At 30.4% G+C, this 144179-nt stretch overlaps 10 protein-coding genes and 3 pseudogenes across 14 annotated transcripts in view; 5 read left to right on the plus strand and 8 right to left on the minus strand.

Annotated features, from left to right (window-relative positions):
• Nucleotides 1-6580, minus strand: part of LOC137808377 (uncharacterized) — a 6701-nt gene extending 121 nt beyond the window's left edge. The window contains exons 1-22 of one of the 2 annotated variants that reach the window (XM_068609568.2): nt 6222-6580; nt 5775-5931; nt 5106-5185; nt 4871-4957; nt 4705-4755; nt 4497-4614; nt 4223-4279; nt 4046-4110; nt 3826-3909; nt 3698-3748; nt 3555-3617; nt 3303-3349; nt 3110-3179; nt 2925-2987; nt 2071-2160; nt 1942-1980; nt 1579-1806; nt 1388-1473; nt 1164-1212; nt 1004-1084; nt 796-889; nt 1-354 (exon numbers count right to left, since the gene is read on the minus strand). The exon at nt 1-354 is cut by the window's left edge and continues 121 nt beyond it. In XM_068609568.2, coding sequence (XP_068465669.1) covers nt 152-354; nt 796-889; nt 1004-1084; nt 1164-1212; nt 1388-1473; nt 1579-1806; nt 1942-1980; nt 2071-2160; nt 2925-2987; nt 3110-3179; nt 3303-3349; nt 3555-3617; nt 3698-3748; nt 3826-3909; nt 4046-4110; nt 4223-4279; nt 4497-4614; nt 4705-4755; nt 4871-4957; nt 5106-5185; nt 5775-5892 — 1824 coding nt within the window. In that variant the 5' untranslated portion in view covers nt 5893-5931; nt 6222-6580 and the 3' untranslated portion in view covers nt 1-151. The remainder of the gene's footprint in view (nt 355-795; nt 890-1003; nt 1085-1163; nt 1213-1387; nt 1474-1578; nt 1807-1941; nt 1981-2070; nt 2161-2924; nt 2988-3109; nt 3180-3302; nt 3350-3554; nt 3618-3697; nt 3749-3825; nt 3910-4045; nt 4111-4222; nt 4280-4496; nt 4615-4704; nt 4756-4870; nt 4958-5105; nt 5186-5774; nt 5932-6221) is intronic. The other variant, XM_068609489.2, reaches the window with a different exon arrangement.
• A 14715-nt stretch (nt 6581-21295) lies between these two features.
• On the minus strand, nt 21296-23075 carry LOC137827958 (non-specific lipid transfer protein GPI-anchored 14). Its single transcript, XM_068634347.2, has 3 exons — nt 22622-23075; nt 21840-21941; nt 21296-21607 (listed from the first exon to the last, which is right to left on the minus strand). Exons 1-3 carry the CDS (start codon nt 22959-22961, stop codon nt 21462-21464), a joined length of 588 nt encoding a protein of 195 aa, XP_068490448.2. The 5' UTR covers nt 22962-23075; the 3' UTR covers nt 21296-21461.
• Nucleotides 23076-30078: 7003 nt separating this feature from the next.
• Nucleotides 30079-30770, plus strand: LOC137832639 (Calcium-binding EF-hand family protein). The gene has a single exon (XM_068640922.2). It carries the CDS (start codon nt 30169-30171, stop codon nt 30580-30582), a length of 414 nt encoding a protein of 137 aa, XP_068497023.2. The 5' UTR covers nt 30079-30168; the 3' UTR covers nt 30583-30770.
• A 7140-nt stretch (nt 30771-37910) lies between these two features.
• LOC137832649 (3'-5'-exoribonuclease family protein) lies at nt 37911-43150 on the plus strand. Its single transcript, XM_068640934.2, has 9 exons — nt 37911-38079; nt 38732-38903; nt 39008-39057; nt 39168-39237; nt 39333-39438; nt 40153-40219; nt 41844-41919; nt 42169-42464; nt 42928-43150. Exons 2-9 carry the CDS (start codon nt 38744-38746, stop codon nt 43006-43008), a joined length of 906 nt encoding a protein of 301 aa, XP_068497035.1. The 5' UTR covers nt 37911-38079; nt 38732-38743; the 3' UTR covers nt 43009-43150.
• Nucleotides 43151-49654: 6504 nt separating this feature from the next.
• Nucleotides 49655-52279, plus strand: SWI1 (SWITCH1). Its single transcript, XM_068610450.2, has 5 exons — nt 49655-50334; nt 50446-50829; nt 50921-51038; nt 51124-51207; nt 51502-52279. The coding sequence occupies exons 1-5, from the start codon at nt 49715-49717 to the stop codon at nt 52084-52086; spliced, it is 1791 nt and encodes a 596-aa protein (XP_068466551.2). The 5' UTR covers nt 49655-49714; the 3' UTR covers nt 52087-52279.
• A 5974-nt stretch (nt 52280-58253) lies between these two features.
• On the plus strand, nt 58254-64453 carry LOC137826465 (disease resistance protein RUN1). 2 transcript variants are annotated; one of them, XM_068632437.2, is made up of 6 exons: nt 58254-58499; nt 60109-60626; nt 61058-62150; nt 62244-62546; nt 62665-63999; nt 64162-64453. In XM_068632437.2, exons 2-6 carry the CDS (start codon nt 60130-60132, stop codon nt 64171-64173), a joined length of 3240 nt encoding a protein of 1079 aa, XP_068488538.2. In that variant the 5' UTR covers nt 58254-58499; nt 60109-60129; the 3' UTR covers nt 64174-64453. The 2 variants fall into 2 exon arrangements, with proteins under 2 accessions (XP_068488538.2, XP_068488547.2); XM_068632446.2 differs by lacking the exon at nt 64162-64453 and having other exon boundaries at nt 58360-58499; nt 62665-62782; nt 62887-63094.
• A 2045-nt stretch (nt 64454-66498) lies between these two features.
• Nucleotides 66499-70512, minus strand: LOC150023331 (putative disease resistance RPP13-like protein 1; annotated as a pseudogene). The gene has a single exon (XR_016517289.1). The product of XR_016517289.1 is annotated as a putative disease resistance RPP13-like protein 1 (transcript).
• A 1022-nt stretch (nt 70513-71534) lies between these two features.
• On the minus strand, nt 71535-75265 carry LOC137829870 (putative disease resistance RPP13-like protein 1; annotated as a pseudogene).
• Nucleotides 75266-75977: 712 nt separating this feature from the next.
• On the minus strand, nt 75978-80530 carry LOC137829875 (putative disease resistance RPP13-like protein 1). The gene has a single exon (XM_068636854.2). The coding sequence runs from the start codon at nt 80468-80470 to the stop codon at nt 76973-76975; it is 3498 nt and encodes a 1165-aa protein (XP_068492955.2). The 5' UTR covers nt 80471-80530; the 3' UTR covers nt 75978-76972.
• A 6333-nt stretch (nt 80531-86863) lies between these two features.
• LOC150023332 (uncharacterized) lies at nt 86864-87990 on the minus strand. Its single transcript, XM_090297812.1, has 3 exons — nt 87859-87990; nt 87642-87786; nt 86864-87489 (listed from the first exon to the last, which is right to left on the minus strand). The coding sequence occupies exons 1-3, from the start codon at nt 87988-87990 to the stop codon at nt 86864-86866; spliced, it is 903 nt and encodes a 300-aa protein (XP_090153938.1).
• Nucleotides 87991-91685: 3695 nt separating this feature from the next.
• Nucleotides 91686-95452, minus strand: LOC150023333 (putative disease resistance RPP13-like protein 1). The gene has a single exon (XM_090297192.1). It carries the CDS (start codon nt 95331-95333, stop codon nt 91767-91769), a length of 3567 nt encoding a protein of 1188 aa, XP_090153318.1. The 5' UTR covers nt 95334-95452; the 3' UTR covers nt 91686-91766.
• Nucleotides 95453-98037: 2585 nt separating this feature from the next.
• On the minus strand, nt 98038-102513 carry LOC150023334 (putative disease resistance RPP13-like protein 1; annotated as a pseudogene).
• Nucleotides 102514-140737: 38224 nt separating this feature from the next.
• The window catches only part of LOC137825923 (potassium channel KAT3), a 5897-nt gene continuing 2455 nt past the window's right edge, over nt 140738-144179 (plus strand). Inside the window, exons 1-6 of one of the 2 annotated variants that reach the window (XM_068631738.2) lie at nt 140738-140826; nt 141068-141452; nt 141565-141780; nt 142027-142182; nt 142272-142329; nt 142708-143025. In XM_068631738.2, coding sequence (XP_068487839.2) covers nt 141274-141452; nt 141565-141780; nt 142027-142182; nt 142272-142329; nt 142708-143025 — 927 coding nt within the window. In that variant the 5' untranslated portion in view covers nt 140738-140826; nt 141068-141273. Of the gene's footprint in view, nt 140827-141067; nt 141453-141564; nt 141781-142026; nt 142183-142271; nt 142479-142707; nt 143026-144179 lie in introns of those variants that run through there. The other variant, XM_090297388.1, reaches the window with a different exon arrangement.

Raw genomic sequence — 144179 nt, forward strand, 5'->3', positions numbered from 1 at the left:
TTAAGACTCAAAATTTGCTTGATATGCTGGAGAGAGAATTCCCTAACCAACTACTAAGTCCACTAAAAACTGTACAAGCTAACCGTGGACAAAATTGTCACTGGAGAAAATCAAACCCCACATATTTTGTAAGCAAAAACAACCAAGTTGATTAACAGCTACCATCCACACACACCCCATTGGCAGTTGTACTTGTATATACACCATTTAAGGGACTATTGGGAGACTTGAACCCATTTCCATTGTGTGTTTTCAACATTGGTGAGTGTGAACCAAGTATCCCTTTTGGTAGCTTGGTGTTATACCCTTTGCTTGCTGCCACAACTGTCCTATCACATGCTGCTGTTATTAACCCTGTCACAACAATGAGGGATTGTTTAGTTAGTTAATTCAATGTCTCTTCCTCTCTCAGATAACTCATTCAACACAACAATGTGAATGAATAAACAGATTAATACAAATATCAAAAGTTACCAATTAAATGGAGCACAAGAAAGGTATTCAAAGAAGTAATATTAGTATATTATTGTTGTACTTTCCATTGTAACTATTAATTATACTAACTGAACTATCCTAACCACAAATTCAGTTAAAGGTGATGACACTAAAGACAATGTTTTTGAAGCAAATTCGTAGATTTCTCCACCCTAGTTTGGAACTTACCAAGATGCAGATTCCCTGCTTAATCAATGGCAATAAATTCAATATATGGTTCAGCACTAAAGAGGATTGATATCAGCAATAACCATGGCAAAATGGAAGAAAAATAAACAGGAAGTAACTCTGGAAAAATACCTAGGAACAATGGAGAAGGTTTCCCTGGTCTTGACTTAAACTCTGGGTGAAATTGAGCACCAATGAAGAAAGGATGGCTAGGTAATTCAACTATCTGCATTTGTATAATTCGCATTCACATAATAACGAAAGGAGTGAGTCTATGTTTAATAATTGTGGCAATTTCAAGATTAATGCCTTAAGGGTTTAATCAATCAAAGGCACACACCTCCATGCGCTTCCCTGTTTCATCTTTGCCAACAAAAGACAAACCAGCACTCTCGAGTTGTGATATCAAGTCAGGATTAACCTGTACAGCAAGGCGATTATTGTATGCATGATTCAATATCTTTCAGATAAAGGAAGCTTCTACAAGTAACACGATTTACCTCGTATCGATGCCGATGTCGCTCATCAACAAAGTGTGCATTGCCATACCTAATAAAAACATAATATTATATGGCTTCTATATCAATTTTTTATGGAGACCAATATGATACCATCTGAACTAAACTCCTAATATCAAACTTATAAACAAACTTTACGGCTGGAGCCTTTTATCAGTGTTATCCTACAGGAAATGACAACATATGAAATACTTGTTAATCCTTACAACTTGGCCGATTTGCAGTCAGCAACGTGAAAGTAAGTTCTCCTTGAACCGAGACGCATGGTTCCCCCCATATGAGTCTTTGAACCCTATTGATGTATAATACAAAGTTACAAACCATCTTAACTAAATTTACCAAGGAAGAATATTATCACAATATGAATAGAGTAAAATGGGTGTATCAAGAAATATACTTCTGGCATAAATATGACACATGGGTTTTTAGTCTTGGCATCAAATTCTGTGCTATTAGCATCATGAAGACCAAGAACAGATCTTGAAAACTCAATGACAGCAATTTGCATCCCCAAGCAAATGCCTAGAAATGGAACACTATTTTCTCTAGCATACTTGGCAGCAAGAATTTTTCCTTGCACTCCTCTATCACCAAATCCTCCCGGAACAAGAATGCCATTAGCACCCTGCAATAAGAGTTCATTAAGGGAACATCTCAAGATAATCTACATCTACATTCCAATACATTAATGATCAATAAGAGCATTGACACAATTAAAGCATTTAGTCTAAAACAGTCCAAATGGTAGCACAGAACAAACCTTCAACAGAGCCCAAGCAGCTTTATGTGCATCAGGATCCTGCAAGAAGTAAACAGATCATCAGAGATTTGGCATAAAGTAAAACAAAACAGTTAGATGACTTGCAGAAAAATGGAAAGATATGTCCACCTCCTTAGATGTATCATCTTCAAGATTTTCGGCAGGAACCCAGTCCACAACAAGCTTACGGTTGCAGGCAACAGAAGCATGCAAAAGTGCCTGCACAAAAGGACAAATAACATCAGCCTCTGCAACATTATAGTTCAAACATTCCTTAACAGTATGGTTCATATCAAATTCACTTGAATAGGGAAATTCAATACATACCCAAAGATTCAAAATCAAACTTACGTTATGTACATGCATTTTGAGATATAACAAGTCATTGGCTTATCCTCAGAAATATTACATCCTTTTAAACGAAAGAAAAAAACACTGACGGAAAAAGCAAATGAGTTCATCTATAAAGAATAGTAATAAAGAAAGATAGCATATTCCATACAGGAAAATACAAATTTGATATGAAAAAACTTTCCCTGGTGTTTTTACTCAAGTAAATCTGTAAATATGTTTACTCACTTTGCTCCTGACATCAAGAATGGAGTTGCACAAGAAAACATAGCATATGAAAGAAAAAGCAATTCAATATCTTTTTTGTGTTTGTAATTCATAATTTGTCATTAGTCCTATGTTATAACTCCCTATAAATGCTGAAAATCTGGGGGGCTTCCTTTTAGCCCTTTTTTTTACTTTTCCTTATTTTCTCAAGGTTCTGTTGCTTTGTCTAGGTATATACCAAATCCAGGTTTCCATGCATCAGAATCCTAGGGTGATTAGATACCCATTGCTGATTATATTATTGCAGATCAGTAATCACAGGTTGAACAGGACAAAATTTAAGAGTTAGTTGTGCCTTTATTATCAAATTCATGTCCTGAACACATTTTGCAGATATTGCAAAGATCACTGGCAAATTTTCATACCTTAAGTACAGAAAGATATGCATCTGAAAGATTTGTATATTTTCCCACCATTGCAATTCTAACCTGTGAAGAAAAAAATAGTTGAGCTCAGTACTAGCCACTACTCAGTGCTAAATATTGAAACTCACACTGATGAAACATACAAGGTTTTTGGAGGATGTTACATCAGGAATATTGAAACTTACAGATTCGTGAAATTTGTCATATACTTTTGTTGTTGCAATCCACTCCTTAAAATTGGGCTCTGTAGCAACACTGCAAATAATAGGAGGACCATAAAGATTAGCGGAATCACAGAACTGCTTGAGTTAACTGCCATCAGCATATAAATATGATAAAGATGTACACTAAAATAAAGAATAAGTTTGTCAAACATACCCTCGCAGGTTTAATGTTTTTAGGATTGCCTCATGTGCCTTCTGGTCCTATTAGTAAAGATATCAAAAAGGAAAAAATTTGGTTATTATATGAATTACATTGCTTAATAAAAAATAATGCAATTCAACTGTCAAGGAAAAAATATACGTAAACCACAAGCTAAACAATTTAAAACTTCACAAAGAGGGTTCTAATGATACAATAAAGACAACCACAAAAAGCAGTTTCATAAAATATCACAGAATTACTCACTCTTAATAGCAAAGGAATGTGCCAAATATTTGGAACATCATAGAGAGTAAGTATGCTTGAAGACTGCACATGGAAAAGTTTCCTTTGAGTATGCAAGGGAATAAAGATAACAAGGTGAAAATTGTCAACATTTGTATCATTACCGGAACATGACAAAATTGAGAAAGTTTTTCCTTAACATTGTCATCAAGTTCCTGTAAAAGACAGAGAAAGCTACGATCAAAATGTGGAACCAACATGAAAAGAAAAAGTTAAACAGCAATAGACAGACCTTTGAACTGCGACAAGCAAGAAGATTTGGAGTCAACCCTAACCCTCTAAGTTGGCGGACACTGTGCTGAGTTGGCTTTGTTTTCTGCAATGCAATAACGATCCCTATCTATTTATTAACTGGGCAAAATATATCTAAATCTAAATACATTTATTTCTAGTTTAGTTCTAACAAGGATGAATAAAAATGTTTCACTGATAGCAAACAGTTTGCACTATACCTGTTCACCAACAACATTGAGAACAGGGACCAGGCTGACATGAACCAAACAGAAGTTTCCGGGGCCTAGGAAAAGGAAACAGTCAGATAAGCAACACTACTTTGCTGAAGTACACCCAACAGAAATTAGTCAATATAATTCAGTAGAATATGAGGCATCAGGCATGACAATTATTACCTACTCGGTACGAAAATTGGCCAAGTGCTTCAATAAAAGGCATAGACTCAATATCCCCTACATTAAAGAAAAGTCATTTGATTAGCATTGAAAATATGAAGGCTCAAGCATTTGCATAGTACTGCTACAGTCCTACTTTTGAAGTAAGAAATTCTGGTTTGACCCCTTCCATGATTTTTAAAATTAAAATATGAATAATACGGATAGTGTTATAATACTATTGAAAATCAAATTCTAGTTTAATAAAAAATATATCAAAAAAATATTAATTTACCAATAGTTCCACCCAACTCAATGACACACACATCAGCTGGGCCTTCTTTTCCATCAACAGGTATCTGTGCCACACGCTCTATCCATTCTTGGATGGCATCAGTAATATGTGGAACAACCTACCAGTACAAGAAAGATGAAATCAGAACCAAGACGCATTCAACCCATCACAAATATATTTGGAGATGAACACAGAAGACTAGATGTACCTGCACAGTCTTGCCAAGATAATCTCCTCTTCTCTCCTTTGCAATAACAGACTAAAAGGCATTCAAAATAAAAACAAAACATTAAGAATTCATGCACAATTAGGAAGATAAACTAACTAATTTCAGAAGACATTTTAAAAGGGAAAAAAATAGACAATTTACTAACCTGGTAAATTTTTCCAGTTGTGATATTATTGTCACGAGTTAATTTGAGGTCCAAGAAACGTTCATAGTTTCCAAGATCAAGGTCAACCTTTAACCAAATTGCAAATAAGACATGAATGAAATGGTATCCTTTTACTATAACTGAATTCAACCACAAGATTGAATATTCGCATGATAATGGCCAATGGTTCAAAGAAATGAGTACATGGCATATAAAAGAGGTCAGGTAATATTACCTCACCACCATCATCTAAAACAAACACTTCCCCATGTTCAAAAGGAGACATTGTTCCTGCATCAGTGTTCAGATAGGGATCTGCAAGAGATAGATAAGTTTAATCACAACTCTAATTGCATAAAAACAAATATTATTTTGCATACCAAAAACGGTTTCACAACAAAAGAAAGACCAGGCTTTTACAGCATAACCAACTTAAAAAACACAAGCCAGCCATTTCATCTATGCCAACACAGATACATAAAAAAATACTATCTCTCTCGGTTCCCCTTGAAATTTACATTGCCATTCACCATTATCAATTAAGGTATGTTCAACTTATTTCAAATAAATAAAAAGATTATTCATAAAACAATAATAATCAGTTCAGAATCATGCATGCAAACTGTGACAAAGATCAGATGCTACAAAGATCAGATGCTAGAAAGAAATAAACTCACCATTACATTGTTTGGATATTTTAAAATAAAGTAAAAGACATTAAAAGAAAAAGTAATTTCATCCCATATGTACAAAAAACATATTTTTCTGCTCAATTCCATTCCTTCTTGTTTCAAACAAAAAATGCAACGGCAAAACCACCCCCATTCCATTCCATATTTCTTAATATTCCAAGAAATGGAAAAGAGTGACAATTAAATCCAAAAAAAAAAACAAAAAAATATACCAATCTTGATAGAAGTAACTCGAAAGCCACAAGCCTGAAGGAGCACGCCAATACTGCTTGCAGTGACTCCTTTCCCGAGTCCACTCACAACACCACCTGTCACCAACACGTACTTCATTTTTCTCTCTGAAACGAAACCCCTCTTTTGCTGTTTCTCCTACACCACATGCAAACACACACACGTCAGTACCCACAAAACAAAAACAACGTCAGACTCAAACCCAACACAGTGCTATCGAATTTATCAACCATTTCTAAGATCCACCACTCAGCCAGAAAACTACCAAAACCAACGAAACCACCGCCACCACCAACAACAAAAACATTCCACGAAAATGCAAATACGAGATGACAGGACACACACACGGCAGTGACATTGCACAAAAATGACCCACATGCAGAACCAAACAACCACGAGAAAAATAACGAGAAAGACCAAAACTTTACACGAAAAGAGAAGATGGGTGTGCGTGAAAACCTTAGGTGGCAATGAGGGTGGTAGCGAAAAGGGGTATTTTGTATCCTCCGGTGGGAGAAAAAGAAGAAGAAAAAAAGGGTATTGGTGAGAAAAGTTTGAAGGGTTGGAATCTGAATCAGGGATGGGAATGGAGAAGTGTTGAGAAGAAATGCAAGAGAGAGGAAAGAGAAAGAGAAGGTTTGAGCTTTGGAGTGGGAAGGAATGCGTGATGTGTGAATTGGTTGAACCCTTTTTCTTTCCCTCTCTGCAGCCACTCTTCTCGTTTTTCTTCAGGCGGCGGGTGAACAACCAGCCTCCCTCCCCCTCTTTTTCAATTTATATAGGAACCAAAACCCACAAAAATCAATTTAATTAAATACAAATAATAATAATAATTACTTTTTTTTATTATTTTTTAAAAACTATGAAATAGTATTTGTTTTTTCTCACCAAAAGTTAAAGAAAAAAAAAATCATTTCTCTTTCTTAAATGTGGTTAAGAATGAGTTACAAAAACTTGGTTTAGTTTTGAATTTTTGTCTCATTATAGTTAATTATTAACCTTTTAATAGCTCAAAAAACTTCTTACCCTATTATTTGGGTTTGCTTTAGTAGAATAAAAGAATATTATATTTTTTTAAAAATTCTAGTTTCTGATTTTTCTTAAAATAGTTGTTAACTTTTCACTTTTACTTCTTTTATTTATTATATAAAATATTTCTTTGTTATTTTGTTTCTTTATTTACAATTAGACATGATTTTATTATGTTTCGTTTTGTTTGTACAAGGTTAAAATCTCTTGTTTTGCTTTTTGGATATTAATAATGACAAAATAAATTTACTATTGTTATTTGAATATTTTTATATCATATCATTCGTTTTGATTTTATATTATTTACAATATTTATTATACTGTATCGGAATTATACTTTAACGCCATCTTGTTGATGATGGTAAATATATTTTTATTTTTTGTTATGTTTAAGGTTTTTGAGACTACAATGTGTATTTTAACTCTATATTTACTTATTTAAATATTTTATTTCTATTTAAAAAAATATTTTTAATTTGAATAAAAATGTTGTAAGAAATAGTATGAGATTAGTATTAAATACACAATATATGAAAAATATATAACAATTTAAAGTAAAATCGAAATAATTAAAATAATTTATCCGTGTGCAAATAGTTATGAAAATTTACAATTAGAAATATCTTCAAGATATGTTTTATTAATTAAAAATTAAAATTTATATAAAAAAATATATTATATTAACATATCTATTTCAGTCATATAAACTATTAACTTAATAAGTATAGATAAAAAAATTAACAAAAATAAGTAAACTATTTTTTTAAAATTATATTAAATAAAACTTTACAATGTTAAATCTACAAAGTAAATTGTATTTTAATTTTTTTTCCAAAAATATGTCAAATTTGTGTTAGTTCCTACATTTTAATTTGTTTACACAGTCAACATCATTAATGTATCTTTAATTGATTATTATAAAATTGGAACAGATCATGGGCAATGGTTGTGATTGAATGATTATGTAAAAATATTTTACATTATAGTGTACAGTGTATTTTTAAAATGTGAAAACTAAGCCTAATTTTTAATAATAAAAAAATTAAACGGTTTATTTATAAATAAAATGAACGTTAATGAATAAAAATGTACTTTATCTTATGCAGTTTATTTATCTTTTACTTAAATAAGTTTAAAGTCATAACGTATAAGTTTTAAATATTTTCTTCATTTTTATCTAATAATTAACTTTGTTTTTTAAGTTTATAAAAAAATAGTCTTTATTTATATTTTTTTTATTTAAATATTTTTAGATTGTTGTTTTGGTCTCTCAAATTATATTTTATAATATATTAACATGTTGTGTCAATATGCATAATATAAGAAATTTGATACATATACTTTTAAACATTAAATATGTGTTTCAGTTTAACAAGAAATATAAATAATAAAATTAACAAAAATAATGTCATAAATTTAAACTAAAATTTAAAATTTATTAAATACCAAATTTTGAAAAATATATATTAAATATTCAAAACAAAAATAGTCATAGTCAAATTTAAAGTTCATTTAAGTCTTAATTCTTTTATAGTTTTTTTTTATAGAGATTTGTAAGATTCACTTAATGGTGAAAATTTTAGGTATTTTATAGGTTATAAATTTAAATTCCTTTTCATAGTTATATATAGTATACTAAATAAATGTGTATTTTTTTTTTTACATTCTTATGTTGAATAAAATCTGATATTTTTCTTAAAATATTTAAATTGTTATATGAGCAAGTGTTTTTTCCCTTACATTCACAAAAATAAGATATTGTTACAATTTATATAGTAGATATATGTACTTAGAAATAAAAAAATTTGTGTTAGTCGACGTTCATTAGACTGTTTAGCATGAACAAAACTTTATACGCTCAAATATTTTACCACATACCAAATATTGCTAGAACCAAATAAACCATTCAAGTTGTTTTTGTTATAGGATCTTAGATCATCCAAGATCTCAACAAATCAAATGCATGTTATGTGAACTAGATTTAGCTTTTCCGATAGTTTTTGTTATTGTCAAAACAAAATAACATAAACTCCACATATAATATTTTGGTATTAGACCGTGTAATGGTTCAACAAATCGTCTAGGGACATAACAGATCGTTCAGGGTCTCAACAAAATAGAAATACACACATTTGTATCTTATAAATTTTCAAACATCCTCATTCTAGAGAACAAATATAACAAATTACACTTGAATCACTTTTATCCAATAATACAGTAATCTTCAAGTGCATCTTAATTGTTAATTGTTCAAAGTAATTTGTCAACTTTGACATCTTCTATAACACTCATATTAATCCCAACAGATACTAATACATAATCCATCAGAATCACCGTTCGTAAACATCTACTTCAATTTCCCATATCAGAGTGTTTTCTTGTATTTTTTATATCAAGTGTTTAGAACTTCATTCAACTTCTCATCACCTAGTATCTTAATTTGTGTAATCAAATAACTAATGAAGACAAAATATTTTATTTTCTTAATGAATTTGTGAAAAGAAGCAAAATACATAAGAAAAGAAAGTTGAATAGTGTAATTAGGCTTTTCAAAAAAATTATGACAAATAAAAGTTTGATAAACTTGAACAAACAAAATTTAAAACTACTTTTACACAAAACATACTGTCAAAATGTTTTTCTTTCACCAATAGAGTTGAACAAAATTTACACAAAATATTTTTATACTTATTTATCTAAAAATCCAGATTCTACTTCTTATCAACAAGACATTTTTATACTGTTTCATACTGATATAAATCAGAATTTATCACTTTGACTCAAAATCCCATCAACTTGTACTTCAACATACAATCTTACCTCAAAATCATTCAATCTCTAATTAATGCTCTATATTTGTAACTTTAAACAATTTTATTTTTTTTATAAGAGTTTGGGAAGAAACCTTGCAAAATGTACTCTTAAAATTATTTTATCATCATCATACTTTAAGAGCAACAAAAAGAAACTAAACCTAATATTTTAAAATCATGCACTAAAAAAATGTAGAAAACCCTAGTATTTTTGCTTCCATGTCATCATTCTTGTTCCCAATGCATTCAGCATGGAATCATCATATAAAGTTGACATCACAAGAACACGACACATCTGATGCATCTCGAAGTGTGGAAATCAACATGCATTGGCTCAGTTATAAACAGATTCCTCAGCAAGGACCATTTCAAAGTTCTAGAAAATAGACACTTTTGTTTCACTTTTTACTTACCTCCAATGTCATTTTTTCATTGCAGTAGATAAACCCTAAAAAGTATGCATGGATGCCAAGTGTTACACCTGCAATGGAGATTGATTCGGCACCGAACAGATTCCAAATTTGTTTCAACATGACAGAAGACTTTCTTTGGTCATGCTTCTGCAATGGCAATCACAGACAACTTTCTTGGTTCTGCAATGGCAGCAGTTGCAGATGTGGCTGCTACACACTCCAATGGATGCATGTGAATTAGTGCATGCTGTTATTATATAGGGTTAATGTTTGTAATAACCTTAATATGTAGTTTTCTGTTTCTCTGGTTTCTTCACACTAACTCACCTTGTGTGAGCACTTATAAAACAAATAAAGAAAATGGGAAAGAGAAAATTTACTTCTTCACAAATTTAAAATAAAATAATTTAGATATGTTTGAACAAACTTCTTCAAAAAACCCTAGAAGAGAAAAGTAAGAAAATAAATAAATAAATGAGCTTATTCATAAATTGAAATCAACTTACATATAATCTCATTTGTGGAATCTCTTTCTTGTAGTTTTTTGTAATTTCCATTTTTAATTTGTCTATAAATTAGTTTTAAATTATAAGAAAATGTATTTCATTTTTCTTTGTTGATACTTCTTATGAAGAAGTTTATCTAAACATATTATATTCAGAAAGTTTATAAAAATAGTTTTTGAGTAAACTAATTTTAACCATTTTTTCTTTTTTAAAGGTGTTTCTTAATAAATTTGTCCCAACAAGTTTATTAAACACTTTGTTTTAATCAAATTTACCAATACTCACTAAATATAAAGAGCAAGAACATTATATGTGATTAAGTATTGCATTAAAATTAATATTTATTTTATAACAGATCAAAAGGACTAAATGTACTAAGCTTATTTTTACATTTACTTTCCTAAATATTTTAAGAAAGCTCGCTTAAATAAAAAAAAAATTAAGCCAATTTAGATTCTAAATTTGGTAGCAATAATCTTGATTGCTAATTAGACACTAATTTAGAAATCATTTAACAATAATAAAAACTAATTTAGAAACCAATTTTTTTTAGTTACTAAAACAGTCTCTAATTTAGTTACTATATCAATTAATTATTTTTTATCTCTAAAAATTGATTTCTATTTCATGATATTTTTTCTGTAGTGAAATATTCACTATTCATTCATATTAGTTATAATAGCACACAATAAATCATTAATATATGCATAAAAATATATACTTGAGAAATGACTTGTAATTGAAATTAGTTGTGACATTTCTTTTCTTCTTTAGTTATAACTCCACATAACTTTTATGTTGTGTTGTGTTGGCTTGTTCCTCTTAATGCTAAGTCATTACTTGTTCCCTTAAGTTGTGTACCATCATTAACCATTGATGTAAGAGTATTATTATTGTTCCTGTCAATGTTTTATTATTGTAAGTGATGTTTTATTTTCTTGCAAACGACTTCTATACTTCTTTGACTATGTCACAATATTCTTTATTGGAAGATACATCGTATGTCATTGTAAGAATTTTAAATACCAATTTTTTATACTCTTCCACGTGTTTGAAAGTTTAAGATCATTTCAACTCGTCCAAAAAATATGTATAATGATACAATAACCTTTTCTTGTCCACCTCTTAAGAATGTATTTCTCACGAAAAAACTTGACTTCATTATCTTGGAACACTTCCAATGCATAACAACAAAGTATGACAATTGTTTCAAATTTCCTACATCTTCAAGAATTAAAACATTGTAACATAATCAAATAATACTTTCCAAAATCTTTCACGATTGATCCTTGTGATGATAATTCAAACAAGGGAAGCATTTATTTTTTTTATGATATGCAACAAACTAGAAAATAAAAACTCTTGTTGGAACTTTTCGAAAGTTACTTTCAAATAATGTATGGGTATAAATTTCCCATATTTATATAAATATTTAAAATATCTCATATTGTTATGCAACTAGCCTATGACGAGTGACATACTCCCTAATTAGGTTGTTATAACACTTCTTCTCAACAACCTCTTCAGAGTTTTTTTTTATATATAAATAAGGATAAGAAGGTACTTGTTGAAGATGGAGATGAAGAAGGAAAAATATTAAATACAAAAAGTAAGGCAAAGAAATAAAAATAATAACTTTATAATTGTAGTCATGAGCAACCAAATTTAGAATTCAAATAATTGATAATTTAAATAAAAAATTATAATGTTTTATGATTGTCGGTTGAAGTAACTTTTTAATATTATTAAATTTGTGCAATATTTATCCCATTTTAATTATTTTTCAATGTAAAGCTTAATATGACTTAATATATATATATATATATAAAATTATCTATTATTTGTATTTTTAAATATTATTTTAAATTTAACTACAAGAAAATCATTACATAGAAATTAATTTTGGAGACAAAAAATAATTAGTTGCTATATTGACAAAATTAGATACTGTTTAAGAGACTAAAAAAATTATTGGTATCTAAATTAATTTCTATTATTGGTAAATAATTTATAAATTAGTATCTAATTAGATACCAACTTTAGAATCTAAATAATTGCTAGTTAAAACTTAGGTAACTAATTAGATACAAATTTTAAAATTATTTATCAATAATAAAAACTAATTTAGATACCAATAATTTTTTTAGTCTCTAAAATAATATCTAATTTATTCACTTTGAAACAAATAATTTTTTGTCTCTAAAATTGTTTATATTTAATAATTTCTAGTAGTGTTTGAATTAATATATTTAATTTACAATTAAAATAAAAAATAATAATAATTTTAACTTTAACTTTAACCCCTGATTTATAAAATCATTATTTTTATGAATTATATTTTGAATCAAGTAGTTTTAAAAAATAAAGTTTTGACTAATTATTAGTATAATACTCAATATTATTATTATTAAAGAATTGAACAATATAAAGTTACATATTAAACTAAAAAGAGTAATAGTTTGAAGAGTAAAATTAATAAATGATAATATTCGAATAGTAAAGAATGATATTAGGTTAGTTAATTTCTTTAATTAATATTTATTATGTATTGTCTTTAATTTGAATTAAAAATTTAGAATATATATTTAGATTTTAAGATTCAAAGTCTTAGGTACTTTGAATAGGCATGTGGACCCACATTTCAAACTCATGTCAGAAACAATAATCTATACCAGAAATACATCTTTGTTCAAAAGATTCAAAGATTCATTTGTTACTCCAAGTTCATGCATTTAATACAATAACATGTATAGCAAAATAATTTGGGAAACCATAGAAATTGCTAAGAAAAACCTCAAATATACCCAAATATTAATAACATGTCTCACCTAATATGGAAACTTAAGTACCTCTTATTTAAAACACATATTATTCTTGCTAGTGTTGTAACGTATTTTTTTTTAAATAATATAATATAGTAATTTATTTAACTTAATTGAAACTATTTAATTGAGCTTTTAAGAATAAAATAAAATTGTTTTATAAAATAAAATAAGGTTAGATTTATGGAGAGGAGAATTCAATTTGCACTAAGTTTGAGTTTGATTTTTTAATTTTAAATCTAGGTTATTTATGAGTTTATAAATAGGAGTTAAGTATTTTTCTTTTTCATTATATATTTATTCAAAATTTATTCTTAATAGAAATTTTAGGAGAAGCAATATGTGATAAGAAAATAACACTCTTAGATTATTGATTTGTATATCAAGTGTTACATATCATCACTCTAGGTAAGATAGAGAGTGAGAATGTCTAATAAAAATTTAAGTTTTATGAGCAATCAAAGTAATGACTTGTAATATAAATTAATTTTGATTTGATTATTGATTTATTATGTAACTTATGTTTGTGGGTTGGTTACGAGGTTATTGTATATTCTGCACATTAGAATTTTAGGGTTTAAAAGTTAGTATCGAGATATATGTTTATATTAAAAATAAAGTTATAAGTTTGTAATAATAATTTTAACACGCACTCTATATATGTATTTCCTACCACAAAATTATTAAATTAAAATCAATTTTAAAGATAAAAAAATAATTAGTTGTTATATTGACTAAAGTAGAGATATTTTAGAAATTATAAAACTTTTTTATTTCTAAATTAATTTATATTATTTTTAAATAGTTTATAAATTGGTATTTAATTAGTTACCAAGATTTTAACTACCAATTATTTAGATTCTAAATTTTGTAAAAAAATCTTGGTAGTTAATTAGATACTAATTTAAAAACTATTTAACAATAATAGAAATTAATTTAGAAATCAAATTTTTTTAGTCTTAAAATAATTTTTAATTTACTCAATATAACAACTAATTATTTTTTTTTATAAAATTAGTTTTTATTTAATAATTTTTTTTATAGTGATAGTGTAATGTATCCAACAAAGAGAAATTGCAAAAGAGGTTGTTTATCTATACAGGTGTGGCTTTGAATGTTGGTGGAATAGAAGTTGGAGAATATATTTTACCTTTAAGAATTATGACCTATTTATGCATTATTTTAACTAATGACATTGGTTTAACTAAAAAAAAAATATGTAGAACTCAAGTTATGATATTTTAACAAGAAAATATCAAATTGTCAAAATTAAAGTAAAAAAATATATTTTCCCTACATAATAAACAATTGAACTTTGGGATGAACATAAAAAGTTGTAGATGATTGTATTAGCTTTTGTAAGAAAAATTATAATTTTTTTTCTGCTGTTTGTTTAATAAATTTTCAGTTTTTTAAATAAAAAATATATTTAATTTTAAATAAGTATTTTTTATTAATTAATTTTCTTATTTATTTTAAGTTTAATCACAATAATCCGTTATTTATTTCTCTTTCTTCTCTACCGTTTCCATTCCAAAATATTTATGGATTTAAGTTTTTTTACAAGAATTAAAAATAACAATAAATACTTCATTATTAAATCATTTTATTAAAATAACTTCACACTCTCAATAAATACATTTTTATTTGTTGCAAACATATACATTAATGTAATTTATTGAAAAACAATTTAAAATATTACAAGAAACTAAATTAGAGATCATTTTAAAAACTAAAAAATTGATTTCTAAATTAGTTTCTATTATTATTAAATAGTTTTTAAATTGGTATCTAATTAGCTATCAAGATTTTTGCTACCAAATTTAGAATATAAATAATTGGTAGTTAAAACCTTGGTAACTAATTAAATACCAATTTAGAAACTATTTAACAATAATTGAAACTAATTTAGAAACAAAAAAAATTATTTTAGACTCTAAAATGATGTCTACTTTAGTCACTATATAATAACTAATTATTTTTAGTTTCTAAAATTGATTTATATTCAATGATTTTCTGGTAGTGTTAGTGAATTTGAAATTTTTTTAAATATTAAAATTACAGTCAATTCAAAATAAAAGATAATAATTATTTGTTAATATGATCTTTCTCTTTTAATTAAGAATATTATGGTTTAATTATCATTAATGTTAGTGACATTATGAATTGTGCTTAACAAAACAAAGTAATTGAATACTAAGAGTATTAGGAAAGAGAAACACTTTTAGTATCCAAATAAAAAAATTGTGTACTAAGAACTGATTTAATAATTGTCAAAACATATTTTTTTTTTTTAATTTGACTGTTAAATAATAAAATGGAGACATTAATTTCAACAATAGAAATAAGTGGGTGGAAAATTGAATGACCTAAATGAAGTTGTGAGTAAGTTGATCAACACCACATGATGAAGGGGTAACATACTTGCATTCAATGATGGAGTGGCCATTGATAGGTTACTTATGGCCAAAGTGTGGGTAAAAGTAAAGCAATTGAAGTTGTTGTTATTGGTTCAACTATTCATTATTAATTGTTCATTATTTTATAAATTTTAACTAATTGTTAATTCATATTAATTGAATAATTAGTATAATATAAATTATTATAAATTTGTCTTAAATTTTATAGATTAAAAAATTAAAAATTTGTAAGTCTTAGAATTCTTTATGAATAGGTATAGTTTACCTATGTAGCGTTTTTATTAACATATAGGTTTTAGTCTAGTTTTTCGATATTTTTATTTTTTATTTTTTTAATAATACTTTTTTCATGTGATGACAGATTGTTGTTACTTGAGGTATCAACGTAACTGAGATATCAATTTGCATAGTAATACCGAACATGTCTTAAAAATAAGTGAAGAAAATAGATATTTACATATTAAACTAATAAAGTCTTCTCATATATTTCACCATATAAATAAAATCAAGATAACATACCCTTAAATGAAAAAAAAAAGTTATTAAATGAGTATAAAAAAGATTCTTAGGTTGGTTAAAGAAAAAAAAAAGTCTATGATGAGGATAATACTTCAAAAACACATTTGAAACTAAAATATTTAAATAAATTGAAATAAAATTAACAAAAGAATCTCTAAAAGTTTAGTGTTTTTTTTTTCTATCAATTTGGGACTTTCCCTTCATAAATAAATAGTATATGAAATTTATATTATTTTTTTAGGACATCTATCTAGTTCAGATCAATTTACTTAAATTTTTTATGATTATCTTAACTTTTCAATTCTATGACAGTTGGTGATAAATTTGTATAAAAGAAATTACAATACGCATAGAAATAATTGTTGTTGACATCTAAAATATTTTTTTATATATTTTTTAAATTATTTTAAATTTAATAATATTCAAAGATTGATTTTTGAGAATACATTATGACATTGTTAATATTATTTTTTTTATCCCCATCAATCTTTTAAGTTTGTCAATTACAACTGACAAAGACTCTTCTAATAAGTAAGAAAATGTAATAATCATTGGCATCAATAATATTATAACCACATTTGCCTACTTATCTTTATTTATTAATATGAGAACGTTCATACTTTATTTATTAAATTGGCAAGATTAATGGAGAAAAGTGATACTCTTAACTTGGTTAAACTCATACTAAAATTTGGTTATGTTTGTATATTTTGTTTTAAATTTTTAGATTTTGAGTAGTTTCTTCGCTTGAGTTGAAGCTTTCTTTAAAATAAGGAGATATAGGTAAGAGAAGTTATTTATGTTTTGATAGAATCTTCGGACAAATGATTTGGATATGAAGATGATTTGGTCACAATATTTTGAGAATTTTATGTAAGATTATGTGTTGTTGAACATGATTTTTTATAGTTTAAATGAATGGAATTTGTTGTGTATTATCATTTTTATGTTATATTATTGTATTTGAGAGTTGTATTTATTAAATTGATTTTGGATAAAACCTTCAAAATAGGTTTGTTCTACTACAGAGGTTGATTCACTGATATTTTCGCTTAATAAAAAATAGCATTGCAACTCAAACTTTTATTTGGCAAGATTTTCGCTTAAGCTAGCAAAATTTTGTTCAAACTAAAATATTTTTTCTGAAGCTGAATCTTTTTGGTAAAATTGAACTAGTATAAAAGTTCTTGTATCTTTCTTCTCATCCTTGTCTTTTATTCTTTAGTCTCTGATATATTTCTTTCTTTAGTTTCTATACTCAAACGTTCTAAATTGATTGATCCAAGAAAATTTTCAAAAGTATTGTGAAGATTAATTCAGTAAAATCTTGATTAAACATCCTAGATTATCTCATGTAGTATATTGTCTAATAATTCAATAATGTTTTATAGTACAAGACCGTTTGGTAGTTCAAGAATGTCTAATGGTGCATGATCATCTATTTTGATCAAACTATCTATCTTTTTCTTAGTACATCTATCTTCAGAGCAACAAAGAGTATTAGACTATCTATCACACATCAATTATAACTTCATGATCTATTATCAGACTTCGTTTGGTTTGACGTTTTGAGCTCAAAAGTGAAACATTATTCACGTATCTTTTCCAATCATTTAGGCATGATTTACAAAAGTTGTTTTTTATAGTTATTTTTCTATACAAATAGGATATTGTATGAATTGTCGTAAAAAGACAGAGTTGACAATTTATTGTGAGAGAAACCTTGAGTTGTAATATTTTCTATTAATAAACTACTAACTGTGGATGTAGACTGATGTTAATTAACACTTTAATTGAACCACGTTAAATTTCTCTATGTGATTCTTCATTTACTCTTTCTATTTAACCATCTAACTATTCATACAAATTATTCTTTATCATCTTTTATTCGTTTGTGTGGTGAATGATCTGGTGAATTTTTGAACTATTTTATGAAAAACTAGTGCTATGAGCGTGGAGCAAGGAAACTCAATCATTATGACTTTTACAAAGTATGAGATTGAGAAATTCACTAACTTGAATGATTTTAGGTGATGATGATTAAAGATATGTGCTCTTTTGATTCAACATGGTCTCCTTGAAGCTTTGGAAGGTGAATCCAAACTTGATGTAACTGTGGTTGAGAAAGACGTGAAAGCATAGTTGGAAAAAGCTCATTAGTCTCGAAAACAAGGTATTAATGCAAATATTGAAGGATAAGACTGCATCAGAACTATGGACGAAACTTGAAAGTTTGTACGTGACCAAGTCCTTAATGACTTTGTATTTTCACAAGTGTTGTACTCGTACAAAAATGAATAATAAAAAAGCAATTAGTGAACAACTAGACAAATTTAGTAATTCTTGATTTTGAAAATATTGTCATTACTAAGTTGAATATGAAAATGTTGTTATTAATTTTAAATAAGAAAAACTCAATGATTATAATAAAATTTCTTAGGTTGATTTAAGAAAAAAAAAACTTCAAAACCACTTTTGAAATGAATATATTTAAATAAATTAAAATAAAAATAACAAAAAAAAATCTCAAACAAGTTTAAGATTTTTCTTACCAATTTGAAACTTTCCATTCACTATATATAAGATTTATATTAGTTTTTAGGATACCTATCTACTTAATTTGTTATGATTTATCTTAACATTTAACATTTTTTACTTATAGTTATTTATTAAGAATATGAAAATGTTTATATTTCATTTAACCAATTTTCTAAACAAGCTTGTAGAATTGAAAAATATTTGTGTATAAATTAAAAATATTTTTAAAAAAACTCATTGAAATTGTAACACTCCAAAAATACATCTAATTATTACAATACAAATACTACATGTTTATATAAAAGCTTAGAGTTTTTCAAAAAATTTCTAATACATGATTAGGACTTCTAGAAATACAAATATTGTCAAAATAAGGTTCAAAAGAACATCCTAAAGCCCCCCAGAACCTCCGACACATATATGATCATCTGTGTACATAGTACAATCATCGCAGTTCACAACACAATAAGAAAAGCAAGGATAAGCTAATGAAAAGAAGTTCCATAACAAACTTAATTCATGCAAAAAGAACCATTCAGACTAATCATTTATAAACATTTTTTTAAATGATGTCATATATAATTTCAATACTAATTATATTGTTCATATAGACCACACGTAGATTTATTTTCAATCATAATCATTGGATTTCATTTCAATCCATAACACTTTGATTTTCATTTCAATCACACTGAATAGACATGAATCCATCATCCTCTGGAAGACTCATTAAGTATGCCCCTACTAGAGACTAACATCTGATCCAAAGATAACTAGCGAATCCAAGAGAAAAGATCAATGTAAGTTCAAACATACAATACCGAGTGTCTACAGCGGGACCCAGTGCGTATGAACTCTCTCTCCGCTTCTCACCACCTGATATCTTAGTCTATATGACTTAGATCATCAGTGAAGCTAGAGGATCTATGTTAAACATAAACTTTTCATACTTTAATGTCATCAAACAACAACTCATACATTATCCCAAATGTAGATAATGTATGACACCAATTTCATACAATTTTCATCATTCATATATAATACATATCATTCAATCACATAACATTTAAAACTTCATACCATTCAAGAATTTTTCCAACATCAAAAACAATATTTAAATTTCAAAGTATCAAAATATAATATTTATACATGTCCACACAATATAAAATCAAACAATTTTATCAAATAACAACCATACAAGAGAAATTGAAACTTGGGATCACGTCCCTTCCACATTCAAATCTTTTAGCCTAGGATACTATTGAAAGTTAAAGTTAGTTTCCTTACCTTAATTTTTTGCTTTCGAAGCAACTTCTAGAATTTTACCCTCTCAGTCTGAATAAGCTTTAAGATTGAAGGGCCTAATACAAGTTATCCAAACAAAACATAAATTCAGTATATAGTAGAATAAGTTTAGAGGATTACTCTTCTCAACTGACTCCACCAAGATTGATGACTAAATCCTTAGGAAAAATAGAGAATAAATTATCTTTAGAGCAAAAATGATTAAATATGTTTTTCGTTTCTATGCTATAATGTAAAATTGATTTTTGTTTCTAGTCCAAATTTTAGACCTCCTGAATGCTTATAGTAAGGAAACTATTGGAATAGGTCCTCACCAGTATTTTTTTCGTTATGAAATAAACAATTTTTCAATAGTTTTTTTACTATAAATATCCAGAAAATCTAAAGTTTAAACTAAAAAAAATAAAAATTATAAAAGTAAGAGAAAAAATATATTTATGGATCTCACCAACATACTTTAAATTACAACTATATGGTCACAAAAATAAAGCTGTTGATATGCAAAAGATACATAAACATAAGCTCTTGATATTCTTACTTTTAAAACTTTCCCAAAACAATTTTGATTGTACTAGGATTACTGGTCAATGATCTAAATTCTTTGTGTGCCATCATTTCGTCATGATTTTACTTTGAATACTTTAAGTTATTAAGAAACGAAGAAATTCATATTTTATTATTCACATCAACTCATAAATCATAAGATTTTTAAGTACATTCAAACAATAACATTGTTATACACAAAAGAGACCAAATATATAAAGTATTTTTTCTAATAACGATTGCATTAACTATTTCGAGAATGTATTTCAAGTGATATAATCTTAATACATTAGACAAAATATTCTGTTAAATATTCTTGATTTCAATAGAAAGACTCTCACATCAATTACAATGGTTTTTGTCTTTAGATAAACTTTTAAGAAACATTTATGAAAAAGAAAAAAATTAAAAATAATTTATCCATGAGTTTAAATTAATTTTGTTGTAAATTATATGGAGAAAAACAAACTAATTTCATTTCATTTTTTAGAAATGTTTATAAAGAAACTTATTAAAACATGTTTTAAGTCATTAAAGGATTTAGTTAAGGATAACCATAAACATAAGAAAAAAAAGAATATACACACACACCTATTTAGTTTCATTAACATGAATTTCATATCTTCCATATTTTTTATCACAACTTTTACAATAATTTGGAGAGAAAAACAATTACACCATACTTGGCATATTTTTATAGTAAGTAATAACATGAGTGGTACACAAAGGGAGAGAAATGGAAGTGTCAAAGTGAAAAAATTCAGCACAAAAGCCCAGTTAAAGCCCAAACTTGAAGCCCAATAAGCAAAACATTTAACCTAAAAAATCTATTTTCTTTGCAGAATGCATCATTCTTCTGTGGGGTACTGGTTGTCTGGTTGCTTGAAGTATTTGCTCCAACTGCAGCTGCATCATAATCACACTTCCATTTATTAAAAAACCATTACTATTTGGACAAATTTCTTCTAAAATATTTTTAGATATTTTTTTTCTTAAAACTTAAAAATAAGTTAATTTGCAAAAAATACTTCTTTATTTATTTTTTAATCTGCATACAAATTAATTTAATTTATAAAGAAGTTTATTTAAACATGTTCTTGTTTAACTAGCAACCAAAGTTTGAAGTCAATTTCATTACCTGAAGAACTTGGTGCAGGACTTGTGCCATTTTTGGTAGAGCCTTTCTCCAATTGATAAAAAACTTGAGCCTCTTGTGATTTGGGATCCATGTGCAAGAGTTCTGCTTCCATTGAAACTTTACTATTAGATCAAGTTTTTAATTTGATAAAGAAGTGTGAAACTAGCCCTTTGCTTCCTTTATTTAAAGATAGTTACTACACACATTAATAAAATCACCAATTTAGTTCCCAAATACAATATTATTTTAACATGCATTTCTTAGTGAAAGAATATAAGTAGAGAAAAATAAAATAGATTTTATATAAGTTAAAAGATAAGAATATTATTCTATAAAGTTTTCTTTGCAATTTTTTCTTTTTGCATTGGTTTGATCTTGTGTCTATGTTTATATTTGTTTTTTTCTATACTATATTCTATATGGTTTAAGATGTTTGTCTAACTGAGAAATAAGATTTTATAATAATATCTAACTTGATGAAATTTGAACTAATAGTTTAACTGAGATGTCAGATTTTATAATAATATCTAACTTGATGAAATTTGAACTGTTAATCTAACTGAGATATCATATTTTATAATAATATCTAACCTGATGAAATTTGAACCGTTAGTCTATCTGAGAGATTTTATAATAATATCTAACCTGATGAAATTTGAACTGTTAGTCTATCTGAGATGTCAAATTTTGTAATAATATCTAACCTGATGAAATTTGAATTGTTAGAAACTGAGATGTCTCTTAAAACACAATAATTTAGGGTTTTACAGATAGAATGTTACCAGGGCACTTGGAAACATTGACAGGGGAATTGCAAGCAGTGGGAAGGTTCAAAGCCAAAGTGACATTAATCTGCAAACCACTCAAGTCAGGATCATTGCGATCTTTGATAATCACACACAAACACTTTTTGTTGTTCTTCAGCAGTTCCTTCAGACCACTGCAGCAATCTGGAGTAGGAGCATGTGCTTGACCTCCAACATAGGGCAAACATGTTGCTAGCCCTACCAATTGCTGTGTGCATTCCTCTTTCTCCTTCGTTGAATCTCCCATTGCAATGCCAACCACCATTGTTGCTGCCAACAACAACTCTGCCATGGCTTTTCTCTTCTGGTAGGACATTTTGTAGACTGTTGAGAGAGATCAGAAAGTCTTTAGTGAATGTAAGAGAATGCAAAAGTGCTTAAATATTCAGAAAGCAATATGTTGTTGGTGAAAGTATATGTATATAAACATAATAAAACATATATATATATATATATATATATATATATATGATTTGAAGTGGTGCTTGAGTACTTTCTGGAACTTTACTAAAATGGGGTTTTGCTTTTTATATGATTTGATTATTCAGTTTGTCTAACTATATGTAGATTTTTAAATATATTTCTAAATTGTTTTTTTATTACATATTATATATTTTTGATTAAATTTTTTTTAAAAAATAAATTGACCCTGATAATTTGAAGTTAAAAATAAAGTCAAGAATATATATATTTTTTAATTTAAAGAGCCAATTGAAAGAAATTTTACTAGCCAGCATCCTAACTAGTCAAATATTAAAAAGAGAAAAAAAAAAGTCATTAGAAATTATGAGAACTAATTATTTAAAAAACTATAAAACAGAAAGCTTATCTTTATACATCCAAGAAATTCACTTTTAATTTCTTAATCAGTATGGTAGAGATGGTTAACATTATCTTTAAAAAAAATTAAAAAATTGTAAACAATTTGAAGACAAAGTAATTGAATTCCTCCATTTCATAATCATTGTTGCCCTGATTTTTTTGTCATGTCAAGAAAAAATAATGTATGAACTTATTTTATAAAATTAATTGTTATCATTGAGCCGCTTCTAGCTTCTTTTGTTTGTTATTATAAGCTCAAGAGAAATATAAATAAGAAGTAATATGTTAAAAATAATGAAAATTTTTATTATGTGTGGTTTGTGTAATAAATTAAAATGTAATGAAAATACATTATGTTAAGATAAGATTAGCATTATGATTAAGATTGGGACAAACAACAAAGAATAAGAAATGCTAGTTATAAATTAATGTTCCTTTTAATGTGTAAAAGCAAGAAAAAATGGTGTGAACAAAACCACAAAAGTGTATTAACTTAGTGGGTCACTTCAACAACCCACTATGGCAAATGATGAATAGAAACTATAGTGGCTTCTAGTGGCATGCGTGGATGACAAGTGGCAACAAAACATGATATCATATTCTCCTTTTGGTGATTTCATATTCATTATTACAACCCTTCTCTTCTTTCATTTTTAGGCTATAGAGAAAAATGTCTTCTACTCATTCAAAAGAAGATTCAAATCTTTTATATTTAAAAGCATACGAGTGTTTGAAGTATGAAATGAAAGTATGCTTTAAAAAGATTGTTTTTATTTCTCTCAATATTGGAAGATGACGTTGAGATAATTTAAGACTTCATTTCTTTTGGAGGTAATGAGATAACTTTTTTTTTATCATTGTTGACTATTTTAAGATAAAGAAAGATACCATAAAAAAAATTTAAGCAAAAGAGTTTTTGAAATTAAATCATTCTTTATTGAAAGATGATTTTTAGTTTTGCAACTTCTGCGTCAAAATAAGCATAAAAGTTAGTGTGTGTCAAAATTATTTTTGGAGGTGTGAGTTAATTTTCATTCAAAAGTAGACATTCTTACAATTTTGTTAAATATGTCTTATGATATCTACATGTTTGTGATATTTACTAATTTGAAATGATATTTTATCTTTATAGCTTTTGTAGGTGATGAACCCTTCAGTGTATGGTATGCTTTAACCAGTAAGAAAACTTAATAACTAGACACTGTGACCAAGGATATAAGTTCTCTTTGTTTGAACAATACCTAAACTTTGGTTCATCGACCAATCGATTCAGGACTAGTAAATTGTAAATGATTTTTCAAATGCAAGGAAGTAATTTCAATAACTAATACGAAAAATTCATGGTGAGATTAGTAGCTATAGGTTTTGCTTCGAAGGGAAGGAATTAATTTCAATGATGTATTATCTCTAGTGATGAAACACAAATTCTTTCAAATGTTGTTATCCATGGTTGTTGTACTTAATCTTGGGTTTGAACAAATGGATGTTAAGACAACATTTTGCATGTGGACTTAGAAGAGACCATCTACATTAAGCAACTAAAAAGATTAGAGGTAGAAGACAATAAACACTTTATTTGTGAGTTAAACATGTCCTTATACGATATGAAATAATTCCAAGACAATTGAATAAGAAGTTTAACAAGTATATTGCAAGCATTGACTGAGTGGAGTAAATACAATACATGTGTTTACTTTAAGATTCTAGTATTGTTAAGACGCTAGATGGTCTACTCACTACTAGACGATCTAATATCTACTAGACGGTCTCATGATGAGAGAGTGTATGAATTGTGATGATAAAAAAGCATTATAAGATGTGTTAAAGATATAACAAAGTTCATTGATGTGCATGTATCAAGTTTAACCTAATAAACAGACTACAATATTAACATGTTAGATAATCTCATTGTGCATACGTGCTAGACAATCTTACTATGTTAAACATGTTAGATGATTTCTTCATATTAGACTTGCTAGATAGTCTTTGTGGTGCTCAACCTGCTAGACATTCTCAAAGAAAAAATGTGTTAGACGATCTCAAAGACATTAACACATTAGACAATTTATTCTTCTTCTATGTGATAGACAATCTATCATGTGAGAGAGTTTCTAAACTCAATATTCATGATCCAAAAATGCTTTCTATTTGTTCCTTAATCATTTGTGAAGCCTATAATGATTTTAATAAATCGTTTTGATTTAGAAAATGCTTCAACATTTTTATTAACTAATCTATAAAGTTTTTGTATTTCAAATGTGGATAGAGGTGTTCGAAAACAAGATTTATTCGTATTCTTAATTCTATATTAATGAAATATATCTTCCAAATGGAAGAAACCTTGTTTAAGAGTTGGATATGCGTCAACATTCTAAAATTATATAAAGATAGAAGGTTTTTGAAAATGTAGTCTTAAACAAGAAAGTTTTTGAAAAGTAGAGACATATTTGATAATAGATTTGATACAATTTCGAGATACATTTTAAAAATTAAAATCCTAGTTACAGTTTGACACACTTCAACGTTTATAATTGATCCGGTTGGTCATCGGTAGTCAGTGACATCAGCAACAGATAGCCACGTGGACCGTTCTTAGCGGAACACGTGGGCTAGGGAAGCAGATGAGTCATTGAGAAAGTCACCCAGGGTGGTGATCGGTGATCAGGGGGCAGTGGTCAGAGAGGATGCGCGATCAATGCCTAGATAAGCGCCTGGAAGCAGAAGGCGTGGCACTATGGTGCATCGATCGGTCATCTGGTGTGAGCGATGATCATCGGGTTTTCGTGTTACACGCAGTTAAGCTGGAAACGAAGGTCCCCTGGGAGAGCGTTGCATACGAGCTTGGCGTGGCAAAGTATTAGAGAAAGGAGAAGTTATGTGTTTTGTAGTGTCGTGCACGAGAGTGGCCCAAGAGAGCTAGTAAGCCAGTCGGTGATTGGTGCTCTCTTAACCCATAACGTGCATGGTGCAAAGCAGGGGTGATCGTTCACACAATAGGTAATGCCTGGTGCGTGTGCTTAGCTAAGCCACACTTGGTATTCACACTGAGGTTGCACGAGCCACCTAGTGGAAGAAACGCGCTAAGTTACTTCATGCACGGATAACTTAGGCGCGCAACAGAGTATATAAAGGGCATTCCGCGCTAATGCAAAGGGAGGTAATGTTCATTCTTGCAAGTTACCAGTTACACACACACAGCAAAAAGAGAGTGAATCACAGAGTGCACACGAGTCTCGCAGAGAGACAAGTTCTTAGTTCTTTGGTGGTTTTGTAAGGCTGACTTGAGCGTCGGAGTGCCACCGGCCGCTAGAGGCACCGTTTGGTGTGTTTTACAGATTTGCTTGGAGTTCTCGTGGAGTTCTTAGAGCGTTCTTGCACTTGTCACGGTTGCGGAGGTGGAAGATAGAGTTTGACGAGGCGAATCCTTCGACGTTTGAATCCCCTACAAGATCAATAATTAATATAGACCAAGAAAGTTTTTGAATTTAAGTTATCAATAAGGTTCTGTTATAGAAGGTTTTCAAATTAAGATTTTGAATTAATTGTATATGATTATGATATTGCTCAATTGTTTTAATGAGAATTATTACTTTTAAATTGTTTCTAGAAAATATTTACAACAATAAAGACACGTAGAAAGATAAAATCAAAAGTTTCCTTATACAAAGTTTAACGATAAAACAAATATGCTATAGTACGAATTTAGGCAAACTTTAAGTATTCCAATAACATCCTCTATAGATTTACCATCCATCATGGTGAGGAACATGTCAAGGTGTGATAAATTAAGATATTTTCCCATTTTCAACTTCTTCCATGAGGCATGGATTTTCTAACTCTACGTCCGACATGGGATCGGAGCTTGTGTTAGAATAACCTCAAGTATTTTTTAGACGTTTCTTTTATCAATTTAGACCGTTTGTGCTTATGAGCCTTGATCATCTATATTCAGAGTGAAAGATCTTAAGATGATCTTCCTTCTTTTATATGTAGATCTCCAACTATCTTTATCCTTTTGTTTGTTTCCCCTACAAAAGAAATCACAAACTCTTTTGGTATCCATACTTTTTTAGGTCCTTTGTTGTTAGTTTTGAATAATTGTCTCTTTTGTTTTTGTCTAAAACTTTTTGTGTAAAGATTTACCACTATGAGGGAAAGCAACCTTGAAAAGTTCATGAGCTTGCATTCAGCCTCTTATGTCATAATCTAAACCAGACTCGTCTGATGTAGGCATAACATTTAAGGTGAGAACATTTACAGTTTCTAAGGTCTCTACCAAATTTTAAAAGTCATGCACATAATAACATGCACCCTTTCCTCTATATTTTTAAATTTCAAAATATTATAAGCATTGGTTTGTTCAAGACATGACATCTTCTTATTAGATGTAGCTAGATTGAATGAGTCTTTCAATCTTTGAATTTTTTGTCTTAAACTAAAATACTGCTTAAAGATCTTATTGTAGTTATTAAGAAGATCACTACATGATAGATCATCTTCATCAAACCATGAATATGATGAGTCTGAATATGTTTCAAAACAAGATGAGTTAGGATTGAATTGTACCTCATTGTGTAGTTTAATTACATATGATATTCCATGCTTGTAGTGTTGGATCTTTTCCTTTAGCTGTTATCAAGTGCTCAAAGTTCCTTTATAGGCAAACTCTGATACCAACTATGAAAAATATAAAAAAAAATACAAGAAGAAAGAGTTGAATTGTGTTTTAATTAATTTAAAATCTTTTAATAAATATCATATTATGATGATTATTCATATGATAGTTTTGTATGTCAATTAATCAGTCATAGGCTTTGCATCTAATGGAGTATGACAAACGCAACTTTTTATCTTAATTGAATTAATTGACTAATGTATTTTAAACATGTATTTTCGAAAGGAATTTTCCTTCTTCAATTAGTACAAATGATAATAACATGCAATATAATGGAGACAATGAAAAGAGAAAATACACAAAAACATTTTATACTAGTTTGTCTGTCGCAACAAACTACATATAGTTCTCAATCATAAATTGATTTCACTAAGTAAACTAATGTTGGGAAGTACACTTTCGAGTATCTTTGGGCTTGTAGCCTCTCTTGGCTAATCCTTTGAGTATTATTTGAACTTGTTGCCACTCCTATATAAGTCATTGAGTATTCTTTCCACAAATCACTCTTAACTTAACTAGTATTTTTTTGGCTTCCAGTCACTCTTGATTGATTCCATTGAGTATTTTTTTTCCCGTCACTCCTTGTTCAATTGAGTATTATTTTGCAAACTACTCTTAGCTCAATTGGGTATTCTTTCCCAAGCTACTCGCGACTCAACTGAGTATTCTTTCTCAATACCGACTTTTGGCTAAGATATGAAATTTACGTGAGATTATGATCAGATCATAAGTCTTGCTCTTTAGGAAGGAATTGCATCTATTGGTGAAAACAATTTTAAGAACTCTCTCCTAGTTACTTACATGAATACTCATAGTGTTTTCTTTGAAGCATTTTCGAATTGAGAGATGTGGCAGAGTTTTTGCTTTATGTACGAGTGATCTCTTATCTTCTTCTTCTTCTTGAAAGTTGGCTTTATTTAGGAACTGAAGAATATATTGTTGAAAGACTATTTCTAGTTGTTAAGAAACTTCAAACTTGAATGTCCTTTTTACATCTAATAAGTTTGAATATGGATGTTGCATTAAATGTACTTCATACAACTTTAATTACTGTTCTTTTGTACACAACATCCTTCATCATTGACAATACTCATTTCTCTAGGTAGCATAATCTTTTGTACCAACACATGTTAAAAGTGCACATCGAACATGATAGAGAGCTGAACCAAAGTTAAAATGTTCTTTGTGTCAGGAAGTTGTTGAAAAAGTACCTTTAGTTTTTTTATCCAAGAGACCACCTCATATTACTTTTAATAATTTATTTTATATTTTTATTATTATTTTCACCATTTTTTATAAAAAAATTAATCATTATATTTTGAATAATATCTTTAAAAGGTAATGATATGGTAATGATAAATCATCTCTCATAAAAGGTAAAATATCTCTAAAAGTAATATTTATTTTCTTTATCAAGAACTTATAACATTATACTTGGTGAAAAGAAATTATATTGATACTTATATAGAAGAATACTATAAATACTACTTACACTATTATTAACTTATAAAAAAAAGTTTTTTTTTATCAGAAATACTTATAAAGAAGGTCTTTATTTAAAAATATTTTTTTTTTTGTTACTAAAACACCTGTCCGTACAAAAATTTCACAATCTTCCTTACTCAAACTGAGTCCATAGATTTTCATAAAAAATCAAGTGCTGACGACGCAGAATCGAATGGTCACAGTTTCCCAACGGTTTCCAATTGCAACAAAATATTAATTGGAACATTTTTAATCATAATATTCATAATTAGAATTTTAACACAAAAAATGCATTAAAATATAAAATTCAGGTATTTTAAAAGTAAAAAAATAAATAATTTTAGCATGATAGTCCAAATAATTTTTAAAGTATAAAAATATAAATTTGATAAAACATTTTTTAGAGCAAAATTTATAAAAAATAATATAATAAAATAGAATCCACTTATAATAAAATAAAATTTATAAAATATTGTATTAAATAGTTCGCTGTTGGAAAGAGGAGTAACAAACATTGAGTAAGAAAGTGAGAGAAATCAGAATGGGCGTGGTGATAATCGACGGCACCACCGTGCGCGACTTCGTCAACGACGGCGCCGCGTTCACGAAGAGCGTGGACGAGCAGTTCACGGCGCTGGACCTCAACAAAGACGGCGTCCTGTCGCGGTCGGAGCTTCGCACGGCGTTCGAGTCCATGCGACTCATCGAGACGCACTTCGGCATCGACGTGGCCACTCCGCCGGAGAAGCTCGCGACGTTCTACGACTCCATCTTCGACAAGTTCGACGGCGACCGGAGCGATGCCGTGGACCGCCACGAGTTCCGAGAGGAGATGAAGAAGATCATGCTCGCCATCGCCGACGGCCTCGGCTCCTTCCCTATCCGCATGGTCCTCGAAGACGACCCCAATAGTCTCCTCCAGAAAGCCGCGGATCTCGAAGCTTCCAAGATCTGAATGGAAACGGTGACGTTTCCTAGCTTCCAACACGTGGACAGAGACGGCAATGGAAACGGCGGCGTTTTCTAGATTTCGTAACTGTGTTTGACCGTAGGCCTTCGTGTGTTGACTTTGGTTTTCTTTTTTAATAAATGGTTTATGCTGAGAGGTGAGAGTGAATAAAAAAGGAATTTAGTTTTTTTTAATCAATTCTTGTGATGATATAAAATCGTTATTAAATATTAAATTTAAAGATATCAATATTATATATCATATGGATTTAATTTAAACACCGTTAATAAATATTAAATTTAGATATGAAAATGATTACAATCACATCATTTTTAAAGTTATTGAATTTATGATTTTAGAAATATAAAAATCGAAGACCAATTTTAAAAGTAAACACAGAAAGCAATTAGTGTAATCAAAAATAAAAAATTAATTAACAATGAGATCTTTTAGAGAAAATATAATTAAATAAAGTTAAAATAGTAGAAATATTTATTAAGCTTAGCCGCTTTTTTTTTTTTTTTAAAATACCATACTTTATTCTTTCCTCTCTTGAATGTTTTCTCTAATTTTATTTTAGCAATTTCTTTCTCTTACAAACTTTTTTTTACTTCAATTTTTTAAAAAAAATTCTTTCCCCAACACCTCAAAATTTTGGATGATATATGTTCAGTATCTATATATTATCTAAATATTGCAAATATCAAATAGGATTTTAAAATGCAAAACAATAAAATATAGATATACAAAATCTTAGGAAGATGATTGACTTCCTTCACTTCCAAATCATCTACTTTTATATCATAATACAATTATAACAAAATCATAATATCAAATCATAAAAAAATTAAACTATTATTGATGGAAATATTTCTAAAATAGGAGAGATGTTAACAAATTGATTAGAATTATTAATGCTATATATAAATAATTTATGACTTATAAATCAAATGATTAAATATTAAAATTTGTCAATGTTAAAAGAAAGTTTGATAATGATAAAATTATTAATAATGAATCTAGTAAATTTGATATTGATGTAATGTATCAAATGCAATCACATGGCATTGGAAAAGAAGTCGTGAAAAAATGTTAATATCTTTATCAAAGTATGAAATGAGAAGATGTTTCACTTATTTATCAGGAAAAGTGTTATATGAAGACGTGGAATGGTTAAAGGTGAATGTAAGACGTGTCATTTCGTTATTTTCTATAGGTATTCTCTTTTCAAATAAATAAAAATTGTAATTTTTGTTTCTCTTGTTATTATATACTTCATTCGTAAACTTCACTTATCATTGTGCTCTGATATTGTTCATTGTCATCCTTTTGCAAATAAATGTGCAAACTCCTATATTAATGCACAAAGATCCACTCTCACATTATACAAGGTATTATGTCGTAATATTGTGCATTGTTAGCCTTCTACACATTGACGCAAAAATTGATGAGAGCACTACCTAAAAAACAAATGGTCCAGATCAAATTTATTTTTGCACACATGATTCACTCCTACAGTGAACAACTCATTTTACTCCAGTATTGTTCGTCATTAGGCTTCTACACAACGATGCAGAGCATTGAGTAGAGAGTCACCTCAAAATCAATGGTCTAGATGGAATCCATCCTCATTAATGTACAAGATTCACTCCCACATTGCACGCGGTACTATGTAGTATTCACTACGCCATTTTTTACATTAGACAACACCTAAAAGCGTTGCCTAAAGTAGGAAAAGTGTTGCCTTAACTTTACGCAACGCTTTGACAACGCTTTTTCAGGTGTGGAATATGCAGTCATGGGCGTAAGTTTAGGCAACACTTTTTTGCATAAGTTACCTTATAATGGTAGAATAGATAACGTTTTTTGGAAAAAAATTTAAGCAACGTTTTTCTCATGATGTTTAGGCAACGCATTTTCAGTGTTGCCTATTGTTTAGGCAACATTTTTTTAAATGTTGTTATTGGTAAAGACACCACTTATTTATGTGTTGTCTGTCTTTTTAGGCAACACTTATTTACATGTATGTTTTTTTAGGCAACACTTATTTACATATTGTCTGTTTTTTAAGCAACTCATTTTCATTTCCCATAATGTTTAGACAATGCTTATTTACTTGTTGTTTGTCTTTTTAGACAACACTTTTTTAACGTGAAAAATTATGAAATACATCTTAATTTATAAAATTATGCAATAGATAACATTTTCAATCTGCTTTAGAACGTAATTGCACATTTAGACCATATATATAATTTTACATTTAGACCACATTTATAATATAAGAAAATGTATATAATATTAATATTTCAAATGTGCAAGTTGCATATTCCATTGTATACCAAAATTGTAGAAGATGTAATCATTATAACTAATTAGAGTTAGGAAATCTCTAAAAAATTTCTACATTTCTTCAATCGATCATAAATCTTTCTCATGTCCGGTATCAATATTATCTAGACGTCCATCTTGGAACAATTAAACAAAATGTACAAACTTTTTAAAATATTATCAAGTTTATAAATAAAATAAGATAAATACAAATTGAATGTAAATTATATGTCTATACCTGGTCCAAATAAGTCAACCTTTAATTCTTCAAGCCTCTTTGCTCTTTGCACTTTAGATTGAGGGGTTATACCCTCTAAAGTAGATACTTGAACCAACCTCCAATTCTTTAAGCCTTCCCATTCTTTGTGCATGAAGTTGGAGGGTTATATGCCTCCCGGGTAACCCAAGCTGACCTCATTGACATCTGGTTACATCATATTCTCTTTATGCATGTATTCTCTTTTACAAAACTGTGAGGTTAAAACAAGTTCGGTATCTTATAATTATCCAAAAAAAAATAGGAGATTTTTATCTATATGTTACTATTATAATTATAGAAATAAACAACATATCCTATATAATAAAAAAATTTCTAGATTATATATGTATTATTAGAATTGTTTTTATTTATTTTCTTATCATTTCTTTATTGTTAGAGGAAATCAAATCTCTTATGTTTATTGTATTGATTTCATTTTCTCAATAAAAATCAAGTATCCATGTTGTCTTAGAAGTACACGGGCCTAACTCAATGTCTCTCTCTTTCCAATAGTTTAATAATTTACAATGAAAAACTAGTGCTAGGAAAAACCATAATATCTTTCAACAAACCATTAGAACAATAAACTAAAGGGTCACCATAAGCTCACCTAAGGGAATTCAGATGACCGAAAACCACCAAGCCATAGGAAACACCTCTCAGCTAGTGTTTTCCACATGCCAGACAAAAAAATGGAAGACATCAACCTTAGTTGCATTGCCCTTTAGCTTAAATATCTCATCATAATGTGCGAATTTATAGTTGCGTGAGAATTTATAGTTGCTCTTAGCTCATTAATTTTTCGATTTTGCTCTTCCACCCACCTTTCCTAATCTATGTCAAATGCCATGGCCCATGTAAAAAAACATAGTTACAGATTATCTCATGTAACAAATGAGAAATTTAAATATTCCTGAAATAGTTTGGTACAACATAAGACACAAATTATGGACATTTTGATATTAAAACTTGTAGAATGAATAACATATTTTAGAAATAGGGATACCATTTCCACTCATTGAATGCGCTTGATCACCTTAACTTGATATAAAGACTCATTCGAGGAAAATAAACAAGAGATTTAAGTTTGAATTTAAATTGAATATGAGCATAGGTTGGCAAAGTTTTCAATAAAAAGGAAAACATAAACTAACTCCAAGGAATAATTGCACCCTACCTGCTGCCTTGCTCGCAGAAGCTCTTGCTCTAGTTGGGTCAGCTTTAACGACTACTTTCCAGATGTTAAACATAAGCCTTGCATTTTAATGGCCAAGTGGGGTGATGCAAACATAATTATTTCTAAAATCTATCAAAGAGACCAAAGAAATAAAAACGATACAAGTATCACAGGGTTCCACTACAACTCATACGCATTACAAATAACTAATTACTATTCCAAAACACTTTATTATATAAAGGTTGAACATCCATATTTATCATTTTACAAGTTCCCTTCCAAATGCAGTAAAGAAGAAACATCCAGATAACTGCCATAGATATAACATTACAAAGGGTATTGAGTGTAGTAATCACAATATTTAGTTACCAAAATATGTGTTTCAATTTGTCAAAGCTCAAAGAAAGTTGTACACATTTTGTATGTATTTTCTCACCATAAAAGGAAGTAAACTTCAACTGCATTGTTGAGAAGCCAATGGGAGAATTAAGCACAAACAACCAAGAACAGCCTTGCTGAATTCTTGATTATTTTCATATTCCTTGTTCTACCTACAATTTTTCGTTTTGGAGGATGTCTTATTCTACCTCTAGTTGTTATTTCCACCTTTCCCACTGACAAATTGATTTTTATATTAAAAAATATATTATACTATCACTTGAACGTAATTAATATCCATGACACTATTTAAGATGAATCACTATTTAGTAACTGCTTTAGTGGAAATTTGGAATCCTAAGATTCATAAATTTCATCTACCATTGAAAAATGCACCATAACACTTGAAGATGTTACACTTTAACTTGGACTAATAGCTGATGTGCCCCTATTATTAGTCCAACAATGTCTTTCTGGGAAGAAATGTGTAAAACATATTTGGGTATCGTGTTTGTGAAATGAGAGTCACTACTTAGTGGTAAGAAAAAAACTGAAATGGCTAAGAGAGAACATGTTACCACTGCAAGTAGAACTGTTCGAGGAACAACTTCATGCCCATTGTAAGACATACATTTTAGGTTTAAATGGAGGTGTGCTAACAAAACAGATAACAAAGTACACCTCATATACTTGACAAATTTAACTAATTTGCACGAATGCAACGTTACAACTAGGGTTCTACATGTTTAACTATTTTGTATAGGAAATTGTGTAATACCACAAATGTAAGGGTAAATATAATGGGTAGTTGTGCATCACTATTACAATCATGGGCATGACATCATATCCATTTCTAACCTTCAACCAACTAACTCATTAGTATGAAAATGGAGTGCACACATAGTATTAAACTTCAGAATATGTCTCACAATGATCTAGTTGGGTATAAAGTAATGATATATCGCATTCAAGGAGATCAAGTACAAAATACAACAAAATAACATCACACATTTTTTTAATTTTTTCTTTAATTATCTTTTGTTATATTTTTCATAATAAATAACACTTTATTGCCTTTTTATGGACTATTTATTGGGATTAACATAGACTGAAACTTACAGGGATGCACAATTGTGCTTGTCGTGCATTTCGATAATTTACTTTGCAATTCTTGAATGCAATAATCAGACAGGGTGAAGTTACAATTCAGTTTGTTACAGGAAGTCCATTCATCACCCAACAATTTGGACAAACTACATAAAGTTGACATTAGATGATAAATTGATGAGAATTAGGTCACAAAAATATGTGCAATGGATCAATGTGTGAGCAACAGACGTGAACTAAGATTGTGTGATAATTGGATGCAAGGACTATTGTTCCACACGCGAGAATGCATGAAATGATACTTAGCCAATTCCATCTATGTCTTGTTGATGCTACAACTACTTCAATATCCAAGGAACCAACATAATAGGAAAACCCTACTGCCTACATTCAAAATGGGTACCTCCTCCACTTAGTCTTATCCAATTCTTGAAGAACATCTACACCTAACTTTTGAGTACATGATGTCTCCATCATAGTTGACAATGAATAAAAGACAAGATTTGTTTGCATTAAGTTATGATGATCTGACGTCAAACTTATTTACAATAGATGTTAGAACACCAACTTCATCTCATGCTTACATACAATCCCTTTACTGGGGAATTTCAAATTGAAATCATTAGTTCTAGTGCTCAATTTTCAAATTATGAAGCATACCAACACATGAGCGCGCAAAATCCATTTGAGCTTTTACGTGCTAGTATCCAACAACAAGACCTACCTAAAGAATAACCCCCTTCATAAAAAACCACCGTGAAGAAATCCAACACGTAATACTCGTTGTCTTGATTATGGTCTTGGACACCTCTACAAAGACTAAAAATGTAATATGATGTTTATGTACTCAAATATAAAAATTATTTTATTTAATCAAAATCTTAATTAAAATCCATTAAAATTATTACTATTTTATTTTGTATCTATAGTATATTTTCATATCAAGTAACCAAATATATACATTTATAATAATAATAATTTAAACATTATATTACTATAAAAATAATAATATTTTAAATATTAAAATTCATTTTAAAAATATTAAATTAAAAATGTTCATGAAAATAATTATATAATAACTGAAAAATTTGATAATTGTTATTAATTTAAATTATTAAATTTTCAATATTAATAATTAATTTTAATAATTTAAATATATGTGAGTATATATTTAAATTAAATTATAAATTTAAAAATTAGATTTATTACTAATAAATTTAATAATCTATATAAATTATTAAACTAGTAAATTCTTAATAACTAATATAAAATAAAGTAAAATTCAATATTATTATTAATGTTAGCATATGCTTGAATAAATATTAATAATAATAACAATTATTATTAATAATTTTATTTTATAATATTTTTAATAATACTAAATTTTTTAAATTAAATACTTTTAGTATTATTTATAAATTTAAAGTATTAAAAATAATTTCTAATAATTTTAAATTTTTTTATATTTTTTTAATTATGAAAAATATATTAATAATATTTATGTTTTTTTATATTATAAATATTTTATTAATTGAATATTTATAATTTTATTTAATTTACTAAATATAAAAAATAAAAAGCTCTATAGGGAAATTAGCTTACATTGGGAATGTTACAAATGAAAAGGTAAGAAATCAATTTGGGGGAAGAGAGTGGTAATATGTATACACTAATTGGTATCATCTATATCATCCTTATGTAAAAAAAAAATTATTACATGCCAACTTTTTTCTATGTCATTTTTTAATAAAGAAAAAATAATTTATTTATTTAATGAAATAAATTCTCATTATTTCAAAATAATTAACTAAATTCTCTTTTCAAAATAATGGGCAATATACTTTTTTTAACACCACTTTTATAAAATTATATATATTTTAAATTATAAATGTTTTTTTTACTTTTAATTAATTATAATTATGTTATATTAACTTGTTTTTTTAAGGTGGTGATACAAGAAATATATTGAATTTTTCTTTTCCAAAAAAATTTAAAATTAATAAAATAGAATTGAAAATATAAAAAAAAATAGTGAGACAGTGTATTTTTCTTTGGATTTGAAAAGACAAGGTTTTACTAGAGGATGCAGGTGTAGTGTAGGTATCGTGTACCCTTCCACATACAATACAACAAAGAGAGAAGGTTCCTTTCTTTCTTTTTCATTCTTGCACAAACAACAATCCGGGGAATCCAAATCCTGCCGCAGAGAGGAGGACACGCCGCCGCCGCCACCACCGAGTCCGCCGTCGACCAGGTACGCTATTTGCAGACCCTTTTGTCTCTTTCTGATTTTGGTTCTTTATTCGACATGCTTCGTTTTTTGGGGTTCAGGAGGTTGTGAAGAAGGGGTTCACTTTTTTTTAGATGAAAACACTGATGAAACTACAGCCCCAAGAGCATAAACCTCTTCTTCTTCGCTTTTCTTTTCCGTTTTCTCTCGCAGCTCCCTCAATGAAATGTTGTGAAATGTTTCAGTTCTCTTCTCCCTCAGTTTTTATTTTGCCTCCCCCATGTAGCTGCCCCTCTCACCTTTTTATAACCTTTTAGATCTCTGTTTGGGTTTTGTTTTGTAACATGAAATAAGTTATCAAGTTTTTCTCATATTGCATTTCATAAATTACATAGGTTATGAATTATTCAGAAATATAATCTGTGTTTACATCTAAACAAAGTGATAGAAGAAATAATATGATGTGGTTTTTCTTTTCTTAATCACTGGAAAAAAAGTTATCACAGCTACATAGTTTGATTGAAATACTATTCAGAAATACATAGGAATATCAATACACTCTATTCAAATATCAATATACTGATATTCGATACTTAACTTAAGGCCATTTTTCAATTTTTTGGAAGCTGTTAGTCATTCAATTTTCTTACAGTCTTGGCTTTGTTTGTGTTGGCAGAGCTTAAAAGAGATGGGATTACCAAATACTTTTGAGGACTTGTCATCTGAGATGGAGGTTGATGCCTTCAGACGCCTTTTTCCACTTCGTTATTTTGAGCGTCATCTTGCTGAATCAATAAGGCCTGATGGTAGACCACTTGGAAAAGCTAGAGAAACAAGTATTTTTCTTGGTTAGTTATTTTTTCTCTGTTCTAATCTACAATCTTCAAACCCTTTGGTATGTTGTATTATTCACACTTGAAGCAAGACTTAGATGATTAACTGGTTTGATTAGGTGCTGTTTCGACTGCTCATGGGTCGGCTCTAGTGAAGATTGGATCCACTGTTAGTCACTCTTGCTTGCTGTGTTTTTTTGTTAAATCTTGTGTGAATGTGGGGTTATTAATTTTTATTATGGGGTGGATTTAATGATTTCATAATTGATCTCTTCCCAGACTATGTTGGCTGCTGTTAAAATGGAGGTTATGAGTCCCTCCTTGGAGTCACCTGATGAGGGCTGTCTAGGTTGGTATTACCTGCTGTGATGCGACACTTGTGTTGGTTATTCAGTTTTCTGCTCACATGACATGAAATTAAGGTGTTAATATCTGTTATTTCAGCTGTTGATTTCTTCATGCCTCCAATTTGTTCTCCTATTGTTAGGCCTGGCAGGCCTGCTGAAGCATCACCAGTGGTGTCAAAGCAATTGTCTGACACAATTTCAAGGCAAGTTTTTGTTATGTTCAATTATTTCAGATGATGAAAGAAACTAATTTATCAAAGTCACTCCAACTAGCTTTTTATCCATCGCAACAGAAAAGGAACCATAAGAAAACGAAGGAATTAAAAACGGAATGCTTGTAATTCATTTTTGAATTCTACCAAAGATACTTCACCCTTCTCTCCCTATAGTATGATTTATGTTCAATACAAATGTCCCCTTTCTGAAAGAGGATTTGCAGAAGTAATTGTGCCTACCCCTTGATACATCTTTGGATATATTCTTACTGGAAAGTGCATAGATTTTGAATGTTAAATGTGATCCCGAGAGTTTATAAACATTTAGCTGAAAGTATGCTGGTTGAAGTTGTGAGTTGATCAGACACAATTTCCTCCTCAATTCATCATTTCTATGGTTTACCCCACCTGCTGTATGATTTCGTGGTATGTTTAGGACATGATTTTATAGGGAAAAGCAAGGAAGGGTAAACTTTTCTTTGAAGTAAATACTCTCTAATATAATTTTCTTTAGAATAATAGATTATCATGAAACCTTCTAATAAAAAATTGAAGACCACCCTCCCTTTCCCTCAAAAGCCCCTCCATCCAAACATATATATGTCAACCATCATGGTGATCAATAATTTGTATTGTTTGTTTGATGTGTCAAATAGTAAATTAACTATCTTCCTCTTTTCCACCTGCACTTTTATTCTGCAGTTCTAAAATGATTGATTTGAAAGAATTGTCTTTGGTTAGTGGAAAAGCTGCGTGGATGACTTACCTGGTAAGCTTTTATATTGATTTGCGATTACCAAATTTCACATATCAACCATAGAAAGTTATAGGAACATGGTATTAAGTCCCACAATGAATAAAATGGGATGCTCAGTGGAGTATGTAAATGTTTGGATGCTTATCAATTGGTATAAGAATTGGTTGTTAGTCTCTTGGTGTTAGAGATTTGGGAATATTATGTCAAAGATACGTTTTTTTTTTCAAAGTAGAAAGAAAAATACTTGGTTGAAACTGCTCGTACCTTATTGCTTGGTGCAAACATGCTTGTTTCCTTATTAATAGATTGTCTTCTTCTCCACTTAACAATCATATATCTCCACGTGTTTTTGGTTGTGTTCCATGACACGTCCCCAAGTTTAGATAAACTCTTAGCTAGAGCCATCAAATGTGTCTTCTTTGGCTATTTTTGACTTAAAAAAGGATATTGATGTTACTCTCCTAAAACCAATAAGTACTATATGTTAGCCAATGTCACCTTTTTGAACCAACTCCTTTCTTCCCTCCTTCTACACATGATAATAATTTGTCCAACATGTCCTACCTATGCATTTAGTTGATTTTTTCGTCCAAGTTTGTTGAACTTATTGTGTTACTTGCTTTTGGGTTCCTTCCTAGTCTCATGCTTGAGATCCAATCCTCGGCGTAAGGGGGTGTGTTGAAGAATGTGTATTAACTAAATATAAGTCCAAATTATAGTATATAAGTGGGTACAAACCTCACCTTACAAGATGATTTTGTAGGGTTGAGTTTGACTTAAATTCGACTTTCTTAAGAAATACAAAATAGAGAAGATTTGATATCCTCTAATAACAAAAATATACTACGGGAGTAAATTAATAATTTTGTATATAATTTAGATATTCTTGATTATATAGGATCAATCCTTATTTCTATGATTCAGAGGAGATACTTTCCCTCTAAGGTAGAAAATATTAGTTGACATGAAAACAAAAGACACAATATGTTACAACAACTTAAAACCTGGACTAAGTTCAAAAAAGGATGAAGTGCCCTGCGAACTAGAAAGAATGAAATAGAATTTATTTATGGTTAATGGGTGTATCTTAAGGTTCAACGTTACTGCTTGAAATCTTTAACTTGAGTGGAAAGAGAAGTTATTTCCACGTTACTATGCCCCCTATAAAATCCTCCATGGATTCCATGTATGCCTACTGAAGTAGGCACTGGCTATAGCATCAGTGATACAATCCCATCTGTAATAACTGAGGAATGGGAGTGACAACCCCAACCAGCAGATGTGTTAACTGTTAGGAGTTGGGGGTCAAGTAGCGGAAAAAGTCTCTGTAGAGCATCTTCCTTCTGAGGATTCGTGGGAACAATTTGCAAGTTAATGGGAGACTGTTAAGAACACTTTTTAAAATTATAAAGTTGTGAGTGAACCAGATCTTGAAATATCTAATAATGTGTATCATTCTGATAGGGAGATATTTCCTATCGTACGATAAAGCTTTAAATTTCTTGCTCTTTGTGTCAAGAGTTCTATTAGAAAGAATGTGTAACACACCACATCCAATGAGGTGCACTGTCTTTGTTTGCCCTGATTGTGTTATCAATTGATTGAATGACAGAATAATGGCTTTTTTATCATGCAGGATATCTATTGTTTGGACGCTGATGGTTCTCTTTATGATGCTGCATTACTTTCTGCAGTTGCTGCTTTATCTCATTGTAAGTAGTTCATCTTCACTGTAATTTTGTCATATTATGCATCTGTTAGACCCCTTTTTCGTAATAATAGGCTGCACACATTTGAAAACTGTACACCATGCAATTTAGGAACAAAGAGAAGATAGACTTTTCTAATACTTAATAAAGAGGATTTGTTTTTCTGTTGGTGTTCTTAATGTGATGCCTTTCCTTTCGACACCGTTGTGGTATTATATTACATTGAATTTGTCTGAATTTCTGCCTTGACAGTGCAAATTCCTGCTGTTGCCATGAATGATGATGGCAAGATAGTACTTGTGTCTGATGAAGACGGTCAAAAGCGAGCACAGGAGCCAGTCAATAAGGAAAAGAGGAAGCTTACATTAAGAAGCATTCCGTTCTCATTAACATGCATACTTCACAAGAATTACATCTTGGCAGATCCTACTGCAGAAGAAGAATCCATTGTGGAAACCCATTTGACAATAGTTTTGGACACATCTGGCCAACTAATATCTCTTTACAAGCCTGGTGGGCAGGTTCTTGCCTACACTTCTGCTATCCAGGTTAGTTTAAACCTTCTTTTACAGAACTAACAAGGTAGTGATGCCTTAGTATTCTCATTTCCATTAAAAAGATATGGTAGTTCTAGCATTGACATGAATGCATTGTAAGTGATCAATTTAAAAAAAAAGATTGAATATTACTAAATATCATCTTACACTGTTTAGTTTTTCCAAAAATCATCTTCCAAAATTGTTTTTTAGAAAAACTAAGCAGTGAAACATGGATAATATTCAATCTTTTCCTCAGTATTCGTCCATTCTACAGTTTGAGTCTGAGTTTTATATTTGAAAGGTGAAAGTGTGACAAAATTGGTTGAATAGTGGAAATTTAGTTAGTGTACATCAACATCCCTGAATCAAAATTTAGTACTCTGATATGAATTGTTTACCACACAGCTTGAAATAATACTGCCTTATGATGTTTGCATGAAATTAGAGTTATATAATGATACTGTGGTTTCAGGACTGTGTGGCGTTAACCCGGCAAAGAGTAAAGGAACTAAAAAGCCTCTTAGACAAAGAAAATTCTGCTATGGAGGTTTGAGTTCTTAGCATTCTGAATACTGAGGCATTTCATTGTAAAAACGGTTCTCTTCACGAATGTTATACCATCTATTAGGACATTATTTTGTCATTCCGGCATATTGGTTTCTAATTTTGTTTTAGAAATTTCTTCCTCTTCCAAACTTTTTTCCCTTTCAATTATTTTGTTTGAATTCTTTCCCTAACACCTAAAAAACTTGGATGATATATGTTCAGTATCTGCATATATCTAAACATTGCAAATATCAAATATGCATTTTCAAAAGCAAAACTATAAAATATGGATATACAAAATCTTAGGAAGATGATTGATTTCCTTCACTTGCAAAATCATCTACTCTTGTGTCTGAATACAATTATAACAAAATTCAATATCAAACTATTTTGCTCATAAAAAATCAAACTATTATTGCTGGAGTTTTTTGGTAAAAGAGAGGAAATGTTAACAAATTGATTAGAATTACTAGTGGTGTATAGATAAATAATTTGACTTATTATATAAATCAATACATTTTAAATCAAATGATTAAATGTTAAAGAGTTTCAAGGATGGAAGAAAAAAAGAAAATTTATCAGTAAATTTATTTTTTATTATATGAAGATTTTATGTGAACTTAGCCAACACTATTTTCTAAAAAAAAAAAAACTATAAAAAAACTATAGTCGGTTAAGTAGACTCTAAGTTAGAAATAGAATAAAAGAATTAAAAAAAAATGCTTAAGTTAGTGTTACCATATTTAATTTTAATATTTATATTTATTTAAGTTAATATTAATTTAGTTGACATTAATATAATTTTTTTAATATTTAATTTAATTTGTCCGACTGTATAAAAGGGTCGACATAATAGAGTCAGAAAGTCTTTTAACATCCATAATTTCAGAATCAATTGTATGTATAATGTAAATTCGATGTTATTTGCGAGATTTTTATCATTTAGTGTCTTTTTAACTAATATTTTTTTTTAATGTTAACACCTAGAAAACATGGATAATATGAATTCAATATCTAAATATTGCACAAGAGGCATACATTTTTAAATCCAAACAATAAAATATGGATATATAAAGTTTTAAAAAGATTATTAACTTCTTTCACTTGAAAAATCATCAATCATCATCGAAAAATCATCTTCTCTTGCTTTAAAAAATAATTGTAACAAAATCACAATATCAAACTATTTTTCTCATTAGAAAAATCAAAACAATTAATGATAAAAAGTTTTCATAAAAAATGACTAAATATTAAAAATTGTTAATGTTGAAAGAAAATTTGATGGTGATAAAAGATGAATTATCATTGAAGAGGTATAAAATTTGATATTGATGTAGTGTATAAAATACAATCACATGACAAAAGAAAAGAAGTCTCGAAAAGATGATTAATACTTTTGTTAAAATGTGGAAGGAAGGATAAAAGAGTTATTTTCAAGTATATAAAAAAATATGTTTTGCATAAGTAAATATAATTGATGTTAATTGGTCAAATAGTTTTGTTTATATATTATTTGTTATTAAATATTTGTTAGCAGGTTACAAATAGCAGGTAGCAAGTAAAAGGTAGCAGGTTGCAAGTAGCAGGTAGCAGGTTGCAGGTAGCAGGTTGCAGGTAGCAGGTTGCAGGTAGCAGGTTGCAGGTAGCAGGTTGCAGGTAGCAGGTTGCAGGTTGCAAGTAGCAGATAGCAGGTTGCAGGTAGCAGGTTGAAGGTAGCATGTAGTAGGTAGCATGTTGCAGGTTACATGTAGCAGGTTGCAGGTAGCAGGTAGCATGTTGCAGGTTACAGGTAGCAGGTTGAGTTACAGGTAGCAGATTGCAGGTAGCAGGTTGCAAGTAGCAAGTTGCAGGTAGCAGGTTGCAGGTTGCAAGTAGCAGGTAAAAGGTAGCAGGTAACAGGTAAAAGGTAGCAGGTAGCAGGTAACAGGTAGCAGGTTGCAAGTGTCAGGTTGCAGGTTGCAGGTAGCAAGTTGTAGGTAGCAAGTAGCAGGTTGCAGGTAGAAGGTTGCAGGTAGGAGGTTACAGGTAGCAGGTAGCATGTTGTAGGTTACAGGTAGCAGGTAGCAGGTTGCATGTAGCAGGTAGCAGGTTGCAAGTAGCATGTAATAGGTTGCAAGTAGCAGGTTGCAGGTAGCAGGTTATCGGTTACAGGTAGCAGGTTGTGGGTAACGGGTAGCAGGTATAGGTTGCAAGTAGCAGGTAGCAGGTTGTAGGTTAGAGATTGCAGGTTGCAGGTAACAGGTTGCAGGTTGGAGATTGCAGGTTGCAGATAGCAGGTAAAAGGTGACAGATAACAGGTAGCAGGTGACCGATTGCAGATAACAAGTTGCAGGTAGTGAGTTACAAGTAGCAGGTAACATGTTGCAAGTTGCAGGTAGCGGGTAGCGAGTTACAGGTAGCAGGTAGCAGATATCAGGTAGCAGGTTGCAGGTAGCAGGTTGTAGGTAGCAGGTAGCAGGTTGCAGGTAACAGATTATAGGTAGCAGGTAGTACGTTGCAGGTAACATGTAGCAGGTTGTCGATTCTCGGTTGCCGATTGCAAGTAGCAGGTAGGGGGTTGTAGCTTGCAGGTTACAAATAGCAGGTAGTAGGTTTTAGGTAGCAGGTTCCAGGTTTTGATTGAATATTAAATTATCCAAAATGACATAAGAACATTAGTGAGTAAAATTTTATAAATTCTCTTATATTAAATAGTTATTTTTTGTTTTGATTTTAGTGAGTTTTTTTTGTTATTTTTTATTGTTTCAAATTTTGAAATATTATTATGAGTTTTACAAGTTTAGGTATCCTACTTTAGAAGGAGTCTTTTAGTTAGTTACATTTTACAATAAAGTTTGTGTACACTATTGAAAGATATTTTAATGCATATTTTAACTTATAAGTCTTCTTTGTTTTTTAGGCTAAAAAAACATAATTTTATCTTTCTTATTTTGTTTTCTTTTCCCTACCATATTAGAATATTTGGTTAATATGTATACAATTTTCAAAAGTGATTGAAATTAAATTATTTGAGTAAAATTAAAAGTAATATACTAAGAAAAAATATGCTCTCAAATCACCACACTTGTGTTTGGTTATGTAACATTGGAAAAAAGGTTTTTTTTTCTGATATTTTTATTGGAAAAAAGGTAAATGACAAATTTATCTATTTGCTTGTGTGTTTCAATTTATTAGTAAGCATTAGACAATTAAATAAATAATAAATAAAACGCATTGTACAGTTTATTTAGGTTGAGTCGGTTTTCAACTCCTAAACTATGAAAAGAAGCAAACGATATAATTTAAGAAAAAATAAAATAAAAGCAATTATAAGTTGATCAAGTTCAATTTTCATAATTTGTGATTTTTTCAACTTGATTTTAAATTGAATTTATTTTTTTTAAATAATCTAACTCTCTCTATATATAATACAAACATTTATTAATTTTAAATACTTATTTTTATCATTTAATTTTTCTTACTACATGACTTATTTATTAATAATTAATAAATAGCGTCTTTGGTCCCGTGCGTAATTACACTATTTAATTAATCATCACAAAATTAGCCCATGTTATCATATCATATTATATTAATAAGTAATAAATCTGCACAAAAAATAGCAAAAGGAATAAATGAGATGATGTGGTAAAAAAAATTAAATTCTATAAATGTTTTTCTTAAATTTTCTGTTTTGGTCACCATGTGTAAAATGAAAATATTTTTTTACAAAATGAATATGAAGAAATCCGTTAAAACATAATAACCACCGTCATAACATTGTTATTAATTACATAATAATGCAACATAATCTTTTATGGCGTTGAAATTATTGTGCAATTACAAAACATTTACTTAAACATAAATAGAAACTTGTTTGTCTTAAAACATTATTTAACTCACGAAAATTATTTAAACAATATTAAAATTAAGTTCTTTATTTTTCTTTTTTAATAAAGACATTATTAAATTCACATTTAGTTACATAATAAGGTGATGATATTTTGATACCCTACTCCACTTTATACTCGCAATAAAATATTAATATTTATAATTAGATTTTTTTAAAAAATAATAAAATCTCTTTAATAAATCTATAAGTAAAATATAAAATGTTAAAATAACTTTTATAATTAAAAAATTTTAAAAAAATTAAAATATTAATATTTAGTGGATTTTGACTATTTTCCTATGTAATAACATCAACGAACGTGTAAACTTTACGAACCAATCCCTCTATGCGTTCAGAGTTTCTAACACCGTTACAAAAAATTTGGCTACGAGTCGAGATTCTATTGGCTGTTCACGTTCTATAGAAACCTAGTCTCGCACGAGAACTATGCATGATGGGTGTAGGGGCATTAAGGTATTTTCACCTAGAATCGTAATCATCACAGTGCGTGCATCGAAAATGCTTCTGCTAATCCGTTCACACGCATAACAAATTTTCTCTCCACAAATTTTCCCTCCAACCATATATATATATATATAGCTATAGCTGTTTGTTTACTTGTTTTTTCGCGAAACAAACACTGAAGAAAATGTTCTTCAGTTTCAGCCAAAAACCATAACCTCACTGAAGAACGCTAATGCTCCAATTCTCATCGATTGTTCTTCGCGTTCTCTAATTTTTTTTTTCTGCTTCAATTATTCATTGATCTTCTTCTCGGATCGCGCCGAGCATCGTTTTCGCTTTGCTGTTTTTCAACTCCGGAGCGTAGGAAGATGACGATCGAACGAGTGAGTAGATTCAGTGAAAAAAAAAAAATGCTGAATCGCTGCATTGATTGTCGGTTTTTTGATTTCGCGAGAAGAATCGTGTTTCTAGTTAGTTCGTTTTCAAATGCTGAATGCGACGACGGTGAATGTTGATCATCGTCAACATTCTTTGATCGCTGATTGTTTTGATTTCGCAAGAGAAAACGAAGTGAATCGTGTTTTTGTTAGTTCGATTTCAAAATTGAAACGCGTAGATTAATCGGAGTTAATTTTCCGACACATTTAATGCGTTTTCGAGATTTTAGTGAACTGTTGTTTATTCGTTTTGCTGCTTCAGAACGATCAGTGTACGAACTTAGCATTTTGCTAGCGGTTGTTGATGATTCAGATTCAGTAGCATTTTGCTGGTGCTTGTTGATGATTGAGATTCAGTACGTTCCAGTTCATTAATTGAATTGCATGTTGTTCTATGAAGCAGCAAATCGACATTCACTGTTCAAACACTGAGAAACTTATCTTTTGCATTAATTTCGCTTCATGATTGGTCTGTGTTCCTCATTTAATTCTTTACCGTATTAAGAACTGTTTGATTGATAGTTTCACGTTCATCATATTAATTCACTTAGCATAATTGGTACTTTTATTTTGTTTTCTCTAGTACAAATGATTGATTTTGTAAGCGCATGTGTCTGTTAATTTGTTTTTTTAAGCTTTCCTTATTCTTAATTTTGTTCCAAGGTTTGTCTTAGCCTAATTGCTGATGCTTTGTTTTATTTATTTTATGAGGTGAAATTAATTGTTAAATATTAGTTACTGTTAATAATGTTGTTGCTGTGTACTGTGCAGATTGTGGAGCAAAGTCCGCGTGGTTTCGTTGCTGCTGGAACAGATGAAGAGATGGTCTCTTTCTTTCTTAGCCATTTCACGGTCAAAAATTATAACACGCGCGCGAATTTTTCTGTTAAATATATGCTCATATAAGTCTCTTTCCAACGCTACGCGATCCTTATGGGATCCTGTGTGCTTAACGAACAATATCGCCGCATGCACGCACGCAATGCAGCGTTGTTAAAGATAAATGATTACATTTGCTTTTTTTGCAAGCACGTACATTTTCTCTCTCCTGCAAATATTTATTATTTTATTTTGAAAACGTTGATAATTGTTCATCTGCGTAACGTGAAATAAAGATTGGCTGGAATTATATATCTAATAATTTCTCATAATATTGAAGAACATTATTTAAATTTATTCTGTTATTATGTGACAATTTTGATTATATGACATGGTTCTTATGGATTTTAGACATTATAGTTTATTATTTATATGGTTTTGTAGAAGAGTTCGTACTTGAAGAGGCAGGAAAAGAGGGATGTCCAAGTCGACGAAGGGAGAAGCAAAAGGAGCCCATGTTTGGACAAACATGTTCTGCTGTTTCCACCTGCCTCTGAATCAACTAGCGCTATAGGTAACATCCCTTTTTTGGTACAAACAAGTAACACACACTTGAGTGGCCATATTATAAACCTTTTGGTAACTTTTAAATTGGAAGAGAATTATTTTTCTCTTCTAGTTTTTTGTTTTCAATGGTCTTCAATTTGTTATCAAAGATAAGAAATAAATGAAACAGAAATAGCCGTTTGTTTTTCTTTTTTATTCTATTGTTATCTAAATATACCCATTTGCTCCTTTCATCTATATATTTTCCAATGTCACTGTAGTAAGAACTGTCGGTATTGCAGGGGCTTGGGAGCATTTTAAAGTGGGTCTATTTCATGAAATTGATCACTCCAGGCTCTCACCAATATCCCCAGTGCAACTAAAATCTGTTCTCATTGTAATGGTATTGCTATATTACTATATATACCTGTATGAAAAGAGAGTTCCTTTTGAACATTGAATTGATATTCAAAAACATTCTTTTTGGTTTGATGGATAATGCGTTCATTCATTAGGTCAGTGATATAGGGGAGCACCTGGTGTCGCTAAGGTACCCAAGCCTCCAATCCCTCCGGATGTACTTCAGCGACCAAAACTTTGGGAAACCAGACGGGAAGACGATCCCTGCACTCGACGAGAAGTACGTCATGGGGATGGACTTCGCCATCAAAGCGCTTTCCAGGAGCATCCCAACTGAGGAATTTGCACAAAGACGAAACTCTTGGAGCTTCTGGGTCTCTCCTTCCAAAGAAAACACTCAAGACTCCGAAAATCTAACTCTCAATGATGCCGCAAGCAGCCTCATTTCCAAGCAGGGTTCTTGCTGGACTCAGCTAAAGTTCACAGGGATGATGCAGTGGGGCAAACGCCGGCAAGTTCGGTTCTTGGGCCGCCATGAAGAGCCAAAGGTTGAATCTTTACCGGAACAGTGTAAGGGAAAAATGGTCAGCGTTGAACTCAGAGAAGGAACTAGTGAGAAGAAAAGGAAGAAAGGCGAAGAGGAAGTGGAGGCTACTAAGGAAGAGTCTTTCGGGGATATGAGGATAACGCGTCTATGCAGGCAAAATCATCAAAACGTGGGTAGCAGTGGAGATAAAAAATCTAAGAAAGCAAAGAATGACCCCAAGAAGCAGCAACTCGTGCTTTACAACAAAAACAAGCGGAAAATATCTATTGGAAGATGGTCTGCTGAGAGGTATATAATTATTTGTATCTAAATGATAATATTGTAACCATAAAGCTAGTATAGTTTTCTTGCATGGCTCAATAATTATAAATTGCTTTTTGTTACCTCGCATATGTGAAGGTATGTGCTGGCAGAGGAGAACATGTTAAAGGTTATGAAAGAAAAAAGAGCGGTGTATGGGAAACCAATATTGAGGCCAGATTTGAGATCAGAAGCACGAAAGTATATTGGTGATACGGGTCTGCTTGATCATTTGCTGAAGCACATGGCTGGAAAAGTGGCACCCGGAGGAGTTGAGAGATTCCGACGGCGTCACAATGCCGAGGGCGCAATGGAATACTGGTTAGAGAGTGCTGATCTTGTTGAAATGAGGAAGGAAGCAGGGGTACAAGACCCATACTGGACTCCTTCCCCTGGATGGAAGCTTGGGGACAGCATTTCACAAGATTACGTTACTGGTAGTGAACTCAGAGAGATCAAAGAAGAAATACTCAAGTTGAAACAGTAAAGCCAATTTCTTTATTCTTCGTTGTTAAATACTTTCAAGCTTATTCTTCCGATTGAGTCATTACTGGTTACTCTTCTTAATGTACAGAGATATGCGAGAGCTCGCATCGAAGAAGGGAGAGGAAGTATTGGCCATTGAGAATACTCCTAGCTCATGTTTGTCTAGTTTGAATTCGGAGGACTATGGTTTCTTGGCTCCAAAGGAGGTGAAGCCCAGTAGTAGTAATAGGATTAACTAATTGCTAATGTGAATAGAAATAGGCCCAGTTGTAATTTAATGTTATATCGCAGGAGATTTATGCGGAGTTGGTGACTAAGAAGGCTAAAATAGAGGAACAATTGAAGGAAATTTCACGGACGCTGAGTTGCATGGAGGTAATGTAATCATTACTCTTTGTATCTTATTTAGAGTCCATGGTTGATTGATTTTGATATCAAGTAATGTTACTAATGATTGGTTTCTTTTCCTCAAAAATCTGTTGGTTGTCTTTTGAGTATCATAGACTGACAACAAAAGTGTTTGTTAGTTTGTTATTAATTTTTCCCCTAATTTCCTTTCGTCTTCACCCGGACTAATTATTGAGAAATGATAACCAAGAAATTATATACTTGCCAGATAAAAGGGAATACAATATGGAGAACTGATAAATGATGGAATCCTTGATGCAGGAGAAACTTAAAATGCTAAAACCAGCAATGGTGGTGGAGCAAATAATGTCAGAATCGGAAACACCCCAAGCCTTTTTTCCCGGACCAACATCAGTAAACATAGGAGGGGAGACAAGGAAGGAAAAGAAAAGCTACAAGAACAAAGCGGATACACAGATGATGCAGAAAAACAACACTGCAGCAGAGGACAAGACAGCAAAGATTGAAAGGCTGAAAAGTGGTTTCCAAATTTGCAAGCCTCAGGGAACCTTTGTGTGGCCAAAGATAGGTATGTCTCCCCATGTTGTAGCCAACCATGATGACCACACACTGGTCCCTACACCACCATCAGCTTCTTCTTCTACCACCTCAGGCCCAAACCTCATTTTCAAACCCCAGCCCCAGCACCTACCATTACAGATCCTAACCCATCCTTCTTCCCCTGTGAAGCCAGTTGCAGAGAGACGCCCTGTGAGCACAGCTACTCTGACCCATGTTACTGGCCCATTCTCCCCAAGCCTTTCTCCTCCATCAGGGACTCCAATATCCAAAATCACCACTACCATCACTATTAACCTCAATGAAGCCCCTCTCACCCTAGAGTAGTGCTGGCTACATACTTTATATATATATTTTAGAGAAACCACACCATTTTGAGTCTATTGTTGGTATAAATAGTTTGAGCCCAAGACTAGGCCACTTTTCACTGTATTCACACTAGTTTGGAAGTGGAAACTCTTGCTGGGATTATACTATGTATAATTGCAGTTAGATTTTGCAAATATGCTATTCGCATTAAAATTACCCAACTCAAATGCTGATAATTTCTGCATAATTTTTGGAGTAATGTATCTTGCATAAATTTTTCTCTGAAGTTTTGTACAACGGTTCCACGGTTATTTCTCTATTTTTTTTTTTAAAATTATACTTACACTGTTGTAGATCAGCTAAATTTTAGCATTATTATCTTAAAGATAGTACCAATAGATATTTATGATTCAATAATAATATTCTGAATTACACACTATTCAACTCTTTTGCCTAAAAATGACTTGAAATAGCAAAGTTTTTCTTAGCTTAAACTACTTGGTTCAGAGACTAAAATGTGCATTATTTATAAAGTAAGTTGAATGTTTGGACACAAACTAAAAATTCAGTAAATTCGTTAACGAGAAAATAGGTTTTCTTTTTCATTCATTTTTAACATTTATAGTTTTTTTTATTACTTTTCGACATTTTTTTTTCTTACAGTTTCATACATATTTTTTACGTAAAAGATGATTTTTTATTACATCTAAAAGAAATTAATTATCTTAAAATTATTTTTTTATCACATCTATAAGAAATTGATTATCTGAAAATTATTTTTTTTATCAAACTTATTCAAGTAGACATTAATTCGGATAATAATGAAATTATATTGACAATTAGTTATTGAAGTAATTTAAAATTTTCAGTTATCCCAAACACACCCTTAATCTCAATATATTTGTGTCCTATTATTACTTGGGAAACTAAAAAAAGAGATAGCTAAGACAAAAATTGAATGCGGCTAATTATGTTAATTAATTTCCCTATATCGCGATAAATTAGATAATTGGATATTATAATTATGGTTTAGAGTACAATTTTAAAATTCTGATTATACAGTTAAATATAAAACATAGAAAAACTAAATATGTGAATTTTAATTAACTTTATATAGAGATAGTTAATTTTACGTTTTCTTTATTAAAAATACTATTAGAAAACATTAAATTAGTTTTGAAATAATAATAATAGTATGTCAAAATGTAACATTATTAAAGTTGATTAAATCAATTATACTCTGATTCAATTTTATTTTAAAAGTTAAAAATATAAAATTATTTTTGTATTATATAAAATATATATGTCAGTTAACTAATTTTAAAGTGGGAATAATATTACAATGTTCTTTAGAAAATTCTTATATTCTGCTTTTTTTTTTCCATTTTGAAATAGATAATTTATGATTTGTTGTATAACAAATTTTTCATTGTTTTTAAGGAGAGGTAGTCCATTACATTTTGTAACACTCTTCATGCCAATTTTGCAACACTATGTAGTTGATGTATCTGTGTAGGCAAATTCGCTTCAAATGCATCCACAAAATTCAAAATATTCTTTAGGTCTCCGATTGATAGACTTCCCTCAAGGTTAAGCTCTCCTAGTTGTTGCACACCGAACACCCTGCCATAGCCAACATTAAAAGAATTCATTACTATTTTAAGATTTTTCAATTTTCCCAAATGCGGTGACACCTTTCTTACTTTAGTTTGTAAAAGTTTAAGGCGACACAAATTGGAGAGTAAATACAAATTTGAGGGCAACTCCTCCAAATATTCATAGTCGTTCAACTTCAGTATATCTGCAAGTGGGAGTAAACATATATTTTCAGATAGTTTTTTTGATTGTGGTACTGGAGAGATATAAGGAATGAAGATGCTTAAGATTGCAAATAGAGTTAGATAACTCTTCAAGGTCAGGACAATCAGGTAGAGATAAGATACATATGACCTTAAACTTGGAGAACAATTCATCTATCAACATTTTCATACCCAAACCCCGGAAATAATTCCAGTTAGTAACTTTTAGCATACATAACCTTTCTATATTACATAAAGTTCCATACTCATCAAAACCATTTATGCGAAGTCCAACTGAAATATGACGAGTTACCTTTTGTATCTTTTCTAGTTGATCATCTTCGCACCTGAAGTATATGCCACCAATGACATATTTTTCCAAATCATGTAAAAGGTCATGAATGAGAAATACTTATTTCTTTTCATCTAGTTGTTGGAAGAAGAACTTTGATAGTAGATCATTGAAGTATTGTTGGCAAACTTCTTCTGGAGTCCTCCTATGTTGACGACAGTGGGCGAAATTTTCAGTCATCCACAACTGAATCAAATCCTCCTTTTTAAACTGATAATCCTTGCAGAATAGGACACAAGAAGCAAAGCCTACCTTCAGATGGGAAGGAAGGTGGATATAGCTCAATGTTAAAGCATAGATAATATTACAACTCTCTTTTGAAAATTCCCATATTTCGCTTTGTACAGTTTTCCATTCTGAAGCAGATGATTTGTCATATAACATACTTCCCATTGTTTTCAAGGCGAGGGTAGTCCTTTTCATTTTTTTAACAATCTTCATGCCAATCTCCCTACACTATGGATTTAGTTGAGTATCATCATCTCGGAATTCATGTTTTGCAAACAACGTCCAACAATCATCTTCTTGTAATTGCTTTAGGGAGTGTTCTTCTGACCACATGGTAGAAACAACTTCCTTACTACGTGTGGTCACAAGAATCCTACTCCCTTAGGCTCCTAAAATAAGGGGCTTCCACACTTTCTCCCACTTAGTTTGGTTTTCGTTCCAAACATCATCCAAAACAAGAAGAAATTTTTTTCCCGTCAATTTTTCTCTCAATTTTTTGTAAACCATCTTCAGATCTCTACTATTATCAGTTGATTTAGTAACTGCCTCAAGAATTGCTCTTGATATCTTGAAAACATCAAATTCATTTGAAACACAAACCTAAGCTTTGAGAACAAATTTAGCCTCATCGAGCTTTGGGTCATTGAATACATGTTGTGCAAGAGTGGTCTTACCCACCCCTCCCATTCCCACAATAGAAGGTATTAATGGTTGGTCACGATCGTTGATGTCAAATGTCAGCGAGTCAATGATCAGTCTTTTATCATGATCTCTGCCATAGATATCAGTTCTAACAAACCAACGATGTTGTTCAAATTGTTCTGCTTCTTATGTTTATCCTTTGTTGAACCTACAATTGTTGAACATGTGTTTGACACAAATCTAAAACCAATATAATAAACTCTTGACACAAATCTAAAACCAATCTATTGATATGAATCCAGTAGGTGTTTTACAAAAAAAACATTGAAAAATGTAAAACCCACAACAATAGTGAATCTACACAAAGTTGTCCTTATTTTCTGATCTACTATGATGACAAAACTGCTTCCATCATTTCCAAATCTTTATTGTCTTCTTAAGCACGATTTCTACTACTAAGAAATAATGTTGTTTAGCATCATCTATTGCTTGCACAAATTTAATAGAGAATAGTGAGCAAGACACATGTTTTCCAAATAATCAAGAAAAACAACAAATGGGTATGAGAAAACAACAATTTCTAAACAAATGCAGTAAAAAAATCCAAATATACAAAATTTAAACTTCTATTGTGCTAAGCTGTCAGTTCCAACATACAAAAGGCCCACTAAGTGAATACAAACCACGAAAATCCACCTTCACATGTTCAAAATTCAAACAATCACAAACTTTAATTAAGGCAATCTATATAAGAGTGCGTAATTAATCATGAACAACTTTGATTTGTGCATGTTCGAAAACAAAAAATCAACTTGTACATGTTCATGCAAGCTTACTTATTTCATATGACCAAATCTTCTTCCAGTTCTGAATGATCTTTTTCTCAACACAAATTTTATCGACACGATGCATGAAAGATTATTTTCACAGCATGGACTAACATCTTCCTAAAATTCCACAGTGCAGAAAGAGCCTTCTGTAGATATAATTACTGGAAAAATGGCTTCAAACTTCATCATATTTCAAATTTCAAAATACTTGCCTTCTTTGTTGACTTGTCTTTTTTTTGCTAAGCCGCAAATGTTTTACTGCTCCATTTTTTACTAAAATCATAGGAAATGTGCGATATAGAGAATCAAAAGAGTTGACTGTGAGAAAAGAGATCTGCACATTTGTCTTCTTTGGTGTTTTTGTGCTTTCATTGTTCACAAATGAGAGAAATAGTGTTTTTATGCTTCAATCATGATTGCAGAATGAAGAAAAATTGTGGGCACGTGCACAACTTCAATACATGCAACCTTACAAATGTATTACATTTGTTGACATGTTTCCAATTTTCTTCTTTTGGTAAATTTCTATTCTAAATAATTTTTTTCCAAATTTACCGTGAATGAAACGTGGCAAAAACTTTTATTTATGTTCCCTCCATTTGTAATATATTATTATTTTTGCCAAACTAGAGGTCAGGAGCTTGGAGGTGGACTCCAAGACGATCTCTTTGTAATTGCAGCTTTTGAATGTTCGAAGATCACAATGAGATGAGGGGAGCTCCACTTGTTGACAATACTCTGATGATCAAGTTAGTGAGAGCATAAAATACTAGTGTAGTATGTATTGCATAGAAAATACTTGTCTTTCTCGTTGAGGGTCTATTACCCTTTTTATAGTGTCTTTCGATCATCCCTCTTTTTGAGGAATTATATAATAACAAATTCATATAACAACTAAAATTCAAAATCACACACTCATTAGGGGATAAAAAAACATTTAAAAAAATCCCACAACATCCTATTTCAAGTATATTGACCAATTAATTAATATCTCATATAACGAACAAACAAGGATCCATGTAATATTGGTGTAATTATAGAGAAAAAATAAAAAATAAAAAATTGTCTTCCATTAGAATCCTATCGAACCAAATTTCACTATGTTGGTTAAACATCTGAATAACATGATCAGACTTCTAACTGATCACACTCGGACAATACAATTATAGATGATGAAAAACTTACTTGTTATTATGATTGATAAAAAATAAGTTGATTCATAAAAGGAGAAATCTACAAATATTTTACGGATTACTTAAAAGAACTACCATAAAATATTTTAGGAGATGAAATTACAATAAATTTCCAAATTTTAAACTAAAATTTGATAATTTATTTTAAAATTTTTTTTAGGTACTCAAATAAAAATGTCATATATTAAGCCTCTAAAATTTATTTAACCTTCTTTATTATTTTATATTTATACACCATTGAATAGACAAATTATATCCTAGAAAAATACTTAAATAAGGAGATAAGAAAAGTGGAAGACAAATTTCAATTTCAATTTCAATTTCAACATCTTTATGTTGGCAATTTCTCCCCTCACCATATCAATTCCACCCAATCTACTATTGAAAATGACAAAAATACCTCTCTTAAGGGATGAAAATAATTTTACATAAAAAAGAGAGGGTGTAAATAAAAAATACTTCTAAAACCTTTTATCCAGAAATATTATGGATTTTCGTAACATATTTTTAAATTTTGGAAATTTTTATTCAAAATGCATTTTTAAGTTTGTGTTCTGGATTTTTTTTTTCAAAATATTTTTTTTTATTTTTGAATTTTATTTACTATTTTGAATTTTCATATCTGAAATAAGGATAATTTTGGAAATTTGAAAAAGTGATAGGATACAGCTTAAAACTGATATGTGCAGGAAGAAATTGTCCTTTGTTAGTAATTGTAATGTTAAAAAGAAAAGGAAAAGGTGTGGCAGGACTAGCACCAAAAAGAGAAAGAGGAAAGTTATATATATATATATATATATATATATATATATATATTGACTTAGTAATATATTTGTTTTATAAAATGATATTTTTTTAATAGTTTTATAGAGAAAATGAATTTCATATAATTATGGATATGAAATTTTATTAAATAATTTGACAAGATATTTACTCTTGGTTGTACTTTAGAGTTAATAAATTAAAAATAAATAGTCTATGAAAATGAAGAATAATTCTCAAAGTCAATTGATTCTTGCTTTCTCTTTCTATATATATCTTAAAATCTAAGTGTTGTTCCTATTTATTTTATTTTAATCTCTTCAACGATTGATGACAGTGACTTAAGCATCAACACTCTTCACATTCGTTCATGGTCTTTGCTTTGCATGCTCAAAAAGTGAATAGACATAAAACATAAAACGCGTTTACTTAGAGGATGTGGGACCCTTGCTGATAAAGAAGCAAACTAAGACTTTTTACATGACAACAACTTCTCCTCTCATAGAGTTTCAACATTTTGGTCTCATTTATTTCTATGCATTATGCAGGAATTCCAGAAGCTCTTGCGTTGAAGAGAAGAATCTGCATTTTCTGTTCCAACAACTTGGACTTCATCTCTGATCAGGTATTTCTCTCCATTTTCAGTTACAAATTATATAAGTTAAAGGAATATGGCTGATTTAAATTTCTTATTGTTTTCCATGAGAGTATTTTGCTTTCAATTTCCACAGTGTTTCTCATAGCAATCGTCAATATTATTTAACAGCTGCATGTCTTGAATATACTGCATTGTGTTCTATCAGTGGCTTCTGTCTGACAGTAAGCTGTGTATTTTTCTTTGTATGAATCTGAAGTTTGAATTGTGTGAGTTTAGGGTTCTATGTGCCCTGATATAGTGTAATATCCATCATGTTATTAGTCTTTTTTTTATCAAATCGTTTACTTAGCTTCTGATCTGCCAAAATGGACCATTAGGGGTTCAAGTAATGATTTACTCTAAATCATAATCGTTTGGTGAAGAGCCTGATCTGGTGTATGTCGTTAGTATTGTTAGGAGGTTCATGGCAGATTTTGGACATGTTGATTGGAAGGCTTTGACGTGGGTGTTGAGACATCTGAAAGGAACTATATTGTTTGGTTTGGTGTATAGATCGTCTACCCAGAGGCGATATAGAAGGGTTTATGAATGCAGACTAAGTAGGGAATGTTGATACAGAAAGTATCATTTTGGGGTATGTTTTTACATGATTTGGAACTGCAGATGGTTGAAAAGCCAATTTGCAATCGATGGTAGTTTTATCTACTATCCAAATAGAGTATATGGCTCTCACATCACAGAAGGGGTAAAGGAGGATTTGTAGTTGAAGGGGATTATAAAATAGATGGGTTTTATTAGGATTCTCTAAGTATTCACTATGATAGTCAAAATGACATTCATTTAGTTGAATATCAAATTTACCGTTAGAGGACAAACACAAAGATGTTAGATTACACTTCAGAAATGTTGTTGAGTCTAAGGATGTTAGAATTGAGAAGATAGTCTCGGATAAGAATTACGTAGATGTGTTTACAAATTCTTTGTTAAGACGGAGAGTCAAGCAGTGTCTCGAGTGGATTAATTTTTTATTTGAGGATAAAAGAAGGTGATAATGTGTAAGCTCTCCTATTTTGTAGTCAAGGTGAGAAATTGTGATAACCATGATGGTATGGTGAAGAGCGCAAAAGACCGTATACTAAGGGAGCGTGTAGTAGTGTTAAGTCTGGTCAAACCGTCCAAATGTATGTATTAAATGTTTAGACTTAATTGTCTTAATAAGTTTCTACTATTCTGTTTCTTAGTTTTATATATAGACCACTTTATATGCATAAATGACACGGTATCTAGTGAGAATTTTGTGTTTAAACCTTCTAGTGAATAAAAGTGTTTTCTTCTAATCTTGTTCTAGTGTTTCTTGTTTGTTATTGTTGCAAAAACCCAACAAAATACAAGACGTTAATAAGGAAAAATATTTTTCCAAGGTTTTCAAAACACCTCAAAAATCACATTAGCAATTTGGTAAACATGTCTATTTGTTCTTTTGTAAGTGAGCAGAACTTTGAAGTTTGAACTTGTTGATCCCATGTTAGAAATATTTATACATTCCAAGTAATAATATTAAAGAAATGAGTCAAGAACACATTGAAACGTAAAAGCTCCTTTTATTTCTTCAAGTGCGTTGTTATAATCATTGCAGGTACAACCGTAGGAATTCATAATGGCTGAGCAACCAATGATGAGTGATGTTGCTTCTTCCTCAAACTCTTCTTCTATGGCGTCTTGTAAAAAATATGATGTTTTTCTAAGCTTTCGAGGTGAGGACACTCGCATGAACTTCACCAGCCATCTTCATGAGGCTTTGAAGCAAAAAAAAGTAAAAACATATATTGACTACCAGCTTGAGAAGGGAGATGAAATCTCACAAGGACTCATCAAAGCAATCGAAGATTCTCATGTATCGATTGTGATCATGTCAGAGAACTATGCTTCCTCAAAGTGGTGCCTAGAAGAACTGAGCAAGATTCTTGAATGCCAGAAAAACCAAGGACAAATTGTGATTCCAGTGTTTTACAACATAGACCCATCTCATGTGAGGAAGCAGACTGGGAGCTATGAACAAGCCTTTGTAAAGCATCAGGAAGACCTCAGGTGCAACAAATGGAGAGCTGCTCTCACTGAAGTAGCCAATTTATCTGGGTGGGATTCTCGAAACAGGTAAATAAAATGATTTGAGAGGGAGAAATTTTTTGAAAGAAAAAATATGATAACCTTTTTTGTTTTATTTGCAGTTGCCAAATCAGATTGTATATGCAATAGAAAGATAAGAATAGTATAAGCATCACACAGATATCAAATTATAGTTGAATCAAAGTAGCCAAATCATGATATCAGATTATATATGCAAGTGAATAGTGGCAAATATAGTCTTGTTCATTTCTTTCTGTGTGCTTGTTCAATGCAATTACAATTTCAAATGTGTATCCTATTCCTTACTCCTTGATTTATCTTATAGATTTTGGAATTTGTATCCTATGTAATACTATTATACTGGGCATATTGATTCGACATTATGGACAATTATGTTTTAGTTTTGGTTAGACTTACAACACATGATTTACTTTTTGTTCCCCATTTTCATATGCTAGGACTGAATCTAAACTCCTTATGGACATTGTTGGAGACATTTTGCGAAAACTGACTGCTAGATACCCAAATCAACTTAAAGGGCTGGTTGGAATTGAAGAAAATTATGAACAAATTGAATCATTACTAAGAATTGGGTCAAGAGAAGTTAGAATGCTTGGAATATGGGGCATGGGTGGCATAGGAAAGACTACCCTTGCTACTGCTTTGTATGCACAACTTTCTCCTGAGTTCGAAGGTGGTTGCTTCCTCACAAATGTAAGGGAAAATTCAAGTAGGCATGGTGGACTTGAAGCTTTACACAAAAAACTTTATACTGAGTTGTTAGACAATGAAAGTCATTGTTTTGATGCACCCCTTTTAGTACCCCAGTTTGTCATGCATAGGCTTGGACATAAAAAAGTCTTCATTGTATTGGATGATGTGGCTACCTATGAGCAATTGGAACATCTTATTGAAGATTATGGTTTGTTGGGACCAGGAAGCAGAGTCATTGTTACAACTAGAGACAAACAAATTTTTAGACCAAGTGATGAGATATATGAGGTGAAGAAATTGAGTTTTCATCGGTCTCTCGAACTTTTCAGTTTGACTGTTTTTGAAGAAAAAACACCTAAACATGGACATGAAGATTTATCAAGAAGGGCAGTTTCCTATTGCGAAGGTATTCCTTTGGCTTTGAAAGTTCTAGGTGCAAGTTTACGTCGAAGAAGTAAAGAGGCATGGGAAAGTGAACTGAGAAAACTCAAAAAGATCTCAAATAAGGAAATTAATAATGTATTGAAATTAAGTTATGATGGCTTAGATCGTTCTCAAAAGGACATCTTTCTAGATATTGCATGCTTCTTCAAAGGAAAAGATAGAGATTGGGTCACAGATCTATTGGAAGCTTGTGATTTCTTTGCAGCATCTGGAATAGAAGTTCTTTTAGATAAAGCTCTAGTAACAATTTCAGATTGCAATAGTATAGAAATGCACGATTTAATACAAGAAATGGGTCGAGAAATTGTTGATCAAGAATCTATTAAAGAGCCTGGAAGGCGAAGTCGATTGTGGAGACCGGAGGAAGTGCATGAAGTATTGAAACATAACTTGGTATAACTGCTAGATTCATAATTGTTTCTTTTTCGTTTCATTTTAGGATGTTGCTAGTATGATAATTCTAACATTCTAAATTTTGTTTCTCAGGGAACTGAAGTTGTTGAATGCATAACTTTAGATACGTGTAATCTAAACAGGGATCTAAATTTGAGCTCTAATTGCTTCGCAAAGATGGTTAGCTTGAGATTTCTTGACATACATTGTTCATTGTCGTCAACCCGATTTCATGTGTACCTTCCTAGTGGTCTGGAGTCACTTTCTGATAAACTGAGGTACTTTTATTGGGATGGATTTTGTCATGAGTCTTTGCCGTCTAACTTTCATGCAGAAGATCTTGTTGAGATTTACATGTGTCGTAGCAAGCTTAAAAAGCTTTGGGATGGTGTTCAGGTATGAATGTGGCTATAAGTACTAAGTTTTTCTCCAATTTGTTTAGGTTTCTGTTTTAGTCAAAGCTCGTGGTTTTGAATTTAACGATTTTTGAACAACATGATGCATTTTGTTACAGAACCTTGTGAACTTGGAGAAAATTGACCTTGAATCCTCTGGGAATCTGGTTGAGATTCCTGACTTATCTAAGGCCGAAAAACTTAGATCAATTGATCTCTCTTATTGTAAAAGCTTGCGTAAGCTCCACCCTTCCTTATCATCTCTCCCTAAGCTTACAATGTTGGAATTGAGTGGCTGTACAGAGATTGAAAACCTGAATGTTCATTCAAAATATCTGCAGAGGTTGTACCTCAAAGGTTGTTCATCTCTCAAGGAGTTCTCAGTGACATCACATGAAATGACGATTTTGGAGTTATCTTATACTGCTATATGTGCATTGCCATCATCAATTAAATATAATAGGAAACTTACTCAACTTTTGCTATATGGTTGTAACAATTTTGACTGCACTCAAGACAACGCGAATCTATCATTGGTACAATCAGTCCCCAACATCATTGGCCACTTGTTCTGTTTAGAATATTTAGACTTAAGTGGAACTATTGTGGAGAATTTGCCTGCAAGCATAAAAAACCTTTCAATGATGACACTATTGAGGTTAAATGATTGCAGGAAACTGGTGTCTCTATCAGAGCTTCCACCATCCTTGAAAATTCTGACAGCCTATAACTGCACTTCTTTAGTCTTCAGTCAATTACTTGTTTTTGAACACATGTTACAGAATTGCACGCCCAGCTTATCCAAACAATATTACCCTAAGCAATTTGAGGGTGGATGTGTCGTTTTCCCTGGAGACCATATCAGGAATGACTGTGGATTTCATACTAGAGATAGTTCAATAACTATTCCTTATCTCTCACTACCTGAATTGTGTGGTTTCATCTGTTGTGTCATTGTTTCTGAGGGATCAGTACAGGGACATTTTTCGTGTTCTATCTATCAAGATAGCAAACAAGTGGGAATGGACGAAGGCCAATTATTGCACACATCTTTAATATCAGATCACGTGGCATTTTTGTTTGTTGAAACATGTGATCATCTTAGTGAAATACCTTTTAAGTTTGAATTTAATTACAGTCAGAAAACTGAAAAAGTTATAATCAAAGAGTGTGGGGTCTTCCCAGTGTATGCCTCAGAATCAGGGTTGAAGTTGTTTGGTAGCAGTAGCACTGAATTCTTTGACTTGGAATCTACTACTCAAATCTTCAATGAGTCACAATCCAGAGCAATTGGAGATGGAGTTAGATGCTCTAATGCTGAAAATGGATTAGAATCCTTTGTTGAAGTATCTAATAATGAGTCACAGCTCACAGAGATTGGAGTTGATGGATCAAATAATGAAAATGGAAATGAAAATGAGTGGGAAGAACTTCTTCATGTGATAACTTCATCGGTATGAAACTTCACCCACTCGTTGATATAGGTTGCTTATTTTTATTTCTTTAACGAAACTAGTACTTCAACTATAGAAATTTGTAGATGGAAATACTCTTGCTTCTAAAAAATCATGCCTAGTCTGTTGCAATAACAATGTGTTATACTTCAATTTTAGCAGGTTTTCTTTTGAAACACTTGTGGAGAAATTCATGGGACATGAGAGCTAGCTAGCTTCGTGGAAGAGTCTGAGTCGTACTCAAAATTGTTTGGTGGTGAATTTTCCTTCATTTTGAATAAAAAGGGAGAATGTTATGGTATTTATTTTATAGTATCCTTCTGAGACAACTGGTGAATGATATCAAATTGTTATGGTAATGGATTTATGATTTTGTATGTGCAAACCTTTATATGTTGCTCGTGACTTTGTGGCAACCAACTAATGAAATTAATTGTGATTATGGTTTTATGCATCATGATGTTGTAAAAGTTGAAATTTTGGCTTTTATTATGAATGATGGTTAACTTTAAGGTCACCAGTCAACTACTAAGTGTTGAGTCTATCCAACAACACAAACTTTAATATTTATTGAATTTTCATCAAAACACTTTTAATTCAAAATAGAAGGACTCTATTAGAATTTTACATCAAAATATAAATAAAATATTTTGAAGTGCCTTAATATAAAAATTATGTCTTTATAATGTAGATGAAAAGCTATTTTTATGAAAGATGGATACTGAAAATGGGAATATGTAGATGAATGAAAATGAGTAATAAAATAAAATAAAATTAAGAAGGACATAGGCAACCAAACAACAATTATATTCAGGAGTAGAACATGTAAAAACTTGCTAAAAATTGCTGCAAAATTATGCAGTAAAAACTACACAATTTCCCTTTTCAGTGCATGATTGGAATTCTTAAAGCAACTAGAGCATTCCTCTAGCTGCACCAGCAGCACCCTTTGTAAGATTGAAGCATGAAGATTAAAGCAATTAGAGCATTCCTCGGATATTGACTGATGGCTCAAGAAAGAACTCAGCTTCCCACTCCAGCTAGATGCTCCTTCATGTGCCTAACCAAAAGCAGCTCATGCAAGACATAACCAAGCAAAGACATCAACATAATCCAAACACTTGTTGCTCCCTCTTCACTACACCAATACTTCATCAAATTCCACACTACAGCCCTGCATTTGGATTATGCTACAGCAACATCTTTCTAACTCCAAGCTCCACACCTTAGTCACCCTAGCTGAAACAGATAGCAGCTCCTGCACCTTAACCATTACCACCAATAGAGTCCCCAATCTGCATAATAGCCTTGATGTTATGACTTCAACAGCACACCACCCCAGAATACCAGAATTGGTAGAGAAAGCTTCAATAATAAGCTTCTCGCTTACTTCACTTTGTGCATAACCTGTCTCCACACCAGCCAGCAGCTACACTCATTGCTTCTCGACGAGACAACCTCACACCAGGGTACACATTATGCTTAGCAGATCTTCTTCTTATAAGGATTCCCATTCAAACATTTCCCTCTTTCACCTTAACCGCCAACACCACATTGATTCTTCCCATACTCCTACCTCACCCACCGTCAAGCCCTGGTCCATAGACAGAGTAATCCTTGTAATCGTACAAAAGAATAATACTTTAGATACAATAATACAGTGGAGGGATATTGGGGGAAGTGCAAGGAAAATACCTTTATTGGGTTTACCAATAGAATAGAAAAGAGAAAACACAGGTTCTGTTTGATGAAAACAAAACAATCCACGGTTGGAGAAAATAGTAGTTAGTAATGAACACAATTTGAAAAAAAGTTAGTTGGGTTCATAGTACTTTCAGTTGACATAGCAAAAAAACTTGTAATAGTAAGGAAGACAAAAAACAAATTCTAGTTAGATGCTTTCAAGATCACATTCTTAAGCCCTAAACCAATTTATTTGATCCCATGACAGATAGAAAAATATTATCCATATATTCAAAATATTATCCATACACAGTAATTATAATTTGGTTTATGGACAGATAATTGAATAAATGATATAGAATAATTGATTCAAATTGTAATGTCATTCGTAGCAACCAGTAATGTAAAGATGATATTCATTCTTTTATTAAGAGTGATGGTTAGTAGGCGCCATCTCTCCTAGGTCTTCATCAAATAGGCTTCCATTTAGAAAGTTCTTAGAATTATTTATGAATAGGTGTAGTCGTCTACCTATGTATCGTTTTTATTAACATATGAGTTTTGGTTTAGTTCCCCATATTTTTTCTTTTGTATTTTCTTTTTTTAATAATACTTTTTTCATGTGATGGTAGATGATTGTTGTTAATTGAGTTATCAGCTTAACTGAGATGTCAAGTTGCATAGTGATGCCTAATATAAAGCTTTTATAAAAAAAAATGAGTATAACTACATTTAGAAGCTAAAATCACATGTTTTAACTCTAATATTAAACATTTACAATGGAGAAAGAGAAATTATCTTTTAAAAGTAAACTCTTCAAATGATTATTGAGATAATCTCATTATAATAGTATTATATCAAAACTTTGGCGAAACTTTCCACTAGTAATTGTAATGTTAAAAAGAAAGGGAATGAATTGATATGAGACATTGCACTAACACCTAAAGGGGAAAGTAGTTGAGATACATTCTAAACAAAAACAAAGTTAGTAACCCACCAAATGCATCATCACTATTCAAAACAAAGAACATCAATAGAGTATAAGTAGTCTTTGAATGTGTGCAATCTTTTCCCAGTCTTGGCCTCCTTTCTGGCAACTCAGTTGCAGCAAAGGACAGTACTTTATTTCAAGATATGAAATTGATTTGGGAAGACCCTCTTCTGGTAAGTGTTCGAGGTTGCGACAGTCGCAAAGAATCAGTGTTTGAAGAGATGAGAGTTGATAGAGACCCTTGTAGTCCAATTTTTTTAGATTTCGACAGCCACGGATGGTTAGAGAAGTAAGAGAGAGTGGAAGCAAACCTTCATCTGGAAAACATTTTGCATCTAGTTTTTCAATCCACAAGCTTTCCAGAGAAGAACTGTCTCTGAAAGCTCCTTTTAGTGAACCAACAAGTCTAGAGCAATTACTGATTATCAACTCTTGTAGATTTGATAGGGAACCTTCGTAAGGGAACGACTCAAGTCTTAAACAGTCTTGTATTGCTAGAGTCTGGAGATTTGATGGGAAACCTCTGTTAGGGAATGACTCAAGTATTGGACAGTCATATATGCTCAACTCTTTTAGATTTGATGGGAAACCATTGTCAGGGAATGACTCAAGTCTTGGACAGTCTACTATCCATAAACTCCTGAGAGATGGAAGCAACATATGCATGTTTTCCGGCAATGATTCAAATTTGGGGCAATTCGTGAGTATCAGATGTTCTAGATGATTATGGATGAGAGTCTGTGAAATTATTTCTAGATTACCAAACCCACTAAGAAAAAGCATCCTGAGTGTTGGGAAGAAATCTAGTGGAAAGGTCGATAGAGTGACACAATCATCACTTATTGACTCCACGGGTGAATCAATATGTAAGCTTTCAAGACTGTCGGATCCAACAATTTCCAGTAATGATGCTTTCATTCTAAGCCTTTTCATTGTAGCACAGTCCAACTGCAACTTTCCACCTTCACATAGTTCCAAATCTAGAGCCCTTGGAGCGAAAGCCTCAAGTTGTTGGCAATCTTTAATTTTTAGTTCTTCCAAAGGAATAAGTTGCTCTGGCAGTTGTCCTTTCAACTTGGGACAAAATGTTATATAAAGCCTTCGTAGACGTGGAAAAGCACTTGTCACAGCTTGGCATTCCCACTTTTCCCATTGACTCATATGGGAGAACTCCAATCTTTCTAGGGATTTAAATGAAGAAGAGTTATTCCCATGAAATTCAGCACCAATACTCACTATCCCATCAAATTTTATAATTTTCAAGATCTTGAGAAGTGGCAAAAATCCAAAGGGAGGTAAACGTTGGCAAAATTCACATCCTTCCAACACTAAGGACACCATATTGCACAATGAATTTTCTAGTAACCAATTTGGAAATTGTTTCCCACCATAGCCAAAGATCGACAACTTCTTCAAGTTTTTTGAAGGTTGAAGATTCTCAATTACGTCCTCTTCTTTTTTTGAATCAATAGAGTTCCCATTCCTTTTCCATTGCAACTTTAGCTTCACAAGGAGTTCTTTATTTTTCAAATCTGCTTCTAATGCATCCAAGGAATTCTCAATATTCTGCACCCCAATTGATAGACTTCCATCAAGGTTGAGCTCTCCTAGATGTTGAATACCCAACCCCCTTCCATGGCCAACATTAATGGAATTCATTACAACTTTAAGATTCTTTAGTTTTTGCAAATGTGGTGGCACCTTTCTCAATTTAGTCTCTATGAATTCAATACGACACAAATTGGTGAGTAAATGCAAATTTGAGGGAAGCTCCTCCAAATCTCTACAATAGTTCAACTTTAGTATTTGCAAGTGAGAGAGTGAACATATCTTTTCAGTTAGTCTTTTTATTGCAGTATGGGAGAGGTCTAAGAAACAGAGGTGCTCAAGATTGCCAACAGAGTCAGGTAACTCTTTAAGGTTAGAACATTGAGACAGAGATAAGATGCTCAAAGACTTAAACTTGGAAAACAATTCATGTATAGACATATAGCAATACCAATGATAATCAAAATCATTCACTCTCCTACCTGTTACCATAAATGTACGTAACCTTTTGGTGTTACATAAAGTTCCAAACCCATCAAAATATCTGTTGCCACCAAGTTCAAGTGAAAAATGACGAGTTAATTTTTGTATCTTTTCTGCTTGATCAACTTCCCACCTGAAGTATATGCCTCCACCGACGAATTTTGCCAAATCATTTAGAAGGTCATGCATGACAAATACTTCTTTCTTTTCACATGATTGTTGAAAGAAGGACCTTGATATTAGATCATTGAAGTATTGTCGGCAAACTTCTTCTGCAGTCTTATTATGCTGACGAGGGTGTAGGAAATTTTCAGTCATCCACAGATGAATCAAATCCTCCTTTTTAAACTCATAATCCTTGGGGAATAGGGCACAATAAGCAAAGCAGACCTTCAAATGGGAAGGAAGGTGAATATAGCTCAATGCTAAAGCGGGAACAATATCACAACTATCTTTTGAAAATTCCCATATTTCACTTTGTAACACAGTTTCCCATTCTAAAACACATGATTTGTTGTACAACACACTTCCCATTGTTTTCAAGACAAGAGGTAGTCCTTTACATTTTTTAACAATCTTCATGCCAATCTCCCTACACTCTGGATTTGGTTGAGTATCATCATCTCGGAATGCATGTTTAGCAAACAACTTCCAACAATCATCTTCCTCTAATTGCTTTAGGGAGTGATCTTTTGACCGCATGGTGGAAGCAACTTCCTTATTACGTGTGGTAACAAGAATCCTACTCCCTTGGGCCCCAAAAATAAGGGGTTCCGCACTTCCTCCCATTTAGGTTGGTTTTCGTTCCAAACGTCATCCAAAACAAGAAGAAATTTCTTCCCCATCAATTCTTCCTTCAATTTTCTGTGAACCATCTCCAGATCTCTACTATCATCAGTTGATTTAGTAACTGCCTCAAGAATTGCTCTTGATATCTTGAAAACATCAAATTCATCGGAAACACAAACCCAGGCTTTGACCTCAAATTTAGTCTCATCCACCCTTGGGTCATTAAATACATGTTGAGCAAGAGTGGTCTTACCCACTCCACCCATTCCCACAACAGAAAGTATTGATAGTTGGTTACCATTGTTGATGTCAGAAGTCAGCCAGTCAATGATCAGTCTTTTATCATTATCTCTGCCATAGATATCAGTTCCAACAACCAAAGATGTTGTTTGTGATTTCTGTGGCAGTTTATTACTCGACCCAGGTCCTACACTGGTAGCTGTTTTCAATCCTAGATCACCCCTTTGGCTTGAGAGAAATTCTAAATCGTCAAGGATTTGTTCCATCTTACACTCAATTTCCTTGTTAAGGGAACTAATAGGAGAAGATTTGAAGAAATTGAGTACCTTGCAAGTACAGCCTGAACAGGTTTGAGATTCAGATTCAGCATCTTGTCTTTTGGAGAGCTTTTGTATATCATCCAAGAGATCCTCTGCATCAAGGACAACATCTTTGACCTTAAGCAGCCAGTTTCTGACATGAGGATTCATGAACTGCTTTCGCTCTGCATCATCAGCCAGAGAATGGATGGAGTGCATCTTGGTTTCCAACTTGTTGAGCAGCTTTTGATCAAGCTCTCTTGTATGAAAGAAATCAAGAATTTGAGGAGAAGAAAGCTTCTGGAATGCAACCTGAAGGAAAGCAGAAAGAAGAGCACCACCAACAAGTTCTAAGGCCATGGTAGGATAAAGATCAATGGATTCCACTGCTGCTAGCTTTTGCCAATTACTCAGATAATGAAGTCATGAAACTCAAATTAATAAGATATTTAATCAACATTTTTCTTCTTCAATAGTTAGTCAAACTGCAACATCTGTAGTGCATTTATGAATGAGTGGCTATTATTAAACTATTAACTTTATCTTAACAGCAATAGTGTAACAGTGTTAGGGAATTGTTTAAATTAATAGATATATTAAAAAAAGTGTTAAAATCCAATATTTTATTAGTTGATATATTAACTTTTAATGTGATTATTTTAGCTCTGCAGGGGATTTGTTTTCATGATTTAAAAATAATATCTATAGTAATCATATATATTTTGGTATAATTTACACATTTAAGATGACAGAGAGCATGTTTACTTGTAATATCTATTAATTTAAGATGACACTCAATAATATCTCCTTGTTTATTGGTTACTTATTTATATTTTGGCATCAGATTCAATCATTGTTGTGATAAATGAGTTTGTTTTTCCATTTGGAAAGTGAGTTTCATATATATACATACTAGTTTGTATCACACTTTAATTAGAAAATGTAAACTAAACCTTTGTAATATATTAAGTATTTGATTGAAGAAAATAATTTATTAAATACAAAAGAAAAAATAAATAATATATTGAAAACTCAAAAACTAGGCTTTTAATTATTGTATTTTATATTCCATAACTTAATTGAATACTTTAAATCTACAAAGTGTAAATATATTTGGTATACCATAATATATTCTAAACATAATTACTTCGAACTTATTTACTAATTAAAGTTAATCTATAACCATTAATAGGGATTTCTAACTGTGTTTTTTCTTAATATTCTTTTACCTCTTTCTACCTTTTGCTTTTGCTTAAACAATTTTTTAATTTCCATACATTAATCATGAATAAAATTTAAAAATGTTTTTATTATATAATTATGACAATTAATAAAAAAATTATTTTATGCATATTTTATAACTGTTTTTTTTTTCAACACATTTTTATTATCTTTGGTATCCTCATTTTTTCTCAATTAAGTTTAGTTTCATGATACAGGAAACTACCTAGGAGTAGTTGCAATAAAAAGTAGTTGCACTAGTGATTATAGTGTTAAAAGGAAAATGAATGAATTGTCAAAAGGTATTTGCAGGACTAGCACCACCGAAAGAGGAAAGTAGTTGATTCACATTCTAAACAAAAACAAAACAAGGAACCCAACAAATACATCACTATTCAACAGAAACAACATCATCATGATATATATCGTTCTTGAATGTGTGCAATCTTTTCCCAGTCTTCATCTCCTTCTTTCTGGCAACGCAGTTCCAGCAAAGGACAATCACGAATTCTAAGTTTTGAAATTGATTTTGGAAGACCCTCCTCGGGTAAGCATTGGAGGTTGAGGCAATTTATAAGATACAAATTCTGAAGGGATGAGAGTTGATGGAGACCCTTGTAGTCCAGTTTTTCTAGATTTGGACAGTTAGAGATGATTAGAGAAGTAAGAGAGAGTGGAAGCAAACCTTCATCTGGAAAACATTTTGCATCTGGTTCTGTAATCCACAAGGTTTCCAAAGAAGAACTATCTGTGAGAGCTCCTTTCAGTGAGCCAACAAGTCTAGAGCAATTAATGATTTCAGAACCTTGAGACTTGATGGGAAACCTTTGTCAGGGAATGACTCAAGTATTGAACAACCTTGTATGCATAAGCTCCTCAGAGATGGAAGCAGCATATGCTGCTTCCAGGCAATGATTCAAGTTTAAGACAATAACTGAGTGTTAGCTCTTCTAGATGATTATGGACTAGACTCTGTGAAATCATCTCTAGATTACCAAACCCATGGAGACCAAGCATCCTGAGTGTTGGGAACAAATCCAGTGGAAAGCTTCGTAGAGAGACACAATCATGGTTGGTTGACTCCAGGGGTGAATCAATCTCCAAGTTTTCAAGAGTGTCAGACGACCCAACAGTTTCCAGCAATGATCTTATCAGTGTGAGGCTTTTCGTTGTACCCCACTCTAACTGCAGCTTTCCACATTCACGTAGTAGTAAATCTAGAGCCCTAGGAGCAGAAGCCTCAAGTTGTTGGCAGCCTTGAATTTGTAGTGTTTCCAAAGGAATAAGTTGTTCTGGAAGCTGTCCTTTCAGCTTCGGACAATTTATTATGGAAAGATGTTGTAGACGTGGAAAAGCATCTGTCACAGCTTGACAGTCCCACTTTTCCCATCGACTCAGAGATAAGAACTCTAATGCTTTAAGGGATCTAAATGAAGAAGAGTTGTTCCCATGAAAATCAGCATCAATATTCACTATCCCATTAAGTTTTCTAATCTTCAATACCTTGAGAAACGGCAAAAGTCCAAGGGGAGGTAAACATTGGCAAGATTCACATTCATCCAATACTAAGGATGTCATATTCCACAATGAATTTTCTAGTAACCATTTTGGAAATTGTTTCCCACCATAGCCAAATATTGACAACTTCTTTAAGTTATTGGAAGGTTGCAGATTCTCAATTACGTCCTCTTCTTTCTTTGAATCAATAGAGTTCCGATTCCCCTCCCATCGCAACTTCAGCGTCACAAGGTGTGTTTTATTCTTCAAATCTGCTTCTAATGCATCTAGCGAATTCTCAACATTTTGTAGCTTCTCAATTGATAGACTTCCCACAAGGTTAAGCTCTCCTAGGTGTTGAATACCCAACTCCTTGTTATGGCCAACATCAAAAGAATTCATTACTACTTTAAGATTCTGCAGATTTCCCAAATGCGGTGGCATCTTACTCACATTTGTCTTTTTAAATTCAAGGCAACACAAATTGGTGAGTAAATGCAAATTTGAGGGCAACTCCCACAAATCTCTACAGTAGTTCAACTTCAGTATTTGCAAGTGGGAGAGTAAACATATTTTTTCAGTTACTCTATTTATTGCAGTACAGGAGAGGTCTAAGGAACGAAGATGCTCAAGATTGCCAACAGAGATAGGTAACTCTTGAAGGTCAGAACAATGAGACAGAGATAAGATACGTAAGAACTTAAACTTGGATAACAATTCATGTATTGAAATTTTCATTTCCCATCTCCAGAAAGAAATCATTGTGCTCCTAGCTTTTGGCATAAATGTACGTAAGCTTTTTGTATTACATAAAGTTCCAAACCCATCAAAATATTCATTGTGACCAATTTCAAATGAAAAATGACGAGTTACTTTTTGTATCTTTTCTGTTTGATCAAGTTCGCACCTGAAGTATATGCCTCCACCAACATATTTTGCCAAATCATGTAGAAGGTCATGCATGAAAAATACTTCTTTCTTTTCATTTGATTGTTGGAAGAAAGATCTTGATAGTAGATCATTGAAGTATTGTTGGCAAACTTCTTCTGGAGTCCTACTATGTTGACGACAATGGGCGAAATTTTCTATCATCCACAACTGAATCAAATTCTCCTTTTTAAACTCATAATCCTTGGGGAATAGGGCACAATAAACAAAGCATACCTTCAAATGGGAAGGAAGGTGGATATAGCTCAATGCTAAAGCAGGTATAATATTATAACGCTCTTTCGAAAATTCCCATATTTCGCTTTGGAACACAGTTTCCCATTCTGAAACAGATGATTTGTTGTATAACGTACTTCCCATTGTTTTCAACGTGAGAGGTAGTCCTTTACATTTTTTAACAATCTCCATGCCAATGTTCCTGCACTCTGGATCTGGTTGAGTATCATCATCTCGAAATGCATGTGTAGCAAACAACTTCCAACAATCATCTTCCTGTAATTGCTTTAGGAAGTGATATTTTGATCGCATGATAGAAGCAACTTCCTTACTACGTGTGGTAACAAGAATTCTACTCCCTTGGGCCCCAAAAACAAGAGGCTTCCGCACTTCCTCCCATTTAGGTTGGTTTTCATTCCAAACATCATCCAAAACAAGAAGAAATTTCTTTCCCTTCAATTCTTCCTTCAATCTTCTGTGAACCATCTCCATATCTCTACTATCATCAGTTGATTTAGTAAGTGCCTCAAAAATTGCTCTTGATATCTTGAAAACATCAAATTCATCTGAAACACAAACCCAGGCTTTTACAACAAATTTAGCCTCATCCACCTTTGGGTCACTGAATACATGTTGAGCAAGAGTGTTCTTACCCACTCCACCCATTCCTACAATAGAAAGTATTGATGGCTGGTTACGATTGTTGATGTCAGAAGTCAGCCATTCAAAGATCAGTAATTTATCATCATCTCTACCATAGATATCAGTTCCATCAACCAGCGATGTTGTTTGTGATTTCTGTGGCAGTTCATTACTCAACCCAGATCCAACACCGCTAGCTGTTTTTAATCCTAGATCACCCTTTTGGCTTGAAAGAAATTCTAAGCCGTCAAGGATTTGTTCCATCCTACACTCAATTTCCTTGTTAAGGGAACTAATAGGAGAGGATTTGAAGAAATTGAGTACCTTGCAAGTACAGCCTGAACAGCTTTGAGATTCAGATTCAGTATCAACTTGGCTTGTGTAGAGTTTTTGTATATCATCTAAGAGATCCTCTGCATCAAGGACAACATCTTTGACCTTAAGCAGCCAGTTTCTGACATGTGTATCCATGAACTGCTTTCGCTCTGCATCATCAGCCAGAGAATGGATGGACTGCAGCTTGGTTTCCAACTTGTTGAGCAGCTTTTGATCAAGCTCTCTTGCATGAAAGAAATCGAGAATTTGAGAAGAAGCAAGCTTCGAATGCAACCTGGAGGAAAGCAGAAAGAAGAGCACCACTAACAAGTTCTAATGCCATGGTAGGATAAAGATGAATAGGTTCACTAGCTTTTGCCAATGACTGAGTGCAATGCAGGGTTAATGTAGACGCAATAATAAGATATTTTATCAACATTTTTCTTCTTCGTTAGTTAGTCAACCAATAATTTTTTAGTCTTTCTCACATCACAAACTGAGTAGCTATTATTATACTTTTAACTAATTAAGAGATATTTGAAAACCATGTTAAAATCTACTATTTTATTAGTTGATACATTAGTTGCCTTCTTTTCCACGAAATATGTTTCTGAAACGAGAAGCCAAATTGTGAATAAACCATTTAACACAAGAGCAGCAGTAATGAATGCAGCTGGCATGATAGAAAATGGAGTGTATGAAAGGAAATGTGTAATCTGAATGAGTGAGTGCAGAGATATCAGTGATGATAAGATGAGATATCACATGGCCAAACACAACAACATCTTTAGGAATATTGATGACTTTGTCAAAGTTAAAATTGATTGCTCAATGGTTTTTCACATTTCTTCTATTTACGTCTTTGCTTTGCCGGCTTTCAGATATATATTAAAGCCAGTTTAATGAATATAGTCATATTTGGTGGCTAACTAATCAATAAACAAACCCAAACAACCATCAAATACTTACCAATGAACTTTGGAGAATAATAGCCAACTGCCACTTTGGAGAATAATATTATATTTCCATTTCTGGTTTTCATAACCATCGCTGTTGAAGCCAATGGCTAATGATATATGAGGCAAGGGGAAATAAACAAAAAGAAAGACTGATTTTTATTATTTGTACAGAATGCTATTCATTCATTTGAGTCCTTACTATTATGAACTTCCACTTTGTGCTTCTGCTTGTAAATTGATTGCAAACAAAGAGTTGAGTAATCAATTATTAGAAAATATCAACTACTGCAACAATCAGCTTGCATGCGAGGCTACATACACAAGAGAATTTTGATCTGATTACCACTTTTTTGCTGACTATATGGTGACTGAACGACCTCTATGATTTTAAATCACTATCCAACTAATAGAGAAAAGATAATCCTTGAAGTCTATTTTCATAGAATAATGATATTCTGTTTAGTGTTCAACATGTGAAGATTAGAATGTAGCAAATTACCTTTCAAAATGGGAATGTACATATTCACTGACTAAAAACAAACAACTATTTGATTAGCACAAAAGAAGACCTTCATTCAACCAAGTACAATAGTTTCTATATCAGTTGGCCTTCAAATATAATTAAAGAGTGTGGGGTCTTCCCAGTGTATGCCTCAGAATCAGGGTTGAAGTTGTTTGAATTGGAATCTATTACTCAAATCTTCAATGAGTCACAATCCAGAGCAATTGGAGTTGGAGTTAGATGCTCTAATGCTGAAAATGGATTAGATTCCTTTGTTGAAGTATCTAATAATGAGTCACAACTCACAGAGATTGGAGTTGATGGATCAAATAATGAAAATGGAAATGAAAATGACTGGAAAGAACTTCTTCATGTGATTACTTCATCGGTACTTCCTTCATTTAGAATAAAAAGGGAGAATGTATTTATGCTCAAGAGTTTTATACAGCATGATGTTTTAAAACTTGAAATTTTGGCCTTTCATTTATTTTATATTAGTTATGTAAGCATGATGAAAATTTGGATAGTTAAAAGGTATGACAGGACTACCACTGAAATAGGAAAATAGTTGATACACATTATAAACAAAAGAAAATTAGTAACCCATCAAATGCATCACTATTCAAAACAAACAACATCACTACCATATACACAGGGCTTCAATGTGTGCAATCTTTTCCCAGTCTTCGCCTCCTTCTTTCTGGAAACTCTGTTTCACCAAAGGACAACCATTTATTTGAAGACTTGAAATTGATTTGGGAAGACCCTCCTCTGGTAAGCGTTGAAGGTTGGGGCAATCAAAAAGTGTCAGTGATTGAAGGGATGAGAGTTGATGGAGACCCTTGTAGTCCAGTTTCTCTAGATTTGGACAACTACGGATGGTCAAAGAAGCAAGAGAGAGTGGAAGCAAACCTTCATGTGGAAAACATTCAGAATCCACCTTTTCAATACACAACTTCTGGAGATTTGATGGGAAACCTCCATCAGGGATTGCCTCAAGTCTTGGACAGTCTTGTATGCATAGATACTTGAGAGATGGAAGCAGCATATGCATGTTTCCAGGCAATGATTCAAATTTAGGACAACTACTGATTTCCAAACACTCCAAATGATTATGGATGAGACACTGTGAAATCATTTGTAGATTAACAAACCCATGAAGATGAAGCATCCTGAGTGTTGGGAAGAAATCCAGTGGAAAGGTCCACAGAGAGACACAATCATCATGGATTAACCTTAGGGGTGAATAAATCTTCAAGTGTTCAAGAGTCTTAGACCCAACAATTTCCAGCAAAGATGCTTCCATGTTGGGACCACCCATTGTGAGTTTTTTCATTGTACCCCAATCCAACTGCAGCTTTCCACACTCAGATAGCTCTAAATCTAAAGCCTTGGGAGCAGAAGCCTCAAGTTGTTGGCATTTTGTAATGTGTAGTGTTTCCAGAGGAACAACTTGCTCTAACAGCTCTCCTTTCAGCTTGGGACAATTTTTTATGGAAAGATTTTGAAGAACTAGAAAAGAACCTGTCACAGCTTGGCAGTCCCACTTTTCCCATTGACTCATATGGGAGAACTCCAATGTTTCAAGGGACTTAAACGAAGATGAATTGTTCCCATGAAAATCAGCATCTATACTCACTATCCCATCAAGTTTTATAATCTTCAAGACCTTGAGAAATGGCAGAAGTCCAAGGGGAGGTAAACATTGACAAGATTCACATCCATCCAACATTAAGGACACCATATTCGACAATAAACTTTCATGTAACCAATTTGGAAATCGTTTTCCACCATATCTAATGATTGACAACTTCTTTATGTTTTTGGAAGGTTGCAGATTCTTAATTACGTCCTCTTCTTTTTTTGAATCTATAGAGTTCCGATTCCATCCCCATCCCAAGGTCAACGCCACAAGGTGTGTTTTATTCTTCAAATCTACTTCTAATGCAAGCATGGAATTCTTAATATTCTGCAGCTCCCCAATTGATAGACTTCCATCAAGGTTGAGCTCTCGTAGCTGTTGAATACCCAACTCCCTGCTATGGCCAACATTAAAGGAATTCAATACTACTTTAAGATTCTTCAGTTTTCCCATATGTGGGGGCACCTTTCTCACTTTAGTATGTATAAGTTCCAGGCGACACAAATTGGTGAGTAAATACAAATTTGAGGGCAACTCCTCCAAATGTCTACAATAGTTCAAATTCAGTATTTGCAACTGGGAGAGTGAACATATCTTTTCAGTTAGTATTTTTATTGCAGTATGAGAAAGGTCTAAGGAACGAAGATACTCAAGATTGCCAACAAGGTCAGGTAACTCTTGAAGGTCAGAACAATGAGACAAAGACAAGTTACGTAAGAACTTAAACTTGGAGAACAATTCATGTATCGACATTTTGATACCCCACCTCCAGAAATAATTTAGGCTCCTAGATTTTGGCATAAATGTACGTAACCTTTTTGTATTACACAAAGTTCCAAACTCATCAAAATGTTGATTGCGACCAAGTTCAACTGAAAAATGACGAGTTATCTTTTGCATCTTTTCTCGTTGACCAACTTCGCACCTGAAGTATATGCTTCCATCGACATATTTTGCCAAATCATGTAGAAGGTCATGCATGACAAAAAGTTCTTTCTTTTCACTTGACAAAGACCTTGATAGTAAATCATTGAAGTATTGTTGGCAAACATCTTCAGGAGTCCTACTATGTTGAGGACAGTGTAGGAATTTTTCAGTTATCCACAACTGAATTAAACACTCCTTTTTAAACTTATAATTCTTGGGGAATAGAGCACAAAAAGCAAAACATGCCTTGAGACGGGAAGGAAGGTGGATATAGCTCAGTGCTAAAGAAGGAATAATATCAGAACGCTCTTTCGAAAATTCCCATACTTCGCTTTGAAACACAATTTCCCATTCTGAAACAAGTGATTTGTTGTATAAGAGACTTCCCATTGTTTTCAAGGCAAGAGGTAGTCTATTACATTTTTTAACAATCTTCATGCCAATCTCTCTGCACTCTGGATGTGGTTGAGTATCATCATCCCGAAATGCATGTTTAGAAAACAACTTCCAACAATCATCTTCTTGTAATTGTTTTAGCGAGTGTTCTTCTGACCGCATGATAGAAGCAACTTCCTTACTACGTGTAGTCACAAGAATCCTACTCCCTTGGGCTCCGAAAACAAGGGGCTTCTGCAGTTCTTCCCATTTAGATTGGTTTTCATTCCAAACATCATCCAAAATAAGAAGAAATTTTTTCCCCGTCAATTTTTCTTTTAATCTTCTTTGAACCATCTCTATACCTCTACTGTCATCGGTAGATGTACTAACATCCTCAAGAATTGCTCTTGATACCTTGAAAACATCAAATTCATCTGAAACACAAACCCAAGCTTTGACATCAAATTTAGCCTCATCCAACCTTGGGTCATTGAATACATGTTGGGCAAGAGTAGTCTTACCCACCCCTCCCATTCCCACAATAGAAAGTATAGATAAGTTGTTGTGAGTGTGAGACGTAAGCCAGTTAAAGACAAATTGTTTGTCATCTTCTCTGCCATAGATATCACTTTCTTTTGGCAAATATGTTGATGATAGTTTACTATCCCATCCTGATCTCACTCCGACATCATCAGCCTTTTTCAAACCTAGAACATGGCTGCGGGTTGCAAGATCTTCTAAGTCCTCAATGACTTGTTCAATCCTTGTTTCAATTTGATTTTCATAGAAACTGACAAAAGATTTGAGGGAATTCCACACCTTTATAGCAGCACTTTGAAACTGAGGTTCCAGTTGGGTTTTGGAGAGTGCACAATCTATTTCATCCAAGAGATCCTCTGCATCAAACACAACATCTTTGGCTTGGAGAAGCCAATCTCTCACATGTGGATTTGTGAACTGTTTTTGTTCTGCATCATCAGCCACAACATGAACAGCTAGCAGCTTCACCTTCAAGTTGCTTAGCTGCGTCTTGTTGGCTTTTTTCCCACGAAATATGTCCCCAAAATGAGAAGCCAAATTGTCAATAGTCCTCTCAACGAAGGTGGACACAAGAGCACCACTAATCAATTCAGTAGTCATGGTAATGGAAATTAGTGATCTGAATGAGTGAGTGCTTATGAGATAAAGCATAATCTTTCATATCATTTCCACTGTGCTCTCTTATTCAACTTAAATGATTTCTCCTAAAGTCAAGCTAAAGAAATCAATATTGCATTCCTCCAAACAGATACAACACGCCACCATAAATATCTCTTTCCTTTTCCTTCTAAAGTCCATCCATTCTCACTTAACAACATCAAAACTCATTTTTCTATTTTCCTAGAGAAAAACCATTTCTTTGACACTCTACAGCATATACTTAACACTATATTATAATAAAATAATAATATTTAAAGTTAAAAAATAAACTAAATATAATTAAAATATTATTTTATTGATTTGTCTAAGTGAATGTTTTTTACTCTTTATTTATGGTATTAACATATTACCACCCCTAAACTTACGTTGGTGATCTAATAATAATACCCTACTATCTCCAAAAATTGTAACTATATTCATTCAGAAAAAAAAAAAAAAAATCTTAACCCAAGACTACTGTTAGTCCTTCTTCACCTGTACCGGTCGGTCACCGGACGATTGAGTCAAATGACACACAATATAACAAATGTGTAATGAAACACTTGTAGCTGAAGTTGAATAAGTCAAAGACACACTTCGAGATACACCCCTGTGATATCAGGAAACCATCACACACGATCTGAAGATCACTACACACGTCTTGGTGAACGGATTATCTGACCCACACACATTTTTCATATCAAAACATTAGCACTGACTTGAGCGTCGGAGTGCAATCGCAAGAACCCCCAATCGGCGGAACACACGCACAACGAGAGAAAGGATTTCGAAGGATTGGGAGATCATCGGACAATGAACTGTGTACCAGTGGATAAATATTACCTAAGCTCCGTCATCCATACATGTACATCACCTATTCCTGTATTTGGCCTCCCAAAAAAAAAAAATGATTTTTGGAGTGCTAAATTGAAGATGTTCTTTTATTTTTAAGATTTCAGAGAAATTATAGAAGATGACTTCAATGAACTCACATACATTTATGCATTAACAGTTGCTCATGAGAAGTTTAAGGAAGGAGAATAAGTACAAAGACTAAATGGCATTATGGAATTTCAGTTATTAAATATTAAATTCTTAAAGACTACGATTTTAGAATTAAGGAAATAGTTACTCAAATGAGAATATATGGGGAAAATATTCTTGATATGAAAATTGTCAAGAAAATTTTAGTTTTTATTCTCCACAGATATTATGCAATCATTATTACAATTGAGCAGATAAAAAATATATCTATCTCATCAATGCATAACTAATAGGTTCTCTTGAAGCTTATGAGGAAAGACTGAAAACATATATAATGAAAACTCTGTCAAAAATGTCTTTATATTATTATGATAATTATCTTTTGTATTTATCTCTTTTACTTGTTTATTCGTTACGTATTTATATTTTGGCTGCTCATCAGATTCAATCATTGTTGTGATTGATGAGTTTGTTTTTCCATTTGGAAAGTGAGTTTCATATACATACATAATACTAGTTTGAATCACACTTCCTGAAACAAGTATCATTATGCAGGCTGTTTACTGTTTACTGCAATACTTCAATGCTTGGATATTACATGTAATACTTACCAAATGAACTTTGGAGAATTAAAGATTGCTACAATATGTTTGAAGGAAATATAATGTTCTTCTAAGTTACTTTGAAATGAATTTTCAGTTCCCTCTTTCTCTGTTTTCGAGGCAATTAGGTAAGTTACGTCTGCTGCTGTTGTCTCTGAATTTGAACAACACAGGATACTTAAGATTCAAAAAAGTTGAGTAATCAATTACTATAATTTATTAAGCATATAAATGTGATAGGCTAATATATATTAAGCATCTAAAATTTATTTAACCTACTTTACTATTTATATTTATACAACACTGAATAGAAAAATTACATACTAGAAAATGCATCACTCTTCAAAACAAACATCATTGCGATATATTCTGAATGTGCACATCATGTAACCAATTTGCAAATCGTTTCCCACCATATCTAATGATTGACAACTTCTTTAAGTTTTTGGAAGGTTGCAGATACTCAATTACGTCCTCTTTTTTTTTTTTTGAATCAGTAGAGTTTCGATTCCACCCCCATACTAAGGTCAGCGCCACAAGGTGTGTTTTATTCTTCAAATCCGCTTCTAATGCATCCAGGGAATTTGAAATATTCTGTAGGTCTCCAATTGATAAACTTCCCTCAAGGTTGAGCTCTCCTAGCTGTTGCACACCGAACTCCCTGTCATGGACAACATTAAAGAAATTCATTACTACTTTTAGATTCTTTCGTTTTCCCAAATACGGTGGCATCTTTCTCACTTTAGTCTCTATAAGTTCAAGGTGACACAAATTGGTGAGTAAATGAAAATTTGAGGGTAGCTCCTCCAAATATGTACAGTAGTTCAACTTCAGTATTTCTAGTTCAACTTCAGTATTTGCAAGTGGGAGAGCAAACATATCTTTTCATTTAATCTTTTTATTACAGTATAGGAAAGGTCTAAGTTATGAAGATACTCAAGATTGCCAATAAAGTCAGGTAACTCTGGAAGGTTAGAATAATGAGACACAGATAAAATACGTATGAACTTAAACTTGGAGAACAAACCATGTATTGACATTTTGAAACATGATCCAAACATGTGTTGTCGGAAATCATGTCATTCCTTAGGTTTTGACACAAATGTAAGTAACCTTTCGGTATTACATAAAGTTCCAAACCCATCAAAAATCTAGGGTAACCAAGTTCAAATGAAAAATGACGAGTTACTTTTTGTATCTTTTCTATTTGATCAAGTTCGCACCTGAAGTATATGCCTCCACCGACATATTTTGCCAAATCATGAAGAAGGTCATGCATAAAAAAATACTTCTTTCTTTTTATCTAATTGTTGGAAGAAGGACCTTGATAGTAGATCATTGAAGTATTGTCTAGTATGCTGTATAGATGGTCTATCCATAGTGGAGGAGATATAGAATGATTTATGAATGCAAACTAAGCAAGGAATATTTATATTAAAAAGTCTCTATTTTGGGTATATTTTCACATGATTTGGAACTACAAATTGTTGGAAACCCAATTTGCAATCAATGGTGGTTTTATCTACTATTCAAATAGAGTATATCACTCTCACATAAGGGATAAAACAGGATTTGTGGTTGAAGAGGATTATAAGAGAGATGGGTCTTATTAGGACTCTCTTACTATTCACCATGATACAAAATGACATACATCTAGTTGATCATCAAATTTACCACGAGAAGACCAGACACAAAGACGTTAGATTGCATTTCCTGATAAATGTTGACCAGTCTAGGCAGGTTAGAATTGAGAAGATAGCCTCGGAGAAAAATCACGTAGATGTATTTACAAATTCCTTGCCAAGATGGAGATTAATGTCTCTTGTGTATTAACTTTTTATTTGAAGATAAAAGAAGGTGATGTGTAAGCTCTTCTATAATTTGGAGTCATGATGATTTACTTTAAATAATAATGGTCTGGTGAAGAGCGCAAAAGACTGCCTACTAAGGAAGCGTCTATTAGTGTTAAGTCTGATAATGTATGTATTAAATGTTTAGACGTAATTGTCTTAATAAGTTTTTGTTCACTACAAGAAAATAGTAATTTAGCCACCGATTTTAACCACCGAAATAGAGACCGACTTAAGTGAATTTCAGCCACCCGTTGTTTTTCGGTAGTGAAATAAAATTTGAAATTCCCATGAGACATTTTCTGCTTGCCTCAAACTTCATCAAAATTTCCAAATCAAAATTGGCACATTCTCCCTACACCTGATCAATTTAAACGAGCACCTGATCATTGACGTGAAAAGACAAAAGTGCCCTTAATGAATATTAAATTAGGTTAAGTGATGAATGTGAATTAAAGACATGCACCCAACCCTCACTTCTGCACCCAACCCACAGCTGCAACTCATTTGCACCATCTTCCTCTTGGTTTTCACAGAGAAGCACAAAAAGCCCTTTCGTTCTGTTTGATTTCGGCGACAGACCATCAACTGCAACGGCGAAGGAGCCCTTGAACGGAGAGGAAGCCATGACCGAACGTCGGAGAAGACAAGGAAAGTGACTTGCGGATATTTTTTTTCGGAATTATAGTTTGACTTGCGGATATTTTTATCCAGTATATGTAATTGTTGTGTGGATATTTTTGTGCGGAACTCATTTTTGACTTGGGGATATTTTTATCCAGTATATGTAATTGTCGTGCGTAACTCATTTTTGACTTGCGGATATTTTTATCCGGTATATGTAATTATTGTGCGAAACTCATTTTTGACTTGCGGATATTTTTATCCGGTATATGTAATTGTTGTGCGGATATTTTAATGACTTATGAATTTTTCCATCCATAAACAGCTGTATGTATTTGTGTTAGGTAGTTAACGCAACAATGTGTTATTTTTGGATTATTCTTTTATACTATTTGTGTTCCATTGTAATTTTGGATTGAATGTTATTTTTATGAAAAGTAAGATGGTAAAGACTGGAGGTGGAGGAAGTTCTAATTTGGACCGTGTGCGACCAACTGCATCGCTGAGAAGAAGACGGGGTGGTCCTAGTACTTCGGTTTCAAATGAACACTTTGAAGATTACATTGAAGGAGAAGAACTTGAAATTGATGATGAAGGCTATCCAGGAGGGCCAGTGGATAAGTCGTTACTAATTAATTATGAACATCATGTATCCAGACAGTTATGGGATGGTTTGGTAAGTAATGAAAATTAATTTCTTGTATTTGGTATGTATGTATTTATTGATGATATATGTTGATTATTGTAGGATCATGGTGAGCTGAAGGTCGTTTCACATGGGAGGAAGATAAATAAGTTAGGAACACCTCATGAGCGCATAGAGGCTGTCGTAGAAATGTGTGGCTTAGGGGGTCTGCTTCAAGCTAGTTATGAGGTTTTAGACTGAGGACTGTTGTGTGGTTTTGTAGAGAGGTGGCATGAAGAGACTAACAACTTTCATTTACCGGTTAGGGAGATGACCATCACTCTTGATGATGTGTCATTTTGTTGCATTTACCTATTGTCGGTCAATTTTACAGACAGGAAACCTTAGATGCAGATTCGGCCATTGATTTATTGGTACAAGCTCTCCGTGTAGACCGTGGAAATGCATCTGAAGAAACAAGATACTGTCGGGGAGATCATGTGCGCCTGAGTTGGTTAAGAGATGTGTACGAAGACGCATGCTCAAGGAAGCAGTGGACTGTGGCTGCCAGAGCTTACTTACTTCACCTTGTCGGTTGCACTATATTTGCCGACAAGAGTGCTACATTACATCAGTTAATGTGTTTTATCTTGAATTTTTTGTTGATTTGAGGTTGACCGGTGGATATTCTTGGGCGGGAGCTGCATTAACTCACATGTATGAGCAACTAGGAGATTGCAGTTATGCAAACACTAAGCAACTAGCTGGTTATGCGACATTGTTGCAAGGATGGATTTATGAGCATTTCCCGTCTATAGGGATGAGACGTATGCAACCATTGTATTCTGAAGACCAACCTCGATGTAGGATGTACGATGCAGGAAAAGGTACTTCAATTGTTGTTGTTTGATCACAGTTAGATGCATTGACACCAAATGACGAGCACAGGGAAGAACGCCCATTCGAGTACATGTCTTGGTTTAAATCTGTATCACATCCATATGTGATTCATGTGGATGATGATGAGCGCCCTCTACTGGTACCCTCAGATGCACGTGGCCACGGAGCACATCCTGAGGAGTCACATCCTGCTCTGGTATGCTTGTAACTTTATTAACGTATTAATTTGTGTTATCTTTTTCTAATACTATGACATTCATGCTTGTAGGGTATTTGTCGTATAATTACACAGACATTGCAACCATTGCTTAATCATAGTCATGTCGTGGAGGGCAGCCCTGTTTGGGAAGGCATACAAGCAGCCATTATGTTAGCACGAGGAGCGACTGATGATAGGGCTGTATATGTTAGGAGACATTCACGTAGGAATGATTGAGCATGTATTAGGGATAATGACGACGTATTTGAACCTTATCTATAATATTATTGAATGTGGATTTTAGTATTGTTAAGTTCTGAGCATTTAAAAAAATCATGTACTGGTTTTAACTATTAACACTTATATGTTCCGGATATTGATATCCATAGGCACCTGATTGACTTCCGAATTTTTCCATCCATAGACATGTTAATGACTTACGGATTTTTCCATCCATAAACAGTTGTATGACTTACGGATTTTTTTATCCACAAGCATCAATATTGGGTTATGGATTTTTTTTATCCATAGGCACAAATCAACAACAAATCCCCAAGCTTGCATTACTTGATCCCAAGCCTCCCTTGGATGCACCAACATTTTACATTTTGCTTTCACATTTTAATCAATGTGAAATCGACAGAGCAAATTATAAGCTTCAGGAAACACGATTCTCACTGCATTCATTAAGGCAATATCTCTATCACATACTACCACCTTAGGGTATGAATCAATTCTCAAAAACAATCCTTTAACTCTATCAAGGACCCACAAAAAATTGTTTTCCTTTTCTGCTGCTAGTAAACAAAATGCAACGGAAAAAGTCCAACCAGTTGATGTAATCCCAACAACCTCAAGTAAAGGCATCCTATACTTGTTCGTTTTGTACGTACTATCCATCAATATGACAATATTAAATGAGTTCACTAGCTTTATTGAATTTGGGTGTGTCCAAAATATATCCTGCACAACATTCGACACCTCTTCACACCTACACCAATGCACATACATGTCTCGCTCCAATAACAACATGAATTGTTGCATTTTTGTTCTGTGACCTCGTTGTGATCTTCGGTGAACACACATTGCATTATAAACTTGCTTTGTCGTCGTCACATTCTTCTTATTTCTCTCTTTCATTGTTAGTAAAATATTTCTTGCCTTCACTGAAGTTTTAGTCATATCCTCCACCATAACCTTTTCCTCTACAATTAACCTTCCAGCATACAGATGACCTACCATTGTCTCTGCCAAATCATGATTGTGAGATCCACAAATTAATTCAACCATCCACCTTGACCACCTTTGACTGGTTTGCCTCGCAATCTGAAAGGACACTCACACTTCCTATTTCCCGTTCCATTTATATCTACGTCTTTTTTATACCGCTTGTATTTACCTCCTCTCTCACAACCTAATAATATGAATGTCATCCTTCCTGGTTGGCCCGTCCATGTATCCGACCTTAATATAACAATAACAAACCCATAACTATAACCAACACTTCTCGCCCACTCTAACAGCTCATCTCGATCATGAAATACCTACAATAACATATGCCAAATTTTAAAATCATTCATAAACAATAAAATTCAAAACCCCAACATTTACATTACCTCATTTGTAGGAAATGCCTCACTACACTTATGTGTCATATCTTTATTATCTAACGCATTGTAAGTTATTGACTGCTCCATATCAACATCGTCTAATCCATCCCACAAATCAATCTCTCCTGAAATTCCCATGTATGAGTCTTGTGTATCCATTCACAATGCTGAAAAAAAAATTACTTAGCTTGCGAAAAATAATCAACTATTCCGGATATGAATATCCATAATTCAAAAATAAACTACAGATATGGATATCCATAATTCAAAATACAACTACGGATATGGATATCCATAATTCAAAATACAACTACGGATAATTATATTCGTAATGCAGTGATATGGTGCAGAAAATGTTACTGACTCACGGACGCTTACATCCGTAACGTTAAAAGAACACTTCTGGATATCGATATCCGTCACTACCTAAGCTCGAACAAAATGCGATAAAGAAGCTTAAATTGGTTCTTACTTCACAACAATGTCAAAGTGCAAACGACCCCGTCCACCACCACTGTAAATCCACCTCCTACGCAACTCAAAGGACAACCAAAGAAGAAAACCAACTCAAAGCACCACCGTCACAGCTTTTCCAAAGAAACCTTCACAGTTTTTGAAACTAAAGAAGACAAGGGCATAGTTGAGTTTTGAAAATTTCGTCGGGTGCAGGAAGTAATGCCATCAAAATTTCAGTCAATTTTTCTACTTACTTTTCTGCTGAGAGCTTCATTGCAATTGAAGGTTTGGAGCTATTTCTGTTTGTTTTCTTCTCAGAATCCATAATGTGGTCAATTCACAATCGATCATAGAAGAATAATTAGAAATATTATGTAATTGTAGACATTTAGAATATTAGAAAACACCTCTCTATGGATTCGTATCTTTGAAATGTGAGTTCTTGCAAGTGGAAAATGGGATGTACAAATGGAGCTGTTTTTTTCTTATTGTTGTATTTTTCATTTGCTATACAATATATTCCTCTAATGAGAAAATTGTTACATTAAAAACGAGGAGGATAATTATTTTTATATTATTTAATTAAATATATATATATATATATATTTAATTAAATATACACTACAAGAAAATGATGAAATAGAAACCAATATTTAGAGACCAAAATAATTAGTTGCAATAGTAACTAAATTAGAGACCATTTTAAAAACTAAACAAAATTTTGGTTTCTAAATTAGTTTCTAATATTGTTAAATAGTTTCTAAATTGGTATCTAATTAGCAAGCAAGGTTTTGGAGACCAAATTTAGAAACTAGATACCAATTTAGAAACTATTTAACAATAATAAAAACTGATTTAGAAACCAAAATTTTGTTTAGTTTCTAAAATGGTCTCTAATTTAGTTACTATTACAACTAATTATTTTGGTCTCTAAAATTTGGTTTCTATTTCATCATTTTCTTGAAACCCATGGTATTTTACGGAGGTTCTAAAACTAGTGGTATTTTACGGAGGTTTTGAAACCTATGGTATTTTACGGAGGTTTTGAAACCCATGGTATTTTACGGAGGTTCTTAAACCCATGGTATTTAACAAGAGTTTTGAAAGGCTTTTCCTGAGCTTTTAAAAACCCTGGGGAACACATTCCCAGAGATGGTTTAGCGGGGAAAACTACAACCCAGGATAAATGACTTAATGGAGGTTTTAACCCTGTATAATGTAAAAATAAACCCCGTTAAAACCATTTTTTCTTGTAGTGAGAGATGACAAATACTTATTTACTGAATATGTTAAGCACACTATAATTAAACAATTTTTAATTTGTAATATAGTATTTAATCTAATATATATATATAATATTTAATAAATTTTTTAGTATATTAAAATTATTTCAAAAATTGGTTAAAAGATAATATAATATTAAAAATATAAATTATTATATTTAAAAAAATGTAAACTAAACTTTTTTAATTTATTAAGTATTTGATTGAAGAAAATAATTTATTAAATACGAAGAAAAAAATAAATAATATATTAAAAACTCAAAACTAAGCTTATAATTATTTAATTTTACATTCCATAACTTAATTGAATACTTTCAATCTACAAAGTGCAAGGTATAAAATAATATACTATAAACATAATTAGTTTTAGAGAGAAGGTTCGAACTTATTTACTAATTCAAATTAATCTATAACCATGAATAGGGATTGTCTTTCTAACTGTGTTTTTTTTTTTAATATTCTATTACCTCTTTTTACCCTTTGCATTCTTCTTTTGATTAAACAATTTTTTAATTTCCATACACTGTTAATCATGAATAAAAGCTAAAAATGTTTTTATTATATAATTATGAAAATTAATAAAAAATATATTATTTTATGCATACTTTATAACTGTTTTTTTGCAACACATATTTATTATCTTTGGTATCCTCATATTTTTCTCAATTAAGCTTTTTGTTTTCATGATTTACAGGAAACTACCTCGGAGTAGTTGCAATAAATAGTTAAAAGTAATTGTAGTGTTAAAAGGTATCACAGGAATATTACCAAAGTAGTTGGTTGATAAGTGTCAATGTGTAGTTTTTATGATTGAGAAAATTGAACACTTTGGACCTTAATTGTTGTTTAATGTAAGAAAATTACCCTAATTTGAGAATTATTGAATCTGATTATATATTTTGAACCAAGAAACAAATGAAGAAATTTAATCTCAATTTTTGTGTAAATTGCAGATGAATATGAAGCATTGAAAGAATTATTCAAGCTGGCATTGAAAGAAAGAAAGTAAAAACTTAATTGGATCACAAGAAGATTTAGCTCAAGCTAAAATTGTCCTGAGTTGATTAAAGGTGCAGTACTAATCTATCCCAGGCTAGAATTGCTAGCTCAAGCTAAAACTGTCCAGAGTTGATTAAAGGTGCAATACTGATCTAGCTCAGGCTAGAATCGCTAGCTCAAGCTAAAAATGCATCGAAAGATTTAGCTTAAGCTAAATTGGCTAGCTTTAGCTAAAGTTGATTATATAAATTTTGAAACACAACTCAAAACTTTAGAGAGAAGTTAGTGAGAGAAAAAGAAGGAGAACTCTATTCTTGGAGAAGAACTTGCTCATATCAGCCTTTCTTATGCAGTCCAGATCAAGAATGAAGATTGGAGGAGCTGTCATGAGTGGCTAAGTTCTTTCTAACTTGGGATTGAATGTAATTTACCTTGATCAAATGTATTCTTGGTGATATATATATATATATATATATATATATAATTCTCTTTTCTACTTGTTCTTGGTATTTTCGTTTTATGCCTATTGTTTGATTCTGTCTGATCAATAGAGTCTTGATTTTGATCCTTAAATTTAACTGGAAAGTACCTTTGAGGATCTGAAAATAAACGAAAATACTTGATAACTTGTAATGCTAGGAATCGATTCCAGGTTATTGATTGCATTATAATTTTGTTCCTAAAGCTGGATGATTTGATAAATATCTAAGGAATCAGTGTTTGAGAAATTATCTTATGAATTTCATCTGTGAGGAATCAAGATGAATGACTTTAAATTAAGCATCAAGAATAAGTAGTTTTGAGTATTATATATTGTATTATTCAAAATACAGATGATTGAGATAAATGCAATTCAATCCCAAGTATCTTTCTCTATATTTGATAAGTTGGTTTTGTTACGTCCTGAATCAAACCCTAACTCTCCGAGTTATTTGTGAAATCGTTAATTTGGTTATGAACAAAGTCTCAAAATTATTTTTTATACTTAATGAGTTTTATAACAGAACATCTTAATTAGAATTGTTCCCTGTGGGTTCGACATTCATACTTTAAAGAGTACTATATTACAGTTGATTCGGTACACTTGCCGAGACATATCAACATTGATACACGTTCTAAACAAAAACAAAATAAGTAACCCAAGAAAGGTATCATTGTTCAAAACAAACAACATCATTACGATATATACCGTTTTTGAATGTGTGCAATCTTTTCCCAGTCTTCGTCTCCTTCTTTCTGGCAACGCGGTTCCAACAAAAGACAACCACGAATATTAAGATATGAAATTGATTTGGGAAGACCCTCCTCCGGTAAGCGTTGGAGGTTGAGGCAATTTCTAAGATTCAACTCCTGAAGGGATGAGAGTTGATGGAGACCCTTGTAGTCTAATTTTTCCAGATTTGGACAATCAAAGATGGTTAGAGAAGTAAGAGAGAATGGAAGCAAACCTTCATTTGGAAAACATTCTACATCTACTTTTTCAATCCACAGGGTTTTTAGAGAAGAATTGTTTGTGAAAGCTCCTTTCAGTGAGCCAACAAGTCTAGAGCAATTATTAATGGTCAGATCCTTGAGATTTGATGGGAAACCTCCTTCAGGAAACGACTCTAGTCTTGGACAGTCTTCTATCCATAACCACCTCAGAGATGGAAGCAGCATATGCATGCTTCTAGGCAATGATTTTAATTTAGGACAATACTTGAGAGTCAACTTTTCTAGATGATTATGGATGAGACTCTGTGAAATCATCTCTAGATTACCAAACCCACTAAGATCAAACGTCCTCAGTGTTGGGAACAAATCCAGTTGAAAGGTGAGTAGAGAGACACATTCATCATTGATTGACTCCAAGGGTGAATCAATGTGCAAGTCTTCAAGAGTGTCGGACCTAACAATTTCTAACAATGATGCTTCTTCCATTTTGAGCCTTTTCATTGTAGCCCACTCCAACTGCAGCTTTCCACAGTGACGTAGTTGTAAATCTAGAGCCCTAGGAGCAGAAGCCTCAAGTTGTTGGCACTCTTCAATTTGTAGTCTTTCCAAAGAAATAACTTGCCCTGGCAGCTGCCCTTTCAACTTGCCACAATATGCTATGGAAAGCCTTTGCAAACGTGGAAAAGCATTTGTCAGAGCTTGGCAGTCCCAGTTTTCCCATCGACTAAGAGATAAGAACTCCAATGTTTCAAGGGATATAAATGAAGAAGAGTTGTTCCCATGAAAATCACCATCAATACTAACTATCCCATCAAGCTTTGTAATCTTCAAGACCTTGAGAAATGGCAACAGTCCAAGGGGAGGTAAACGTTGGCAAGATTCACATTCCGCCAACACTAAGGACACCATATTCCACAGTGAATTATTTAGTAACCAATTTGGAAATTGTTTCCCACCATACCTACAGATTGACAATTCCTTTAAGTTTTTGGAAGGTTGCAGATTCTCAATTACGTCCTCTTCTTTTTTTGAATCAATAGAGTTTCGATTCCACCCCCATTCTAAGGTCAGTGCCACAAGGTGTGTTTTATTCTTCAAATCCGCTTCTAATGCATCCACGGAATTCCAAATATTCGTTAGGTTCCAAATTGATAGACATCCATCAAGGTTGAGCTCTCCTAGTTGTTGAATACCCAACTCCTTGCTATGGCCAACATTAAAGGAATTCAATACTACTTTAAGATTCTTCAATTTTCCCAAATGTGGTGGCACCTTTCTTGGTGGCACCTTTCTTACTTTAGTCTGTATAAGTTCAAGGCGACACAAATTGGTGAGTAAATACAAATTTGAGGGCAACTCCTCCAAATGTTTACAGTAGTTCAAATTCAATATTTGCAAGTGGGGGAGTGAACATATCTTTTCAGTTAGTAATTTTATTGCAGTATGGGAGAGATCTAAGGAACGTAGATACTCAAGGTTGCCAATAGGGTCAGGTAACTCTTGAAGGTCAGAACAATGAGACAGAGATAAGATGCGTAAGAACTTAAACTTGGAGAACAATTCATGTATCGGCATTTCGGTACCCAAGCTCCAGAAATAATTTGGGCTCCTAGCTTTTGGCATAAATGTACGTAACTTTTTTGTATTACATAAACTTCCAAACTCATTAACATGTTGATTGTAACCAGGTTCAACTGAAAAATGACGAGTTACCTTTGTTGCCTTTTGTATTTTTTCTCGTTGATCAACTTTGCACCTGAAGTATATGCCTCCTTCGCATCTGAAGTATATGCCTCCACTGATATAATTTGCCAAATCATTTAGAAGATCATGCATTACAAATACTTCTTCATTTTCACCTGATTGTTGAAAGAAGGACCTTGACAGTAGCTCATTGAAATATTGTTGGCAAACTTCTTCAGGAGTCCTGCTATAATGATGATAGTGTGGGAAATTTTCAGGAATCCACAATTGAATTAAACACTCCTTTTTAAACTCATAATCCTTGGGGAATAGGGCACAATAAGCAAAGCATACCTTGAGATGGGAAGGAAGGTGGATATAGCTCAATGCTAAAGCGGGAATAATATCACAACGTTCTTTTGAAAATTCCCATATTTCACTTTGGAACACAGTTTGCCATTCTGAAACAGATGATTTGTTATATAACATACTACCCATTGTTTTTAAGGCGAGAGGCAGTCCTTTACATTTTTTAACAATCTTCATGCCAATCTCTTTGCACTCTTGATTTGGTTGAGTATCATCATCTCGAAATGCGTGTTTAGCAAACAACTTCCAACAATGATCTTTTTGTAATTGCTCTAGGGAGTGTTCCTCTGACCGCATGGTAGAAGCAACTTCCTTACTACGTGTAGTCACAAGAATCCTACTCCCTGGAGATCCGAAAACAAGAGTCTTTCGCACTTCCTCCCATTTAGGTTGGTTTTCGTTCCAAACGTCATCCAAAACAAGGAAAAATTTCTTCCCCGTCAATTCTTCTTTCAATCTTCTGTGAACCATCTCTGTATCTCTACTTTCATCAGTAGATGTAGTAACATGCTCAAGAATTGCTTTTGATACCTTGAAAACATCAAATTCATCTGAAACACAAACCCAAGCTTTGACCTCAAATGTAGCCTCATCCATCTTTGGGTCATTGAATACATGTCGGGCAAGAGTGGTCTTACCCACCCCTCCCATTCCCACAATAGAAAGTATTGATAGGTTGTTGTGAGTGTCAGATGTTAGCCAGTTAAACACAAATTGTTTGTCATCTTCTCTCCCATAGATATCACTTTCGTTTGGCAAATATGTTGAGGATAATTTACTACCGGATCTGACCCCAACACCATCAGCCTTTTTCAAACCTAGAACATGGCTGCGGGTTGCCAGATCTTCTAAGACCTCAATGACTTGTTCCATCCTTGTTTCAATTTCATTTTCTTTAAAGAAACTGATAAAAGAAGATTTGAGGGAATTCAGTACCTTTTTAGCAGCACTCTGAGACTGAGCTTTCACTTGGCTTTTGGAGAGTGCACAATCTATTTCATCCAAGAGATCCTCTGCATCAAACACGACGCCCTTGGCTGCGAGAAGCCAATCTCTCACACGTGGATCTGTGAACTGTTTCTGTTCTGCATCATCAGCCACAACATCAACTTCTAGGAGCTTCACCTTCAAGTTGCTTAGCTGCTTCTTGTTTGCTTTTTCTCCACGAAATATGTCCCCAAAACGAGAAGCCAAATTGTCAATAGTCCTCTCAACGAAGGTGGAAACAAGAGCACCGCTAATCAATTCAGCAGCCATGGTACAAAATGGAGTGGATGTAAGGAAATGTGTGATCTGAGTGAGTGAGTGCAGAGATATGAGTAGTAAGAAGGTGTTTTACTATGAATGATTCTTTAACTTGGATTGTAGATGCACTAATCACATGGCCAAACACAACAACATCTTTAGGAATATTGATGACTTTGTCAAAGTTAAAATTGATTGCTCAATGCCTTTCAGATATATATTAAGGCCAGTTTAATGAATATAGTCATATTTGGTGGCTAACTAATCAATAATCAAATCCAAACAACCATGAAAACAACAAATTAGACAGCTGAATAGAGGATAACAACAAACTGCAATCAAACCTTTTGATTACATATTTATAGTGTTATGACAATTATTTTGTATTTATCTTCTTGTTTATTCGTTACTTATTTATATTTTGGCTGCTCGGGCTTAGTCCATCAGATTCAATTATTGTTTTGATTGATGAGTTTGTTTTTCCATTTGGAAAGTGACTTTCATATATATATATATATATATATATATATATATATATATATATATTATATACATACTAGTTGAATCAAACTTCCTGAATTAAGCAAGCATTACATTGCTATAAATAAGTGTCATTTTGCGTTTACTGCGACATTGGAATGCTTAAATATCAACTACTGCAACAATCAGCTTGCATGCGAGGCTACATACACGAGAATTTTGATCTGACTACCACTTTTTTTGCTGACTATATGGTCACTAAACCTCTATGATTTTGAATGACTATCCAACTAATAGAGAAAAGATAATCCTTGAAGTCCAATTTCATAGAATAATAATATTCTGTTTAGTGTTCAACATGTGAAGATTAGAATGTAGCAAATTGCCTTTCAAAATGGGAATGTACATATTCACTGACTAAAGAAACAAACAACTATTTGATTAGCACAAAAGAAGACCTTCATTCAATCAACAGTTAATAATGTTTATACACGTTGTACTTAGCTACTTTGCAAGAAATGAGAGTTGGTAATCTGTTAGAGCCTTCAAAAAATGAGACATTTGATGCCTCAAAATACCTCAATTTCCATAATTTCCAACAAAATGACCAACAAGAGTTGTGTCTCTGAAATAATGTAATATGCTCTGCATACAGATTATTTATTGTTGTTTTATTTTCATGTGATTACATTACAGTGTTTCACTTGAGTAAAGCAGGAGATTTGATGCATTGTTTCTGGCAATGCTGTTGGAGCAAAGGACAATCACCTATTTCAAGATCTGAAATTGATTCTCTGAACTCAATGGTGCAATTATCTTCCCAATAGGTGTTGTTAGATGATTCAGCTGCACTTAATTCCCACTTTCACCAACTGTTTGATGAAGGAGTCTTTCCAATAAATCTTCTTCATCATTGTCACAAAAAATCATTATAGTCACACCCTTAATAACATTCTATGCCAAATACTTTGTAGTGTGCTCAACATGTGTGAAGATTAGCACCTAACATGTAGCATTTCGAAATAATGTGTAAAACTCAAGAAACAAACAACTATTTGATTAACACAAAGGAAGAGCTTCATTCAACAAAGTACAAGAAAGATATGCAAGTCACTAGTTTCTATATCAGTTTCCTTTCAGATAGAAATTAAATGTTTTATTTTATCCACTTGAATATAACTAATCACACACATGCAAAAAAGAAACAAGATCACTATCACTGATCTTTTCCCAGTCTTCCCCTTCTGATTTGATGGTTAGAATGTACATGACTTGTTCCATCTTGGATTCAATGTCATTTTCAAAGAATCTGACAAAAGAAGATTTGAGTGAGTGAAGCATGCAGGAGAGTTGTTGAAAGTTCAATCTTAGTATTATCATAATTGCTATACAATATATTCATCTAATGAGAAAATTGTTACATTAAAAACGAGAAGGATAATTATTTTTACATTATTTAATTATATGTATAATATTTAATAAAGTTTTGGTATATTAAAATTATTTCAAAAATTGGTTAAAATATAATATAATATTAAAAAATTTAAATAAATGTATGCTTAGAAAATGTAAACTAAACTTTTGTAATATATTAAGTATTTGATTGAAGAAAATAATTTATTAAATAAAAAATAAAAAATATTTTGAAAACTCAAAACTAGGCTTGTAATTATTGTATTTTTATATTCATAACTTAATTGAATACTTTAAATCTACAAAGTGTAAATATATGTGGTATAACATAATATATTCTAAACATAATTACTTCGAACTTATTTACTAATTAAAGTTAATCTATAACCATTATAATAGGGATTTCTAACTGTGTTTTTTTTAATATTCTTTTACCTCTTTCTACCTTTTGCTTTTGCTTAAACAATTTTTTAATTTCCATACACTCTTAATCGTGAATAAAAGTTAAAAATGTTTTTATTATATAATTATGACAATTAATAAAAAAATTTACTTTATGCATATTTTATAACTGTTTTTTTTTTCGACACATTTTTATTATCTTTGGTATCTCATTTTTTCCTAATAAAGTTTTTAGTTTTCATGATTCACAGGAAACTACCTAAGAGTAGTTGCAATAAAAAGTTGAAAGCATTTCTGCTTATGGCGAAACTTTGCACCAGTAATTGTAGTGTTAAAAGTGTTAAAAGAAAAAGGAATGAATTGTTAAAAGTATAGCAGGAATAGCAGCAAGAGAGGAAGAGGAAAGTAGTTGATACACATTCTAAACAAAAACAAAATAAATAACCCAACAAATGCTTGAAATATTGGATAACTCCAATGTTTCAAGGGATTTAAAAGAACAAGAGTTATTCCCATGAAAATCACCATCAATACTAAGTATCCCATCACGTCTTCAAATCTCCAAGACCTTGAGAAATGGCAGAATTTCAAGGAGAGGTAAACGTTCGCAAGATTTACATTCATCCAACACTAAGGACAACATATTCCACAATGAATTTTCTAGTAACCAATTTGGAAATCGTTTCCCACCATACTTGTAGATTGACATCTCCTTTAAGTATTTGGAAGGTTGCAGATTTCCAGTTACGTCTTCTTCTTTTTCTGAATCAATAGAGTTCTGATTCCACCCCCATTCTAAAGTCAGGGAGAAGGTGTGTTTTATTCTTCAAATCCGCTTCTAATGCATCCACAGAATTCAAAACATTCTTTAGGTCTCCAATTGATAGACTTCCCTCAAGGTTGAGCTCTCATAGTTGTTGCACACCAAACTCCCTGCCATGGCCAACGTTAAAAGAATTCATTACTACTTTAAGATTTTTCAATTTTCCCATGCGGTGGCACCTTTCTTACTTTAGTCTATAAAAGTTCAAGGCGACACAAATTGGTGAGTAAATACAAATTTGAGGGCAACTCCTCCAAATATTCACAATCGTTCAACTTTAGTATTTGCAAATGGGAAAGTAAACATATCTTTTCAGATAGTTTTTTAATTGCAGTACTGGAGAGATCTAAGGAACGAAGATGCTCAAGATTGCAAACAGAGTCTGGTAACTCTTCAAGGTCAGGACAATCACACAGAGATAAGATACGTATGACCTTAAACTTGGAGAACAATTCATCTATCGACATTTTGATACCCAGACTCCATAAATAATTCCAGTTAGTAACTTTTAGCATACGTAACCTTTCTATAATACATAAAGTTCCAAACTCATCAAAACCATTTCTGCGATGTCCAACTGAAATATGACGAGTTACCTTTTGTATCTTTTCTAGTTGATCATATTCGCACCTGAAGTATAGGCCTCCATCGACATATTTTTCCAAATCATGTAGAAGGTCATGCATGACAAATACTTCTTTCTTTTCATCTAATTGTTGGAAGAAAGACCTCGATAGTAGATCGTTGAAGTATTGTTGGCAAACTTCTTCTAGAGTCCTACTATGTTGACGCTAGTGGGCGAAATTTCCAATCATCCACGATTGAATCAAATCCTCCTTTTTAAACTGATAATCCTTGCAGAATAGGATACAAGAAGCAAAGCATACCTTCAGATGGGAAGGAAGGTGGATATAGCTTAATACTAAAGCAAGTATAATATTACAACTCTCTTTTGAAAATTCCCATATTTCGCTTTGTAACACAATTTTCCATTCTGAAACAGATGATTTGTCGTATAACATACTTCCCATTGTTTTCAAGGCGAGAGGTAGTCCTTTGCATTTTATAACAATCTTCATGCCAATCTCCCTGCACTCTGGATTTAGTTGAGTACCATCATCTCGGAATGTATGTTTAGCAAATAACGTCCAACAATCATCTTCTTGTAATTGCTCTAGGGAGTATTCTTCTGACCACATGGTAGAAGCAACTTCCTTACTACGTGTGGTCACGAGAATATTACTCCCTTGGGCTCCTAAAAAAGGGGCTTCCGCACTTCCTTCCACTTGGTTTGGTTTTTGTTCCAAACATCATCCAAAACAATAAGAAAATTTCTTTCCAGTCAATTTTTCTCCCAATTTTCTGTGAACCATCTCCAGATCTCTGCTATCGTCAGTTGATTTAGTAACTGCCTCAAGAATTGCGCTTGATATCTTGAAAACATCAAATTTATCTGAAACACAAACCCTGGCTTTGACAACAAATTTAGCCTCATCCACCTTTGAGTCATTGAATACATGTTGAGCAAGAGTGGTCTTACCCACCTTTCCCATTCCCACAATAGAAAGTATTGATGGCTCGTTACGATCGTTGATGTCAAATGTCAACGAGTCAATTATCAGTCTTTTATCATGATCTCTGCCACAGATATCAGTTCCAACAACCAACGATGTTGTTGAAATTGTTCTACTTCTTGTGTTTATCCTTTGTTGAACCTACAATTGTTGAATATGTGTTTAACACAAATCTAAAACCAATATAATGAACTATTGACACAAATCTAAAACTAATCTATAGATCTGAATTCAATAGGTGTTTTATAGAAATCATTGAAAAATGTAAAACCCACAACAATCTAGTGAATCTACACAAAGTTGTTCTTGTTTTATGATCTACTATGATGAAAAAACTCCTTCCATCATTTCCAAATCTTCATTGTCTTCTTAAGCACGATTTCTACTATTAAGAAATAATATTGTTTAGGAGCTAAAATTCAAGCACGTACACGTAAAAGTTTCACGAGAATTCTTAGGAAAAATCATCACTAATATATATTCAGGTTTTGAATGTGAGCAATATTTACCCAGTATTCCCCTTCTTCTTTTTGGAAACGCTGTTTGAGCAAAAGGTAGTTGCCTCGCATTGAAAATTGTGAAATTAATTTGGGAAGACCTTCCTCGAGTATGCCTTGGAGGTTGGGGCATTATGAAGTTCCAATGTTTTGAGCGATGCGAGTTGATGCAGACCCTTGTAGTCCAGTTTTTTAAGATTTGGACAATCAGAGATGGCTAGAAAAGTAAAAGAGAGTGGAAGCAAACCTTTGTCAGGAAAATATTTTGCATCCACTTTCCCAATCCACAAGCTTTGAAGAGAAGTATTATCTCCCAAAACTCCTTTTAATGAGCTTACAATTCTTGGATAGTCTTCTATTGTCAAATACTCCAGATTTGATGGCAAACCTCCATTAGGGAACGACTTAAAGCTTGGACAGTCTTTTATGCATAGGTTTACAAAAGATGGAAGCAGCATATGCATGTTTCCATGCAATGATTCAAATTTGGGGCACTTGAGAAGACACCCTAGATGATTATGGATGAGACCCTGTGAAATCATGTGTAAATTTTGAAACTCATTGAGATAAAGGGTCCTGAGTGTTAGTGGAAAGGCCTAGATAAAGAGACACAGTCATCATTGATTGGCTTCGGGCATGAATTAATGTACAAGTGTTCAAGAGAAGTGTCAGATATCAATGTGGCCAACCATTTCTACCAATATTGCTTCCATGTTGTGCCCAACCATTTCGAGTGGTTTCGTTGTAGCCCAATCCAATTGCAACTTTCCACAGTCTCGTAGTCGCACTTCTATAGCACTAACAGTGAAAGCTTCATATTGCTCGCAGTAAAAAACATTTAGATATTTCAAAGGAACAAGTAGCTCTGGTAGGTGCCCTTTTAGCTTGGGACAATCTCTTAATGAAAGATCTGAAGATGTGGAAAAGCACCTATCATAGCTTGGTATTCCCATTTTTCCCATTGTCTCGTAAAGGAGAACTCCAATGTTTCAAGGGATTTAAATGAAGAAGAGTTGTTCGCATGAAAATCAACATCAATTCTCACTATCCCATCAAGTTTTCTAATCTTCAACACCTTGAGAAATGGCAAAAGTCCAAGAGGAGGTAAATGGTGGCAAGAATCACATTCCTCCAACACTAAGGACACCATATTCCACAATGAATTTTCTAGTAACCAATTTGGAAATTGTCTCCTGCCATATTTGATGATTGACAACTTCTTTAATTGTTTGAAAGGTTGCAGATTCTCAATTACATTCCCTTCTTTTGTTAAATCATCAGGGTTCTTATAGTACACACTCCATTTTAATTGTAGATCCACGATGTTTGTTTTATTCTTCAAATTTGCATCTAATACATCAAAGGGATTCTCAATATTCTGCAGCTCCCTAATTGATAGGCTTTCATGAAGGTTGAGCTCTCGTAGTTGTTGAATACCGAACTCTCTGCCTTGTCAAACATTAAAGCAATTCATGATTACTTTAAGATTATTCAATTTTTCCAAATGTTCTGGCAACTTTCTCATTTTAGTCTCTATAAATTCAAGGAGACACAAATTGGTGAGTACATGCAAAGTTGAGGGTAACTCCTCCAAATCTCTACAATAGTTCAATGTCAATATTTGCAAGTAGGAAAGTGCACACATCCTTTCAGATACTTTTTCTATGGCAGTATATGAGAGGTCTATCGAACGGAGATGCTCAAGATTGTCGATATAGTCGGGTACCTCTTTAAGGTCAAAACAATGAGAAAATGATAAGATACACAAGAACTTAAACTTGGTGAACAATTCATGCATCAAAATGTTGGAATGCCAATGATAGTAAATTTTTTCCTGCTTCTAGCTTTTGGCATAAACGTACGTAACCTTTTTGTATTACATAAAGTTCTAAACCCATCAAAATATTTGTTGTAACCAACTTCAACTGAAAAATGACGAGTTACTTTTTGTATCTTTTTTGTTTGATCAAGTTCTCACCTAAAGTATAGGCCTCCACCGACATATTTTTCCTAATCATATAGAAGGTCATGCATGACAAATAGTTTTTTCTTTTCACTTGATTGTTAGAAGAAGGACCGTAATAGTAAATCATTGAAGTACTATTGGCAAACATCTTTTGGAATCTTACTATGATGAGGACACTGTACGAAATTTTCAGTCATCCACAACTGAATTAAACACTCCTTTTTAACTCATAATCCTTAGGGAAAAGGGTGCAGTAAGAAAAGCATACTTTGAGATGGGAGGGAAGATGGATATAACTCAATGCTAAAGTAGGCATAATATTACAACACTCTTTCAAAAATTCTCATATTTCACTTTGGAACACAATTTTCCATTTTGAAACAAATGATTTGTTGTATAATAGACTTTCCATTGTTTTCAAGGCAAGAGGTAGTCCTTTGCATCTTTTAACAATCTTCATGCCAATCTCCTTGCACTCGGGATTTGGTTGAGTATCATCATCTCATAATGCAAGTTTAGCAAACAACTTCCAACCATGATCTTCTTGTAATTGCTATAAGGAGTGTTCTTCTAGCCAAATGGTAGAAGCAACTTTCTTACTACGTGTAGTCACAAGAATCTTACTCCCTTGGGCTTCAAAAACAAGGGTTTTCTGCACTTCTTCCCATTTAGATTGGTTTTCATTCTAAATATCATCCAAAATAAGAAGAAATTTTTACACCTATCTTCCAAAAGTTAACAAATGTCATTCTTGATTCATCGATATTTACACCATTCTTATTGTCAACCCACTTACACTTTAAAACTAGAAAGGAAAACATAGTATAATCAACCTCACTATAGTATGATATAGATTCAATTGTGGGATTTTTAGCTTTTGAAGTGAAGAATTGCATCGATTTAGCTTCAAGAGAGGATCCATTATTTTGTATTGTACTTTTTTTCATCCAAATACTTCGTATAGAATGAACAATTGTTGATGTCGTAATCGGTACAACAAAAGACATCAAACTTCAATCCATTTGCCAACCATATTAATGTTTCAGATGTTGTTGAATCGTTCAAGACCTCAACTTTAAATCAAGACATGAAAGTCCTATTATGCTCCATCAACACTATTTCTCTGGTTGTCTTAAGTTTTTCTCCTTCACAATGATTTTGTGAGCAAATAAGTAAGGTATAACCTCATTTGTGTTACATTATATATAAATGTGCTTGCAACACTTCTGAAATAGATTTGGAAAAGAAAAAACAGGTTTTGAAATGGTATTTTCACTATTTTAAATATATTATCAAAATGTAAAATTAAACTTAAAAACAATATGGAAATAAAGAGGAATAAATGTGCAAGGTGTAAAAAGGAAAAGTATGAAACGAATTGAAATTTTAAAGTTGTGTTGTGGCCCACATGGAAACAGGCTAAAGAGACCAGTATGCACCCCTGAGCCCATATGCAAAACTCTAGTATTCTAAAAATATAAAAGGCTTTTTTCTTCTCACACCCCGTTATCATTTTTTACCATTCATAAAGGTAACTTCTAGATTACTTGTTTCAAAAAATATTCCAAACAAGCTTTTTCAGAATTTCCAGAACATTATTTCTAGAAAAAAGATTTTCATAATAGAATTTTTGAAATACGATTTTCCCAAAAGCTTTATGAAATATATTTTAAAAAACTATGATAAATAATAATCGAACATATAATATGTTTTACGGAATGAGGTTTCTAGAACAAATTTTATAGATTAATTTTTAGAAACTTTTTGAAAGATATGATATGTGTTTCGGAACATGATTTCCAAAAACTATTTTTATTTATAATATTTTTTGGAATGAATTATTTTTCTTCTAGAACACTCTCTCTCCTTCTTCTTCCTCTAAAAAGTACAATAAAAAAAAAGGAGGTCCAACGACATCAGTGGCAATAGTAATGACATGGTGTAGAGAGAAAATATCTTTTTAATGTTAGTGTGTGCTGCAATTAGTAATCATTGGGTGTAGAAAGAAAAAAAAATACCATATTAAACCATTTAAGAATTAACCCAAATAAATCTAGCAAACATAATGAAACGAAAATAAATGAAGAAAATATATTTTGATATCCCTTTCAAAATACAACTACTTTTTTTAATATAACAATAAAAAAAATTAAAATTTTACATTTAATTTATTATTATTAATATATTATTATTTATAACTATATATAAATAAGATAGTGTTTTGTAATATATATATATATATATATATATATATATATATTATACATAAATAATTTTCTTAGTTATTATAATAAAAATACAACTATTATAAAAGTGAATAAAATATAACTATGTGGATGAGCATAGTTATTGTTATTTTTATATTGTAGTATGCAGATGAGCATGAATATTGTTGTAGTTTATCCTTTTCCAGTGTGTAATGTAATCTTTTCCATATTGGCATTGAAACTTGTGAACAGTATGAACTCAAATCACATATTCTTCCCTGTGCTGGTTGAATCTTACAGTTGAAAGTTCTTTACTTTTTTTTTATTAGAAATTTCAATAAAAAAAAATATATATATATATATTTAAAAATTAAATTAAATTAGATAAATAGTTATTAATTAAATTAGATATTATTTTAAAAATTAAAATTATTGATATTTAAAGTGATTTTTATTATTAATAAATAATAATTTTAAATGTATTTAAAATTTTAATTTAAAAAATATTTTATAAATTTTTTAAATAAAAACTTTTATGTTAGGCATCACTATGCAACTTGACATCTCAGCTATGCTGACACGTCAAGTAACAACAATCATTTGTCATCATATGAAAAAAAAATATTATTAAAAAAAAATACAAAAATATGGGGAGACTAGAACCAAAACTCATATGTTAACAAAAAGGATACATAGGTAGACTATACCTATTCATAAATATAACAAGAGCAGACTATACCAAACCATACTATTTTTTTCCAAACGTTTAGATTTTCTTATTAATTGTAATTAAACTTAGCGCTGCGGGAGGAGATATTTGAAGAAGATTTACTTGAACAATAGAAAAAAGATTTGGTTTGCTTTTGATGTGTTTAACATTGGATTTTTTATTTCAAAAATTTGAAAGAATAACCCTATAGAAGGTTTCCTTCCAATTTTGTTTATGAGATAATGCAGATTTAATTATCTAATTCTTTAACTTCAACTTCTTTCTCTTTAAACTCAGAGTTGTCAAAGTCCTTCAAAGTTGACATGAGCACCCTTTTAATATCCTTTTTATAGAGTCTTTGTGTTTCTTGATTGTTTGTGAAAAATAGGAAAATCATAAAAATGGATGGTTGAATTGTGATTTAGTTAATTTCCAAACTTTTTTCGCAAGCATGATCCCATTGTGCATCATCAAACAACATTTACTCTTAAGATAACAAATGATAAGATGAGCTTACTTGGATGCAAGTTTAAACTAATTTTATTTGTTGAAACAGATTGGTGTTTTCATAAACATTTTCTCAACAAGTTACATCTAATGAAATAAGGAAGATGTACCCCAACACTTCATAACATATTTAGTCCAACACGCATATTAAAAACTTATTTTAAACTCAGTTTCTTCGTGTGATAGATCAAGACAAATACCAATTGTGCAACTCATTTGAATCCCTTGATTAATGATTCACAAGTTACTATATCATGGTTTACCATAAGATCAAACACCACAAGTAGATATTAAATACTTAATTAGAAGAAGTTTTGTGAAAATAACATAAAACAGGGATAGAAAATTCATCTAATAATATATAAAGATGACAAGTCTACTATCTATTTTTCTAAAATTATGCTATACCTTTAACAATTTTCTCTTTCTATCATATTTATTTTTTATCTAAAAAGTTTGGATTTGATAATGAGCTTGTACCAATTTGTTTATATGCATATAACTTCCTTGTTTATTATGGAGCTATTGATTGATCCATTATTGAATTGAAATCCAACCATTAATTAAAAGAGATACTTAACAAAAAAATGCATTAATTAAAAAAAATAAAAGGACAAAAGCAGTAGTACTGCAGAATGTGACACTTTCCATGAAGATTGAAGAAGAATACTCAAGTTGTTCATAGATGGGATAAGTATGTTTATAAATGTATTATTCTTTTCTCCTTTCTTAGCACTCTCATTCTCTTTCAAACTAATGATTGTCAATTACCCATGTATTGCACCAAGTCAACAAAAGTAGTTTCAGGATTCTCCACTTTATAATAATAGGTTAACAATACTTATATAAATTCCAATCTTTATTATTAGATGCAGGTTTTTTTTTGTTACAAAAATATGCACTTCTAACAAAATTTACAAATTCATGAGTCTATTTCCTATTTTAAAATGTATTATGTACTAATATTAATTTTATGTTATTATTTAACAAAAAGAGATTTGTTTTCTTTAACCAGAGTTTAAAATTTTAATCAACACACGCACTACAAGAAAATTTTGTATAATTACTTACATCAGAAATTTGTAAGTAATACAAAAATCTATGGACAAAACAACATTATTTATGAATAAATTTGTAGGTAATTCATTACCTACATATTCAAATTCGCATATGATTATGGAGTTTAACCTTATGACACATCCTTTAACCATTATATTTTAATCATGATTATTATTATTTTTATAATTATAATTATTATTCTTATAATAAAAATTATTATTAATATGATTATTTTTATGATTATTCTTTTTATTATTAATAGGAATAATATATTAATAACAATAATATTAACAGTATTAACAATAAAATTTATAATAAGAATATTATCAGATATTATTATTAATATTAATAATATTATTGATTATGTTAATAATAATATAAATGATATTAATAAAATTAAAAATTAAATTTATCATATTAATAATAATATAAATAATATTAATAATATGAATAATATTAATAATATGAATAATATTAATAATATGAATATTGTTAAGAGTAATAATAATATTCATTAAAATATTAATACTAATAATATAATTAATAATTTTAATAATATTAATAATAATATCATTGTTACTATTATTATTAATAATTGCAATATTAATAATAATAAAATTAATAATATTATTAATAATATTAATAACAATATTAGTAATAATTTTAATAATATTAATGATAATATTAATAAAATTCAAAATAATAATACTAATATTAATATTTTTATTAATAATATTAATAAAATACACAATAATATTAATAAAATAAATAATAATATTAATAATACCAATATTAATGTAATTATCTATGTAATTGAATTTGTAGGTAAATTATCCACTGATAAAAATTTATAAGTAATATTTGGAGATAAAAATTGATAGATAACGCTAAACTACTTCATTATTATATACGAAAAATTTGTAGATAATCAAATTTTACCTAAAAAAAATCTATAGATTAAATTTATATGTAAATTCTAAATTTATCTAGAGATCCAAATCTATAGATAATATAATAATAAATTCTGGTACATAAATCTTTTATCCACCAAACAAATTTTAATTTTTAAAATAAAAACAATTTCACTTGAATTTCTATTTTTATAAATGAATTATTTTTTATGAGATAAATTAGGCTTCTGGTTAAAGTATTTTTATTTTACTTATATTAGAGGTTTTTAACAATTATTTTAATTTAGGGTTTCATCCAACAAGAACCCGTTAAGTTATCTACATCAAAGATTGAAGATAATGGTCAAGGAGATTGTAAATAAAATCCTAAAACTAAACATATGAAAACATAACCCTAAAATTTATGTTAATTTTTTTTACCAGCAAAAGAATAAAGAAATATAAAATATTTTAAGAATATCTCAATTCTATTATAACTAGTTCTTCACACATAAAATTAACTAGTTAGTCAAATTTTAGAGCAATTGTTTTGAAATAAAAATAGTCGATGGCATAACAATACCTATATTTTTCTTAGTTATTTAACTTAAACTTTGTTCACGGATTGATTCAAATAAGATTTAGAAAGAAATGAAATATAAACCAATCAAAATTTCATCGGTTGGCAGAAAAATTTGCACGACAAGAATCAAAATAATAATCTGATTACGAATAGATTGGTTCAGTTTGAATAATTCCTTATTATACAAAAATTAAAATTATATTTTGATAAAGAAAAAAAAAATGGTTTTGCCAAAAAAAATCACCATATATCTTTAGTAAAATAACATATATTTTATTATAATAAGTTACACAAACTAAATAATAGGAAAAAATAATTAAAATAAACTGCATATATTTTTAGTTTGATTACGGGTGTTCACTGAATTGAAAATGTACCAACCAACATTCCTACTTATTTATCCTCGTTCGTAATTATTAAAAATAAAAGAAAAATGTTTTTTTTATTAGCAAGAAAAGATAAACAAATGTTTGGGGATAGTCAAATCCTTATATAGAAAAATTACCTTAGTCTCTCCCGAAGAGATCAATATCATCCAACAATGACGGGACCTAGGAAAATCACCTATAATGCTAACTACCTAAAAAATGCATCAAAAAATCAACTTCATACAAACCAAATCACCATGAAGTGATTCTCATTTATTTATTTTTTATTGCCAATAAAGAAAAAAAACAAATAATCAAGACACCAGTCAGAATAAGAAAAATACTTGGAAGTAATCCACGACCAAACATTTAATTAAACTAAGGCAAACACTTCTACAACATCAACCATGTTCCCTTTAAAAATTATGTTGTTCATGTGCTTCCATATCTCACTTGCTACTACAGTCCAAATCGCTCTCCACACGCCATTTACAGAATCAGTAGTGTTACATAACCTAAACTGAAAAAAAAAAATTAACAGTGAATCATTGTGAGACACGGACAACACTCCAAGCTAGGCAAAACATTGACTCCAAACTAGCTATGCAAATTTGCACTCAAAGAATAAATGACGACAAGACTCCTCATCCACCCCCACATAAACTACACAAAGGACTTTCAACCGTAATCTCACGCCTTTTCAAATTGACCCTAGTGGCAATCTTATTTTCCAGTACCTTCCAAACAGTAACAAATGTAGAAGATAAAGTTCTACACCTCCAAAATTGTTTATACATTGAGACATTCTCCTCTTCTCGACCCCCCTTAAACGATTATAGGCAGATTTAACCGTATAAGATAAAGTCTCTCCATCCTTCCAAATCCAACTATCCTCCTTTTCCCAAGTCAAATCTCAACCCTTGAACCACCTAAAAAAATTGACTCATCAATTACTTTTTCCATTAAAAAAAACTCCTTCTTCAAGTTAATTTCCAATCACACACCTTTAAAAGAGAAATAAATTAAACTTAAGATAAGAATGTAAAGTTATTAACTATAATATTGAAAGTTTAAATAATATAAACATAATCTGGTGCCATAATTGTACACTAAACTGAAATATATTCTCTTTTCTAGTTATGCTAATTCACACAAGTGATTGATGTTCAAGTAATTGAGACTATTTCTCTTTTATGACTCCTTTTGTTTTGCTTTTTAAAGAAAAGTAAGGAAGCTAGGGTTTGATGTGGCAGCTTAAGAACGAAAGCTGGTGTAATTAAAAAAAAGAAAACCCTAGATTATTAAAAACTTCTAGATAATGCCAAAATTACATAATGATATTCTGCATGCATTTGCTTCATATACACTTTTAGGGATGTCAAATATTCTATATATAAATAAATAAATAAAATAAAAAAATAATTAGAAGAAAAAGGTGTTGGTGAAAATAGGATAAGTTCTTAAGCAGCTCCAAACCACTAACGAAACGTGGACCAAGAATTAAAGCTAAGTGCTTTGGATCACGTGAGATGACATGCAAAAGATGAGCCATGAGGGCCACCATTGTTGAATAGCTTGTGCTAGCCAATCCTTTTCTCTTTGACAAGAATAACTACACTCTTTTGCTTATGTGTTGCAATTTTTAGAACCCCATAGCCCTTTTTGACCACTTTTATGCCCATTACTCTTCAATCCAACTTATCATATCAAATATAATTTAAGAGATTAAACTTTTTTTTTCTCATAATTATCATTATTCTCTCTTAAATAAGTGATTTTATGTCTAACTTAACTTTACAAAACTTATTTGTAAGACGAGACTGATCATATATATACACTATAATTTGACTTTATCTTTTGTTTATGTAAAATCTCTAACATAATTTTTTATATTGTAAGACGAGACTGATCATTTATATACTATAATTTGATTTTTATCTTTGGTTGAAATTATTATCGTTTTATTAGGTTAGTTAATGGTTTATGTTATTTTGATGGTTTGTTGGATCCAAGAGTTTTATCATATAAGTTTTTTATTATATAAATTTTATAATGTATGTGTAAAATATACAACTATTTCTTTACATTATATTTATCAAAAACAAATTATAAAAACTTTCATGTTAGGCATTACTATGAAACTTGACATCTCAGTTAGGCTAACACCTCAAATAACAACAATCATCTGCCATCACATGAAAAAAAAATCAAAAATATGGAGGGACGAGACAAAAAAACTCATATGTTAACAAAAATGATACATAGATAAATTATACATATTCATAAAGAATTCTAAGAATATATTAGATTGAAGCATATTATACCAATGAAATGATTATCTATGAATAAATTCTAAATTAGCCAACTTATTAGTACATGCATTTCCTTCACGAAAAATATGAGTAACCCTAAACCTGATTTTCCCACAGTAATTAAGACAAGTATTTCATTGATTACAAAGCATCCACGGAACATTAGTCTTAACAATAAACGCATCACAAACCAAGGTAGAATCACATTTAAGCTATACATTAGTAAGTCCCATCTTTTGGGTTTCCTCCATAGCATGTATAACTCCGTAAAACTCAGCAACCATAACCGTCTGAACTTCAAGAAACGCAGAGAAAGCACAAATAAACTCGCACATACTCCCACGAAAAATACTTCCACAAGTAGTAAGACCAGGATACCTCTAGCAGTCTCATCAATGTTAATTTTAACTCAGTCTGGTGAAGGAAACTCCCATCTAACAATAAGATGACGAAAAAATTATTATATTATTATTTATAACTATATATAAATAAGATTGTGTTTTTGTAACATACATCTATATATATATATATATATATATATATATTATTTTTATCATTATATACATAAATAATTTTCTTAGTTATTATAATAAAAATACAATTATTATAAAAGTGAATAAAATATAACTATTATATGTGTATGCTTTTTATATTTAATGATTATATTTTGGAAAATGAATGTCATTGTTTAAAAAATAGAAAATAAAAAATGAATAATAATAATAGAGAGAGATATATTAAACTACTTCTAGATGATTAAAAACAAATAAGTTATTTGAAGTTTAATCCTTAACAAAGTAAATACACGATACTAATAAGTTTATTATCTTAAAAAAAATATCAATATGTTTAATTTGTGTAAAATGTATTTATATTGACAACAAAAATTCAATCTTTAATTTTGCTAACATATATTTTGTTTTTATATTGTGGTATGCGGATGAGCATGAATATTTTTGTAGTTTATTCTTTTCCACTGTGTCATGTAATCTTTTGCATATTGGCATTGAAATTTGATAACAACTTAATTTGGGTGGAAAATCATTTAAATTAAGAAAAAAATAATTAATTATTATATTAACTAAATTAAATACTATTTTAATAAATTAAATAATTTGTTTTCTGATAAGAAAAAAAATTCTGATCTGTCAATAGTATCAATAAGAGAAGAAAAATATTTGTATATAAAATAATTCTTATTATTAATAAAAAAAAATTATAAAATTTTTAGATTGGTATCTAGTATTAGTTATCATTGTAACTATTAATTAATTTATCTTCTAAATTAATCTTTAATTATAAATTAGTAATTAATTTAGAATTTAAAATAATTAATAATTAAAATATTAGTAATTAATATTAAATATTAATTTAAAAATAATTTTATAATTTTTTATTAATAATATAAACTACTTTATAAACTAATAAATTTTAAATTTATAAATTAGTATTCAAATTAATCAATTTTTTTTTAAAATTAGTTGTTATTTAAGAATTTCTTGAAGTTTATACATTCAAATATTCTTCTTAAACAATATTAAATTTACTTATCTAGCTCTAATAGTTGAAAACTGTATCTTTTAGTTTATGTACTTAAAAATAATCCATTTTATTGTAATACTTGTCATTTTTAGTTTTTACGAGTTTAGGTGTAGAAACCAAGAGATTAAAAATGATATCTATATTAGTATTAAAGGTGATTATAATGATATATGTGGGGACTCAAAATAAGTATGTTTTAAGTATTAAGTATGTTATATAAAGATTAAAAATTAAAAAAAAAGAGGTATATTTAGAAAAATTAAGGGTGGAAAACATAAAGAGATAATAAGAAGAATGATACTAGAAAAGTAGTAACAGGGGCAAGTGGAGAAAGGAACCTTTGTCTGGTTGCAAACAGTATAATTCACTCTATCAGGCATATCATTATATTTCCATATTTCCTTAGTGGATAAAGCATTTCATTTTTTAACTTAATTGATGTTACTTTCAATTAAGAAATTAAATTGGTATTTCTTTTCCTTATTGGAAGAATAAACTGATGTAGATATTTTATGGTTAAGAAAGTTTATGTTAACTTTTGTTGTAAAGAAATATTATAAGTAATGCCAGTTTTTCTTTAAAAAGAAATTAAACCATTACCACCTTTTTGTATTTGTTTTGAAGTAATGTGATTGAAATATTTTTAATTAGAATTTTTTATTTATTTTATATAATAAAAGAAATATAACAAAATAATATAATCATAGTTAATGCAATAGAAAAAATTGTTCAATAATTTTTTATCAACGACCAATTTTTACAGTAAAAGAAAAGGTTCCATTGGAATATTTATTTATTTCTATTTAAGTATACTGAGTCTCTTTGTTTTATTTTAAAAAAATTGATCTAGTTTTTATTTGAAAATAAAAAAGTGTGTGTAGACAAATATGAATGATAAAAAGATATTAGAATATATTAATTATATAGATTATTTTATGAATTAAAAAAATTATTGATATCTTTCTATTTTTAATAAAAATTTATTGACTATTAATATATTAACTACTAATTATATTATATTTTAGATTAATTTTTATTAATCTTTTAAAGATTAATTTATAATTAAAATTAAAATATTATATAGTTAAAACCTTTTTACTAGATATTTTGTTGTTGTTTTATGTATAATGGTGATTTTCTTTCTAAATTTAAACAAAGTTGAGTGACTCATTAGCCTGTAATTAGATATAAAAGGTCATATTAAACCTAAAAATTACTATTGTAATCCCGTAAAACAACACTGTGTAATTTCCTCTTCATTTTTTTCATTTTTCTTCTCTTTTACTTTCTTCTCTCTTCATTTTCTCTCCCATATGTTTCATCTATTCCAAAATCTGATCACACCATATTGTAGCTGAGGAGTCAGGGTACATTTCTATCTGATCAAATTTTCAAATAGAGTATGTTCTTTTTTACACTAAAGATAATTTATTCTCTGTTTTTCCTTAGGATCTAACCATCAATATTGATGGGACAATAGATAAAAGTGTTTCTCTCAACTACTTTTATCGCATACTGAATTTTTGTGACATTTGGATAATATGTTTTAGCTCCCTAGATTCTATAGTAGTTTCCCTGTTGGAGTGGAAGTTTCCACTAGGATAAAGGATTTCAGATAAGGGAATTTTAGATAGTTGATTTAAATAATAAGTTAATCTAGTAATTGTATGCATGTTATGTTACAAAGTTAGTTAAACTGAATTTCATTTTATAAGTGTCATAATTCAATAATATTTCATACAAAAAGATAGACATTTATGGACTTTAATTGATAGTAGATATGATTCAACATCGAGTGAGAAGGATTAACCTCATTCCTAATTTTCTTAATTCAAATCTTTTACTCGTTTACTTTACTTTTATTTAGTTTTCATGCAAACTATTATCAATATCAAATCAAATTATTGTACATATTTTTATAATTAGTGAATGTTACTATTAGGATTTTAAATAACTGTTCCTTGTGGTTTCGATATCTGTTCTCAGAGACAAATTATTACTTCTGACTCGGTACACTTGGCGTAAAAAAGGTCATCAATTATGAGCTTATGTGAGGATGAATTTGAGGTATATATGTAATTGATTTGAAAAATATTAAATGATGTATGAGTGATTGATATGCATTGTATGTAAATGATATGTGATTTATGTGATTGATGAAAAATTGCATGAACTTGATGCCATACATTCATGGCAATGTATGAGATGTTGTGTTTTGATACATTAAGTATGAAACGCCTACAAGCAGAGATCCTCTGACTTTACTGATGATCTAAGTCACATAGACTAAGGTTTCAGTTGGTGAGAAGCTGAAAAGTGAGTTCAAAAACACGGTGAGCGCTTCTAGTCACACGGTATGGATGATTGGAGTTACCCTGATCCGATTGGAGTGGATTAGATGTTAGTCTCTTGTAGAGACATACTTAATGAGTCTTCCGGAAGAGAATAAATTCATATGCCAATCCATATGTCATCGCTAATTGAAATGAAATCAGAAGGGTACTGAGGATTGAAAGGAAATCAAGGTATCGTGAGACAAATGAATTTATGTGGCCACAATATGATTAATCAGTCTTCTGAAAGATACTAGATTCATATACAATCACTATGATTGGTATGAAATCAAAGGTACTTGAGGGTTGAAAGGAAATCAAGATAGTATGATGCAATTGAATCTATGTCAAGTCAATATGATTGAAATGAAATCAAAATAATGTGGATTGAAATGAAATTGAATTATTGTGATTGAATTTGGATTTTGTATGACTATGTTTGAGTAAAAATGAAACTAAATTAATTATGAATTACTAATCAAATTAGTTCTTTAACTTATATTTTCGTGTCTCAAAACTTTATTATGTTAGTTTGTGTATGAACTGCAATGATTGTATTATGTATATGAACATATATTTATACATGTGCATGAGTGAAATTTAGAAAAAAAAATAAAAATAATGTTATCTTTTATTTTCTTCATGTAAATATACGAATTTATACATATATTGAGTGAAATTTAGAAAAAAATATAAAAATAATGTTATCTTTTATTTTCTTCATGTAAATATATGAATTTATACTTATATTAAGTAAGTTAATAAAGTTTATATCTAATTTGATGTTATTTTTTAATATTACAACTATCCAATTTTAAATATGGTTGAAGTTACCTCATTACATTATTGAAAAAAAATATTCTTAATGCATTGGATCAGGTTGAACCGTTTGGACTACTAAGTTGTAAAAGTTACAAGTCATTACTAGTTGTATACATATTACAAATATTACTAAGTAATTGTATAATATTTGTTATTTAGTACATTTTATATATTTAAAAAAATTAATAAACTTAACTCTACATATTATTTTATTTCTCACAAAGGTACTTTTGTTATTAATTTAAATAAGATTTATAGATTATTACGAATTTATTTTGTTATTTTTTCCATTAGATGATTCCCTATATTATAAATAAATAAAATAGGGACAATCTAAATTCAATTATTTTGGTTATTAATATTTTGTTTTCACTTCTAATGAGTTAAATAAATTATAACAGGTTTAGTTTACAAGTTTATTTATTTTTCTAAATTAACTAACCTGACCACTCAATTAACTATTTTTTAACTTGAGTTAAATTGACACATTTTAGACTTTAGCACGTATATTATATTTTTTTCATTCACTTTAAGTTTTTTAATAATATAATATAATTTCAAAAAAGCTTTTTAATTTTCTCAAGTTTATTATGTTTTTTTATCATATTTTAATAAATTAATTAAAAAAATTACCTGACATGTATATAATATTTACATTGGAAAAGCCTCGCACCAAACAAATTTAGTTGCTCCATCAATAAGACAAATTCTACACTATTTATACTGTACAAAATAATATTATTATTATCATCCTCTTTTTATTATTTTATTATTATTATTATTATTATTATTATTATTATTATTATTTATTATTACTATTATTATTATTATATTCTGTAGGAAATTCTATAGGAGTTTTTCTATTGTTGTTAACAACAATTAAAGTGTTGATAAAGACATGTGAGATTTTGGACCAATGATTTTGTAGTGAACAATGTGCTTATTTTTTCCGAGAATCTCTTATGCAATGAAAATTACACGATACCTCTAGCATTAACATTCAATGTGATTGTTAACTTTTTCATGAAAAATCAGTAACCATTAATTTCTTTTTTATATTTTATTTAAGTATGTACTAATAGTAACTATAGCATTATTTGAATAATTTGATTTTATTTATAAAAAATCATCTACTTTATTAATGCGTATCGTTATTGATTATAAAATAAAACGTATACTATTATACTTCTTAAAAAATATAACTTTATCTTCATATAATAATGATAATATTCATCTAGGTATGAGAAAGATCATACTTTTATCTCATATATACATTTAAAAAATTACTTAAATTTTAAAATAATCTCTCTTTTCTGTGTTTTGGAATGTTAAATGTTGGACTCTGAGGTGGAGTCATGAAGTAAATGTTATGGACTTTGCTATATTTTACTATTAAGTTTTTTTAATAAAAATTAAAATATTTATAATACTTTTATTAATTTTATTTTTTTATTATAGATAAAAAAAAAGCATAATAAATTCAGTATTAATCAAAATATAAGAAACCATACATTTTTAAGTTATCATTAAATATAAACTAATTTTAGAAACCAAAATAATTCATTATTATTTGGCTATTACATTTTATAAACTAAAAATATTATTGATATCTAAAGTAATTTTTATTATTAATAAAAATTTATAAAATAATTTTTAAATTGATATCTAACCAGCTACCAAGATTTTAGTTACTTATTACTCTATATTCTAAACTAGTCTCTATTAGTCTTTTAGGGATTAATCAAAAATATAAAATATTAATAGCTAAAATTAGATATAATTTAAAATCTATTTTATAAATTTTTATTAATAATAAAAATATTTTATATATAAATCATTTTTAATTTCCATAATAGTATTTAATTTAATTAAAATAGTGATTAATTATTTTTTATTTTTAAATTTGATTATTATTCATTGAATTTGTTTTTTTGTATAAATTAGAGTTTGATATAGGAAAGAAAAAGATGAAAATTAAAGAATAGATATTGTGTGATAAGATTCAAATTTGATGACAATAACAGTATGCGGCTAGCCCTGAGAATCAAACGTGGAGAACCACATATGAAGAATGATAGGACTTTATGGGAGGCTCAGAAAATAAACTGTACAAAGATCCAACTAGTGGGATTCTTAACAATCAACCAATTTCACTTCAATTTTTTATATTATTTATTCTTTTTCTTAGACAAGTTTTTTATTCCCATAGCAATTCATTTTTGCACGTAATTTGAATAATCAATTGTGCTATATGCTAAAAATCTCTTTCATGTCTATGCAATCAATGACGTCAAATTTTAGTACTAATCTGTAAGAAATAGAAGTACACTAGTGTTAAAATCTTACATTTAGGGAAAATAAGTAAGATTGAAGATTAATATAATATAAAATAAATTACAAATATATTATCTTAAAATTTTAAGTTAAAAATTCTATTTTCGTTTTTTATGATTTTTATCGAAAAAAATTATATATTTTTCTTGAAGAATCAATAAATATTACTGCAGAAGCTAGTTCCTTCGAAATTCACACTACTATGACGTATTTTTTTATCATAAAAAAGTATGACATTGACCTCAAAGTTTAGAGCATTTAAAGTTATATATTTTGTCTTTTCATACTGTCGAAACCGTTTGTTTATACTTGACTTTGTTCTATTAACCATAATTAGGGGATATGATCCCTGATTGTTCTCTGTTAATTAAATCTTGGATTTGATCACTTTTGTCTCTAAACTGATGTCAGGAATAGGGTTCTACCAATATCCATGTGTCCATTGTTAATTAGCACTAATTAGTATTAATTAGTGGGGATGATGTCAAGAATGAAGAGATTGGTTTCAAATGGGATGATTTCTCATTGAAGGAGTGTAGTATATTTATACAAATAAGATTGTAAATACTGAAAAATAATATAAAACCTAATTATGCATATTCAATCAACATAATAACTAATTATATCATATGATAACTGATATATAATTTTCTTAATAATTAATTAAGTCATATAATGACTAATAATACCATATGATCACTGACATATTCCTTAATACTCCCTCTCAAGTTGGAGAGTGCAAATCAAGTACTCCCAACTTGTTGCATAAAAATTCAAATTACTCTTTGCCAAGCGCTTTTGTATAAATGTCTGTCAACTGCATATTTGTATATACATAACATGGATGAATCTCTGCTTGAAGTTTTTCCCTAACTATGTGACAATCAATCTCAATGTGTTTTGTACATTCGTGAAAAACTGGATTAGCTACAACATGTAAAGTTGCTTGATTATCACAAAATAACGAAGCTGGTTTTTGAAATTCAACCTTCAAATCCCAAAGTATATATCTCAACTAAGCCAATTCTAGACAAGTATTTGTCATTGCTCTATACTCTGTATTCTGCTTCTGCTGAAGAACGTGATACATTCGTTTGTTTCTTCGATTTCCAAGAGATGAGGGATGATCCGACAAAAACACAGTAACCAGAAACAGAACGCCTTGTAGTACGACATCCTCCCTAATCTGAATCACAATATGCATTAAATTATTTTCAGATGGTAGAAAAATACCTTGACCTGCGTCCCTTTAATATATATAAGAACCCGCAACGCTGCTTCCCAATGTGACTTTTATGGTGTGTTCATGAATTGACTAAGGGAACGTACTGAATATACTATGTCAGGTCTGGTAACTGTCCAATATATTAATCTCTCAAACAGTCTCCGATACTTGCTCAGATCATGAAGTATTTCGTCATCTTCATCTCTCAGTTTCAAGTTTTGCTCCATTGGAAATTTTTCTGGCTTCACACCTAATAATCTTGTGCCTTGTAAAATATCCAATGCATATTTTCTGTGAGACATAAAGATCCTTCTTTTGGAACGGGCGAATTCTATCCCCAAAAAATATTTCAATTCACCAAGGTCTTTAATAAGAAAATGTTTGAGCATATGACTTTTGAGCAACTTGATTTCATGTAAATCATTATCAGTCAACATGATGTCATCAACGTAAATGAGAATAGCAGTAAACTTTTTACCTTGAGATTTAGTAAAAAGTGAATAATCTGCCTTTGATTGAATGTAACCAGTAGATTTAACAGTAGTTGCAAAAGTTGATAACCAATTTCGTGATGCTTGTTTTAAACCATAAATATATTTGTGAAGCCAACATACTAGATTCTTCCCCCGTCGGCGCCAAGAGGTGGATTCATATACACTTCTTCTTGTAATGTCTCGTGAAGAAATGTATTGTGCACATCAAGTTGATGGGTATACCAGTTGTGGGAAGGAGCGACAGTTAATCAACAATGAAGAGTGGTAAACTTGGAAGTAGGAGAAAAAGTTTCTTTATAGTTTATACCTTCAACCTTGGTGCAGCCCTTAGCAACTAAACGAGCTTTATATTGTTCAATGGTCCGATAAGAGTTATATTTGATTTTATATACCCAGCGACAACCGATTGGTTTGTGCCCTGGTGGAAGAGAAACCATCTACCATGTGTTTGTTCCATTCTAGAGCTTGAAGTTCAACATACATGGTTTGATGCCGAAGTGGATCACAGTTAGCTTGCTCGAAAGAAGATGGTTCTTTTTGTGTTGTTAAGAGGGCTAAAAAGGCACAGTGATAAGGAGAAAAATAAAAAACAGACAAATGAGAAGAAAAGGGATACCTTGTACCTTTACGAGAACTTGATTGTGACGAAGAATGATTAATGTGGGAAGACATGTCGTAGTTTTTTTGCAATGCAAGAGGTTGAATATTACGAGTGGAATGGTGGACAGGAGGTTCATCGAGGGTCGAAATTAGTGATAGATTGGAGGGTTCTAATGTCGCGAAAGATTAGGAAGAAGACAGATTAGGCAATGGAGAATGAGATGAGAATGGTATGGCGGTTTATGGGATGAGGATTCTGGAATAGTGACATCAGAGGAAGGTGTAGATGATGCGGGATTGTGATCAAGTAAATGAAGCGTGAAATTGAGAGAAAAATCAATAGAGGATATCGATTGAACCGATGTATTGAAGGAAATGTTGCGAGGTAGAGGAAAATATGGTGATGAATTTTGAGGAAATTGAAAAGATTTGGAATGAAAAGGGGAAATATTTTTTTGAAAATATACATCACGATTGATGGATATTTTTTTGGTTTGTAAATCAAAAATTGTATACCCCTTTTAGCCATGTGGATACCCCATGAAGACACAAATAGATGCTCGAGGATCAATTTTTTGTTTAGGGCGAACATTGGTCACATAACATTCACAACCAAAGACCCATAAATGTGCAAGAGCAGGAGGACAGTTATACAAGACCTTAAATGGAGATTTGTTGGATAACAATGGTGTTGGAATTCGATTTATGAGGTAAATTGTAGTTAAGACACATTGCCCCAGAATTCAAGTGGCACATTTGATTGAAACATGAGAGAACGAGAAACATTCAAAATGTGCTGATGTTTTAGTTCTACAACTCCATTTTTTTGTGGAGTGTGAATTAAAGAATTTTGGAGCTCGATCCCTTTATTTTGAAGAAAACTGTGAAAATGAATAAATTTTGTGTCATTATCCACTCTTATTGTTTGAACATTTGTTTGAAATTGAGTTTTGACGAATTGTGTCTATTCTTTGATGGATGCATGCAGTATAGACCACCGCACTGTCTACCTAAGCCAGTCATCTTCCCCGAAACCAAGTCCTGCAAAATAAAAAATTCATAAAATAATAGAATGTAACAATCTAGGTCGTTTGTGAGTTTGTTGGTTGAAACCAAGTTCAAGTTAAAAGATGGGACACGTAGATTTTTAAGTGTGAGTTTGGGATTAAAAATAACGGTGTCAGTGTGTGTGGCTTGTGTCGTATCACCATTTGGTAAATTGACACTTGTAATATTGGAAGATTTGGGTTTAGTTAAAAGAGACATATGAGAAACAATGTGATATGTGGCGTCAATATCCAAAATTCAAGAACTTGCACTACTAGAATTAACAGACACAAAAGTTGATGGAATCAAACCTGCGGCATTTGCATATGCGTCAACATTACCAAAATTATTTTGATTTGATGCATTGATTTCTTGAGTCAATTTTTGAATCTGCTTTGCAGTGAATCATTGTATTACACTAGAAGAAGTTGAATCAGATACTTCCTGGGATTTTGTCATGTTTGTTGTGGGTTGATAGTTGATGTCATTTGATTTTATAAGAACCAAGACATGGTCTGGTTGATCTGAATGATGAATATAGAACGGGTGTGAGAGATCAGTGGTTTTGATATCTGATCCAAAACCCTTCAAATTGTTTCACATGGCAATATGGGTGTTTTCGAAAGTATGGAAATCTTGATACTAAAATCGTGCTCTGATACCATGTCAAGAATAAAGAGATTGGTTTCAAATGGGATGTTTTCTCATTGAAAGAGTGTAATGTGTATATACCAACAAAATTGCAACAATTGAAAAATAATATAAAACATAATTATGCATATTCAATCAACTAATTATGTCACAAAATAACTAATTATATCATATGATAGCTGATATATAATTTTCTTAATAACTAATTAAGTCATATAATGACTAATAATATCATATGATAATATGATAACCGATACATTCTTTAATAGATGATAATGTCAGATAAGTCACACGAGATGATCCACAACCTATTGTAGAAAAATGTAGGATGAGTTAGACATTTGTCAACTCACATATGCCCCTCTTGTATAATACAGTCCGCACAGGCCGATTTGTCACCCTCACGACCCACATTAATTTTTTTCTCCTTTTATTTTATTATTATATAATATTATTTGTATATTGAATATAACTAAATATTTATTATTTTATTAATATATATTTGCAAGTATGACTCTATATTTTATTTCATGGTCTACTTTAACATTTTTTCATAATTTGTTTGTTAGTAATAAATAAATATTTTTTGTTCTACTACCACCAATATAGTCTTGTATCACTTAGGAGTCGAGATAAATGACAGTTTATATACTCTTTTCTCTTTCAACTCACCGAAACACTTTTTAAGGACAAAATCGTGACAAAACATCAATCTCCAAAGCAAACAATATCTCGAATCTTGTGATTCATCATCCATACTAATTAGCATATATATTTGATTAATTAAGCATGATAACTAGAATCTATTATTATTAAAAGGACGTACAATTGCTTAATCGAGATTATGAAATCTCTTATTATGACATTGGTACATACACGATCGTATAGCTCTGCAATTCTAATACATATAGAAAGTGTTTCTAATAGAATTACAAGCAAATATGACTTCATTATTAATTTTTGGCTAATGAAAATGTAAGCATTTACCCTAAATCCATTGAATATTTGAGCATGAGGTATGTTATGTCTATACGAACCTTGAAACTCTTTTTTGACAGTTATAAACTGTCACATCGTATAGAAGAGAATAGAAGACTACAAAAGGATAAAAGTACAAGAAATTGATCACTCTAATAATTTACTTTCGGTTCATTAAAGTCAAAGATTATAGCATATGAACTTAGAAACTTCAATAACAAATTTCAATTCAGAATAACACTTATTCTTATCAACAAATTAGGTCATCATTTCAATCAAATTTATAGTTATAGAAAGCATATAAGTTATAAGTTATATGTTACATACGAACATTGAACATGAAAATTTAGGTAGGTTATCTATATTATAAAATAATGATAATTTTAAAATATCTATTAAGAGGAATATTTTGCATCCAATTCTTTTTTAGATCGGTTTAGAAAACTTTCTGTATTTTGTATTAAGAGTTCATGTAAAAAGTATTTTTTTAAAATCTATTATTTAGCAATCGATCGAAAACGAGTACCTCTTTGTAATTTTTAATTCTTCAACAATAATTTTTTTTACTAAATATCAATTAATTTTAAAAAAATAATTAATCACTTAATTAAATATTATTTTATAAATTAAAAAATTATTGGTATAATAATTTTTATTATCAATAAAAATTTATAAAATAAATTTTAAATTAGTATATAATATTAATTATCAAAGTTTAACTTCTTATCTATTTAGATTCTAAATTAATCTTTAACTGAATTTAGTGACTAATTTTACATTTTAAAGAATAATAAATTAGTTTTTAAAACTATTTTTTTATAATATAAATGAGACTATACTAATTATTTAGTAAAAGAACATAATTTTAAAAAGTTTATGTAAAATCTGAATTAATTATCTCTCTTTGGTGTAGATATAAAATGGACACTTGCGGAAGCAGTAAACAAATAATAGAAAATAGAGCAAATAGAATAATGAAATCAAGAATTTTTAATGTGAAAAAATTTCCTCAACTTGAAAAATAAAAACCCACGGGCCCTAGTCCAAAAAATGTCTCCATTATGAATTCAGTAGGATTACAATATTTGTTTCTCTCACTTTGTGACGATAACACTCAATCTTAGTCAACAAAGATGGAATACAACGTCTCTTTAGTCTTTCATTAGGATTTCTAATATCACATTATGGTGAATATCAACTCTATCTTTTACTCTCTAGGTTGCTCTTCTCACTTGCTTGTTTTTTCTTTTCCTCACAAGTTCTCTTTATATAGAGAATAGAAAAGGTTTATCACATAAAGAGATAGTAGGTAATTAAAGCTATAATTTCAAGACTTTTGGAATGACCATCATTGAATATATTCAATGGATCAGTTATCAAGAATCATTGGTCATGGTCCCCATTAGAATAAGGAGGGATTCCCAACAAATCTCTCATTCCCAACTTAACTAAGAGGTATCAACAAATCAACTCTCTTACAACAGTTTGTTAACTTCTTAGCTGAAATTGTTTTAGTAATCATGTCAGGCCAATTGTCATCTGTATTAACCTTCTCTAGTTGTAACTCTTCGTCCGCTAAGTCAAAAACTGGCTTTCCTAAACAAAAAATTATAAATTTGTTAAATATTTTTTCATTTAAATAAATTTATAGATGCCTTAAGTATAACTGGTACAGATCATTTAAATACTTTTAATGAGATATAAAATACTCAAAAGAAGTATCTCCGAGGTAGTTTCGTATAGGGGAAATTTCTAAATCTAGGAGTCGTGATTGTTAAAAAATAATTAAAATCTGTTTCATTGGTAAAACTATAGTACCTAAAATATTAAATTAATTTTCTAGAAATCAAAGGATATAAATAATATGTTATTTTTATTAAAAATGTGTTGCCCCCTTAAATAATTTAACAAAAACAGATTATTTAAATAAAAAATAATAATTTTAAACTCAAGAAAATTATATTCAAATTTCTTTCACATGATATATAAGAAACTTAACTAGAAATTATTCTTGCTAGACATAATTTATAATAATATTCTTTTTAAATGCAAACAAAAGAGGAACATATATATACCAACATCAAATTCCCAATAAACTAAAAAGCTTCTTTCTCCCCCATAAACAAATTCTTTGAAATGCCTCTCATTGCATTTAATGTGGAATGAGTTTTTTTCTGAAAGCCTCCATTATTAATGACTTGAACAGCACGTAATAAGAAACCCTAGAACCAGAATTTTGGTTGAGCTAGGTGCATTATTTGGTTCTTTTTCACAAAATCCATGCCCCATCTTCACTTTTTTGCTTTAGTGGAAGTGCAGATGAAGGAATTGGAACCACAACTTTGGACCAACACAGCGTGCTCATCATTATTTGAGACTTCATAAGCTCAATCATGCATGCATTCACACATTTCTCAAAGTTAGGTTTTCTTTTCACGAGCTTCCTCATACTGCTACCAAACCATACTCAAAAGTTTCACACAATAATTTGTCACCACTAATTTCACAACCAAACAAAACCTTCAACACTACTCATAATTCCACCTCACACAGTGACTAATCATTCAATCAAAATTCATTTTAAAAATTAAAAATAATTAGTTATTCTATTAATTAAATTAAATACTATTTTAAAAATATTATTAGTATCTAAATTAATTTCTATTATTGGTAAATAATTTTTAAATCGGTATTTAACTAGTTATTAAGATTTTAACTTCTAATTATTTAGATTTTAAATTAATAGCTAAAACTTTGCATTACAAGAAAAACATGAAATAGAAACCAATTTTAGAAACAAAAAATAATTAGTTGTTATAGTAACTAAATTAGAGATAATTTTAGAAACTAACAAAAAATTGATTTCTAAATTAGTTTCTATTATTTTTAAATGGTTTCTAAATTGGTATCCAATTAGCTACCAAGGTTTTAACTACCAATTATTTAGGTTCTAAATTTGGTAGCAAAAACTTTGGTTGCTAATTAGATACCAATTTAGAAACTATTTAACACTAATAAAAACTAATTTAGAAACCAACAAAAATTTTAGTTTCTAAAATGGTCTCTAATTTAGTTACTATAGCAACCAATTATTTTTGTCTCTAAAATTGGTTTTATTTCATGATTTTCTAGTAGTGTTGGTAGTTAATTACATATCAATAATATCTAATCTAGTTAATATAATAATTAGTTTTTTTATTTTATTTTTATTTAATAAATTTTTTTATATTTAGATGTGCATTTGATGCTTCCCTGAGATTGATCCTTTAATTTTGGCACTTCTCACTCTGTGGTTCATATGTACCTTCTTTCATTCCATGAATTGAGGACTTCCATGCAAATTTTAGGATCTACTTGGCACCACAAGAAACAAAGTTTTCTTAGAAACAAAGTTTTCTTAGAGACAAAGTTTCATTTTCTTTAATCAATAACTAAAAGGCAAATCAGGACACCTCATAATAACAATAAAGACACTTATATTTAAATTACATTTACACTTTTTCACTAATTGAATTGTTCATATTTTTTTGTGATTTTTTCTATAAAAAAAAGTTGTAAAGTCTTACAAAATATTCGCCGAAAAATCTTACCAAATATGAAAATTCTCAGTAATATTTATAATTACAAATAGGAAATACTTTTATTGATGTTTCATTTTATTCATAGCTGAGAAAAAAAAACTTTTATTGATATTTTCCTTTTCTTATCATTACCATAAGATAGTGTGTTTAAACTTTATGCATATACGCAGTAACAAAATGAGTGACAATGCAATGTTTTAAAATAAATAAAAAATGTTTGTATAAATTAAAAAAAACTGGGGTAATGTAATATTTTATAAACTATCAAATGAACACAAACACACCCATTTTAAATTAAATAAAATAATTAAGGTTTTGAAAAAAAGTTAGTGATATTGTAGACTTATATAATAATTTTTAAGATCATTTTATAAACTAAAAAAATATTTGGTATTTAAAGTATTTTCTATTATTAATAAAAATTTATAAAATAGTTTCTTAATTGGTTCTAAGCAATATCTACCAAAATTTTAGTTACTTACTACTTTATATTCTCTTTACTAGTCTTTCAGAGACTAATTTAAATCTAAAATATTAGTAACTAAAATTTTGGTAGCTAATTTAGATATTATTTTATAAATTTTTATTAATAAGAGAAACCACCTTATATACAAATAATTTTTTAGTATCTAATTTAGTCAAATTTACAAGAGAAAGCAACTCCAACTCCTACACTACAAGAAAATCATGAAATAGAAACCAATTTTAAAAATAAAAAATAATTAGTTGTTATAGTGACTAAATTATAAACCATTTTAGAGACTAAAATTTTGGTTTCTAAATTAGTTTCTATTATTGTTAAATGATTTCTAAATTAGTATCTAATTAGAAACCAAGGTTTTTCTACCAGATTTAGAATCTAAATAATTGGTAGTTAATAACATCTCAATAATCTTAAAAAGAGTGTGAATAACATATAAATTTAGGAGATAAAATTTTAGAATAAATGAAAAATAAATTATTTTAAATCTATTTAAAAACATTTCTCGAAAGATGTTTTCTTTTCCATTTAATTTAAAACAATATCTCTTAAGTTGAATAAGTTGAATTTCAAAGTTACAATGGACTAAACTCAATACTTTTTTAAACTTAAAAGAAAAAACATAAAGACTATTATTTTATAATAATAAGAATCAGACTTACAACACATTTAGTGGATTTGAAGCCTAACTCAACCTCATAAAACTAGCTCATAAGATTGAGGATTGCACCCACTTATATACAATGTATTGTCTTCATCTTTAGTCGATGTGGGATCTCCATCACTTATCTAAACCTTAGCAACAAAATCTGAGATAAAAAAAAAATAGTCAAAAGATGAAATATTAATTTTGGCAAAAAAGGAAAAGGAAGATAACTCAAAGCAATTCCGAAGAGCAAAAGTGTTGGTGATTGGGAAATATGATTGGAACACACTCATTGGGACCATTAGTGTGATTGAGACCATCTTTGGTAAATGCAGAACAAATAAGACCTTTCACCAAAGTTCAACCTTCGTGTTTATGCCTCTTCTTTTTCCATCGAATTTCAATTCTCTTATCGTAAAAAAGCTTTTTTGGCATTATTCTTTTTTCGTAACTTTGCTTCAAACTTCACATCACAACCATTACTTCATTTTCATTTTATGTTGTACCACTTACACTTTATAGATGTACATTCGCACGGATTCGGACATGGTATCGATACATGAAATAGATATGGCATAAGATGCCATTTTAAAAAAATAATAATAATTACATAGAAGTAGTTCTATCTATACAATTAAAAATTAATTTTATTCACCAAAACATCACAAAATTGTGCAAAATTCCCATGGAACTAAAGGAACAAGATGAGTATGAAGGCAAATAGTATTATCATTAAGATATAATTAATGAGTATAAAGTATGTGTGGAAAAAAACTTATACTAACTTAACTTCATTTGATATTAACGATTTAGAGACAAATAGTGAATGAAAAAAAATTTGGCATTTAAGAGATACTTCAACTCTAATACAAAATGATAACCTATATGTCAATTCTCAGAAAAGTCACAAATCAAAGAATAAAACACGTTGATATCTTACATCTGCTTAACATATGAGTCCACATCCTCACGGTGCACCTGATGATAGTGGTTATAAAATGACAAAGCTAAAGATTACATCTAGAAAGAGATCGCTCAAATAAAAAATGTCACCCACCATGAGCTAAAAAAAGGAGCAAAATAAATTAACCATTAATGTTATTTTTTATTTTTCGATTTTACGTTAAAGAGCGGAAGTAATATATATTAAAATTTAATTATTTTTTTAAAAAGTTGAAAATATATTATGTATAACAAATTTTAAAAGTCTATTTTTGAAAAAAAAAATTAGAAAGATTTAATCATGAAAAATTGGTAAGTATTAATTATAAGATCTATTGGATTTTAAAAAATAGTGAATGGATGACTTAATATTCATAAAAGTAAATGGATGAATTTAATTTAATCAATTTTAAATTTTTTAATGGATAGATTAGATGAATAGAAATTATTCAATCGATAACTAAATCCATCTAATTTATTTGATGTAATATTTTACTTTTTATATTATTTACAAAAATGTTACTATATTCTTTTTTACATTAGTTTTTTTCAACCAATATCATGTTTATATGATATGTAATAATTTTTTTAGTTGCTATTGATAATGATTATTTTTTAGTTAATATTATTTATATATCGATGCAAGTTAAAGTTATTTTTAGTTAAATTTAATTAGTATTTTTTTTAATCAATACAGTGAAACTGTTTTTTTAATGGATGTTAACTATTTTTCAATTAAAATAAGTCATAATTATTCTTTTGTCAATATTTACACATTTTTTTTATCAATATCACCAATGTTATTTTTTTTTTCCAAAGCTAATCGCGGTATTTTTCTAGTATTGACTAAGAAAATTTTTAACCAATCATAACTAAGATTTTTCTTATCAATATCAGCTAAAAAAATTATTCAGTTGATATCAATAAAAAAGTTAAAAAACAAATTTTCAAAAAAATGGAGAAAAATCCCTAATTTGTTGTATCAACCAAAATAATTGTGATCCCATCATTTTTAAGTAAGCTTAGTTAATATTAATAAAAACAAAACCCTTATTGAAGTCACCTATAAAATCTTGAAAGACACTACATGAAAAATAGTTGATTTCGAACAACAAAAAAAAAGGATATTAATAAATAAGTTTTCTAAATATTAAAATAAATTTTATATTTAGTAACAACAGAAATAATTTATTTAAACAAAATATTAAAATAGAATAAAACTAAATTATTTTATTAAAAATAAAAAATATCAAATAATTTGAAATAAAAATAATTCAAATCTAATTTTTAAAAATACGAAATTTGTGTTGAAATACCATAGTAAGTTTTTCCTTTTAAAAGAGGATTTGAAATGCATAAAAAAAATGTAATTAGAAATCATATTTATGTCTAATGATTGACCAAAATACCTCTTTTGTGTGTAAAGTGATTTTACAGTTACAGTCTTTGTCATGTACACGTGTCATTTACAGTTACAGTCTCTGTCTCTTAACCTTTAAAGCAGGTCAAAGCGATTCAATGTTGTCTTAAGTGGTCAATTGGAGAGGCAAAATGAATAGGAACCTTTATCATTGCACAACGTTGATAAAAAAAAAGCAATATATGGATATATTAAAAAGAATTACTATAGACTTTAATTAAAAAAAAAGGTTAGTTGACATATCTAAGAATGAAATTTTAGGTTATATACATTTAAATTGGGAAAAATTTTAAATTTATAAATAAGGAGTAAATTTTTTATGATTTTTTTTTTTTACTTTCTTTAAGTTTAGAGAACAATAAAAGATTTTGTTGTAGTGTTCCATTATATATTATACAATTAAGAAGGTACAAGTTGAAGATTAAAACTAGGTTATTAAAGTTGTTGTAATTGTGATGTGTAGTTAAATTTCTATTAATAATTCTTTTTTTTAAGTATTTTTTAGGTGTTTGTAAAGAAAAATATTGTTGTCATTTTCACCATTAAAAATTTCACTAGCCTAGTGGGTAATTCGTGTAAAAGTTGTACGAGGAATGATATGTTTAACTTCAATGTGCTTAAGTTCTTTTATATTAATACTCGTAGCGACAAAGTTCTTCATCTTCTTTTTGTTAGATGAGAGTTTCCTTTACCAGGTTGGGTTAAAATTAATATTGATGGTATTGTTACGGTTCTCCTTGTCTTGCTGCTTGTGGTGATATTTTCCGTGGGAGTATAAAGGAGTTTATTGGTGGTTTCTTTATTTTTCTTGATATTCAGACTATTTTGGTTTGCTGAGTTTTATGGAGTTATACATGCATTGAAGAAGCTAAAAAGATGGGTCTTACTAGTTTATGACTTGAATGCACTTCTGTCTTGGTTTGTGTTGCATTTACTGGTAAGACTAATTTTTCTTGGATTCTATGGAACACTTGCTTTGATTACTGTGGAAAAATCAGGTTTAGGATTTCTCACATTTTTCATGAAGACAATGCATGTGCTGACAAGCTTGCTAACTTAGAGTTTATTCATAGAGAACAACTTCATTAGTATAATAGACTTTCATCTAGTCTTTTATTAGAATTCTTTATTAATAGGTATAGATTACCTAAGTGTCACTTTTCTTAGTTTTTTTAGATATGGTTTTGGTCTAGTCTCCCGATATTTGCTTGTATTTCTTTTCTTTCTTTTTTTGTCCTTTTCTTTAATAATACTTTTTTTTCATGTTGTGGCAGATGATTGTTGATACTTAAGGTGTCAATTTAGTTGAGATGTCAAGTTTCATAATGAGGCCTAACATAAAAGATTTTATAAAAAAGAAAAATATTGTTGGTGTAGGATTTGATCTTTAGAGGTTTATTTGGAGCTCTCTTGAATTTATGAAAAGTGACAAAGGAAGGTTTTTGGTGATAATAGGCACATTATCCTATGCATTTGCGAACTAATATTAGCATTTGATCAATAGAATGATTATTTATGTGTGAATGTTTGATAATTTCATCATTATGTATGTGGAAGTTGATAGGTATAATTTTATATATGAGTAATATTAAGTGTATATGATATTGGTGATTCTTCTATAGATGATTATCAATTTAGTTGATAAGTTGGATGAGTTGGAGTAAGTTGAGGGTGTCAAATTCATTAGAGTTTTCTTTGTTAATTGAAAAATGTTGCTCTTAAGTTCAATATCACTCAAGTTGTGGCGCACTACTCAATGGACATTCAATTGATATGTAATTATTACCCTAATAGCTCATTATCACTCGAACAATAGCTTAGACACTTAAGCAGTATGTAATGATTATCATGAAACTATGTTTTAGGCCTCAAGTTTTGGCAAAACAATATGTGTTATGTTCTAGAACTACTTGGAAGAGGTTCAACAAGTATATCACTCAAGTGTTATGAGCCCACTCAAGAAAAGAGAGTGTTTAAGCGAGAAGGAGAAAAAAAAATAATTCTAATCTATAGAGGTGTCTTGCCCAAGAAGTGTGAGATCGCTTAAATATGAAAGTCTTTCTCAATTATATAAAGCGCGATCATTCCAACAAGAGAAGGTTGCTCAAGTGAGAGAAACTCACTTAAGCGACATTTGTTGTAATGGTGATGATCTGATATTATGTGTTGATAATTATATAAATTGGATTATACGATTGATGTGCTATATATATGTTTATGTGTATATTGATGAGAATGATGACATGAATCGTTAGTGTGATATATATATATATATATATATTGTTATATTTATGTAATATGTGACCCCTCATGTGTGTGTTTTTCTTTATAAATGTGTGATGAGAGATACTTAGATAGACTCATTAAGAAAAGATGATATCCTATGCTTTAGTGATTATGTAATCATATAAATCAAGACATTTGGTATTGAGAAGCTAAATGAAATTTGTGCATTAGTTACAAAATAGGTGCACGAACTACCCTAACATAGAAAGATGATAGAGGATTTTCAAGATACTTTTGATGGATTACGCACTAGTCTCTGGTGGAACATGCTTCATATGAGTTTTTGGAAAGTGTTGAGTGAAAAATTACTCTATTTCATTAGGATGCAGTTGAGGATTTCTGCATCTTGATGTAAAATGCTCTAGTTGTAATTTGTTATGCATGATTTGTTGAGAGTGTGATGAATTTGATATGTATGTATGTCTTTTGTGTGCGCGTGTGTATGTATGTATCATATGGTATGATGATTAATTTAAATTAGTTCACTTTTGCATCTATGTTTATGAATTGATATGATCATACATAATGCGGGGGTTAGGGATGTATTTCTTAGAAATGTTATACATATTATCTTGAGAATTTTATGTTCAATTGTGATCTAAATATTATTTACAAAAACTAATAGTTCTACGTTATTATATACCCACTAGTATATAAGTAATTAAATGAGACATTACAATAATCCATTAGAAAATAGTTTCATCAACATTTATCAATAAAATTCTAACAAACATTCATTGAGAAATAACTATGTCATACATTAACCGATAAATAATCCCTACAATTTTAACTAGAAAATAACTCCTCAACATTTATCAATAAAATTCTAACAAACATTCATTGAGAAATAACTATGTCATACATTAACCGATAAATAATCCCTACAATTTTAACTAGAAAATAACTCCTCAACATTTATCAATAAAATTCTAACAAACATTCATTGAGAAATAACTATGTCATACATTAACCGATAAATAATCCCAACAATTTTAACTAGAAAATAACTCCTGTTAGTGTGAGCTAAAAAAGTCTTTATTTATATCTGCCAATAAAGTAGTCTCATTAGTGTGAATAAACCTTGGTTGAAAGTGACTAAAAAATAATCTCATTAGCATTAGTAAAAAAACTTATTAATATTAATTGAGAAATAATCATGACACATATCGTGATCAACATTAGTAAAAAAAAGACAATCTCAATTGTTAGTTGACATTCATAGAAAAAATCATATTAGATATTAATAAATAAAAATCACTACGATCAACTTTAACTTGAAAGAAACAATCACTAACATCACTTGAAAAAATAATATCTAGTTAACGACGTTCCAAATTCGATTGAACTGAAAAAATAATATCTAGTTAACGACGTTCCAAATTCGATTGAACTGGTGGTGTCTTAATCTAAATCCAAATAAGACTAAAAAGAAAAGAATTAAAAAAAAGATATATTTAAGTTCAAACTTTAATATAAAATTGAGTTAAAATATTAAAGGGAGAGTTTAGCACGTATAATAATTTTATCTGATTGAAATCAAATTGTATCTACTAATAAAAAAAGATAGCATCAAATAAATAAAAAAATCTAGAAGTTTCAAAAGAAAAAAAAATGTTAATTCCATGAGCAATATATCATGAACTAATCATATCAGTGGGCCACATCGAATCTAAGGTCGGTGAGAATCACCAGCATTCACACATCTGCCAGTTCAAAATCGGATCCTAAATTTGGGGGAAAGAGTCTCTACAAGTGTAACAATTTTATTCGTCCACGTGGCGCATCCAAAACAATTTTATTTTATTCTCTCTCATCTAAATACTATTTTTTTCATTTACTTTTTCCATAAAAAAAAATTCATATCACTGAGAGTTTGACAAAATCTGAATTTAAATCCACTTACTTAGTCTCAATTAGTGTTTTTAATTTTGAACTTTTAAAGTCTGATGAAATTATAATATAGAATTATTAAATGGGCATTTGTGTTAAGTCTACATGGTGAGACATTATATTTAATTATTTATTTGATAAATTTTAAATAATTTTTTTAAAATTATATTAAAATTTATATTAATTTTTTCTTGGTCCTTGGTCAGATTTGAAATGGTAATCATCACTATTTTCATTTCAGAATCTATGCTTTCAAAGCAGAGGCTATATTGGTCAACCAAGCTGCCAAGGCATCAAGAACTTCATCTCATTTGGAATTGAACTACCAAAATTGTGCAAAATTATCACATAAAAACAAATACAAGTAAATTTTTTAGAGAAAAATTAATAAAAAATATATTGTTGATAACATTAATAACAATAATGACATTAGTAATAATAAATAATAAAAAAAATACTTAGAGAAAAAAAAATGATTATACACCTAGTGTAAAAAACAGTTTTGTTCTTCAAAAGGGGATTTGATAAGAGAAGTCATGAACATAAAAAAATTGGCTTAGGAATTTGTTGCAAAATTTGGCATGAGAATTTGTTGCGTGAAGAAATTGTGGATCAAGTGGGTATATCCATCTATATTATGTAAGTAAAGGGGTTAATTACTTGTTTAATTTCTATAATTAAAAAGTAGTTAATTTTAGTTTGCATATTTAAAAGCATCCCCTTTGGAAAGTTTATTTTTCTGAATAATGTTAGACCTTAAATGTTTAATTCTAAAAATTATATGAATTTTTAAAAATCATCAATTCCTTTAATCAAAATTGTAGTGATTGTTTTATTTAATCAAATTTATCACTAATTTGTTTTTCTCGAAAGAGGGTTTTGAGTTTCCCTTAAACTATTTTTCTCGTTTACAAAAGTATTTTAGACATACCAAATATATTTATAATATTTGAAAAAAATATTACTTTTAGAAAATGTGATTCTAAGGTATGGAAAAATACATTATTTTAATTTCTTTTAATTCTTGTTGCATCGACTAAAATATATTAAAACGATGCATATAAGCCAAAAGGATTAAAACACACCAGTAGAAAATTAAACATAAATGTTTATAAATATAAAAACTAACAAAAAAAATGCATAACTATAATAAGTAAATGAATAATTAAATCCATTTATTTGCAGCATAGTATGAGTAGAATAAATAACCATGAAAAAGATTAATCTACCTTCCACAGAATCTCCCTCAAGTTACATATATCTTGGTCAAACTGAACTTGCATAATTAAAAGGTTTAATTTTGATCACTTTCTTTGTCTAGTTTGAAAAAAAAAATCTGATTTCAATCTAATTTTCTAAAATTAATCAAATTTGATTTTCCATAAATTTTTCCACTGTTTTTTACTATTATTTCTACACTTTTAAAATTATTTTATATCTCTTGTCCATTTTATAACCTTCAAACATTTAAAGAGAAAAATAATAATTTGAGTTTTAAAATAGAAAAAGAAAAATATCTAATAAATCTACCATTATTTTGTTGATATAACAGTAGAACTTCATCGTGTCACTTGTTGTTCTGTTTGTGCGTGGAGGAGGAGGAGGAGTCGTGTCACTTGTTTTTTGTTTGCAGCTTTGTTTGGCATATTTGGTGTTTGTGTTTTGAGTGGCTTGAAGTGTCGTTTGTATTTCACAAGGACCCTAAGTCAAATTTTGCACAATTCAGGATGAGTCAGACTTCTGTTTCGATTAACGACGTTTGGGGTACAATTTGGATTGACATTGTGAGCGAAATTTGGAATCTTAGGAACTCGGTCATCTTTAATAGTGGAGTAGCAGATGTGTCTGAAGTGTTTGCTTCAGTGCAAGTTAAGGTATGGTCTTGGATTCATGCAAAGTCTCGTTTTGCTTATTTCCCGTATTCTAGTTGAGTTTTAAATCCTATGAATTGTATGAGGTTGATTCTGTAATGTTGGGTAGTGTTGGTCTGGTAGCCCCTTTGCTAAACTGGTAGACAGACATTCTAATAGGAGTTTATTGTCAGATATTTATGTATAAAGGTTGGACCACCCCTAAAGTGGTTTCTATTTATTTATTTATTTATTTTATTGTTGATAAAAAAAAATAGTAGAACTTCATAGTTAAAAAAGTGAAAAAAAAAATTATGTTAAAGTGTTATGTTGGTTTTTTCAGCAAAACTCAATTATCAATAACTTAAACACTTCAAAATCATAAAAATGATAAAGAATAATCCTAATTTGAGAAAAATAATAATAATTTAATTAGATTAATTTTTTATTTTTTTTGAAAGACTTGTTGAATGGTCCTATAACATGGTGTGTGGGGACTCGACCTTGCTGGTTTCTTCATGGAATAAAATGAGAATAAGCTTATTTTGTTTTTTTGTCCTTTCATGAGGATTCAAGCCAACACAAACTTCAGCTTCATTCTCACACAAAGCCAATGTTAAATTTAGCCTCATTGTCACGCAATAGGTTAAGAGATGGAGGACCATTCAAAGATGTAACCCTAATGTTCATCCATCACTCATAAGAATAAAACAAAGATAGAGAAAAAAAAACTTGTTTCCTCCCAATAGTTAAAGAAAAAGTTGTTGATTTAACATATACAACAAATATATTTCACATTGTAAAATGAATGATAAATTCCAATAACATTCTTCTTAATACCTTTTGATAAAATGTTTATTTATGGGTGTTTTTCTATCTAAATTGTTTGTTCATACGGTCTTTTTAGATCATCGAATGATCTTGCTAAATCATCTAATTTTCTTGTTTTGGTGATTTTTGACCTTTGTAGACTCTCTCTTTCGATCGTCTGATGATCTTGTCATGATTATTTATTGTGTGTGTCGTTGGATCGTCTGTTTCTACGCATCTAATTGGACGATTTATTTTGCGTCTTTCTCTTTTAAACATCTTTTATTTCTTTATTTCTCTTATACATATCTTGTTTTTCTCTTTTGTAACGAGACACACTTGACAATAAATAAAGTTTTCTTCTTCAAAATTTTCTTTCTACGTTTGTGCCTTTCTAAGATTCTTTTCATGCTCTCGTCATATATGTTTTGTCTTTTTTATTATATTTTTTTTCAAAAAATAAATTTCTTTTTAATGTGGATTAAAATTTATTAAAACTAACTTTTTTCATTATTTTCTTAAAAATACTTCTATTTTAAGAAAATCACTTATAAATTAGAATAATATTAATGAATAAAAAACTAGCCACACTAAACTTAGTGTTTCTAATAGATTCCTATTAATCATGGAAAAAGGTAATAGAAAAAATGTGTCAAAGAAGACATTCTTAACATTCCTCGTTTTGTATATTATTCATGTATTTATAAAGTAGTTAAGTTAGACAATAATTATCTCCCTTAACATTTTTTATCGAGAGAGATTTTAGACATAAATAATTTTTAATAAAATATATCTGTATATCTATATAAAAATTAAAAGGGATTTGAACTTTTCCTTCTAGATTTAATTTTAAAACATACCATTTCCATCATATACATGTAAGAAGAATTATATGTTTTACAACATATAAAATTCATAATATATAACGGGTGATTTGATGTAATTAATTACTTAACATTAATAGATATTTGATCTATACACCTCAAGGCTATTTAATTACTTAACATGAATATTCAGTAATTTAATTTCCATATATCTACAATTAATATTATAATAATTTTATACATATTATGTATTATATATACTTTAACACATAAATTTTTTGTAACGTTTAACATAATATACATTTTAATTAACTTTGTACATGTTATATATTCACCGTATGATATAAGTTTTTAAATTTTAATTAATAAAATCTTATAATTTAATTCTCAATATGTTACACTTTTCTTATTTTAAAAAATAAAACAATAATTATTTAAAATATGACTATAAAATTAATAATTATTTATGTATATATATACATAATTAATGAATATATGAGTAGAGGGGTAAAAAAAAGAATTCATAATGATAATTTAAAAAATTACAAGAAGCATGATTAAAGACAATAATCTTATTCACACACAAAAGTTTCTTTATTTTTATTTCTTGAGCTCATAATTTGTAGATTTTTTTTTTTAATTGTGAACTTAATTGTATTTTTGCAAGATATAAAATTAGATTTCGAAGTAAAGATTGAATAAAGTCTAATTGAAGCTTTCAAATTCTCCAAAAGAAAAAAGAACGTGAAATAAATATGAAAGGTGTGACACAAATATAAAATGAGATATTTTAAATATAGATTCTTACTTTCAAGTGACTTATTCTTCTGTATCATAAATTTTCTTTTTCATTTTTTTTTTCTTGTTTATCTTTTTATATTCACACCTACTTGTATTTCTTATTCGATTATCATGTGCATAATCAATTCCATATACTATTTTTAGTTACTTATCGTATTCTTAATATACAAGTTCACGTGTTCTTAAATTTTTAGCTTCTTATTTTATTCTTCATATTCGTTTTTCTTTTTAATAATTGATTCAAATCTCTCATATTTATAACTTGTGATAAAAGATGAAATTTTAATTTTGGCATATTTTTTCCTTTTTTACATGATTTTATATTATTTAAAAACCCTAAACACATATAATATCATAAATCTAAATATAGTATATCCAATCAATAAACTCAGTTACTGTTTTCATATTTTGGAAACCTTTTTAAATTAATTTTTTTTATAATAATAATAAAATATAAGGTTAAATATGTTTTTCTATAGTATAAAATTGCTCTAGATTCAAACTTTAAATCTCTAGATAATTGTATTAAGAAAACTATTGAGATAAGTCTGTAATTTTTTTATGTAATAAAAGAATTTTAAGAGTAAAATTCTTAATCAATACTAATAGTTTGTTTGTTATGAAAAAAAATGGCAATCACTCGTTCAAATAGTTTCTTACTATAAGTATTCAATAAGTTTAAAGTTTGAATTATGAAAAAAATTAATTTCGCGTGAAAATTCAAAAATATATTGCTTAGAAAAAAAAATATGTATCATATCTTAAATATAACTATATATAGAAATAAACTTAAACTTTTTCTAGCCATTAAATTTATTTTAAAAATTAAAATATTTATAAATTTGTAATCTATCTATTGGTAAAGTTAAACAAATAATATAACACGTTTATACGAGACACAAAGCTTCTAACCTTTCGTCTTCTATAGGTAACATTTGTTAATTCTAAAACTATTTTTCATTTTGATACTAGCCATTTGTATTCACGTATGGTCATAATAAAACAAATCTCCTTTTTTTAAAACTATAAAAGCACCATTATGATATCAAATTATTATATATTATTTTTAATTACACTATATATATTTTTAAAATATCCTTTTATAATTTTTCAGAATAACAAGCATTATAACTTTATTATGAAATTTTGCAATTTTTTTTTACCATGATCAAACTTTTGCAATAGTTATTTTAAAATCTCTATTCAAAACCGTTATGATATATGCATGAGGTCACTAAAATTATAATTTCTTATTATTTATATTTAGTATTTATTTTAAATATATGTACATAAAGAAATGTATACTTGAGTTTTATATTGAATATAATTATTTCAAAATTAAAAACATTATATCTTCATTCTACATTTCATATGTTACTGTTTTAGCAGTTTTTTTTTTTTTAAATATTTTTTAATTAAAAATATAATCAATGATATTTTCTACTTTCAAGTATGTTACATTTATATCTACTCACATGTATTTATATTTGAAGTATATTCTTATTGATATAAATACTAAAACTGAATACTCTTGTTACTCAACAACTTCATATTAATCTAACTGAAAATCTAATGAAATATATATTAAACTGAATTTATTTATTGTTATTTAATTTCATAAAATATCTAAAATCTTAAACTCAATCAATTATCTCTTATTTATTATTATTATGAACAAAGTTCTTGAAGCATTGAAAAGTTTTATGCAGGTAAACTTGCCGTTTTTCTTTAGCTTTCGAGTTGGGACTCACAGTGAAGGGGTTCATGTGCTCTGCTTAATGTAAATTCCATTCTTTTTTCTACCTTCTTCAAGAAAACTCTGCTATTTATGTTTTAAAAATCTACATTTTTAAATAAAATAGAAATTTAAAAGATTAAAGAATTTAAATAAGCAGGTTTAAAAATGTATATAGAATGAAAGTTTGATTAAATGAATTGTGAAGAATTTCATGTTTTTTCATCCATGATTCATTCCCCTTACCCAAGAGTCACTGGTTTTAATTGGTGCCTGCAACTCTTTTAGATAGAATCTTCATGCTTTTTTACCATTTTACTTTGCTCTTTGGTTTATCAATGAATTGGGAATGGAATAACCAACCAAACTGGTTTTTACATAATCATAGCTAACTGTCAGGCCCCAACATGCATCACTTCAGTGGTAATCATTATTTGGATACAAATCTGATCTTTGATGAGTAAAAATTTTGGCTTAAACACAATTCACACACGGAATTATCTGCAACATTTCAGAAAGATCTTTCGGTTCTTCTATTTTGTCATGGCTTTATTTGTCAACACAAGATGGAACATTTTACCCCTTCAGTTTTATCACACCCTTTTCTACCTTTTCCTCCAAACTTGGCCCATAAACTTACTTATTCCTTTAAGCATTGTCACAGGCATCTCAACAAAAAGGTAGGGGAAAAGAGGTCCAAATTCTGAAACCAACGCGTTTGAGTCAAACCAACCACACTATAAATGTGGTCACTCACTTATAGGGGCAATTCAATTCAACCCCACAAGACCTTGCACCACCACCACCAACAATAACAACTACTGCTGCTGCTGCTGCTTAAGCCTTAGGATTCAAACCAAACTCATCGCCATGCCATTTTCCCGTGGCCAAAAGTTTTTCAAGAGGTTCTGCGTTGATGAGTTCCAAATGGCAAGTCTTCCATATAGCAGCTTTCTGTCTAATGATCTCTTGCCATCCCTTGGAGCCAGAATAAACCAAGAAACAAGGCTTAGAAGATGCACAGTTTCCCCTTTTGATCCACGTTACAGGTGATGAATGATGATTCTTTTTTGACTTTGATTACCTTACCCTTTTGCATACAATTACTACTCTCAATGTTATTGTGCTTGTGTTTCTTCTTCTCACATGCTATTGTTGCAGGGCATGGGAGATGCTACTTATTGTCCTTGTTGTTTACTCTGCATGGATTTGCCCCTTTGAGTTTGCCTTTCTCCCTGAAAAGCAAGGCACACTGTTCATCATAGACAACATTGTCAATGCCTTCTTTGCAATTGACATCGTTCTCACATTCTTTGTTGCATATCTTGATAACCATTCCTACCTTCTTGTTGATGAACCAAAGAAAATTGCATTAAGGTACACTCATATATCTACACTCCCTGTGCTTATTGCTACTCTTATTCAAATCACTTTATTTAAACAGCTTAAACAAACTTATAAGTATTCTCAAGAGAAGGTGAAATGAATATTTTGTGCAAAAGTGTTTCTCTTTGTTAATGAAACAACAATTTGAAGAAACTTTATCAGTGACAATAGACCCTCTTGACATTTTCTTCCTCTTAGGCTAATGAATTTCAAAAACTTTGCTTACAAAACACACAGGTACATATCTACCTGGTTTGTCTTTGATATCTGTTCAACTGCACCATTTCAATCCATCAGCCTCCTATTCACTGATCACAGCAGTGAAATAGGGTTCAAAATTCTGAACATGCTTCGGCTGTGGCGTCTGAGACGTGTCAGTTCTCTGTTTGCAAGGTCCAACATTATGTTATGCACTGAACCTTATGATTTTCCAAACACTTGACAAACTGAAAATGCTTATTAGCTCCTCTGATTTCCTTCAGACTTGAGAAGGACATTCGCTTCAATTACTTCTGGACCAGGTGCTCCAAGCTCATTGCTGTAAGCCTCTAAAGCCTACTATATCTTGTGGACACAGATTCATGTGATCAAAATAAGATGCATTTATTGCTGTGGCACAAAACAAACCGTTAGATGAAAAAGTTCTATGCAACTGTTTATGTTATGCCACATTATTTAAAGTGAACAGGGTGTGTACTTGTTTCTCTCTCCTTCTCAATTTTTAACAACACAAGAATGTCAAAATTTGAACATATAGTGACATTCAATACAAGTTTTTCATGCATGAAAAACTCTGATTCCAATTGAAATTTTCTATCAGAAGCACTTCAATCTATGTGTTTTGGCCTAGTAGAAAACTTTTTAACCAACTATGATTCTGATATGGTGTCTTGGTGGTATTTTGTGATGAAACTTCAGGTGACATTGTTTGTTGTGCACTGTGCTGGATGCTTCAACTATCTGATTGCAGATAGGTACCCAGATGCGAAATCAACATGGATTGGTTCTGTGTATCCAAATTTCAAAGAAATGAGTCTCTGGGACAGATATGTGACTGCCATTTATTGGTCCATTGTGACTCTTACTACCACTGGCTATGGAGATTTGCATGCTGAAAACCCAAGGGAGATGCTCTTTTTCATCTTCTACATGTTGTTCAACTTGGGATTAACTTCATACATCATTGGAAACATGACAAACATAGTAGTTCATTGGACAAGCCGCACCAGAAATTTTGTAAGTCTTCTTATTCTTAAACTTGTGTTTTTTTTTTTAAGAAAATTCATGTTACCATATATATCATCACATGACAAATAAAATAAAACTAAAACTAATAAATATAGAGACCTAAATCAAAGAAAGAAAAAAATGAACTTAAAAAATAACTATCTATTTGGTAATGAAGTTTATTTTATTTTATGAAAATATTTATCTATCTATCTTTATTATATTTACAATACTTTATTACTCTCATCAAATATCACAGTTGTAGTACAAAGTTATAATATAAATCTATCCAAGGTATCTTATTTATTCTTTTAGTAAAAAACACTGAAAAGTAAAGTTAAAAAAATACTATTCCAATTTTTAATATAAAAATATTTTAAATAAATTGACGTGTGAAAATTGATTTTTTTATTATATACATATATAATAATATCATTATAATTCCATACTTTTCAATTAAATTAATATTTAATTTTATCAAATATTTTAATTTAATTTACTACTTTTAATTTAATGTTTAACTGATCTTTTAAATTTTTAATTAAGTGATATTTTGAAAATTTAAACAATTTATTAGATTTAATGGTGATAACTTTTTGTACTGTCAATCAAATCACAAATTATCATTGGTATAGTTTAAAATAATTTTATGAAATTGATCTTGCAATGGAATTATATATAAATTTATTGTATACTTTCATGCCATAGAATTTTCTGAATATTTTATTCAATAATGGGGAGTTATACCTTATCATATATTTAAATTCCACATCATAATCTTTGCCCAAAACATTCCACATAATCTTTACCCACAAAATTCTGCATAAAGTATCTTGTGGCTCTAATATCCCACTAAAAGTATCTTATCACTAAACCATGCATTTAGATGCTGATCTCAAAAAAACCCCTGCACCATTTCAAAGATGCATGTAAAAAACTTTGTAACAAAAATAAATATATATATATACATATATATATATATATTTTGTCGTTTAGTGGTTGCAAACATCTGTAAAATATGGCAAAGGTGGTAAAGCTTATGAATATAAGAACAGAAAAGTATTTGAGTGGGGACACGTGTCAACCACACACCATAGCCACCTAAATTTGTCTGCTGGTACATATCTTGTTCAACTTTGCCATATTTTTGTTTGAGTAATTAT

This window comes from Phaseolus vulgaris, chromosome 11 (assembly GCF_051622355.1).
Source record: "Phaseolus vulgaris cultivar YP4 chromosome 11, ASM5162235v1, whole genome shotgun sequence".
Taxonomy (NCBI): domain Eukaryota; kingdom Viridiplantae; phylum Streptophyta; class Magnoliopsida; order Fabales; family Fabaceae; genus Phaseolus; species Phaseolus vulgaris.

Excerpts from the sequence above, each read along its gene's own strand:
- LOC137832639 (XM_068640922.2), top strand. The coding sequence starts at position 30,169 with ATGGGCGTGGTGATAATCGACGGCACCACCGTGCGCGACTTCGTCAAC.
- LOC137832649 (XM_068640934.2), top strand. The coding sequence starts at position 38,744 with ATGGGATTACCAAATACTTTTGAGGACTTGTCATCTGAGATGGAGGTT. Across the intron at positions 39,058-39,167 it reads TAGTGAAGATTGGATCCACT|ACTATGTTGGCTGCTGTTAA; the intron begins GTTAGTCACTCT and ends ATCTCTTCCCAG. Across the intron at positions 39,439-40,152 it reads TTGTCTGACACAATTTCAAG|TTCTAAAATGATTGATTTGA; the intron begins GCAAGTTTTTGT and ends TTTATTCTGCAG.
- LOC137826465 (XM_068632437.2), top strand. The coding sequence starts at position 60,130 with ATGGCTGAGCAACCAATGATGAGTGATGTTGCTTCTTCCTCAAACTCT. Across the intron at positions 60,627-61,057 it reads GGGTGGGATTCTCGAAACAG|GACTGAATCTAAACTCCTTA; the intron begins GTAAATAAAATG and ends TTCATATGCTAG. Across the intron at positions 62,151-62,243 it reads AAGTATTGAAACATAACTTG|GGAACTGAAGTTGTTGAATG; the intron begins GTATAACTGCTA and ends TTTGTTTCTCAG.
- LOC137829875 (XM_068636854.2), bottom strand. The coding sequence starts at position 80,470 with ATGCTTTATCTCATAAGCACTCACTCATTCAGATCACTAATTTCCATT.
- LOC137827958 (XM_068634347.2), bottom strand. The coding sequence starts at position 22,961 with ATGTCCTACCAGAAGAGAAAAGCCATGGCAGAGTTGTTGTTGGCAGCA. Across the intron at positions 21,942-22,621 it reads CAATGTTTCCAAGTGCCCTG|AACTCTTGCACATGGATCCC; the intron begins GTAACATTCTAT and ends CAATGGAAGCAG. Across the intron at positions 21,608-21,839 it reads TCCTGCACCAAGTTCTTCAG|CTGCAGTTGGAGCAAATACT; the intron begins GTAATGAAATTG and ends ATTATGATGCAG.
- LOC150023333 (XM_090297192.1), bottom strand. The coding sequence starts at position 95,333 with ATGGCTGCTGAATTGATTAGCGGTGCTCTTGTTTCCACCTTCGTTGAG.
- LOC150023332 (XM_090297812.1), bottom strand. The coding sequence starts at position 87,990 with ATGGGAATTTCAGGAGAGATTGATTTGTGGGATGGATTAGACGATGTT. Across the intron at positions 87,787-87,858 it reads AGGCATTTCCTACAAATGAG|GTATTTCATGATCGAGATGA; the intron begins GTAATGTAAATG and ends ATGTTATTGTAG. Across the intron at positions 87,490-87,641 it reads ATTAGGTTGTGAGAGAGGAG|AGACAATGGTAGGTCATCTG; the intron begins GTAAATACAAGC and ends ATGATTTGGCAG.
- SWI1 (XM_068610450.2), top strand. The coding sequence starts at position 49,715 with ATGTACTTCAGCGACCAAAACTTTGGGAAACCAGACGGGAAGACGATC. Across the intron at positions 50,335-50,445 it reads GGAAGATGGTCTGCTGAGAG|GTATGTGCTGGCAGAGGAGA; the intron begins GTATATAATTAT and ends GCATATGTGAAG. Across the intron at positions 51,208-51,501 it reads GGACGCTGAGTTGCATGGAG|GAGAAACTTAAAATGCTAAA; the intron begins GTAATGTAATCA and ends TCCTTGATGCAG.